General features: G+C 41.7%; 2 protein-coding genes across 3 annotated transcripts; one reads left to right on the plus strand and one right to left on the minus strand.

Moving 5' to 3' along the window:
- The first annotated feature begins 11,338 nt into the window (after positions 1-11,338).
- Positions 11,339-75,195, plus strand: slc25a26 (solute carrier family 25 member 26). The gene is made up of 10 exons (XM_042511225.1): positions 11,339-11,471; positions 13,358-13,514; positions 16,595-16,713; positions 24,363-24,467; positions 26,032-26,079; positions 54,504-54,548; positions 59,408-59,477; positions 64,028-64,092; positions 68,104-68,177; positions 74,759-75,195. The coding sequence occupies exons 1-10, from the start codon at positions 11,439-11,441 to the stop codon at positions 74,856-74,858; spliced, it is 816 nt and encodes a 271-aa protein (XP_042367159.1). The 5' UTR covers positions 11,339-11,438; the 3' UTR covers positions 74,859-75,195.
- A 4,491-nt stretch (positions 75,196-79,686) lies between these two features.
- Positions 79,687-118,599, minus strand: lrig1 (leucine-rich repeats and immunoglobulin-like domains 1). 2 transcript variants are annotated; one of them, XM_042502651.1, is made up of 18 exons: positions 117,582-118,599; positions 106,363-106,434; positions 104,493-104,567; positions 97,478-97,615; positions 96,953-97,096; positions 95,749-95,892; positions 95,146-95,289; positions 92,948-93,091; positions 90,673-90,753; positions 88,772-88,843; positions 88,205-88,276; positions 87,888-88,051; positions 87,100-87,453; positions 85,944-86,225; positions 83,986-84,420; positions 82,904-83,038; positions 82,372-82,659; positions 79,687-81,767 (listed from the first exon to the last, which is right to left on the minus strand). In XM_042502651.1, the coding sequence occupies exons 1-18, from the start codon at positions 117,782-117,784 to the stop codon at positions 81,574-81,576; spliced, it is 3,141 nt and encodes a 1,046-aa protein (XP_042358585.1). In that variant the 5' UTR covers positions 117,785-118,599; the 3' UTR covers positions 79,687-81,573. The 2 variants fall into 2 exon arrangements, with proteins under 2 accessions (XP_042358585.1, XP_042358577.1); XM_042502643.1 differs by having other exon boundaries at positions 79,687-81,770.
- Positions 118,600-144,179: the final 25,580 nt, after the last annotated feature.

A 144,179-nucleotide genomic window follows, 5' to 3' on the forward strand; every position in this document is an offset into this window, starting at 1 on the left:
ATTATAAAATGAGAATTCAGTTTTTCAGTCTTTCTGTTATATTTGGCTTTTTTTTTACTGTTTGCTCATTATATTGCTCTGTGATTTTTACTGATGCTTTGTGTTTCGCACTATCCCCTTTACTGTCTTAACAACGTAAATTTCCAAGCTGTGGGACTGATAAAGGATTAATGTACGTACCGTATCGCATCACATCGCATATCATCGCATCGTGTTGTGTCGTGTCGTGTCTTGCCGTGCCGTGTAGTGCCGTGCCACGCCGCATCGCATCATATCGTATTTGGTTATATCGTCTCTCAATATTTTCATATTTTAGATTAAGATATACATTCTGAATCTTTCAACCCAGAAAGAAAAATCAAACTAAATAGCACTGCAAAAATCTTCAGGTAAACCTTGTCAGGATTGCATCAGAGCAGGACAACTTGCAACATTTTAATTCCCGGCTGCAAATCAAGCAAACTTACTTTGAAACTTACTTTGATATTAATAACTTGAGATTAATGGCCAAGTTTAATCCCAGTGAAGTGGCTGTTTTCTTTGACTTATTTGACTTGACTAGGAGTCAAGGAAGCAGTTTTCAGGAGGTTGGTATCTAATGAGGTCTGCTCTGTACAGGAGCTGCATGAACTTTGATGGAACAATTAAAAAAGATGATATGTATAGTAAATTGATGCTCACTTTATGATCTGAGGTCAAAGATTATAGAAAGGTTTCTATGATCACTGACTGTTATGGGCATACATGTGGTGACGTGCCCTGGAGAGGGGGGTGGGCTAAACAGGAAAGCAAGGGGGCAGAGGACAGCCAGACCTCTATAGAGGTCATTGCCATCATATGTGGGATAAGTATCAGAAAGTGTCAGATATGGTTTACTGGCCCCCATCGCTTTGCAATTAATGTAAGAAAAATTGCAAAAAAGAAAATAAGCCAGAGGAGTTAACAACTAACTGCCATGTTTAAAATAGCACTTCACGCCGGAGACGTCGGCTCTAGAGATGTCGGCCCTCTCTCCAATGTAACGGAACTAGATGGCACTCAGCTTGTGGTGGTCAAAGCGTCAAAAAAAAAAAGAAAAGAAAAAGAAGAAAACAACAACAACAACTGAAAAACTCAACTATAATCCAGAAATCATGACGGACTTCGTTGTTAGAAGTTTCATGTCGGATATTACACCAAATCACACGGGCCAAACTTGCTGTTGAGTTTTTAAAAAGTATTTCTTTGGCTCTTTGAGCACTACCAGGTGCCATCTAGTTCCCTAATATTCAAGAGAGAGCAGACGTCTCTGTGGCTGATATCTCCAACACTTGGCAACTCACACCGAGACAATCTAGAGTGATAAATAGCACTACAGTTAAGAGGAAAATATGCACTTTTGATTTTGGGGGTGAACTGTCACTGTAAACATGTTAGTTTTTTTTAAGCATTTTCTTTCTTTTCATTTTTTCTCATATTAATGGCAAAGCAAGGGAGGATTGAACCATCTTTGATTCATCCTGGAGACACAAATGCTTACCAGTCATCACAAATGAAGGCAAGCTTAGATTCATTTTCTTATCAAAATAACAAAGACTGTCACCTACATCATGATATTTTACTAGGCACTACCTCTTGCCACCCATTATTAATCACAATACAGCAGTTTTTTAAAAGAAATCTAAAACTGTTCTCCACAAATGAAAGCTGCATGGCCTCAGTTTATATTGATGGAGGCAATTATGGCAGAGATGAATTGCAAAATTAGCATGTTAATGGGTTATTATCACACAATCAAGTGCATTGGTCCCAAAAGGCTTTTCTGTTACCGATGGCTTGATGGGAGCGTTCCCATGAGTTGGAGATGGAAAGCAACAATATGTAATGCTTGACAACTGATAAATTGGAAGTATATGAATTATGAATGCGGGGTTAATGAAGCCACATACAGCAATATTTTGTCTATGAGAGCGTCTCAATCAAATTAGACACGTTTTTCTGTAATGCGTGAACTTTTCTTTGTTTTGCTTTTGTATCATTATGCAATTATTTCCCAAAATGTGAGATGCAATTTGTGTCTGATTAACTCACTCCAGACTGCCTCATCAAACATTATCCAAATGACAAAGTACAATTTCAGTGTACCATTTGACCACTAGATGGCACTCTTACACCATGACAGAGCAGCACATGCTGTCCAGATGTTATTCAGCTCTAAAGGTTAGCTTCTCCCTCTGTGCTCACTCTTTGCTGTTTGAAAGGTCATCATTAGCAAGCAAAGGACAATCTGATGTAACATTTATGTTGCTGAATCATAATCGTTGTCTGCAACAGGGCGTGGAGTTGATCACTATCACAGTTTGGATGACACTCTAATTTCTTAGAGTTCTCCAATGTAACCTGAAGGTGACTGTGGTGAGAAGAGGGCCATACAATGTCGTCTTTCCTGTTGTGCTCAGATAATAGGTCTCCTTTATGAGTTTTTAGCAGCGTGAAAAATTTCTTTCACATTCATGATAACAATTTGTCAGAGTTCTCTTGTGGCTGAAAGCGTCCCAACGTGTCAGTGTGTCACACTGATGCTGCGTCGGGGCCAGTGTATCAGCTCATGAAGGCATGAATCAAATGTCAGTGTGACGGGGAGCATGCAAGAAAAGATCCATATTTCTATTAAGCTTCACAGACAGAACAGATTGGAATGAATTGCAAAGCATTTTTGTGCATATTTTACCGTAATGCAGCTCCTCCATCTTCACTGACCTACAGAGGAGGTGATATAGATGCCTCCATGGAGCTAACATATACAGTTGTATATGGACAGGCATACACACACATAATACAGCACACACCTCCTCTCTCATTTGATGTGCATGTCCCGAATCGATCCATACAAACCCACTAGATCTGTACATGCTTTTGCCACAAGAGCCACTCCAAGACTTCTCATTCTGGCAGAGATGAGGGGGGTGGGGGGGGACTCGTATTATTGATCCATCTGCAGCTGCCTGAGGGGAATGACTGCCAGCGAAGATGAAATCTACTTGTTCACATCTGGTCCCTGCGCTGCAAAGGCCTTTAGCACAACGCGGGCTATTGGTAGGCCACACAGCGACTGTGAGCTCTCAGACCCGCATGATGACACAGGTGGATATTGACTGAGATGTACACTCTGAGGCTTAGTTGTAGAAATTAAACTTGACTCACTAGGGGTGAGGCCCTGTGTGGTCAAAATAAAAATGGTAGGAAGATCAAAACTTTGGATTCAAGGTGTAATTTTTGAAATGTAAGCAGGGATAAGACTATTACCAAATTTGCCCTTTTCCATTTTAATGACCTTTATAGACTGTTCTCATGCACTGTTTGTATGTGTACCAAGAAAAAGTAATGCACCACAATTTGTATAATACCAACATGACCATTGGCCCGTTATTTGTGTATAAACCACGTAAGGCTGCGATCATGTGACTAATATGTTTAAAGGAGTAAAGACAAAAGTAGTTTGAAGAGTGGAAGTCCATTAAAGGAGGTAGGTTGGAGTGGCATGTGGGTCAAACAAACACAGGACTTTTGCCCCAGGAGACCAGTTTTTGTGTCCTGTATGAAATCAGGCAAACTCTAAGTTATTTTAAGGTATGTTGTCACCATTATTCTTTTTCTAAACTTAATCTACATACCTTAACTTGCCTAGACTATGCAAGTTTATGACTTTGTGTCACACAAGTAATGTCATTCATGGGGTGCTAATTCATAAGATATCATACAAACCACTGCATGAGGTTACATATACAGGGTTTTATTTGTCTGGATCTGAAATGTTAAGCCAATGCTGAAACTTGCATGGGCTGCAGCCATGCTTAACCTGCATTTTTTTTCTCTAATGGCCAGTAGGAGACAACTCCACTGGCAGCAAAAAGAAATTGTAGAAGTCTTGAGAATAAGACCCTACTTCTCACTTGATTTATTATTTCAGTGAACATTTTCCTAATGAGTTTATGGTGCTTTTTTCAGCTTTTCTACAGTAAAGCATGATTTTCATTTTGTAAATGATGGACTCATTTAAAAAAAACAAGATGATAAAGCAGGGTATGCTTTAGGATGTGGCTACCCTGTGATTTATAAGTCCCTACCCATAAGTCCCATGGTGGTTTCCACAGGTTCTCAGTCAGATCCAGAACTCAGTCGCTCCACAATTTCACCTTCTTGTCCAAACTTAAGGCTTCAAAACAGAAGCCCAAAGACGAATGAGTGACGTGAAGGAGGCTACATTCACTTCTGTTGTACAATCTATGGTCCTACTGCTGCATCTGGATTGTTGCAGAATAAAAAATGGATTAAGATGGAGATGGCTCTGTTATTGCGGTCTTATAGGTTTAGGGTGGTGTTGTCTGATAGCCTCTGATGCTGTTGTTAATGAAGACAGTTAACATTGTAATGAAACATGGAAAGCAGCAGAGTAAAAAGTAACATGGTCGAACTACAAACTACCACTACTAACTGCTTTTGTGGAAAAAAAAAGGTTGGAGATGTTTTGAGATAAACATTTGCGTTTTATCGCAATGACCACGGTTGGGCACTGCACCCCAATATGACCATAGAATTAAACAATCTGCGGTTTCCACCAACTGTAGTTGCAGTGGATGGTTTCTGTCTGTGGCCCCAGGTGGCAGTAATAGATCCATTACAACTGAATGCTGCTGTTCATACAAGAGAAAGACTGTAAGGATTGTGGGTTGTTTGGTAAGGGCACATCTAGTTAACTTCCCCTCTTCTGTGCTTTTAAAAGCACAAAGCATGGCTACTTCCCCAAACTTTTCAGTGGAGAAGCATCAGGGACTGTTGCATGATTCAATTCAACACGTCCTTGCTCAACAGAAGGTCTTTGGTGTCAATTATAAGCACTCATAGTAGCTTTAGTTCACATAACATCATGGAGTCAAACTAGGCAAAACACTAGAAAGACAGAGTGTGGAAATGTCACTTTCAAGTATGTGAGAGAGAGAGTCTTAAAGGAGACAACGTCGTGCATGACAAAGCTGTACAGTGTTGTACACGGCTTTGTGGAGCGTCAGAGCAGCACCAGGGCATCAGCCACTAGACGCAATCAGGCTTGGCAGGGATATCTGTCACTGCAGACACAAAGACAGGATGGCATTAGTGGAGTCAACGAGGTGTGTGTGACTCATGTCACACAAAAAGTTCTCTAATGGTAAAGGAGTATATTATGCTACATAAAGAAGAGAAAAAAGTCAAAGGAAATTTAAATTTTAGTGTTCGAGCTTTTTTGTACTTTAAATGATGTTGTTTGATCAGTCATGCAGAGCCATACCCTATACTCTCCCATCATACCATCATCTATTGAATGTGTTTACTACATAGGGTAGAGAGGTGCGTTTTTAATAGAAAATGCAAAAAGCAGCTATATGGTGAATTCTAAAGAAGTGAGACTTAGTGAAGTGATTTATCAAAGTGCACAGGATGCTGCAAACAAAGCTCCCATGATTCATCTTGCAGCTCTTTGTGAAGTATTGTTGTTTGGGTGCTTTCACCTTCTCCTCCTCAGCACTTAGGCCGTGACAAATGCAAGTGCCATCTGTGACTAGGAACCAAAGCAGCGAAAGGCCAGTCAGTTAATACCAGCGGAGGGAGGAATTCAGCCACACTAGTTGTGATGAATAGATACAGTATCCCCTTTGAGATAATTTTGTGTAAGTTGCTTTCTGTGAGGAGATTGGCTGTTCATTTTTCCTGCTGTACCACCAGTCAGCACATTTCTTTAGAGAGGATTCAACCTGTTGGCTTATTTTTGTGTCGGATCACACTTACTCTCAGACGCATTTTTACACATTTTATATAAAGAAACCATTTGTTCTACATCAAAGCCTCCACAACACTAAAATTGTAGTCTTATTTATTGGTAATTCATTTCTAAGATATTATATTTATGCATTTATTCATTTATTTAAAAAAAAAATATTTTAGGTCTATGTGTCATGTCGTACATGATACCATTAATGTGAGAAACTGAGCAAGCCAGGAGAAAGAGACAGAGTCCAAATTAATGGCTTTGATAAACCAGAGTCCCAAATCCATGTAAATTACTTTAGCTTAAATGTAAATGGACCAAATTAAAAACTCAGCTGCAAGCATAAACAAGCACACTGCTGACTCACCAAGGGGCAAAAAGAAAACCATCTGGCTAGACAATGAACACAATAGAGGAGAAAATACTTACACTTAAAGTTTTACAACGATCAAACTTGTTAGCCGTGCCAGTGCTTGTGAGGTTTACTAAGCGACAACATTGTGTTAAATGTTAATATCTGAATGCAGAACAAAAATAATAGTCTACACATCAATTTCAAAACAGACAGGAAGGAGAAGGACGAGTAATTGTCTGCAAACATTTAAATTTAGGTCTGCCTTTGCAGGTTTATCAGGTGATACAATTTTTACCATGTTCGCCATCTTATTTTAGCAAGAAATCGTGCTAACATTTGCTAATCAGCTCTAAACACAATATGTTTTGCAGGTATTTAATAAAATCATCAAGTAATGGACAAATTGCAATTGAACAAATGGTAATGGATTATATTGATAGGTTTTTACATTCATGTGGTGAAACGTCCCTTAGAAGTCTTTAAATAACTTGTAAAGTCTGAAAAATTTAGGAAAGGAGATGCCAAATTTACAAAAACATGGAGGAGGGTAACAAAGTTTTTATTATTTCTCATATTATTTTCTGCTGGAATTTGTAATTCTTATCCTCTTAGATTGACCTAGATTGACAAGTTAAGATCTTAACTCGTAACTAATGAATAAGTTAAGTTATTATGGCATATTAAATAATATGTTGCTGTTTTACATAATTGTGACCAATATTTCAGGTAGCAGCACAAGATAATTTTGGGAGGTACAACCCATGCAGATAAGAGACATGTGACTGGGCCTTTACAATGACCATTACAATGCCTTGTAATACAAGCAAATAAATACATAAACACTACAATGTATCTAAATTATTGTGTCAAAATCACCATTTGACCTATGACGCCCAAAGCTTAATCTTCATTGATTTTGTCAGAGTGTGAAAGAGGTCCTGACAGCTGATGCCTCTATTGTGGCCACTGCCACTGGACAGCTGTAACACAGGGGTGATTACACACGTCCTGACCAATCGAGTGCCATCACAGTTCAGCTTGTGTGTGACAGCCCTTCGCTCAGCTCACCTGCTCTTACTGAGCCGATGACGACAGTGGCACAGAATCCATCAGCGCGCATTGTGTTGAAATTGATCAGTGCGATCAATATCAGCCAGTGAAGCCATTGGCACTGCTGCTGCTGCAGAGGAGGAGGAGGCATCAGGAGTGCTTTGCCTTGTCTGTGATCTATCTATCTTTAGGCAGGAGCTAGGCATGGGATCAATATGCTACAGGCAGCTCATATTTCACTGGTGGCCCAGTAGGGATGAGAGGGCAGAGGGGGAGAAAGGAAAAGGGGAAGATGGGATGATGATGAGGCTTTGTCCAGCTCTCTGGGGTCAATCCAGAGAGCAGATAATGTGGAGCACAAACAGGTGATATGGATGCAGCCAAAGGTGAGAAAAGGAGAAAGAAGTTTTGGGTGTGACGTAGGAGTCAATAGTGCAGCAGAGGCTTATATGCTACATGGACGGCAGCGCAGCCTGACAGCTTGTCGATTCAGTGAATTTATAATGAATGTTCTTTTATTCTCCTCTTTCTCTCTAACCTTTCTCTTCTCCTTTACTCCCTTTATCTCACCTCCTTTCTTCTCCTCTTGTCACCTCCCTCCTCTCTTCATTTTGGAGCATCACTCCCACCCTCCCTTCCCTCCCGCTCTTTCCCTCCCTGTCACAGGCTCATGTAGCCTATCATCCTGAGAGCAAAAACAAAGAGTTATATGAAAGGCGCTTAGTCGCATTTCCACCTACCCCTGCTGTTGCGGTGTCCTAATGATGCAAATGTTAGGCCGGCTAATGAGCAGGAGTTATGTTTGGGCTGAAGTTTACCGCACTGCTCGAACCACCGTGTCTCATGAATAACATCACTGTGTCAGACTCAAGATGTGTGCTCCACTCAGCTCACAAATAATGACCATTACAGATGGTGCTTTCTCAATTTACACATGAGAAAAAAAAAAAAGTTGGTCCATAGCGGTGTCCAAAAGAACAAGTGGGCTTTTAAAATGAGGGTAATGAAAATTCATTTAAAGAATTCAAATGTAAGCAAGCTGTCCTGTCTGAAAAAACACACACAAAGGCAGAAAATGTGTCTAAAAACTTCAGGTTTAACTCTGAACACCCCTTTATCTGTGCAATCCACATAACCTTTTGCCTTGGAGTTCATTCTGGCTGTCAGCTAACACACATGCCTCTAAAGGTGAGTGAGACCAATAGATGTTGGCTCTGTGTTATTACAATAACCCTTATTGCTGCTTACATTTCTCTCTCTCCCCACATTGTGGCTTAATCCTCTGCGCTTTTGCCCTTCAGTTTTTCAAAGACAGCCTGCGGGCTAGAATTGCCCTTTGCTGACTTGCGGCTGACAGTGAATAAGTTCCCCTCTCGTCTCCTCCCTTTTATCTCTGAGATCATACTCTGAGTGGGTCAAGATCAATGGTGCTCCCTGCAAATCTGCCCAGACTCCGGGTGCTTCTCATTGACCTTACACAGGGGTAACTGAACACTCCCGACTCTCATCCAGCCAGCTTTTACATTAACTTCTATGGATAAATTCACCCACTGATCGTGGGGCTTTCATCAAAAAGTCACAGGCGCAGACCAGTTCCTGCTTGCAGTTCTTCATGGCCTAAAACTGCAAGCTTCACTCCTGACATGAAACTGGCACTGAAGCCACTCAGGGAACACATTGGGTGATACTGACGAGTACATTGCATGGCCGGATTATAAGGCATTTGGCCCCGGGGCACAGTCATACAAAAGACCCCACCACCTCTCTCACATAGGAGCAAGAAACATTGACTCTGTGGTGGTTTGCCTCTTTTTTGTTGTTTTGAATCCCTTTGTATTCGTTTTGTGTTTTTTAAATATGGGTTTGTTTCTTACGTTGTTGTTTTGTGGTTTTTTTTCTATCTTTTTTTGTCTCTTTGTAGATGACTAACCCCTTTTGCTAGTCATTTTGTGCCTCTTTGCTGTTTCCTGTATCTTTTTGAGATGATTTTGAGTGTCTACCTTTTTGTGGTTTTGTGTCTGTTTGAGGTTATCTTGTGTTGTTTGGGGTTGTTTTGTGTTCCTCTGTTGTAATTTTGTCTCTGTGCAGTTCTTTTGCATCTCTTTATGGACATTTTTTGTCTTCTACTGGTCGGTGAGTGAACTTGAGTGGCATTTTGCAGATAGAGACCAGAAGGTGACACTTTGAGCTCTTCGGTCTGTGAACATTAGGCCCATTTAGTAAACCATTTGTGGCACCTTGTACATAAGATCAGTACATACGCTTTACAAATCTCATTTAGGAGTAACACATTTATTGAAAAACTGATCCAAGGTGGTTAAATCTTCTTCGGAAACGTTTACATTTTTAATGCTGCCTTAAGGTTTTGCCAGCAGTCCATTGAGACTTACAGGAATACAGCATTTGGAGCACAAATGACAAAAATCCCAATAACCAAGGACGTGCTGTGACAGGGTGACAAATGGCTTCACATGATGGAACAGACAGGACTCTGGACACTGCAAACTTCTCCATAACAACCGAAAGAGAAAAAAAAATCGATTTCAGGTATGGCATAGAATTAATGCGCTGTATTGACTGAAATGAGGGACAAAGTCTTCCTCAGGGATGGACTAAAATGTAAAAGCACCAGCATAATGACAGTGTCACAATAAATAACCACTGCATATGTTCAGTGGAGTAAAACATGGTAAAAAAAAAAACATGCTTAAAATAAAGAAGTTCTTACACACAGTGGAATACACTCTGAAGTCTATGTTATGAAGTGTTGCATTTAGACAATAAAAACGTGAGAAGCAGTGTGCAAGTGACGCCATTGTCGTCCTCAAACTCTACTGATCGAAACAGTTGAGACAGCAGCCCGGTCCAGATCCAGCTGGGGCTCACATCCAATGGGATCCCTTTGAGACCCGCCTCAACAAGATGGATGACGAGCACCGAGTTTCAAACTGGGCGCACTCAGCCCAGACATCATTGGGTCCGGGCTGAATAAAGAGGTGGTGGCCCCTCGCCTGCTCTTCCCTAATAGGAGGCGCTGCCTGGCTGACAGCAGCCCATAAATAACCCAGTCGGAGTGTCACTGGAAAAGAACACACTCACCTGAGCACACTCACTCGATGGGATCACGAGGGAGAGGTGAGATGCAGGAATATAAGGGCTCACTGTTTTGGGATGGCAACACAAGTGTGTGAAGGTAGGACACAGAAGCACATTTGGAGTTTAATGCTTCAATGGGACTATGATTCCCTTGAATCTGATGACAATGAGTCTGATGGTGATGAGAGAATCTTCTAGAGGAAGCACTCGGGGTAAAGCAGGCAGTAAGTCACAGCCCCTCCATGACCCAGTCTGCCACCACTGATCCTGACAGCCACACACTTTTTTTTTTTTAACTAAAGGACCAATGCATAAAAAGTTCATTTTGTTGTTTTAATAAGTGGCCTAATGGTAGACATTGTGGTTAGTTATCTAGACTACACTTAGGATGAACATGATTATTGCTGGCCTTTTTGGCTAATCTTGGGCATAACATCCTCCTGCAGTGTTAATGAAGAAAATTCGAAATATTAATTGTTGACTTCCAATCATGTCCAGGTAGATTTATTGATCTCAAAAGAACTAAATCACCTGCTTGGTCGAGATTTTCCTTCAGTGAAACATATACTAACTGGAAAGAGACAGAATTGAATGCAATTCAACCTAGAGGATGGCATTGTTCCAGCATTTAAAACAAGTGGACCAAATCTATATGTCTATATTAGTCTATTATTATTATGAATGTGATTATGATTATGATTATTATGAAGGCAGATGAGAGATTTATTTGTCATCTTAAATCCTGCTAAATCTTTTTGGCGTCAGAGGAAGAGCTGAGGAGTCTCACAGCCTAGTGGTTTGGCAGCAGATAAAATTATTATTATTATTATATTATTATTATTATTATTATTGCTGTTATTATTATTATTATTACCTCTAAATAGTCTACAACTTCTGTTTTTTAGTATGGGCTCATTAAAGCCAGTACAGCACAGAATTTAACCCGATATTAGTGAAGTGAAAAGAAACGTAGTCACGTAACGGCGTTCGAAGTCGCGTGGTTACCATGCGTCATGACGTTACGCGGAAGTTATTCAACCAAGATGGCAGCGTCCTTCACAGGCATGTTTTGGTTACAGTGAAGTGTCAGATATGCTCAACAGTTGCACATTTACGAACTGCACGGCTGGGAAGAGAAGGTTTTGAAAGCGGAGCATGGAGAGAAGAGACTTCGTCGCGTCCCTGGTGGTGAGTTGGCAATTTTTGTGCGAGTAGTCATGCTACGTGTTAATAAATCTATTAACCAACCTATAATATCAACACGGTAAATGTCATTTTATATCTTAACGGACGACAAGTCTCCGTAACTCAGCGACTAACGTGACACAGGCTATAACAGCACAAAATATTACATTAGTCTGACTTTATAGAAGGTTTTTATGTTATTATTGGAGTTATTATGAGTACTATCACACATAAAGCTAGACAAAAACGGTTGTTCTGTGGTTAGGACCAGCTTTATGTGGATAAGAGCATCTCTGTGGGGAGTAATGCTGTTTGTGTGCACGAGCGAAGGGGCGGGCTCCCTTTTACAAAGTTGCCCTTTTCAAATGACAAACATAAACGCAATGTTTCTCATATCAGTGTTTTATTTTATGGTTAAAGAGGAAATTACCGAAGTGTTATCAGCATAGCAAAAAGTAAATGTCATGGGAGACACCGAGTGTGACTGCTACTTTCACTGCTCAAGTGTTTGGGGACATATCTTTTTTGTCCATTCACTGAGAATTAACTGTAATAAGTCATACAGGAAGAGCAAAGGACTGTCCTCAGAGTAAAATTTCATTGGCTATGCTGAATTATATGCGATGTTTTCTTTTGGTTCTTAAATGAGGAGACTGCCCAGTTAAAGCAAATAACAGCTATGAGTGGTGTAAAAATGTGTTTGTGCGTATAGTGCCCTCTTTTACCATCATTTTTTTGTGCTTTGCAGTGATAGAAAGAAATATCAATATGCAGTAAAAACAAATTTACACGTATTGTACTTGATTACAATTATAAGGTACTCCCTTGTACTAAAGTCCCTTTATATTATGTAACTTAATACAGCTATATATAGATGGGGGCCAAAAGATTATCAGCCCGGCAAATTATTGGGGCCAATATTTGGGATTTTGCTGATTGTCTGTATTGGCATTTTATTGTAATGATTGCCGATAAAATGTATTCATTAAAATGTGCAAAGAAAGTGACAGCATTTGAAGAATGTCTACTTTGTAAAACCTGAGGTTGCTAGTTTGATTTATTCATTTTTTATTTAAACTTTCAATAGACTTTATAACAAAAAAGTTTCCGGGAATGTACTTTCAGTTTTGATTCAACATTTGCTAAATGCATTTAAACAAAGTTCTATGTAGGAGTTTGTTATATTCAAATTCTAAATATTGACAGAAAGATTTTCATTTTTGTTGTAAATGCATATTGGTTCCTAACATCGGTTATCGGTCTCATTAACTACTAATAATCAGTATCGGCCCTGAAAAAACAATATCGGTCGACCCCTAATAGTTTCCTCTGCTTTCAGAGACATTGGTTGGTTATGCTTATATTAGCCTACTGACTAATGAAGACAGTCCACGGATGAAGGCGAGATGGCCGAAAACATTGTGACTTCCTGTGTTCTGTAAATAAAGTGACCTTTCCTCATTATTGCAGCTCTCCTTTGTCATTATTATTTTATCCTTCTACTTCACTACATTTCAAAAAGAAAATTACAAGTCTCCCTTCACCAATCGACTCCACTACATGTATTTGACAGTTTATTCTATTTGCAGTCATTTCCTTTGCTATTACACCTATTGTATGTCAGGTGGCTGAAAACATGACAACAAATTATTCCTAATCTTGGCCTGTGTCTGCTGAATGTGTAAATTGGCAACAACTAAAAAGTACAGTTAAACAACTTCATAAGATGATTATAAGTGCTGTGTTTACAGCTTGCTGCATGGCCCTGAACTGGAAAAAAAAAATAATTTAATACAAGTTTAAGTAAAAGATCTGAGTATGTTTGCCATCACCGATGTCACTGAGTGTGTATTGCAGCATTATGTCTCACAAAGTGATTGTCTCTCTAGGCAGGGGGGTGTGCAGGGATGTGTGTGGATCTGACCCTCTTCCCCCTGGACACCATTAAGACAAGACTGCAAAGTCAGCAGGGCTTCTACAAGGCAGGGGGCTTCAGGGGCATCTACGCTGGAGTCCCATCTGCTGCTGTCGGCTCCTTTCCCAACGGTATGATGCTCATTGTGATAGCTAGATATATGAAGGTCTGCTGTTCGTTGTTGTTTGTAATTGAGGTTCAAACAGCCAAGATTCTTCTTTGTGTCATTCTGAGTCCGAAACTTGCACCATGTTGATCATTATATCCACAAAGTCACTTGAGTAGGGTGTTAAGAGGCTCTTAAAGCTGCTACACATGCATGTATTTTATTTCTTTGCCTGCAGTCACAGTACAGTGGAAACTAGTTACAGTGCTGCTTTGTTGGATTTATGGTTTGTGACTGGGGGGTACATGGATCAGTTTAGTAGTCAAGTTAGTTTAATTTCTTTGCTTTGTATTGTATCAGGCAGCTCACACTGTCATGAAATAATTTTTAGTGGTGGCCTGATTCTGTTTTACAACTCTCAATCATTGTGGTGCTGGGCGCACATGCATGAGCCTCATTTCCACTCGCACCATTCACCATAAATAGATGCAGAATCACCTTAAACATTTGTTTGCATTTCAATACTTGTGTGTGCTCCACCATTTGTTAGACCCGTCAATGCAAAATGCAATTTCCCTCAAGAAGTTACAAATTCACAGACTCTGTCACATCAGCAAGGTTTTCCAATGGCATCAGAGTCGCTGTTATTACACATGGCTGTTGCTATTTGTGGTATCTGTAACACTAATTCATCACATTTGTGCAAACTATCAATAATTATCATTATCATTAAGCATCAGTGGATAGGCGAGGGTGGTAAGGATTTCAATAATTCATTCCTCGATCTCGCATTGAAACTGACTTTACAAAGTGCCTCACAAGATAAAATGAAATGATCATTAACAAGTAGATGAATGTAAATAAAAAAGAAATAAATTCAAATTAGGTTTATAAACATGCCTTTTACTGACATTTAAAAAAAAAAAGAAGCTGTGAAGCAAAAATACCAACACAATCAGGGAAATTGGCAAACAACCTCAAAACAATGTTAACAGTGTCTAAATATTTAATCGCCTCCTCATGATTTCACCTGCAGCTGTCTCAGCTAAAACCACGTGTAACCCTCGTCTGAAGTCTGTGCGAGGTGCGCACATTCTTCCTTTGTAAATACCAGTTCATTTGTGGAAAAAGGCTTCCGCATGGTCTTTGTGCCCACACATCGTTTATGCAGCCAGCTGGTCTCCTTTACGTATTTCTCGATAAGGTCATCCTAGCTTGAGTTAATTAAGGTATGGTGATGTATGATGACAAGAATAATGACAAAGATTTGAAATAGGACTTTTTTTTGAGGACATCCTTTTATTTGAGTCTGGTTAATATGGTGGAACCTTAAATGATTGATGCTCTGAGGCTTTTCTTTAAAAGGTTTAAATGTAGCTGCCTAACCAAGATTGCTTCATGACTAGAGCGCTCAAAACAAATAACACGATCAGCCCTGCAGTTAGAAGAAGAGCCTCATCTGCAGGTAGAAGATTCAGCATATTTCAACGCAGCATTGCATCCAAATAAAAGCGTTGTCAATCTACATGACTGCAAATGCATCAAGTCAGTCTGTCATTTTAGCTACATTTCTAAGTAAAGCTTTTTTATTTTATTTAAGATTTTTTTTGGCATTTCTGCCTTTATTAGACAGGATGGAAGACTGATAGTGTGAAAGGGGGGAGAGAGAGGGGATGACTTGCAGCAAAGGGCTACAAGCTGGAATTGAACCCACGGCCGCTGCAGCGAGGACATTGCCTTAATTTATGGGCCGCCTGCTTTATCCACCGAGCCACCTGACGCCCCTTTTTTTTGTGGCATCATTGCCTTTATTAGATAGGACAGATCAACAGTGTGAAAGGGGGAGAGAGAGGGGATGACATGCAGCAAAGGGCCACGAGCTGGACTTGAACCCACGGCCGTTGCGGCAAGGACAGTGCCTGCTTTATCCACTAAGCCACCAGACGCCCCAATTTCGAAGTAAAGCTTTGAATAGAAGAAATTCAGAATACAAAAAAATAGAGGATAGAGGCTACTCTATTTGGGTACTGTAGAGTGCCCAAGAAATGACGTTTTTCTGTTACGTGACGTTTTTCTTTTCCTGTTTCTAACGTCACCCTGGTTCCCTCGTCAAAAAGCCTATGGGACTTTCCATTGGATTTTGGATCATTGCAGAAAATAAGCTCTGTGGTAAACAAATGTTTATGATACTTGTATACTTATGATACTTTATGATACTGTTTATGATACACGTTTTGTTCAGCCATAAAATCTTCACTAATAAATACTCCTTTCAGGATTTTTGAAGCCTAAATGCAATCGCCAGAAGTAAGAAGCTATTGCTAGGCTAAACCGAACTAAACCACAGTCGCGTCGCCACTGCTACGAGACTTTAAAGCCATGTTCAACGTGGTTCAGCGTGATGATGTTCTGTAGTCTCGTTCAGCCACTTGCTAGCAACTGTGTTTTCTAAGACATAAAAGATTCAGTTTGCAAGTTCGGTATTTACTGATGCATTTTATGTTGTAGAACAAAATGTGAAAGTCCTCTTCAGCTTGTGTGAACCATCTACCTTTTTTAAGACTTCTAACCAAAAACCCATTAAAAAAACCCTGACTTTGGTGGTGCTGAAATGCTAATTTCCAGGTCTTAGGACTCATTACTGGGGTTTCCTATAGGGTGAAAGTAGAGCCAGTAGTATCTCATAAATATATAGATCATTCAGTCAAACAGCTGCATAAATCTGTTGACTAATTAATCAGTCAGTTTGACTAAACCCAAACCCTTTTCTTGAGCATCAGATAAAGTGTGAAATAGATGAGATGTTGGGGTCATATGTTGAATATAATCCAATCTGATTTATCTGTGCTTCAGTTGGAAAATAAATGTAACACTTTTGCAGAATGAATGTATGTGTTTAGTGGGTCTAAGAATGAACTGAACTTTGTCCACATGACACACACTTAACTTTTTTGCTTTTACCCCTATTGCACATGCAGACACACACACATACACACACATGCTCACACCTCAGTTTCTCCCCTGTCAGTGGCGGTGAGGGATATTAATTGCTGTATGCTGGTTGACTAATGGGCCTTAAATGCCTGTGGTTCTGCTTGGTTTCAGCCGCTGCTTTCTTTGTCACCTACGAATGCACAAAATCCCTGCTCGGTGCTGGTGGAGTGGCAGCAGCACCACACGTGGCGCCTATCACTCACATGCTGGCCGCCTCCCTGGGAGAAATAGTAAGTCACTCTCACAACTTTTGCCTCGTCCAATTTTGACTTTGTACATCTCTTTCACTCTGCCTGTACTCTGTAAATCTTGCTTATTTGTGTAGGCCCCAAATCATTATCAGAAATCCAGATGTCTTATGCACTTGTTGCTCATCAATGTACTTGTTTTTTCCTCTTGGTGTGTTTCCCACCACATTAAGTCCAAAATGAACACCACCAGCGTGTATGTTGCCTTTCAGATTGCACAAACTATGCAAGGGGGCAGTGGGGGGTGATGGGAGGGTGAGTATGCGGTTTTGGCTGTAGGCCCCAGGGTCCAGCTGGAAAAGTTAAGGGGGCTTCCTCGGGACTGTCCGAGCATTTCCCCCCCAAATAAGATCTCATTACTGCCTATTTACTCATCTACTTTCCCAGCTCAGGCCCCCAGAGTCTGCCAATTTAGTCCGGGAAATCGGCCTTGAAACCAACGAGGAGCAGTGCAATTTCCTCAGTCCATCCCGTCCCAATCACTCGCAGTGAACCGCAGACTGTGAGCCATATGGGGGTCCATGCGTATTCACAGTGGCATGAAGAGAGGAAGAGGGATGGGGGGTATGGAAAGAGGAATGTCTCTCTGCTATACCACGGTGGCTTTCTTCAAAATGCCAGGTTTTTAGTATTCATTGCTTTTGGATGGATGTAATTTAGCCAAGTTTCGCATGTTTATGAAATGGGATTATTCCACATGGGAGGGTGTTCATTGACTTTATCTGTGCCTCTGCTTCTCACGGCGTTGAGAAGAGAGCACGCGTTACTCTTACATTAGCACAAATTCAATAAAAGTTGTTTTTATCCTCTTTTATCAGTGTAACAGTTATTACAGATGCAGTAGGAGGACAGCTATTAACAATCTGTTCACTTTTTGTCTATGGTACACAGTGCAGATGAGTGTGAAAGGTGAGGCTGAGGTTGCGGCTACCTTTAACCCCTTCCCCGCTGTTCTGGATTTGAGCACATCAAAGGCACAAATCCTCGGAGTGGAGCTGAGCAGAGCAGTATCCCACTGCATTCTGGCAACTGGATACGTCTTGTTCAAAGAGAGTAATCTTCGGGCTTAGCCATGAAAGGCCTACCCTAGTGCTGCCCTGAGTGCTATGCAGGGCCTAAACGCCCGCGCTATGATGCAATCGCTGCCATATGATTCTGTGCCTCCTCAGTCCCTGCTAATGATTTTTAATTAAAAGTTACTGAACGGAGGTTCTTACATAAGCTCGACTGAGTTTTTAAGACAGGTGGCTGCAACGATCTTGCCGCGTATGCTTAGTGCTGAAACAATGTAGCTGATTGATCGATTAGTAGATTTAAAGAAAATGAATAGAATCAGTGTAGTTTCCTGCTTGTCTGTGTTTTATATCATTGTAACTTTTACTTTATATCTAATAGTTAAGTTTACTCAAAATTTAGCTGTATTTACTTGATTTTCTGAAGTTGTTGTAACTTAACTGAATTAAAGCTGCTCAGTTCAGTGCGTGTATTCTACAGGTTTAAGCCACGATTACTCCATTAGTACTTCCCTTACTCTGAAAGACGACAGGCATCTCACCTGCTGCCTTCTCTTCATCTACTTTACTTAGAGTTTTTTTTTTATTTTTCAGCGCTTACTGTATTTTTGTGGCAGACAACTTCATTTAGCAGTTTAAGTTTTCTCATTTGGCTTTTTTTTAAAACCACACAGGCACAAAGACACAATGAGCTCAGTCCAAATTTGAATTGTGGACCATATTATCAACATGAAAGCAAAGTCATTATGTTTTGTCCTCCACTCTGTGTGATATGATGTGCTCTGCCAGTATAAGATGGGGTCACTGGTTTCCATCATGTTTTCTCTGTTGCTCTTCCACCTGCTCGTCTCTCTCTCGCTGGGAGCAGCTGGGCAGGCTTTGACACACAGGGACTTAAAGAAGAAGCAACTTGTTATTTGGTCCTTTTCTGACTTTCCCATTCCACCCCTTCATCAGAACATGATCCTTTTCCCAGGAGTCCATTTAGTTGTGTTTTACCAACTGTTTCCACTCAGCAACATTCACAACAGAAGCTTTATGGGACTTATTGCTTTGCTAATCCTATCCCCAAGCCTCCCTCTATGGATGATGCGCTTGACTTGGCACAAACTTACTAGATGTGGACTTCAGTCAGAGTGTATTATGATCATACCAGAGGGAGTTGGAGCCCAGAATGTATTCTGCATTAAGTATGAGAGGGGAATAAAAAGAAAGGAGAGAGAACAGTTATACACATTTAAATTGGAGCAATTCTTATCTTTATCGTCGAGCCTTCGGCCTAACAGATGTTCATCCAGGGAGGAGGGGTGGTTAGGCTTATACAGTAAAAACAAGTCTCATCACGGTAATCCCTGTAAGTGAAATACTTTTGAGTATTAGAACTTACAGAAATCACAATTTTAAAGTTCTTTAGATTCTCGAGCCACAACTTCTTATTTCCACTGACGATTGTCACTTTTTTTTTCTTGATTAATCGATTAGTTGTTTGATAAATGTCCGAAAGTGGTGAAAATGTTAATCAGTGTTTCCTAGAGCCCAATATTATGTTTTGAAATGTCTTGATTTGCCAAAAACTCAAAGATGTTCCATTTACTTTCATAAAGGAGTAAAAAAAATCACATTTAAAGAGCTGAAATCAGTGAATTTCAATGTTTTTCCTGTAAAAAAAAAAAAAAAAGACTCAAACCAATTAATATATCAGTTGATTAATTTAAAAGTTGACTCTTAATCGATTAATTGATGAATCATTCCAGCTCTATTTGATTCAACATTATAGGTGGTGGAAATATGTAGTTTTAAGAATACAGATATAAAGCAAAAAATTACTACAGGTGTTTGATGGTGCATGGTCTGAAAATAAGGATGCAGCGATCCAAAGCTGATATCGGATTTGGCCGAAATCGTCTCAAATAGCTGGGTCAGGTATTGGTGACTCTGCTCATTTCAATTATGTTTACAGTTTCATCTGCTATATCATTTGTTATTGGCATTTAAATTCCTATTTGAACTAAATGTTAAGAAATAATTTTGATTCCTATTTACTTTGCATGCTCATTATTTCATTTGTTTGCACTAGTATGTAAGTATGTTATATAATGTTTACTTTTTTTGCCATTTTATGCATTTGTATTGTTTTTTACTGGATTTTTGAACACTGTTTAAGTTTTGACCAATTTGTTGCTGCTTTTATAAGATTGACACCTGATTTTTAATTCATGTTAATTTGAAATATTCTTTTTAATCAAGTTCCTGCAGCACAATTTATCGTCACAGTTTACTTTACAAAGGAAGGAAAGCAGCGCTCATGTCAATCCTAAAGTTGCCGTACACATATAACAACAATCCCAATCATTTTCCACACAGTGAGACATACAGCTCATTAATTAAAGACTGGAATCAGATCAGTACTTGTTATCAGCTGAAGCCCGGGTATTGAGACTAGAAAAAAACGTATTGGTGCATCCCTACTTCAGATGTCATTACTAATATTTATAACTACGTAATGCAGGGCTTAACCTCTAAACAGAATCAGGACAGGCGGAGAAAGGATAGGACAGAGAGGAGGACAGTCATAAGCTGGAGAGAGACAGAACCAGAGAGGGTCAAGACAATGAGAGAAATCTCCCCCCGCCAGAGGCGTCCCGGTGTTTGTGTGACTGCAGTGGTGGGACGCTCCCATAAAGAATGTGTAAGCTGATGGCGTCTGTCAGGCTCTAGCAGGCTGTTATCCAGCCATTAGATCAGATTTATCTTCATTCCCATTCGCTCGACGTCTGCCCTGAAAGCTCATTTGTCAAGGCCAGGCAGTGAGTTTCTCTCGCATCTATAAACCCCACCACCTCGCCACCACATGTCTGTGGGAGGATGTACTGGAAAATACAGTGTGACATGACAAGATGGGGGGACAGCGAGAAGGAGGGTGCGGGAGGGAGGAGTTTTGGGGGTAGAAACTGGCAGCCACTTAACTTGGCACTGAGAAATAATCCATGCATCGCCTTTGAGCAGCGCCACGCTCTGTGATTTATTGGCTGTTGTTTCAAAGTTGGAGACACTCAGTGTCCTCATCTCTTCCCCTTTTTCTTCATGACCTTTTTTCTTCCATCTCTTCCTTCCTTCCTTCCTTCCTTTGTCGACCCATATTTCAGTCTTTCACTTTGCTATAAAATGCATCATAGGGCTGGGCGTGTGATCAAAATCGTTTAAGTCGTGGGATTGTCTACACAGGCTTTAGAATATTGTATTTAATATGACATTGAGTTTGAAGGTACTGTTTTTCCACCATAGATCAGGGTACAAAGGTTTTAGAGCATGTTTAGTCCCACTTATTGTATCATGACTAAAAGAGACCAAAGCTGAAACATGATAAACATTTCCTATCACAATTTTAGTGACTGAAACTGTCCTGATTATCAGTATTACCAAGGAATTGTTCAGAAAAGCACCGATAAACGCACTGAATTAATTTCACAGCATTTTACATCGAAATCTCAACCAAAAATTGCTGAACTTGTTTTGCATAAACATTATTAAATATCATTGCCAATACCTTTTGTAAACACATGAAAACCATATAAAATGTACATTAATGGTAAAGATAACCTGTCTTTGAAATGCCATTAGTGAGTGTATCACTGTAGGTGAGGTACCAGTATCATCACTGGGTTTGAGTTGAGTTTTTAAATAAAATAAAACTTTGAAAGGTAATACGAACCATCAGGGAATTTACTGCAATTTATTGTGAAATAGGTAATCAATTTATCCGTTACAGAGACATGATGAGTAAGAGATGGACATTTTTCTGCGGGAGTTCTTATACCTCAGCGCTGGCGACTGCCATGGGTGAAGACATTATGTTTTCACATTGTCCGTCTCATCTATGTTTTCACAGACGTGAATGTAAACTGTAAGTGCAACTTGAAAGATTCACAGGGGCATACAACTGTGAGGCAGTAATTGTCGTTTTGTTCATATTTGTTTGTATTTTTCAAGGCATTTTCAGAATTTAGCTAAAGTAAAGGGTTGTTGTTTTCTGTTGTCTCTTTGTGGCTACAGCAGTTCATTTATGGCAAATTATTTTTGTAATGAATGCAGTATATTTTACAATTTTTTTTGACAAATAAATCCTAAAATGTGAGGCCAATAACAGTGGTTACAGCCTGTTTGGTTTTCATACCTGACGTCTCTTCATTGTGCCAATTGGTAATCTTTTTCCTGATTGACTGACCACTGAGTCCTGAGCTGTAAAAGAGAGATGTAGCAAAGGACGGGAGGACGGAGGCAAGTAATGACTCAATCTGTGGATTGATTCGCTGGCTATGCCCATAATGTGCTGTGAGTCTCTGCTAATTTCCCATTTCTTACTGTGGTTCGCCCACGATTGAGCGCCGGGCTTCTTACCTTGTTGTTTGGCGGCCAGTGCTGGAAATTGAAAACACGCTCTGTCATTTGGATTAACAACAACAACAGGCCAAGGGAAACTGAGAGGCTCCAATCACAGGCAGGCAGCCTCCTAATTAACGCTGCTTGACGAATCCAACAGCTTGTAAATAAAGATGAATGGTAGCAGGAATTTAAAAGACTGCCAATGGGTTTATAATAAGTTTACATGCCAGAGGGAAGCATTGAGAATGAAGGGCGAGCAAAGTAGGAGAAGAAACAGACGTCTATCATCCTGCCAGCCTTCCACCTACAGCCCTCCCCGAAACGTGAGGAAACAAACCTGACTTGTAATGAAGGACACCTACTTAAATCTTTCTTTTGTTTGTTCTTTCTTTCAAAATGTGGTGAAGTCCCTCCTAACACAGGATATGACTCCATTATTCTTTTAAGCTCCAGCCACATTTTATCATGCCCTAATTCATCACCATTGTTCTCACATTTTCTGCTCTTTTCCGAGATCTGAAATGGCCTCACAGGCTGCACACTATATCTTCTATCCACTCCACATCATTCTCCCCACCCCTAGGCGTGCAAATTACTCCCAAATAAACAATGTCCCTAATTTATTTGGTATAATCTCTGGCTCATTCTGCCTCCCCCTCTGCAGTGACAGGAGAGGAAAGGCCGTCTCAACTCCAGGCCCCCCATCCAATTACGTCAGTAATTACTTGTCATAGCCACTTTCTTTCTATTTAGCTGCCTTATTCTGGCCCTTTGGAGAATTGGTTTGGGGAAAACATGATGTACAATGTATTAGAAATGGTAACTTGACCAAAGGGAGGGCAAATGAGATCTCTGAGACGGATTCAGCCAGTTTAGTTATTGCAGGGAGGTAAGGCAGGTGGGTGTGCAGCCACTTGGTGGTACTATTGCACCACGGTTAGGCTGCAGCTAACCTATGGTCATACACACCTGAAATACCAATAAGAACTGCTGTGAATTCTTCATAGACACTCATTGAAGTCTTTTGTTTTTGTTCGTATGTACTGAAATGAGGTTTAAATTGCTTATTGTGTGTTGAAAAGAGGAAGAACTGGCATCTGTCTGCAGAAAAAGTGATGCAGGGAAGGTCAAAACAAATATTTTTTTACAGAGGCAGAACTATGCATGTACATATTCACTTGTTTTGTTTGTAAAGTCTTCTGCAGTTCAGTCTGTGATTTCACTTGACTTCCAGGATTGCTGACTTATCCCTTGTCCTTTTGTGCTCCACATATATTCACGTTCTTGCTCATAAGGTGTCCTTGGTGTCTGGCAGGGGAGACGAGTGGCTGACAGACGTGAGCCCTCTAACAGCTGTCGGGGTAGCCTTCTCCCCCTCACAGAGTGCGGCAGAAGAGCCTTATCCCCCAGGGCCCCTCACCTCTAAAACTTCTGATGGATATGGATAGCCGAATGCAGAATGAGCAAAACAGGAATGGGTGCATTTTATCTTTATTGCAGTGCCTATATCACTCTTTCTCTTTGCTCCTCTTCCCACATCACGTTGCTGTGGCGAGGGTGGCACCGGCAGACTGGCGTCTGTATGACCAAGGGGAGTCACAGCAAGGGGGTGGCTCACCAATCTCTCTGTAAGATTGCTTGCCGTTAGCCGGTATTTCTGCTCCAATGCAGGATAAATAGGAAATCAAGTCGCCAGGTGGGCAGCTGTGCCTGCCTGCCTGCCTTTAGGGCGATGGGAGTTATGAAGCATAAATATTCATGTCTATCTTCACTTGCTGTTGGCAGTCCATATTTTTGTTGACATATGGTGGATGGGTTGGAACTTGTAGCGGGGAGTGTGGTTACTGAGGTGTGCGTGTGTGTCTGGATCCATCAGTGTGTTTGATGGAAGCGCATGTTCTTTGGACACAGATACACAGTCAGCCTGTTGACCTTTTTACCTGTTGCTCAGGTGTCATGTCTGCTGTGTGTATGAGTTTGTTAATTGGCAAGATTGACGCAAACTAAAGCACTCGTTAGCCTGCCAGCTCGATGCGATTGCTCTCCTCAGGCCGTGGCCACCTGCCACATAGAAAGATACACAGTATCATGTGCAGCAAAAAGGCACCTGGGCGAACGGTGTTCAGAGCCCTGTAAAAGGAAATAAAGTACCGTAGATTGTGATTTTATATTTTCAGGTAACCATTGAACAGTATCTGGCCAGTCATGTTTAAACATGCTCTTTCCATCCTGTAGGTGGCATGTCTAATCCGGGTGCCCACAGAGGTGGTCAAACAGAGGACCCAGGCTTCACCCTCATCCACCACCTACCACATGCTGCTGGCTACACTCAGAGAAGAGGTACACAGCATTAAAAGGCACCTTCTCGACCCTGGTTTATTACAGCTTTGACCTTTTTTTGTAGTTTTGGCCATCTTATCTATCAGTGATTGTAACCAAGTCTCAAGTCTTTGTACTCAAGTCCCAAGTCAAGTCCCAAGTCCTAAACTTAGGGTTTTGATACCTAAACAAGCCTTAATGCACTTTTCAAAAAAAGTAATGCTAATACTGGGGCGACCTCTAGCTCAGCGAGTAGAGTGTGCACCACATATGGCCTAGGCTTCTGCACCGGCATGGGTTTGAATCCAGCCTGTGGCCCTTTGGAGCGTGTCACTTCCCTTCTCTCTCCCACCTTTCCTATCAATAAAGGGAAAAATGACCCAAAAACTCAAACTTATAATAAAATTGTAAAAAAGTAAAGCTATTATAGAATTAAAAGAAATTAATGAATGCTTTTAAATGTTGCATTTAGCTTATTAAACAATTACTTAGCTGTTTAGCTAACATTTGCTAAGAATTAGCTTGCTGCTCAGTTTTAATATTAGCTTCAACCTATTGTTCTTTGTGCAGCTTCACATGTTAAACTAAGCTGAAAGTTGTGTGGCATCTCTTTTTTTGACCTGCATGTTTTGCATACCACATTTTATTTTTTGTACGTGAACTTTATCTTTGGGCTTGTGGGAAGGTATCAAGTATTTGTACGTCAAAAGCCTCAAGTTCTTGTGAAGTCATGAGACGTTTTAGTCCAAGTGAAGTTACAAGTATTTCATGATTTTCTCAAGTCGGATCTTAAGTCATCCAGTTTGTGACTCGCTTCTGACTTGAGTCCAGGCATGTGACTCGAGTCCACACCTGTGATACAACACTGCTCAGAATATAGTAATTGTTTAGATTTTGGAGTGCAGTCACCTTAATAAACCTAACCCAAACCCCAACACAAAATACTAAAGGCTAGAGTATGCTCAAAAAAGAACTAGTTCATAATTCAACCATGTTTAACTATGTCTGAAAGTGTTAATAGCTGTTCTCAAGGGCCACATTAATTCAGTTATAGGAATAACATTGCACACTTTTTGAACAATCTTTCTTTTGTTTATACTCAGTTTTACACATAAAAAGTAAATCAGATAGTTGGTTTTTGAAAGTTACCGACTTTGTCAGATGCTGCTGACTCAGTCCGACATTGGAACGGTGGGATAGGGATTTCAGAGGCTGTTAGACCATCTGACAAGTACTTTGATTGGAGCATGCAGAGACCCTACCCCTAACCAAGCTCTTACTTTAATATATACAAATTCTTCATAAACACTAGAGAAATATTGGCCAAAGCTATGGAATAAGTACTAAGTTGTAATAAACTTGATTTTTTTTTTGTCCATTTTAAGATTTAATAGATTAATTTGAATGGTCATTGTTGTGAGATACCCGGCTTCTTGTGAAACAATTACTTTGTAATACTTTGTTTGTGCTGTTAAGTAAACATTTATGATTTCTTCGAGGAAAATATTTTTTTTAAATCAAATCAATGATTCGTCTGTGATTGTAATAAATGTGTGTCTGTGAACACTGTCTCCTCTCTGAGCAGGGTGTACGAGGCTTGTACAGAGGATATGGGAGCACGGTTCTCAGAGAGGTAGGATTAATTCAGTTTTTCTCTCTCTCACATCTTCATTCTTTTATCTCAGTTAGTCTGTCTGCCATCTACCGCTGATAGTGATCACAACCTAAATGACTGATAATACCAGTTATGTTCCAGGCAATTACTAAGCACATCTTACAGATTCTATTGAAATCAATTCAAAGCGTTTTTTACCAAAGACAATTACGAGACTTCTTGAAGGCTCTGTAGTGAATTCTTTTTGATAGGCTGGACGAATATTGAGGCTTTCCACTCTTCTGATTGCAGATGTTTTAATTTCTCTCGGGTTTTACTGAGGTTGGAAATATTGATTTACAGTTTTTTTTTTTTTTTCCATCTCATTCAATTACTTGTGCAAGATGCTGTCCTTCCTACTCGAAGTACATCTGATTAATTAATGCAATTAGTTGCGTTTTAAATGCAAAACAAAACATGGATGGATGCGCACTGGGCTACACTCCCTTGATGGCCGCTCACCTTTTTGTAATGAAAAAGCCGCTCTAGTTCTTTGATTCATGATCTTCTGTTTAATTGCACCTGCAGTGCATGATAACACAAAATGATTGTAGCGAAAGCTGTATAGATCTCTCACTTAGGGCTCTCCCCCGCATGATAAGTTTCAATGCAACTGGAAAGGAAAATGAGAAAGGTAGGCAGAGAGGGAGATGGGAGTATATGAAGGTGACACTTGTCTTTCCATCCTTTTTTTGGGGAGGTGGGTGAAAGTGTAATCTAGTCCCCTCCGCTGTGCTAGCCTGTACTTATTTTCTGCCTCACTAAACTGATGTTATTCACGCAAATTCCATCTGGACAGCCGGGGAAAAAAAGGACAACAAGACACTGTGATTTCTCCGAGGGGCTCTGAATAAATGAATACATTTGGAGGCTGGCGCACGGCCTGTGTGCATACTAACACTGGCAGATGAAACGCAACGGTGGCGGCAGGGATTTGGGGCACGGGAACGGCAAGGGATGCTCCGCGGTGATTCGCTTTGACGTGTGTCAGGAAGGTAATTCATTTTCTCTCGGCCTCCGTCGCTATCAGCCTATCTCCCTCCTTTGGACAAGCGACCCTGTCAAGATAAGTTTGTTTATGTGGTATGGCGTGGCGCCTCCTCCCCTTGCTGGCCCACTAATTGGGGTCCTCTCTGTGCTATATATTCATTAGAGTTCAGAAGGCATTTCTGATGGGCATGATATCACATTAGTGCAGGATGTGTGAGGATCGACCATGGAGGGGAGGCTAGCCTGGACCTGGAAGGTGGAGTGGAGGTGTGACTGATGTGGTGATCCGGTTCACACATCCAGATCATTATACTGACCAGAGCGAGTTTTAAACAGTTATTGTGGGTCTTACACAGTACTCCAACATTAACAATAAGTTTTATTAAAACCTCATATCTGTTCCATTGACTAATAGGCATTACATTCTTTTTCTTTTGCACCACATTAATCTTTGCCGTGGTCTCCCCTCTTCTTAAAAAACTGTCAAATTGTCTGCTGTGTCGGCACCTTTCGGGTTCCAGCCGAATAGAGCATGAAATCAATGAGATTCAGATTGTGGTGAATAAAATTGTGCTGTGAAAAATGACTTTATTCAGCTCTGAAAAAAAAACCCAAGAGCCTATTAATGAACATCAGCAAGACTTTGTTCAGGATTTTAAGTAAGAGTGCACTTGTTTTAAAGGAGCAGTGTGGAGGATTAAGTGGCGTCTATCAGTGAGGATTGCAGATAGCAACCAGCTGGAACTTCTCCCATGTACAAAGTGTGAACTGCTGGTTAGGATTTCTTCAGTTGCCATTGTTTGGGAGGTTTTTAGAGGGAGCTGAATTATGTGCAGAGGTCTTCTGCTCTTTAAAAGAGTAAACCAGGTGATTTAAACAGATGAAAATGCTAAATAAAGCAGTTTCATGCTACAAATCAGTGTTTTTCCAATGCTGTTCGGCTTGATGCAGACGGGTGTTAGCCCAGCACCTGCTGTTGTGTGCTCACTAGGGTTGCAACAGTTTGAGTATTTCACTGTAAAATAACTGTCTCTGAAAATATCACGATTTTGCAATATCACGATATACAGTTTTACTCAATTTCTATTATTATTCTAAGTTACCGTAACCGTAAAAGGAATGAAAACAGAAGTTGTTTGGGTTGAACGAATGCTTTATTGCTATTTGAACTTAAAACCACTTTTTTTTAACGGAAGTATGTGTAAAAAGTCTGACAAATAAAGTAGATATCAACACAGGTGAAATTCTCCAAGAGGTTGCATTTATTTTTTAATATGGTAGACAGGTACTCAGAGTGATAACCGTAAATTTTTATTCCATGGTTTACGATATACCGCTGCAACCCTTGTGCTCACCTTATTTCTCTGATCACTGAAGCTGCAGACATACAGGGGTTTTTTTAGCAGGAGCAGAATTATCAATTCATCTCAATTTTTCATTTCCAAAACAAACAAACCAGGTGATTTAAACTAGTAAAAACACCGTATAAAGCACTTTCAAGTAAAATGGAAAAGAAGTGTTTTTCTGATGCTGTTCGCCTTTTTACAGAGAGGCTGCTTAGTACAGTGGCGGTCGTGAAAGTGTGAACAGCTCTATCTAGAGTCAGTGTTTTGTTTATCCCTCCCTATGTAGATGTAGCAGCTCATTCTATGGCAAATAATTTCAGGTGATAATACACTAAAAAAAACATACTTATTATGTTACTTATTCTGTTTCTGCCATATATCCCCTGAAGTCCCAGATATAAATTGTACATGTTGCCTGGGTGTTAATTTGTATTCACTTTATGAAAACACTGCTAACACAGACTTTATTCATCTGCCTGTCACTTTGACAGGGTCCCCTATTTCAAGCTCAACAGGACACCCAAAGCGTCTTCTTTTGGATAGTACCACCTTTCACCACTAGATGGCATGCTAAGATTATCACTGCCGTAAATGTTTGTGCCAGACTCTCTCTCTCCTCACTCCTCTCCCCACTTTGTCAGTATTCCCCCTCTCTTTTACTGTCTCTCTGCTCCCCGATCACACCAATCCAGTTTATGACATTTATGAGCAGCAGTCACTGCACCGAAAATGATGGCTTTTTTTTTCTTTTTTTCTTTTTAATGGTGAGCCCTGTATTTTTCTGATCTAAAGCGCTTTGAGGTGATCTCAGATTTGATCTGAACTGCTCCAATTTGAGTTTGAGTAATGAGCCTGAGATGGGTTATTAGATAGTAATTTAGTAATGTGGTGGTATGGGGGCTGTTGGGGGGATAGGTGTAAGTGAAGCTGACAGTGTCTGACACAGTCGACTGAAGAGTCTGATACCTCGCCTAGCATACGGCCACACTACATATATCTCTCATACTTCACCCGCTCAGTCTGAAAGCCACTTTATCTAAATCCATTTGAACACTTTTAAGTGGGGAAGCACACAGACAAGGAGGTTAATTGAGCAAGCCAAATGAGACCGAACAGTCTACCGATGAAAAACGTGTTCCTTTTCTTCCCTTCACCGGTGTTATGTGTATTTTTCCTTAGCCAGCCTCTGAATCAGCCTCAAAGTTTCTCCACCCCAGCAGCTGGGAACTGGCAACCTGAGTTACAAGATCTGGCAGTAGGGCTTATGAAACACCTCTCCATCCAGGCTCCTCCCCATCACATTTCTGCTTCCTCTTTATCTTTCTCCTCTTCAATCCCCAGCTGATCCCTTCTCTGCTTCCTCCATCAGGAGGTTTGGCTGTCAGGGAAGACTTGCTCAGTTGAGTTTTAACTATTACCAACAGGCCAAATTGCATCGCTCCAGCTGTAGGATGTCTGCAGTTATGTCCTGTTTCGATCTGATTTTAAGGTTTTTAATAAATTTCAAACTATGTCTGGGGATGACTTTTGATGTGTGGGTAACAAAATAAAGGAAGACCGATGTAAAGTTATTTAGTTAGGCGTTGGGCTGCCACAAGCCCCCAGACCAGCTTCAATGCCGCTCGTCAGATTTTGGCTCTCTACCGAAGGGATGAATGGTATTTTTCCAAAGCATCTCCCCTCATTTGGTGTTAAAGAGCAATGTCTACCACACTTTTGAAAAGGCCATAGCATACAACTCATATCATTTTGATACACATCAAACAAAATTAATCAGTAAATGTTTTCTTAACTGATTGATTGGTCTGTGAAATGTAAAAAAATGGCTATGACAACCTCTCAAAGCATAAACTGACATATACAAACGGTTTGTATTGTTAGATTAGGAGTCCAAAACCTTAAAACATTGTCTTTACTGTCATGGAAGAGCACCACCTTTGTGGTGAGTAGTTGGAACCATTGAATTTTTGGCATTTTGGCTTAATATTAACTTAATATTCAGTCAATTGAAAAGTGCTGGAACTAACTATCATTTTTATTGTTCATTGATATTCTGCAGATTCATTTTGTTGATTCATTGTCGGAACTATACGACATGAGAAAATGGTTAAATATGGCGACCACAACTAAAGGTTTTATATGTGACTTTGAGAGCATTAATGAAGCAGCAAACCACTATTTGATTTGTGAAGAAATAGTGGCGTGATGGCGTCCTGAACAGAGAATGAAGTCACGCTCACTCTATGAGTGTTATAATCTGAGCTTCTCTGTGGTTTGTTGCGGTAAGATGGTCCGGCTTCGTTTTAGTGTGTTTCCCCATGAATAGCTCATCGCTGCCATTTACACTCTTTTGGGATGACGGTTGTGTTGACGTGTAGCACCTGCGCTTTGGTTCCCCTCTGGTTTATAGAATTAGTTGTTGAGTTGTTTGGCACTGTTTATGGAATTAGCACTGTTTGTTGCCAGCCGCCGGCTCAGCCACCTCTATGTTGAGGACCGTGTCCCCACAACTTGTACACCCTGAATTTTGCACAGAGACCCTTTAACTTAAACCCAAGGTGAAGCTGATAAATTGCTTGCTCTGTCTGACTATCAATCCAAACCCTAAAGATATCCAGTTGTCTTTAATGTTCAAAATGGCAACCAATTTTCACATTTTTAAACCTGGAAGCAATAAAATAAAAATGAAAATAACCTCAATAATTGTCAAAATATTTCCCCCGACCCCTACACCTACCATTTCCCTTGTTCTTAACCCCCCCAGCTCAGCTTCAGTCGTGCTGGATCCAGCTTTTTAAAGGTGGTGTATCACAATCACAACCGTGCAACGAGAACTCAGTTGTTGAAGTGTGTGCATTGAATTTTGATGAGTCCATACAGAGCAGTGAGGGTTATTTGCTTCCTCTGCTGGGATGCTCAGGTTGAAACTATATGAACTGGCATGTAGAGGAGAGCAGAGCTGACCCCCACATGGCCCTTTTTTTGGAAAAGCGCCACTTTTCACTGTCTGTGACGCACGTTAAAAAGGGAGAGGTGAGGGGAATCACTCTCATATCCTGTCTTTGTGTGTGCTGATCCACAGAGGCTAATGTTTATACACCCTCATATGAGTAAGACAGAGCAGAAGGAGGGGAGAGAGACATGGCAGGGGAAGCTAAAGTGTTTATTTTTCTCTACATATATAAAGGCAGGGACACGTGTGAAGACGGAGGCTTCCTCCTGCTTTGTGTTTAGAGTTGGTCAGAGCAGCTGCCATTGATCTCTTAGTGCCAGACAGCAAACCAACTCTTCTAAATGGATTCAACGCCTAAAAAAGCTTAACGAGACTGGATTAAATGAGGTGGAAAATGTCACAAGATCACACTTGGAAAAAATAGAAACCAAACCAAGGAAAATCTTAAACTGTCCGTCAAAAATGTAATATTAGGCTTACCAACAAGATGACTGTGTCTTCTTTCATTTTGGACTGTTTGTAACAGCCATTTTCAATTTATAGCTGTTTGCAATTATGCAGTCACAGAATAAGACTTTTATAAGCCTCTGCACACCAGCAGAAGATCTGCCAATGAAATGGAGTTTGGCTCTATTGCTTTCAAAGATGGAGATGCATGTGCTGCTGGTGCTACCTTATCTGTTTACACTGTGATCAACGAGTAGCTTAAGAGTCCTGTTGACCTCTGTAGTTATGACCCTTGACATCACTTGACCTATAGAAGACAAGGCAAGATTATTTATACAGCACATTTCAGCAACAGGGCAATTCAGAGTACTTTACATAAAATGTTAAAAGTACCATGACCATGGGTTTACAAAGAGAAGTGGATGCAGCATTTAATTCCTTATACATGAAGACATGATTTACCTTGTAAGTAACAAGATGTAACCCTTACCCTAATCCCAGCCATAACCGCCTCTCTTTTAGCCTAACCCTTCATAGTTAGCTAAACACTAATTTAGCAGCTTCTGCTTCCAGCCCAAGGAGCAAAGTGGGCTTATTGTAGACGGATGGTGGTTTAGTCATGTTGCTGGTGGGCAGGTTATGTGGCTCCTGCAGCAGCACCTTTATGTACTCTCACTGTGTGGCCCATAGAGCAGGCACTGAAGACTTCCTCTGGCCGAACTGGCTACTTCAAGTTTAGCACTCTGTTAATTTGAATGGGCATAAAGTGATTCAATTGTGCGGGTCATTTTGCAGGGGTTGTAATACTAAAAAAAAAATGTATCCACTGATTTACAGACATCTCTTTCCCCATTTATTTCTATGTGAAATGTTTTTTGGGGCCACATAGTGTCACATGACTGATGGAATTACACTGCCTGTCCACTGCGAAAAGTGGCTTCAAAGCAGGGTTGGAAATTTAACTTTTTTGTCCACCTGCTGAGCTGCTGGATTCCAAAATCTAGCAGGCACTCAATGGATTGCCATTATTTTTTTGGCTTGTGAGTGAAGTGTGGCCACTTGCACATTTTACCAGCATTTGGCTGGTGGCTGGTGCCCGATTCCTGACAAAGTGCAAAACATCATAAAAGCATATTCAAATTAAATCATTTAAAACAGTCATTAAGCAGAACAAGACAGGTAATAAAATATAAGAACAAAAGTTAAAGTGAGAAATGAATTATTATTTGATGTAATTTAAGGCGACGGCAAACAGAAAGGGAGGGTGTGTTTATGTTTGACTGCTTCACTGATAAGGAGAAACAACAGAAGACAGCCATCTTGGTATTTTGAATGTAAGGTCAGGGGCAGTATACAGTTAGATCTGGCATTGAACAGGCAAGTACAATGGTTATTGTCATTTTTGTGTCAGGTTATAGTTTATAGCATTAGTGAGACGGCTGTTGCACTTCATCATACCAGCTGTATTTTATTGATGTTTTCTTTCAATTTATAATAATATCTGATGCAAAATGCTTCATACCGATATGAAAAATGTCTTGACCCTGGGCATACGAATGAAGCCTCAGTCAAGCTCAGAAATATTCTTGCTTGTGTTAAATATTTGATAAATGGTATTATAATGGCTGCAAAATAATTCTCTTCCAACTGTCCATCAGAACTACATGTGCTGTATAAATCAAAATTAACAAGAAAACGACCCATTTTGTAACAGTTTTGTTGCCTTCTTTCATTTTTTCCAGCTTTGGCAGTTACAACATCGCCATGGAAACAGCAGGGTAATATTTTTACTTATGAGTCCAATTGCTTAGTTGGAACTATTTGTTGTATAATACAAGCATATTGATGCACTCCTCAACTGTAAACTTACTTTAAGCAATTCAAAGGCAGCCAAACAGCTATAGAGAGGCCTCAGCCTGATATGAGTTTAAACAGTATTCATTTCTTTGATGAATCACTATCTGTCTACCTTCTTGAGGTACGGAATATCAGTTTTGAATGCCGCCCCCGTTCGAGTTGTTTGCAGGTCGAGTCGACCCTTGTTAGAAGAGTGATGGCCTTCTTAAGCCACGGAGAACGATTCCTCTTTGTCACTGGATGATCTCTATCACTTTACCACACACATCACACCGGGGATTAATGGTTTACTCCTACTGCCACTCTGGATGACGGATGGACAGGCTCCAGTTCACAGTGACTAGCTGCACCTGTCATTCACATTAGTGTAGTTGTGTGAATACAGTTGTATTTTCACTGTTTTTCTGTGCCTCATCATACATCCATGCTGGCCGAAGCACCTATACTCCATCCTCCTCGTACATCCAGTCCCCTTGGGGAGGACATTGGCGCGGTAGCTTTTGCTGCAAATCCGACTAAACCTCGGCAACCTTCCTAAGATCAACACGCGGTCTTATTAATGACTTCTACAGTCGGATGTGCTTAAGGAGTTAGTTGCCGTTCTGTCAGACCCCCACGTGTGCTCTCTGCTCAGTGCCGACTTGGCCGGGGGACAGTGCAGGGCTTTCGGCGGCTCCCTGTTGAGGATGATGCATCGGAAGTCTGTGCCACTGAGAGCCATGGATCACACACTTATGTTAAGTACGTTTGTCCCCATTGAGCTCTTCAATCCACTCAGAGATCCATCATTGTGGCTATAATTTGTAACGCAGGGATTCTCCATGCATTTCTGTGTGGAGACTTATTACCAATACCTGCTGCCAGACATTTTTTTTCAAGGAAAAGAAGACACTGTTGTTTTAGACAGTTATGGTTGTATTTATGCCTCTCTTCTCTGCTGTATGTGTGAGTGCTGTGACAGCCGTGGCCATGTTAGTCAGTGTGCCTCTCTCCGAGTCTTTGGGCTATGTTTGCTTCCCACAACTTTACGCATGTTTGTCTCAATCCGAGCAGAAAACCAGAAAACTGGCGCGCCACATGTGTTTCTAATAACATACAGCTCAGACTGCCTGGCAAGGGACTGGGTGGGAGGGTATTTAACGGAGGGGGGTAGTCGTTTTGGAACAGAGGGGAAAGGGACAGCAGTGGTTTGGATGTCATGTGGAAGGAAATAAGTGTCAAGAGTGTGCTCCTGTGTGTTGGAATCCAGTGCCAGTACCCAAGATTGAGTGTGATGCATTATTCCCCAGATAGCAATACTTGCAAAGTAGATTTTGTTTGAATTGGACACCTGTTCCACTTGAATTTAGCAGCCATTGAATCTGACATAGTACCCTAACTGCCTAAATACTGTAATCCCATCTCAGTCAATCAGCCTATTGTAAAGTCAGTGTAAGAAACCTCTACATGAGTTAAACCCTCAATCAGATCCACTCTAAATAACAGTAACGTCTTATTTTCACTTTATCCTAAAGTGACAGGGGAGAGTGAGAGTTAAGGGAGTGGAAGGAGGATAAATCAGTGCTGTGCAACAGCCAGACACAAGGGGAAGCACCCTGTAATTACTGCACCACTTCCCATCTCCCAAGAAGCAACGATGCAGATCCTTCACTCTCTCCTTTTCTCCCCTCCTCTCCAAAACCAGGCAGTTTCATCTCTCGTGTCTATATATGATAACATCCTGGTTACCTGTGCAAGTAAAGTTCTGAAAGCCTACTCCCGCCTTCTCACAAACAATTCAATGAACTCATTTAAAATGATTGCTACTAAATATTAATTGGACCACAAACCCTTTTTTTATCTAAGAAGTTATCTAATGTCTTTCGTTTCTCTGTAAAACATGACCCCCTGTGAATTTAGTTGGCTTTTGGATCGTAAATGAAAATACCTGTCAGGCAATGAGTTGAATTTTTAAATCACATTATACGATCTGCGGGACTGTTTTGTAGTTTATGAGGGTTTTTTGTTGCATAAGTGCCCTTTTTTCCCTAGACAGCCTCATATGAGACTCTCCAGAGGCAGCACCTGCTCCCCCACCACCCAGCAAGGCATGGGCCTGCCCCCCTTTTCCTCAGTCATGTCCATCATCTTTCTAGCAGCACTCCTTCAGACCCAAAAAGACATTGCTATCTCTGGTTCAAAGAGTGCTCATTAGCAAAATTGGTTCTGATAAGAATAAAAACCTGCATAAAGTTTACTACACAAACCTCTTGTTACCCAAACTGTGCTGGGTTAGGTCCTTGAATTTGAACATTTGGCTTGGTAAGTCCTTAAAAAAGTCATTGAATTTGATGTTTAAGAAGGTGTAAGAACCCTGAAACATGTGGAACAGACCGCCTGAATGTCAAGGGTCACGCTTGCCATGTCACTGCTTAATGTCTAAGGGAGAAAAAGAAATATAAAGTGTCACTTGCACCACGAGCACTCACCTCACTCAACCCCAGCACAGGTTAAGAGTTCAAACAGATTCATAATTCAACACTCATCTAGATTCACAGCTGTCCAAGCTGGAGCTGCTGTTTATGTGAGCCAAAGGGATTACATGGTTGAATATTTGTGCTTGATTACACCACAATAGTAATTCAAACCATGTCAGATTAATGCAAGAATTCTCTTTTTTGTACGTGTTTGGTGCCAACAATGAAAAGGTCTTTTCCAAACAAAGGGGCATTCTTCTTGTAAAAGACCATTGTTAAGCAAAGTAACTCACTCCAGCACATCATACAAACTTATAAGCCACTCGTGACTGGACTTGAGGGATGGTGAAAGATCAGTGAGTCCACCACTTAGGTCTCAGACTGAAATATTTCAAAAGCTATTAGATTGATTGCCATGGAAATTTGTATAGACATTGGATGTGATGCTAACAGTTAGCCCTGTGTGTGTGTGTGTGTGTGTGTGTGTGTGTGTGTGTGTGTGTGTAGGGGATCATTCTATACCCATTCACATTATGGGTATAGAATGAGGTACTTTATTGGTATCACTATCACTTTAAGGGTACTTCTCGTGGTACTGGCATCTTCATTTTACCAGAAAGACCAGTCACTAAAAAATGGCAAACAATAGAACAGTGCTGGAATGAATAGTGAAGTGGATATTAAAGATCAGTCTTAATTAGTGGTGGGCCGTTAACGGCGTGAACGTGCTGCGTTAACGCGCTGCGTTAACGCGGGATTCTTATCGCGCGATAAGGAAATTATCGCGTGATAAACTATTCACTAAGTTGGGTCTATACAGTGAGCAAGGCACCAATTTCACTTTGTTGTTTAAGCGCGGATGTATACCTGGTCGAATTACGCGGAGGGGGCGTGAACAAGGCGGAAGCTGGTCTGCCTGAGTGACTGGAGTGATTGGCTCAAGCCGTGTCACAAAGCTACTGACTGTTAATGGTCTTCTTCATGACCTCTAATGTAGGCCCACAGTTCAGTTAGGGTCATGTTATCAGAGGCTGCGCCCTCTGCTGTTCATTCCAGTTGGCAGGAAAAAGCTTTTTTCCACATGGAGACAGAACATGTGTTCCTAAATGTCTGTGTTTAACAAAATAAAAAAAAGTTAAACACCAAAGTAAATCTTATGGGACATTATTTTTCTTTACCAAATATTATAGTAGAACAGCTTTCTCAAGCAGTTTGTGATGCATTTTCATCATTTAGATAGATAGATATTATTTTGAATGTCTTTGGCAAAATTCAAATCTATAATTTTAATCTAGATTAATCTAGATTAACTACAGGATTGCAGTGAGATTAATCTAGATTAAAAAAATTAATCTATGCCCAGCACTAGTCTTAATATTATACTTGTTTAGCACTTCAGGTTTTTTTTTAAATTTCAGGAGCCTGATGATAAGATATTGGTGGGAGGGCTGTTGCACTTTTTAATGAGAAGAAAATTTTTGTCTCGATGACAAGCTGGAAAACATAAGGCAGTTTAGATGTCCTGTCTATAAAGGGCAAGTGTGCTTCTATTCACTAATGATTGTGCGTCTCAGCATTATGTTGTACAGCCTTTTGTTGAGGCCTGCAGAGGACTGATCAGGCCCATGCAAAGTTTTGTTTGACTAACTCATCTTTCTGTGTGTGCGTTTTCAAAGAGGCTGCGTCACTGCCAGTATACACTTCTCTCAATATGGAGATTTTGTTATTTCCAGCTGTGCGGCTGCTGTTCTTATCTGATTCCCAGCTGATAAGATATGTTTCTGTTAGTGAGAAACATTTCAGTTGGCTGTCAGGCGGTGATCAGTTGGCTGGAATGAATCTGGTCTGTGTTTTATTGCCGTGGGCACCGCTCCCAGAGAACATTGTGTGTGTGTGTGTGTGTGTGTGTGTGTGTGTGTGTGTGTGTGTGTGTGTGTGAGAGAGAGAGAGAGTGTGTGTGTGTGTCTTCACCCCTGCCATATGTGTTTTCATACGGGCATGCGTGTGTGCCATGCTGGAGATATCAAAGCAAGCAGCCTTATTCTGGACTTTCCTCCTAGCTTTACTCTTTTTACGCTCTTTCCTTTAAAGGGAAACTTGGATGTTATTACTGAAGTTTTTTAACTGTCTTGAACGTTACCTGTATTTATGGACATACTGTGCTTTCACCAATTTCTGGCTGCTTCTAACTGTTCATAAAATATCCCACATTCATTGCAAATGCTGCCCTGGCACAGTGGTGCCCATTTACAGTAAACCATTATTAGTATGCAAATATTTTGCTTCACAATTTTGCATGTTACATTTAGTGACATTTACGTGTCTGGATATGGTCAGACCAGCTGGCTGGCATTAGCAGCTAATCTTTGACCACATGTTAGCAGTCGTGTTAGCTCAAGGAATGACTTTTTTTTTTTAACATTGTCAGATGTATGCAAACATGTTTTGTTACTCATTCACTTGTTTCTGTACATCTTTGTTGTGTCTTTCAGTCCCTTTGTGCTGCTATCTGCAGTTTAATCTGACATAAGTATGTAGGCTGTGGTAAAGTTAATGACAACATGATGGGTTGGTTTCGTTGATTAGAACCGTGCATTTCATTTTAGGCCAAGTTATCCCAGCTAGTTTGCTTGCTGCTGGCTCTGTCGGTTTGAATTTTTCAGGTTAGCATTGCTCGTGGCTCACTTAGCTGTGTGCTGCTGTTGATTTTCTGTCGACAAAGGCCTCATGTTGGTTCCCCGCTTTCTGTAGCTTGTATAAATTACTATGTTTCACTGTGTATGTTGTTTGTCTTATAGAAAGATTAAAGTGCCAGTCTTGCACACATTTCAGAAGTCTCTCTGCTCTGCAGTGGCTAAAATGATCAGAAATCGTCCACATTGAACCTAATGTTATGCTGGTTAACATTATTTTGATTGTTTTCTCTAAAGTTTGTGTAAATCTAGGTATTTGTAAGAACAGTTGGAAAAAAAAGACGATGCCTCACTCACTGAGGGGAGCAGCCACAGATGAGAAAGTTGGAGCTTTTTCTTGCATCCACTGACAGTCCTCCAAAAATGTACCTGATGGTACAGCTTTATTTAAGAGAACCACACAGTTTAGTACAGGATCATGACTTCAAATATGAGATAGAGATGAGATAAAAAAAAAAGAGGTCCTCATGGGTCCAAAATAAACCCTAATGAAATTGGGAAATTTGTCACCCGACAAATCTGCTAATTAAAATCTCTAAAAATGCTGTTTTACTGCTAAAACTTTCATCATGTTGGACACATACATTGTTCTTAACAATCTTATTGTATAATATAAAGCTTAATATAATATATAATATAAAGCTTAATGTACAGCTAAAGTTGAAAAATGTTTAAGACCTTCAGTTGAAAAGAATGTTTCCCTTTAAGCTCCAGATTTCTCCAACTAAGAAAGAAGCTGCTCAGGAGCCTCCATGTTTCTCAGCCAGCTGTGTAGCAAAGCTAATGCTGCACCTTCAACCTCTCCCAGGCTTTACACATTTTCTCTCAGTCCACTCTCCCTCGTCTTACTCCGAGCCTCCGCCAGATCTGCAGGCAGCCATACATCTCTCTTCCTGTCAGCAGCTAATTGGCCGAGCCTCAGGGCATCCTGTGTCACACCACACCACCATTTATTGGCCAGTATGCAGTCGACTATTGATGCCATCAGTCAGTGGCAATGACGGGCACAAACTGTCACGTTTTAACCCGATAGCCTTTCTTTGGGTTGATAATAGTGCAATAAATTATATGTTGTTTTGCCTCAAAAATACTAACCACGAGGATGTTTTACGGAGAACTGATATTGATGTTTCACATTTTACATTTTATAATAGCTGAGAATGCTCCTTTAGCTGTTCTTCACGTCCCTTAGAGGCTGTTAGAAAAAGAAGCATCAGGTGTCTGCTGATCAGGACGCTTGTGTTTTTCCTTTTCGTGCCTTTGCCTGTTCTGCTGTATCAGGCGTCTCCATTTTGAAGCAACAAGCTGCGCACAGGTGGGAGGAAGAAAAAAATCACAAGCTCAACATAAATATTATTCAGAGTTTCTGGGAAGCATTTCTCTCATGTCGATGGAATTGCTCTCTTGAATCCTTGCCAGTGCACTGTTTCCCCCCACACCACCACCTCTCCTCCCTCTTTTCCTCCGCTCCCTCTCTCTCCCCCTCCACCTCAGAACAAGTCTTAATTTGTCGGGAATATTACTTCCCCGTACCGACATTCGCCGGGCTGTGGCGGCTTATGGAAACGGGGGCCAGGTGCGATTTGATTTGCTCGCGGGAGATGTGCTGGGCGCTCAAACCTCTCTCTAGTTTGGCTTGTTTAAACGTACACACACACACACACACACACACACACACTCTGTGCTGCCCTTGGCATTCAAAACTGTCAGATGGAATTCTTCAGCAAGTGCACTCACTCTCGTTCTGGTTTTTACAGCGCTGGGTAGCTGGAAAGGTTGGGATGAGTGATTGCTAGTCGCTTAAGGCAGAACACTCCTCATAGTTACGCAGTATGGGCCTTAAAGGGACACGTGCTCGTGTTGCAGGATGCTCATGGCCTCCAACTCTCACTAATCTGTGACAAATTTAGGTTTTGAGGAACTGCGTTGAGCACAAGGGGAGTTATGCTTTGTATGTGTTATAGGTTTAGATTTGGATAGGCATATGATTTGTGTGAAGTGTGCCTCAGGGGAGTGTGTGTGTGTGTGTGTGTGTGTGTGTGTGTGTGTGTGTGTGTGTGTGTGTGTGTGTGTGTGTGTGTGTGTGTGTGTGTGCTTGAATTTAGACAGCATATGGGGGTCTGCTTTCTGTTATAGGGAGAGCAGGTCTTGGCTTCCACTAACCAGCACTATACAACCACCAAGAGAGAAGTAACCCAACCTTCTCTCTCTCTCTCTTTCTCTCTCTCTTTCTCTCTCTCTTTCTCTCTTGCACTCTCAGTTTCCCCCTCTGTCCCCTCCCTTCTCCCTCTCTCTCTCCCCCAGGCCTCTCTTATGAAGTGAGAGGCCAAACACAGGCCCGGGGTGCCGGATCAGGCTCCCTCTATCGATTGACTTTATTTATGTGTTTGTTTATTTATTTAAAAGGCCCTGAACCCTTCTGTCCCTGAGGTGTACTTAGGTGCCACACACACACACACACTTTCTCTCTCTCTCTCTCTGTAGCTCACTTACTGGACCGTACACATACAAATTCCTCCCGTGCTCCTATGTTTAGCCAGGGCTTGCAGCGTCACTGCCGGGTGTAATGTGTGTCGTCACTGCAGTAACTAGGTGTGACATTAGCTCATACGTGCATGCATGACTTGTGTCCAGTGTTTAGAAACATAACATAGAGCTGCCCATAATGGGAAAACAATTTACAGGCTGTTTGTGTTTGAAACAGGGATGCTGTTGGAAAATTTGCCAGGCTAGTGCAGCCTGATTTATGGTTGTTAGCTGTGATTTAAATACATACATATCATCACACTACTTATTTAGTCACTACAGCTGGATGACTGTATGATATGTTATTTATCATCTTTCAATGAAATGGTATAAAGACCACTTAAGACTGCATCATATTGTTGTTTGACAATGTTTTTGGTCCAAATTAGGATTTTCAAGAAGTTACAATTAACTAATCCCAAAACTGTACCAAAAGAAAGACACTGCATTTGTACTTTTTTCCACCGCTGCAGTCTTCATCATTTGGAGCCAGCCTGTGCTGTAACAATCTGGAAGTGGAGCCATCGTAACGAGTTCCTTTGGTTTGGTCTGTTGGGGATATGTCAGTCGTCAGTCCTTCTGTACAGTTATTGCCGCTAACGGGATGAATTTTCAAGGTGCCCCTCCCATCCCTGTTTTTCATAATAAAAGGGAAGAAACTAACAAATCACATGATCAGAAATTTTAAAGGAGAACAGCAATAAAGAAGCAAATGAATATAGATCAAATTTAAAAAAAAACTATATGATAAATGCAGTTTAAACTTCAATTTCTTTTGCAATTTTGACACAATTGTTTTTATATTGTTTTGATTTACGTTTTGATTTTTTCAGTAGCCTGCATTTGTTCTCATTCAAAGTATATACTTTAATATAAAATAACAGTTTTCCTTTTAAAATTCAGAATTGCAACAGATGGCTCAGGTTTTTTGGATATGTTAAAAATGTCATGAGCTGACATGAACATGATGAAATGTTAGTGAAGTTTTTATTTTACTTGTCAGTTTTAAAAATTTCTTTATAAAAAATCATCTCCTGGCCCGAGCCGGTATTCAAAAACATTCCAGCTGGAGTTATTTTAGGGAAATAATTGCTGCCCCCCACTCACCGTTTACTCAGAGCTCAGGGTATTACAACATGCATCCTTATCGCATGTCTGTCATACTTTGTTAGAAAAGCACTAACCAGCAACACTCCTGTGTGTGTATTTCTGCATATGTATGTGCTTTCCCTGGCGTGCTGTGCAGTTTTTTAGTGCTTGTTTTTATATTTTTGCTTGCTTGTGTTCTTCTGTGCATCTAGACCGTCCTTCAGCTGACAGGCAAACAGGTCTGGCTTCTTCCCGCTCAGTGACTTTCTAAGACTGAGGTTGAACACTTGGCACAGTCGCATGTAGAGGTGTCCAACGCCACCTGCCTCTCTGCCATGATAAATGACCTTATCAGCTTTCAACATATTAAAATCTGATCTCTGTCTATTTGTTATCAACGTGCCACCACAGTCAGTTCCTCTTCATGCTTTTGTGACACACAGCAGATGGAATGTGGGTGTGTCTGGATGTTTTTGTGTATGACTTTGGAAAGTGAATCCAGCTTACAGCCCTGTTGCATTAGCAGGTAATAAATGTGGACTTAGACTCGAGGCTTTGCTCCGCCTGGACAGTCCGTATGATTTTGTGTGTGTATCTTTTGCTCTTCTCATGGCCCATAGTGATTCCTCACTTTGAATAAGGCTGCTGTTGATCGCTTCACCATCTGACTCCCATCTGTTTTCCCTTAAAAGCTCCTCTTCCATAAAAATTAAATCTCATTTATTCTTTCTCTAAATGTCAGAGGACAGTGTTGGACACTTTTGCAGAGTTCAGTTGTAAAGGATGTACTTTACTAGTATAAAAATAGTATCAGAGTGCGAGGGAAATGCTGAGATTGATGAGAGTTGGAATGAGTTTAAAAGCTCAGAATAAAGTGAAAAAAACATAGGTTGAATAAGTGGACTGATAATCTGTTGCTCTAATCTCAACTTGACCACTGTAGTGACTCACCATTTCTTGAAATGCCGACTTGAACACTGCAAAGGAGCCATTGTTGATTTTATTTTGCGTATAAATTGAATTTGAGAGAGTACACATGGTCTCATTTGAAATGGTACATTTGGTGGATTCCAAATCCACGGGTGTAGGAGGTTTTGCCAAATGGATTTGGAATGGTCATCAGTATTAAATACTAAGAGAGGACTCAGCAGACCTCTCTGAATCATGAATCATTTGCTCTTTTGCTCATTTGCTCCACATCTGGTGGCAAAAACAGAGCAGGAGGAGTTGTAAGTGCATAAGTTGTTGGGCTCCGAATTGCACCACAATGTCTTGACTGAGTTATAGCATGAGTAGTGGTTTTTCTGAATACCGTTATTTGTGTCTGGGATTTCATAATATAGCAATCTGGGAGGGCGTCATATTTGTCACTGTAACGATAGTAAACAATGTCATTAACTGTAAACTATTGTTGTGAAAAGCGACTTGCTTTTCAGTATAACATAAAGAATAACAAATTAACTGTTTTATTTGGGTCTTTTGTTCATTTTTAGCCTCACTACAAGCACATTTCTATGGATGGCAAAGTCAATCCACTACTTCAGTGTAGACAGAAATATCTTAACAACTTTGAGAGGGGTTGCCATGAAATTAGTTACAGATATCCCTGGTGCCCAGATGATGAATGCTTCTGATTATAATTATCCACTCACATCTCCTCTTGCACCATGAACAGGTTTCTTTGTGGTTTGTGGTTTTGAGTGACACGTCTCAATAACGTTTTATATGCATTGCATTGAAATTTTGTGTAGACATTCTTGCTCCTTTAAAAATAAAATTAAAAAAAACTAATTTTAACCGAATTGATATTCTCACCAGACTCAGCTGTACTCAGCCTGCTAACATCCCAAACTAAGTCTGTGTTTGGAATTGTATACTGTATGTACTGCATACTGCATGCTAAATGAGCAATTAAGTATGCCATTATGCCATGCCAATCATGTAATGATTGTAATAACATGACTGATGGCTGGTCTAAATAAATCTCCGAAAATGTTGCATCAGATTTCCAAACATGCTTATTTGGCTAGAGTGACAAAATATTTGGAATCTAAATATTGACTCTCTTACCTGGAAAAATATTAAAACTTAATAAAGTGACTTGTAAACAGCTATTAGGCTCAGAATCTCTGCTGTTGCGGGCTGAAGAAATGCAATGCATTGTGGGGCAGCTGAGTATGTTCAGTATGCTCACATGTCATACTAGAAAATACTTGCTAATCTGGTATATATCTGGCCATTTCTCGAGTACACAAAATCCACATACTATAAAGTGTGAACATACTCAATTTTACATCATACTTAGCATGAATAGTATGTTTATGTGTGGTTTTGGATATATAGCCTATAATAGTGTATATTTTGATGTTAGTATTTATCTCAAAACATTGCTGTACCAAAGTAAAATATAAGAGTCCCATGGCTGTACACTCTTAGGCCACATCCATACAGATTTGAGCCCTGTGTAAAAAAAAAAAAGCCCTCTTTCATTTAAATAAAGTAAGCCTGGCAGTGCTGACGAAAAAGTTGACTCAGCTTTTGTTGCAATGGCAAGGCATTACGGTTCCCAAACATAGATACAGGAACACATTCCTGGACTTACTTTTTAAAGTTAAGGCCAAATTCCTACTGTTAACCTCACAGTTGTTGCGATGAAAGATAAAATAGTTGTTGCTGTGATAACTTCCAGAGCTGAGCTCCATGGATCATATTTCATTGTTTCACCGGTATCTTCGACAACACGCCCTCATTAATGCAGACCCCTGCACCGTTTGATTGCAGTTGACTGTTTTTGGTCTGAAACTCCATCTAGTCTTCTTTGACACAAGTTCAACTCATGGTTTTGTTCAAGTTATAAGTGAGTTTTCTGGTAACATGATGTCCAGCAGTTTCAAGTGTTTTTACCAAAAACTAGTGCACTGTTATTTTTAAATGAAGGGTACAAACTATCTTCATATGATCTCAGTGACACAACACTGAAATAAATAATATTGTGTTGGCAAACTGAAAATCTAAATTTTGGTTTCAGGTTGGTTTTGGAGAGCCATACCACAGAGGTAGCAGCAGATAGATGTTTTAAAGTAGGAAAACATTAAGGGATGAGGTTGGAAAGGAATCTGTTGGAAAAGATGAATAATGTCTCATCTGTTGGTTTGGCCATCCATAAATTTGTCTGCTTGTCTCTCCATCTTAATATCCATCTTCCTTACTCTTTCTCTCTCTTTCTAAATGCTCATCAGTATGCAAAGGCTTTAGTATGACCTATTAAATGTCATTTGTCAAATTGCAGCCAACTGGCTTGCCTGCAATCAGGCTCAATGTGAATATATTTTGACATGTGTTTTTTCTGCCCTCCGCTGAGTGCCTAAGGACCTGTGACAGCCCGAAGCCTCCCTGAATACTAATAAAGTTAGCCCTAATATAGTTGGCAAGGACGCCTACACACACACACACACACACACACAAACAAACAGGAGCACTGTCAGCAGACTGACACAGCAGACGCAATCTCCATATTCCTGCAATATAGTACCTGGCAGTCACAGCAAGTGGCATTGTCACCTTTGATCAGTGACAAAATGTGTCAGCTAGTAAACATAAAATCCTGCTCTTTAGACACTAACACACACACACAAACATGAAAACACACACATACACACACACACACACACACACACACCAGCGGAAATATAATTAAGCATGTCGACATATTCATGCAAAAATGCAGACACACACATGCAGGATAGCAGGTCTGTGAGAGCTGGTCATGTGTTTCCCAGCAGTGGAATCTGCTCCCTGTAGGCCAGCTGGATGACACAGATGTTTGTGGGCTTTGGGAGCAGATGCTGCTGAGCTCCTGGAACACAGTTTATGCTCTGTGGCCAAGTTGCAGAGTCATACTTTGGCATGATTTTTATCAAAAACAGGTACACAATGATGAATAAAGCTCTAACCACAGAGTTCAAAAATTGTGATCCTTTCTGATTACTTTGGGGTGCACTGAGACGGCACAACGCATCAAAAGAAGGAAGTGGCTGGTATGGAAAAGAAGGAAAAATTTGATGGAGGTTTGAAGCAGACAGTGAGGAAGAGGACATAGAGTATTTTAGACAGCCAGATGTATGAGAGGGCCAGAGATTTGAAGATAGACACTAGAAAAAGAAAAGATGGACCACACAATTGTGTTAGCAGGAGATTTATGTATGGCTTGCCGCTTGTTTTAGGAAAGCCTAGTCCAGAGTGAAACAGATGAAAAAATAAAATTACTCATTGCAGGCCCTGGTCCAACTGGACAGGCGAGGTTTTGCCTAATCAAAAAAACATCTTATCCTTGAAATACCCCTCTTGGATGAGAGATTGGTGTAAAAAAATGGAGTTGCAGCTAACATTCTTTTTTCATAATAGATAATAACAATAGTAATGATCAAATAATAGACACTCAGATGGATACTCTGTTAGTATTACAGGGTACCTCATACATTCATTTATTTGTGGCGGCCCTCCATGACAAAAAACATCTACTCCCACCAAATGATTCTATATTTTTGGAGCTGAAATGCTCATTAGAAGCACTATTACAACGCAGTTTGGTTATGCATTGCACCACACTCTTGAAGTGCAGAGCTTACTCTGGGTACAGATGGAGCAGCACCATTTTAATTACGTATTCTCGTTGTTCCCTCCTGATCTGCAGTGAAACTTAACGTAGCAGTTGGTGCCACCTGCTTCTTATCTTAATGAGCCAGCTCTGAATATTCACATAAGAGCAGCAGATAGAAAATTACATAAATGTGCATTGTCTTTTGCCATTTAAAAAAAATTCAGTTACAATGCGTGCAACATTTGAATAGAAACCCAACTACTGTGAGACAATAGTCAAAAACAAACAAAGAAACAAGAAGAGCAGAATATTCCCACACAATTAAAAAGATGGGACCAGAGAATCTTTGGCATTTTTGCATGGAAATTAACATCAGTATGAAATCCATCCAACAGTTGTCAAACATTTCTCTCCAAGCCAGGAATTAGTGGGTGCTGTTTGAGGGAGAGTCAGCAGGACTCATCCTCTAGGGGCCATGAATATATATTGTTAAAAAAAAGTTCAGGGCAGTCTATCCAATGTTGTTGAACTGTTGGCCTGGCTGAACAAATCCGCTATGTTTAATGTTTAAAATTTTGCAGTTGTAAAGCTTCCTATTCCATAGCTCCAGAAATGATTACTTTTGCCTCTGTTACTGGAGTGTGTGTTTTGTGTCAAGATATTTATGTCAAGTGATAGGTCATGTTCACAGACCTCAACAACGTGTTAAACGCACTGGGTGTGTTCGTCTCCCTGGTTATCGTTATGATTCGTTTACTGCTCACATGGCCATGGAAGTGCGTTGATTGGCTCAAGCTGGAGCTGAGTGAGCTAGTAAAGTTTTGGCAGGCAGAAGAGAACTTCAGTCGTTTTGAGTGAACAAAAACATAACTGCTACTCTGCCTTCAGAGTAGTGATTTCCTCTGCTAACTGATCATTTAAGAAACAGCGACACATTTAATCTGTAAAATGAGATTCTGAAACAAGACATGAACATGCTCGCCCTTATTTGCCTTGTAGGTTAACATGTTGGTGGTGTAATTGCAACATCCTGATTGTTTTTAACCTGGTGATGCTAACAGACATCTCTTTTGCATTGTTTTTCCAGGGATTTATGAAGTCCTGTCCACACACACACACACACACACACACACACACACACACACACACACACAGAGAGAGCAAGTTTGACTTGGCTTCATGGCACTGAATAGCCCATGGTAGCTGAGGCATTATATTAGGCAAGGGGACGAGACAGAGTCAGCAGTTAGCAGCACGCAGCAGTGTGGATTTTTTATGCTGCCGGCTGCCTTCATGCTAGCCTAGCGTGGCACGACCCCGGCTGTCTGCATGGCTGTGTGCAAGTCTACCATGACATAGCTCAGGTCTAAATGTGCCCTCAACACTTGTGGCAGACCTCTTTGTAACTCTAGAATATCAAAACCATGCGGTTTGCCCACTGGTCTAATGGTTTGAGAAAATGTCCCCTTTTGACTGCAAGTTCAGCACCTGCAACCAGTTACAACCAGGTGGTCCCGCACAGTGTCCCTAAGCAATATACTAAGCCCTTAGTGTACAGGCATGTACATTACTTTTTGATTGCCTTGCACCTACATGATGTGCGTGTAATGTTTCTCTCCCTGCTGTTAAATTGTATAAATTGCCATGACTAAAAAGACACAATCTATAGTATTTTAGTTATTTAGTTATTTTAGTATTTAACCCTAAAATTGAAATGAAACATGCTCATGTCATCAAACACTTCAAAATGTGTTTTATAGTAGTTTTTTTAGAGCATTCTCTCTCTCTCTCTCTCTCTCTCTCTTGCACTCTCTCTTTATATATACATATATATACATATATATATATATATATATATATATATATATATATATATATATATATATATATATATATATATATGCAGGTTTATCCATCTAATCTGAAGTTTTCACAAAATAATGTACTTTTTTTCATATAAAAGTTAAGTACAATGTTGTGTGTAATGCCACGCCTGGCAGTCAGGTGCAGAGGGAGCTTAAAATCATGGAAAAGAAAGTCAGTCTCTGGGGGGAAATTGGGTCAGGCTGGAAAAAAAAATAAGAAACTGCAGCTTCAACAGGCTGCATGCACAATTGGCACACAGTATGAAAAGTGCAGAGGTTTTAAAACAAGAGAAATTCTTACGTCAGTCATTTCTGATGAAATGACGAACATTTTCTGCTGTGTCCGCTGAGAGTTTTGTGGGTGCCTTACTTGTGTCTGTTCACTTCATGTGTAAACTCTTTTAAAACCTTATTAAAAATGAACATAAGTAAACTTGAGGTACTGGGATGGACGTGTTATTTTGGAATTGATTTATTTATTTATATTGATAATTATCTGTCCTTTGCTATAGCAAGACAGTGATTTTTTTTAACAGCACAGTTTTGGTGGAGGTGGAGGGGGGTTACTCCACCTTCAGACACTTGCACAATGATCCCATTGAATAACAACTGTTGCATATTAATACTTATGAACTGTATTCTCAGATCTCTGATTTTGTGGAGAGATTAGCTGATTTGCCTGAGGAAGATTTAACAATTCAGTTTCCACATTGTCTGATCTTGTTTTATGAGATATTGAAGTGGCTGTTTGTAGAGTTACTTTGCATCATGTTGTGTAAGGATTTGTCTTTTTCTTTTATTGTTATCTATGGATTTTCAAAATAAAAGCAGCCCTGTGTAGTGTATAGGTTGCCTGGACAGGTTGCTCTACAGGATGCATCTCTGGGTCCAAATGGTCTTTCTTCACTCAAACCTTCAGGATCAGGAAGGTTGGGCAATTTTCTGTCTATCAGGTGCAATAGTGATGCACAAGTCTATCTCCAAGGTTACCCCACCTCAAAAACAATAGCAGAAGCACCCTGCTCCCCTGGGCTGTTTTGAGAAATCTTGCTTGTGTTTTTAGAGCAAGTCAGAGCAGTGACACGAGGATTGAAGTTGTGGTGAAATTCATTCCACAGAAGAGGTAACACATGTGTGTCCTTTCTCAGCTCGATAGAAAATGAAAAGACTTCATGTTTGATTGGGATGTTCACAGAGGGATGATGCTCTGGTTTAAGAAGGAGAAGGGAGCGATGGATTACTTGTCCAGTTTTCTGTCTTCACCACTTCTCTTTCTGTCTCTACCTGTCTTAATTTCTCATCAAGCTGAGAAATTAATTGTGTCTGGTGTCTCTTTCCGTCACTTCACCAACATCATTGTACCGGTAGGTCAGAGCTTGTTGAGCAGTTAGAACTGGAAAAAATAACATGAAAGTCACATGTTCTCCATCCTTGACATTTGATTTTATAGCTAAATAAACAAACGCATAGATGGATTCTGCCACATGCTGCATCTACTTAGGTTCATACATGCTTGAATGTGTGTGTGTGTGTGTGTGTGTGTGTGCCCTCCCTTAACTATAAATGGCTTATCAATTTTAATCAGGCCACATGTGGTTTTCAGACGCTCCATCTCTGCCAGGCAACACACACACATGCACGCATGTACGCACATGCACACACACACACACACACACACACACACACACACACACACACACACACACACACACACACACACGTTCAGTGTGCCAGAGGTGTCATACCAAGTCATAAATCATTGGTGGATCAGTCTTTCCAGATCCTCTGCAGAGCCAATCTGTCCTTGTTTCTCTCTCTCTCTTTCTGTCTGTCTCTCTCTCTCTTTCTCTGTCTGTCTGCAGTCTTTGCACTAGTTCAGAAAGTCCTCCAGTTACTTTTGTGCACATTGTTATTATTTTCTTCGTGGACTTTTGACAATTTTCTCACCGTTCTTTGAGCTTTTTCTGTCAGCTAAATTCCAAGCTCATTTAAACTAATAGATTACTATTAGATAAATATAGTGAAACATTACTCAAAGATGAAAATGTTTTAAAATATTAAAGTGTCAGCACAGTACAGTGTCAATACCATACCTGCTTACATTTAGTAATGGTGGTTATTACCTCAACACCTGCCTCCATTTTCTCTCTCTCTCTCTCTCCCTCTCTCCTCCTGGCCTGGAAAAATAGCAGAATTCATCGGGGTGGTAATAAAAGACAGGTGCACTTTTTATTCCTTTTTGAAAGCTCTCTCATCTCACCACAGTTGGAAAACGGAGGTGTGCTCATTGCATGGTATAACACTTCACTGGGAGGGGGCTGGATACCAGACCTACATCAGATACAGTTTTTTCATCCTCTCCGAGGACTGACAGAATTTGCTTCTGTATGCCCAGATCGAGCATATGGGAATGAAGAGTTTCCACTGGAACATTTCTTTTAGTTCTATGTAATAAACCCACTTTATCGAGCAACAATCAAATCTTTAATTGGGCTGAAAAGCATACACCAAATCATTTAGATTTCTGAATGCAGTATTTTTAGACTTTAAATTTCAAATTTGAATTTAGATTAACAGTAGTAGCTCTTTCATGTTCTTCATGCGATCTAGGGAGGTTTACGCTCTAGCACCCTCAGCTAGACCTGTGTTAAATGGAGTGAAAATGAATGAATTTGTAGTCATTTTTGTCTCTTTTACAGTCCCTTTGCATCTCTTTGTGCTCTTTCTGAGCCTTCCTCTTGTCACTGTGTCGATTTGAGTGACACCCCTGGGTCTGTGCCCGGTTGGCATGTTCAGAAATTCTATACGTAGATGAGATCCATGTATGGAAATCCTGAACATGGATTTCTTAGTTTTAGCCTTTTAGCATTATATTATGTATGCAGCCATCAAGTGTATATTTAAGACACTATTACAAGATTAACGTTAAAGAAAAAATCTTCTGAAAATAGCTTTCTGCTTGCAAAGGAGAGACCTTTGTTTGTACTGTACTTTTACAAGATCTTTACAGTATTGGCCTGTCATGGATATCTGAGATGCCTGATATAAGTTGTTAAGGAGTATGAAAAGTCTTAATACTAGGAAAAAAAATGGACACCGGAACAATACTTACTAACCAGACATGATAGGTGACTTTTTTTGTGAATATCACCTCTTACTGCAAATTAGGCTTAATAATACAATAACGTGTTTTATTTTTCAGAATTACTTTAAATGCAATAGGACATTTCAGAAACTTAATTTGCTGCGTACTATTGAATTTACACGTGTTTTGGCAGCTTTAAAACTCAAAGTCATTATACAGATCTTAAAGTTTTATAATTAGCTCACTAAAGACAGATGCAGAACATACCGTTTAAATTTTTCTCCTTCAGAGTGTTTATACATGAGGTCAGTTCATTTGGACAAAGTGCTTAATGAGCTCATTAGGAGGCATAAACACAGTTCATGTATTGTCTTTGTGCTCCGGCTGACTCAGAGTTGGATCGGTCTGGCCGTCAGCGACGTGCTAACGTCGTCTGATGGAACATGTTGGAGGAGGCAGATGGATGAATGATCCTGTTGTTACTGTGATCAAAGACTGATGACACGGCTCAGAGTCACTTTATTTATTTCTCTCTTTGCTTTTGTTTTTGTTCCCTCTCTTCCTTCCTGTCCTGCCCTGACATTCCTGCAGCGCAAGATGACAGGATACGTGTGTGCATGTGTGTGTGCGCGCGCGTGTGTGTGTGTGCGTGTGTCTGCAGTGTGTCTCTCAAAGTGAATAAGAGAAGAATATACTAGGGCTGTACCCACCTCTGAGTTGTGTCAGTTGGATCAAATTCGGCTGCTCCATACATACTGTATGTTGGATTATTCATTCCTTTTTCTCCATATACAGTTTGAGAATTTGACCTTCACAAAGGTCACATAATGAAGTAAACAAGTCAAGTTAGCCCTCTGAGCTCATGTGCGCTAACTAACTAATGACGAATCTAAAATATGCAACATTTTCACCGACACTAGATATTTGGGGGGTTCTCTGCCAGAATGTTATGGGCATCAAACACATACTTTTCCTGCATTCTAGTAAATGTATGCACTGATACATGGTATAAATGTCTTCTGATTTTGTTAGAATAGAAGTCCTCTTCTCCTCCTATATGTTTTCATTGGGCAGGACATATGAACATGTTGTAAATATTGAGGTGGACATGTCCCTTGTGCACCCTCCCTGAAATCTACACGTATGTCCGAGTTGTTAATGAATCACTGCTAAGCAAAAGGCAGAAGACAGTGTTATATCAGAAAAAGCCTCTCTTCCTCCAGCAGCTCTCTCTGTCTTACTCGTGTGGGTCCTCAGCTGCTGGTACCAGAGAGCAGCGCGGAGGTGCAGTGGTGTAATGTTACAAAGAAATAATACTTTGTCACAATATTTTTGGGGAGTATCGTTACTATACTTGAGTTTTTAGATTTCAGTCAACTGTCACTTTTATTCCACTATGTTTACTTTATAAAATGTACACTTTTACTCCAATGTATCTCTCCTAAGCATTTTCCCTGTTCAGTTTCTGACAGGTAACTCCACTGTGGCTGCTCCACTGCATTGTGTCAAAGGTTCTTTTAAATCCTTTAGGTTAAAATGTAACACACACTCCATTTTTAGGATGGTGTACAAGATAAGAAGAAACAAATGTCATAATTCTCAGAATTCGAGCTGCTCACTTTTGCACTTTTTTACTTTTTGTACTTTTACTTTCAATATTTAATTCCGTTTTATATAATAAAAGTACTTTTGATACGCAAGTACAATAAATATCAGATAGTTAAGACTTTTACTCAATTCATATTTATATAGGTGACTTCAACTTTTACCAAAGCCATTTTGGGATAAAATATCTGTACTTTTACCTAAGTATGGCTTTCAGGTACTTCATTCACTGCTGAAACGTCCCCAAAAGTGCTTTGCACATTGAATGACAAATAAAAACCATAATTAATGACTCAGAGACGTGAAGAATATCAGGCAGCTGAGTCTCAATCTGAATCAACTGATGATTTGAATCCTCGACTTTAAGGTGGCAGCCCTAGAATATACATGTCCGTGTGAATTAGTGCTTTTGTTTGTCTTTCTATATGTGTGTGTTTATTTAAAGTATGCCCATTCCTGTTCATGTGTCTGCATGCGGCTGCGTGAGTGTGTATGTGTGTGGTCTGACTGTGTGTCATTTGCCCCTTGCCTTGGCACTGCAGTCGATTTCTTCCCACTGTAACTTCCTGCCCGAGCCGATTTAGTGTTTCCAGTGGCAACACTCGCACTCCAACCATCCCTCCATCCCTCTATTCCTCCTTCCAAGTTTGCTCCATCCATCCGTCTATCCATCTATTCATTCAGGACTGCCAGACCACAGCCCGTCTCATTCATTAATCATCAGCAGTGAGAAGGAACAAGGGAGCAGTCAGACGAGTGAGAGGAAACAGAGAAAGGTGGCAGGAATGACAAGTGCAGGATATTGGAGGTTAAAGATGAAACTCGAAACCTCCAGAAAATCAAAAAGTAATGCTGACATAATCCTGATGATTCAAAATCTGTCTCTTTCAGATCCCGTTCTCGCTGGTGCAGTTTCCACTTTGGGAATATTTAAAGGTATGTGTTAGATTTTTCCATAAATGTTTGTCTTATTGACTTTATTTGCTCTTTTTCTTTATCATCCATCTGCTTCACCCCTCCACTCTCCACTACTCCTCAGCACCATCATTTACAGTAATTATTCTCGGTGATAAATCCGTAGTAAAGCTATAATAGTGTGCTTACGCTCTGACACATTTACAGCGGGCTCACCCTCTGCATTCCCCTGTATCATTGTGGCAGGCAAAAATGGGACTTTACGCCACGCTTTAATGGCTTGTCACGACTACCATCAAACCGGCTTTCAATTTATCACAAGCACATCCAGTCCCGCATATCTGTCTCTTTCTAGCTTTCTTCATCTCTCATCCTCTGTCTCTTAACATCTTTCTCTCCTCGCCCTCTCGCTCTCTTTTCATTGTGTGGCCCTGAACACATAAAAAGCTGTTTCTCTTTGAAAAGACGGCGTTTTGTTGGAGTGACATCATGTCTCAAGGGCGCGAGAGGCGGCGGACAGTCAAACATTCCATCAATGTTAGGAGCTAACGGCCCGAGCTGAGACCAACAATACACTTCACAGCTGTGTGTGCATATGGATGTGCGTGTGTCTGTGCGTTTGCGAGACTCGGATTTTGTTGTCCACAAGTGTCTCTTTGTCCCTCAGTCAAAGGCCCTCTCTCTCCAGGCCATCTGGACGCGTCCGTTGGCGGAGAGCTGAACTGCTGGAATCTGGAGCTCTCTTCTCTTCCTTTCCTCTTTCTCCTTGCCCTCTTCTCCATCCATTGGCTCCCAGTGCTACCATATGTATCCTCTGTGTTAACATGGCACTCTGAAGAGCTAGTGAGGCCTCTCTTCAGTTAGCGACTCGCTGACTAGTCGAGGAAGGAGAGAAAAAAGCAAAGACTTGCAACCAAACACTTTTTTTACTGCCATTCCTTTAGAGTGACCACCAACATGTTCAGAGGCTTTCATAATCAAAAATACCCTGATTTATTTTGAAAAATGCCAGAGTGAAGGAATTTGAGAGTGAGTGCATGTGTGTGGCAAGCTCTCCCATCTGCTTTGTGGGATGGTAATGTGCTGCGTTATGGCCTTTTTCTTTTTATTTCACACCGAGCCAGCACAGCTGTCAGCGAGAGAATCAGAAAGAGGAAAATGAAGAAAGCCAAGCAACTGCTGTAGACCATTTGGAAGAGGAGTAAGAAGACAAATCCTTTAGTAGAGTGCATTCAGTTCAGCTCAGTCTTTAAAATCTGGGATATCGTGGAGAAGTATATATTCCAGGTGGGAAAAGTCAGGGAATTTCACAATCCGGAAAGTCACTCGATATAAGAGGTGGGGGAGGGGGGTTGCCTCAGCATAGTATTGCGACATTTAGTGTTGCATTTTTGTATCGATACTCAGATGCCTAGTGTCAATGTTTTATAATCGAAATTTTGAATGTTGCAAATACAAGCTTGAATTTTGGTAGCCAAGTAGAAAGATAAAAAAAATTACTAAAGTGAGATGAACAGACTGAAAACTTATGAGATAAAAACACGTTTACAAACTTTTTCCTTCTTTGCACATGAAAAATGCCAATACATTGCAATACATTGCAATATATGTTATTGCAGTACTATATTGCAAATGTTTAAAATTGCAGTAATACTTTATCATGATATAAGTATCAGTATAGTATAAGTATGTAAGGATAATATGGTATCGGGCAGCCTCTGGTCATTCTCACCCCTACTTGATATGAAATAATTTTGCTCACTGCTCGTTCACTGCACAGACATTTATTTTTTTCACACCAGACTTAAATTTGACGTGAGTAATTCTCACTGTTCTTTGACACATTCATTTCATAATATTGTGGTTTTCACAGTTTACCCCATCTGTTCTGACCTCAAAAACAACATTAGCAAAACAGGAGGGTGTAACATGTTTAGGTTATGATTGAACACCAAGAAAGAGCCACAGAAAATTCAAGGAATTTTTGTTTCCAAAGCATGATGGGAGCTACATTTTAACCAACGACATGCACTTACAAAATACTGTCTCCCTACACATACATGATGCACTGAGACACTCACATGCACACAGACTTGCCACCTCTTTCCTGTGGGAAGTTGTCCAGGTGCAAACTCTAACCTTGACACAGGGGTTCAGAGGTCAAAAAGTTTGTTTTCCCAGGTTTACCCCTTATTATTTATTCATGAAACAAAGAAGGAGGGATGGAGAGACTCGGAGAGGGAGAGAGACAGAGAGGAATCCCCCAGCGTGAGGCCTTTGATGTGGAAAACAAAATCTCCTTTTTAATCTGCCCTCTAATGGAATACACATGACACATCCTGAGCTCGTACACACTGTCTGCCAGTTTCTTCTCCTCTCTGTCTTTTTCTCTTTGTTTACTTGTTTGTGTTTGCATGTGTTGTGCACACACACATGGTTTCTGTGATGTCCACATGTGTGTGAGATAGGAGGAGAATGAGATAACATGCAACCGCCGATTAAACTCGCAGGGGGGGAATGGACAAAGAAAATATTAGTAATCGCTCCATGCTGTTGCTCAATTGCTCTCCCTGAGAAGTAATCATACCTTGCAGCGCCTGAGGCAGCCCAGCTGTCCACATGCATTTTATACAAAGACTAACCTTGCATAGTCAGTCTCCTCATCACTTTGCTGAAACTAGTTGGGGGAGTATAAGAAAAGAAGAGTTCATTCTCCAAATAAAAACATCAGGTGGTTTCACTCAGTAGCCAGTTGCATTTAGGCAGGCAGTTGTGAGCGTTTTCAGACACAGAAAGTATTCGTAAAATGCATTTGAATTAAATGTTATTTTTATTGACAAAATCCTTGTAAACTGGCAACCAGCTACCAAAATATTTCCTAAAGGAAGACTTCACCCCCCAAATGGTCATTTGTATATCGCTTCCTCACCCTGTGCCATGTTGAATTTCGAAACTTTTCTCACATGCTTCCACAGTGAACAAAGAATCCAAAAACTGAGGAGATTCTTGATGAATTTAAGGAAAAGGGGTCCATGTTTAACAACAGCAAAACTATATCAAAACATTTGTTTTCAAACCCTCACACAACCTGTGCAGTATAATCCAAGTCTCATTTATCCAGTTGAAAATTCAGTACTTCCCCAACAGAGATCGCTTTCTGATGTGGAACTGAACAGAAGTGAAACTTAATCGATGCTCCCTTCAAAGGCAGACTCCATCAACAAAAACGGTCATTTTACCTCACTGAACACTGGACCTGTCGGTCTGCTGCTGCCTCGATAGGTTAGTTTGTTTGTTTTGTGTCGTGACTTTGCGGAATAGAAATTGCACCTTTAAACACCAAAGTCACAAATAAACACAAACTACTGGTCGAGGCAGTGAGGTAAAATTACCATTTTTGTCAATGGAGTCTGGAATGGAAAAGAGCAAAGAAAAGTCTCACTTTCAGTGCAGTTCCCTGTCTGAAAAAGCAATCTGTCGGGAAGTGCTGAGCATCTGACTGGATAAATGAGACTTGGATTAAACTGCACGAGTTGTGTAAGAGTTTGTGAACAGATGGTTGTTATATTTTCGCTTTTATTTAACACGTACGGCAGGTAACAAAAAAGTTTTCTTCAAAAATTCAACTCAATACTGAGTGACGTATTGATAAACATATTATAATTTGGGAGGTGAAGTATTTCTTTAAGGATTGGTGCACTATAAATTAGCTCTTAGTTGCACATTTAAAATCTAAGAAGCTGCATCTAATTGATAAGTTTTCAACATAAAAATCTGAAGCCTAAAAGAAAAGTTGACCTGGAGCTCAGACAGTTTAAAGAATATAATAAATGTAAATTACTGCCTTTTCTAGCTGCCTTTCTCCAGTGTTACAATCTCAAACATCATCACAACATGCTAAAAAAGCAGTGGTTCCCAACTGGTGGGTCGCGGCCCAGAAGTCACGGGTCCACTCAGAATGGACCGCAGGTGACTTGTGAATGTGTCAAGGTTGTAAAAAACGCACTTTATTTTGAAGTACTGTGAATTTCTAGCATAGAAATTTTATTTTTAAGTGCCATTTTGTTTATCTCTTGAAATACGTTTTATTTCTTTTCCGCTTTGAGCCAATGTGTTGTTGACATCTTAAAGAATAAAATTAAATATGTGGTAATTTATCAAATGTGTTGACCTTCAACTATTGACTAAGGAGAAACATGGACCAGTGGCTGGACCAATTGGAAACCAATGTAAAAAAAAAAAAAAAAAAAAAAAAAAAAGTATGCTATGTACGAAAAGGAGAAGGAAACACTAGTTGCTTGCGAGTGTATATAGTTGCAGTTTTTCTTTTTTTTTTCTGTGGGGTGCTCAAGTGGCCCCATTCGCTGTAATTTAAGGCCCCTGATGTAAAGTGTATATTGAAATGACTTTATTAAATAAGTGTGTATATTTCAGTGCTTCAGTACATTTATGATAACAAATAAAATATCGTGTTGATATGCACATGTGATATGTGAACATGTGCTGGCCGACTGTCCTTCAGCATGATGGCATCTGGACAAAATGTGTAAAGATGATGGAGTGGGAGCGCTGCAGCATATTCTCATGCCTCCCTCTTGTCCCGTCCCAGTTCTTGGGAAACAAGTAGCATGACATCACTGGGGAGAAAAGGCAACATAAAAATAGCCGGACAGGCCAGTTCCCAGCTGCGGGCCTGGACCCCAGACCGGACCAAGGTTCACAATGTGTTTTCAATGTGTCTGATATCTCCACTAACTACGATCTTCTCTCTCTTTGTTTCCCTTCCCTCTTTCTCCCTTTTTTTTCTCGCTCTTTCATCATCCTCCTCTATCGACAACCCTCTCTTTCTCTCTCGACATTTCCCTCTCTCTTTCTCCCAGACTCTGTGGTCACGGAGGCAAGGTCACACGCTCTACTCTTGGCAGGCTGCAGTGTGCGGAGCTTTTGCAGGTGCAGGGGATTATTTGCTGCTTTGGGAAAGAAGCGGAGAGGGTGGAGGGGGGAAAGAGGGGGTGGAAGAAGGAAGGGAGGGATGGATGGCTAAATCGATGGATGGATGGATGAATAGATAGATGAATAGATGACCATTGGGGCAGGACAAGTTTACCCAAAGCCACATTCTTGTAAGATTCCACAAAGGTGAGCTCAGCTGGCAAATCCCATCCTCGCTGTACAGAGAAGAATTGATAGGGCGCAATTCCAACCATTCTTCTTTAAGTGGTACATTAGCAATTATTTTATTCTGCCTTTTCTCAAGAAAGTCTCATTATGACAGTTCTCAAACCCCTTAGCCAATGAATATCATACCATAGCAGACTTTTACGGTCTGTCTTTTTGTGGATGAGTATCAGGGGAGAGACAGACAACAGGAGGGAGGGAGGGGAGAGCAGGGATGAGAGGGGCCGCTTCCTGGGTATGGGCCCCTGCAGCTGCGCGACCTCCTGAGCACTGGGGCCTGAAGTGGTTTAAGTAAGAGGGAGAGAGAAAGGCGCAGCAAAGGAGTGAAAGAGGGGAAGGGGAGTGGACTAATAACAAGACGAATAGGAAAAAGGAAAAGACAACAACTAGAGAGAACTACATCAGACTGTAAAACACACAAGATTGGGGCTGCAAGCTCGAGCCAAAGAGATTCAGTGATTGTCAGTGTTTTTTTGAGTTTGAACATAATTCTGTGTTTGATGATTTTAAGTTTCGTCTCAAGATCACCTCAACACCACCGGGAGGAAAAAACAAAAGATGAAATGAAATGGCTGCTTCCACACAAACTTGTTGCTGCCGCCTACATGTATATATAGCAACTTATTTCCAAAATAATATAGATGAGGTTTTGGAATGTCATAAAGCATTACTCAAATAGGAATAGATAAAAAATGATGTGAGATTTTATTAATATACAACCATCTTGTCTAAATAGTGAGCTTTTCCGTAAATACTGCTGGTTCTGTGGTGTTAGCGTGATGTCTGCAGCTTGCTGTAGAAGCATCCATTGACCCACGTTAAATAAGGCATGTCAGTTTCGCGTTTGGTGCGTTTGGGCTGCAAAGCCTTTTTACTCGCGCTTAAACCCACACAGGTGTTTTCTTTTAATATGCTTGATTAGACCTCCTCTCAGAGCTTTGGAGGTGATTGGCGTCTCACTGTGCTGTTAGTTTGGATGCATCTATCAGAGCGGCACGAGTTACAGCTTCTCTTACACTTATCATTCTCATTGGTTCATTGACTCTAGTAACATCACGTAATTCTGGGCGTAACTCCTCCCACCTTCAAGCCGAGGTCTAATCAGTCACAGTAAGCGAAAACACCTGAGTGGGTGTGCAGTGTTGAGTGTTTCATTCAGTTGGTCTTTTGTACATTGGTCTTTCAGTTTTTCATAGGTGTGTATGGATGATGTCTGTGCTTAAAGTTTAAAGTTAATAGAGAGGCATTGTCAAAGGAAAAAGACATTAAATGGCCATATACTGACACCAGAACATACAAAAAAAAACACGTACTACATTAGTGTACCAAAAAACAAACTCAAAACTCGGTCTGCTTGTGCTGAACAGTATCACTGTAACCAGAGAGAAGGCTTTAAATCCAGAGGGGGCTTGTAGCAACATAGCATGTGCCTCCAGTATTGTAGCTCTTAATAAAAAATGTGTCACATCATCTATCTTTCCACTCAGTCTTTACCTTTTTCGCGATGAAAAGGCAGAACCACAATCAAAATACATATTTTCAGGGGAACAGTTCCGCAGGCCGGTACATGGAGCAGTTGTTGGACAATTTCAGTCCATAACTCTTAAGACGCTACAACATGCCAGACAGAACCGGAAGACTGAGGTTAGCTTCTCCAGGGGCGATGGAGACATGGAGATGGAGGTGAAGGAGAGAAGAGGGGATGAGGAAACAGCACCCTAAGGAGCTGAGACGTGGCCCTGCGCCACCCCGACCTGGACTCAGTCCATGCTGGGAAGAAAAGGAGAAAGCGGGAAAGAAATCAGAATATGAAGGAAAGAGTAGACAGAAGACGTGGATGAGTGGGTGACAGATCGAGACACGCAGAGGAAGAGAGACATAAAAGACTTTTGAGATAAGGAACAGAATGGGCCGTGTGTCAGTTTAAGAAGAGTCCTAAAACAACTTTTGCGCTGTCACATTAGATAGGCTGAACCTTTTGTAAAGCTAGTGAAGATAAAACTCTTAAGCCAGACCAAATATTTGCGATGAGACAAAACTGTTTAAGAAAATTAAAAGGAAAAGTTGCAGCAGTGTGGACTGGCCTGTCTCATGGTGTCATCTGCAACTCAGCTCACCCAGTCCTCAGTGGCTGGTTTAAGGCACATCCCTTGTTTCAATAAACAGTTAGCTTGTAGCAAAGTTTATTGACAACAAACTGTCAGCAGATGACGTGCCAGTCACAGCGGGGAAATGTGCAGTGGTACAGCAGCTATGACGTACAAGATAAAAAGAACAATATAATAGTAAAAAATAGTTCCAAAAAATCATTCCAAATACAAAAAAATATTGAATAAGAAAAAACAAGGTGCCAAGTAAATAAGACACTAAGGTGCAAAATAGTAACATGAAATTACAAGGTGCAACTCACAACTCACAGTCTAGACAAATACATATATATAAAATATGTACAAACAATATTTACACTAATTGCACATGGAGGATAATTGACTTGAACTAAATCGATCTCTATAGGTGCAAGTAAAATTTCACCTTCGGCAAGTAGATTTCTGACCCACTTTTCCAATCACACAAATAAAATAAACCAAAAAAAACGTTGAACCCCTACATGTAGATGTGTAGTATTCGAGTATTCAGCTTCAAACAGTCTTCAGACTTCATGTCTAGTACATAACATAATAACATTAACATAACATTAATTGAGGAATATAGGGAAAATGATTTTAAAAAAATGTAATTGGAAAGATCAAGGGACATTTGAGCCAAACAGAGGAGAGAAGAAAGAGGGGTTGGGGGTGTTGAGGTGGGGTGGGTCATGTGGGTGTATGAGGGTGTGGGTCCAGGGTAGGAATCAAGTTCACGTCCCTCTGCCGCTGAGCTGCTGTCCAAGAGGGATCCTCAAGTTTCAGTCACTTCCCCTTACATCGCGCTTCACACTCTCTCTTTTTCACTCATACATAATCTGCTTGACACTGGAAATGCTCACACAGGCGCCTTTAATCATCCCAAATATCTCCACTTGTACCCTGCACTGACTTACGACAGACTTGACCTCGTTTGAACTGCCTAGAAAAAAAAAAAAAAAACCTACCCCGAGATGAGCTTACATCACCGTCTGATTTGCGTCTAACCTTTATCACATCACATGCTTCCTCCAAAGCCAAATTTAGATCCTCCAGTTCAGCCGTGTGTACATTTGTTGGGATAAAGCATCATTTTACTGCTATCCAAGATTATTTTAAAAAAAAAAAGGGCTACAGTAAGAGAGAAAATGTAGTTTTATCTGCCCAAGTAGGGAAAAAATCATTTAAATCCACTCTTATAATGAGCGAGCATTACTTGTAAAATGTAATGGTGTGTTACACCGCACTGATCCTGATGCCTGTATCCCTCAGCTCACTTGGAGTCACATTGCTCCTCGGTGGCCCATATGGATATGTTTACTGAGAGCAGTTGCTATGTTTGTAGCGGGTGACACACACACACAGACACACACACACACACACACACACACACACATACACACAATTTCTCACTTCGAGACACACTGCGGCTCAGTGGGGACACCTCTGGATTGTGCCGCCCATCCAGCTTCCAACTTGGAGGGATGGAGGGAAGTTGGGGTGTAACTTCTCTATAAAACTTATTGGAGGGAGAATGTGTGTGTGTGTGTGTCTGTGTGTGTCTGTGTGTGTCTGTGTGTGTGTGTGTGTGTGTGTGTGTGTGTGTGTGTGTGTGTGTGTGTGTGTGTGTGTGAGCCTGAGTATGTAAGTATGTGTGTGTCATTTTTGTGTTGATGTGCTCTGAATACATCCAAATGTGTCTTTTTTCCATGCTTGTACGCACAGCTGTGTGTGTGTGTGTGTGTGTGTGTGTGTGTGTGTGTGTGTGTGTGTGTGTGTGTGTGTGTGTGTGTCTGTGTGTCTGTGTGTCTGTACTTGAGTGTGTTGGAAAAAGGAGTTTGTGTCCGTGCGTGCGTGTGTGCGTGCATGCATGCGTGTGTGTGTGTAGCTCAGTGGAAGGTGCGGCTTGGATGAGGGAGAAGGGGGAGGGGGTGGGAATAGAAGTGTGTCTGTCTGGTTTTTGTGGTCTAATAACGGGAAAGGTCTCGGATGGGGAATATTATCATGTTTATGAACTTAATGGAGTGTAGGGCCAAGAGTCCCACTATTTATTGCTGAATTAATACGTTACTGTATCTGTGGTTAAGTAATTGGACATTTTTATGGGTTTATTTTCAATATTTAAAGACTCTTCAGAGAGCAAAGGGCCTTTTATGTTTGCACTTTGCTAAATGTGTGGGTACATGTGTCTTTTCGTAGGTGCTGTAGCTGCATTTGTTACCACTCCTCTTGACGTGGCGAAGACCAGGATCATGCTCGCAAAGGTATACACACTCACACACACACACACACACACACGGCGCACCACCTCCTCTGGCAGCAACTTTTAAACACTGCTGTCAGGTGATGCCTCGCAGGCAGAGAGCTGAGCAAATTTCAACAGTGTCCGCACACAGGATGGAGCAGGCTGAGGTAGCACCGGGACAGTAGTGAGACATACACACACATCTATCACCTGATCTGGACCATGGACAGTGTCGGGAAGACATGTTTGGGCACATGGTTAGTGTAAGAGCGAGGACTTGTTGCTGCTCCAGAGGAATTTCCATCTCAAGGCTGCTTGTCACTGAGAGGTGAACCAGAAGGCCAGTGTCCCTTTCTGTTAGCTCCTCGACTCTGTCCGTCCTCTCAAACAGTCCCCGTCTCTCTCTCTCTCTCTCTCTCTCTCTCTCTCTTTCTCTGTGTAGTAGTGTCCCTCCTCTTCCTCCCTCTCCCCACCTCCTCTTGCGCTTTTGGCTTGCTACAACTGTACTTCTGGCTTCCCTCACTATGTCCTGTGTGTGTGTAAAGGGTAGTGAGTTCAGAGTTACCCCAATCAGCCCCCCCCCACACACAATCTCACACACACACACACACACACACACACACACACACACACACACACACACACACACGAACTGTCCTTGGAGAAGACACAGTGTTCCATTCCTCGCCCCCCCCTCCCCATCCTAACTAATGAGACACTGGAATTAACAAAACACTCAGACAGTCTTGATCTCTTGCGAGAAGCCGTTGGCTGTAGGTGGAACAGCACGGCACAAAAGCTTCCTGTAAACATTATTTGAAATGCAGCTGCTGTAATTTACCACCAGCAGAGGACTTGGCCTGCGCTGCCTCAACAACGTTTGGTTATAACTTTATAAGGCCAAGTTTTTGATTCACTGAAGGCACCACAGGTGAGCTGGAAAAACACTGGAATGAAATTTAATAGCCTCGATTTTGATGGTGGTAACAGCTGATAACTCCACAGTGCTGTTTATTCACTAGGTATTCAACAAAATAAAAGCCAGGATGACACGCTTCTTTGCAATTTCAACTGTTATCGCCATCAAACTGGTGGTATTTGGGTTTAAAATTCATCCAGGTCTAAACACTGTCATTATAAGCATAATTATCTCATAACAAGCATTAAAATTCCCACTAATTACTGCAGAGTGCATTAGGTTTTGTCTGGAATCATTCAGTAGTGTATAAATGAAATAGTTTTTCATTTGCTTTTGTTAATTTAATTATCTACTGAAGCAACAGCCTTTTTCAAAATTGAACATCAAATAAACATCAGACTATAACAAAATAATCAACAACCACACATTCTTTATACAAAGTTACATAAATTACATATTACAAAAATACAGGTAAAGGCCAGACATACATAATTTACAATTATTTATCTTTGAGATAGTCAATAAATGGACACCATACAAAATGAAAATTAAAACATCCTTTAACGCCAGCTTTCAGGGTATATTTTTGTTATGAACAAAAGCTGCATGCCCAGTTTGGTTGTCTTGCAAAACAAATTCACATTTATTACTCGATATCAGATGGAAAACCTTCCCTCACCATCCTTATTTAATCCAGCTGGTCCAAATTGTAGGGCTACAATTAATTATTATTCTTTATTTCCAATGATTTTTGATCTGTCTATTATGTTCTTAATTTATGATTTAACATGTAGTCCCGAAAATGAACAAAACAGTGAAAAATGTCCGTCTCAATTTCCTAAAGACAAAGATTACATTTTCAAATGCATTTCTTCTCTTTTTTACTTCATAATTGTTGTAATCCAAAGTTATTGAACGTGCTATCATGTACTCAAACATGTATTTACGACTCTGTAAATTTGTTGAGGAAGACCCTCATTTTCCGAGCATAGCAAAGACAATAAAAACAATCAATACGCAAACAAATAACAGTTAAAATAGAAATAAAATCATGCAAAACAACAAACAATAATAGCAATGTATAATAACAAAAGATACAAATATAGGATAATAAATGTTATAGTGTGTATGTATAATTAAAAACCTCTACACTCAACTAAAATAATATCTGAAATAAGGCAGCTGTAATGGTGTATGATGAAGAAAAGCAACAAGTCAGTGTGACTGACACACCAGAAGACACTAATCTTACTAATTTTTGCTTGTAAAATGAACTGACTAGGTGTCTATTAAAATTTTCCTAAACAAATGTAAAAGTGCTTTATGTAAGTTATGAGCCCATAAAAACAATTAAAGCAGCATATTACATCTCAAAAAGGACTTTCCCTTTCCGCCTGAAGTGTCTCACCCTAAAAGGTTAAATGTTGTTGTTTTTTTAAATCGTGTCAGACTTCAGTTTGGTTTAAAAACTCCTGCAGCAGCTAGAGATGACAAGTCCAGGCAGGAGAGTGAAACAGAGTCAGAGAGAGAGCAGGGCTGGTGTTGATGGGTATGGATGGTTTGGATTGGACGAAGCGGAGGAAATGTGGGTGTTGGAACTTGTCACATTAGTTTCCGTCACCACAGCAGCAGAGGAGAGGGTTCTTTCTTCTGTACGGCCGACAGAATGAAAGAGCGGTGTTGTACAGTAGGCAGCCTCGCGCGGACGAGGCCAAAGCGGGCGGATGTCCAGGACACAGCTGGACATGTAAAATCCCTCCAGGGCAGGACTCCTGCCACACCGCCCTGGCTGCAGCACTGGCAACAAGCCTGGATCACCATGCTGCCTCTGCACGCCCCCTACGCTGCTACTGTACAACATTGCTCTTCTCCTCAGCCTGGCGTGTTTCCTGTCAGAGCACCACGCCGCTGCCATCAATGTCATGTTCGCTCCTCTCCTCTGGAACCAACTGTGGCAAACATAGGAACCAATGTCAGCCCGGTGTGGTCTAACGCCTTGTTGAACGGCCGTCAGTGACATTTTATTGCATAAAGATGCAGAGAGAATGGAGAGGGTCAGCGTGGGACACATTTTTTACTACTCGCACATGATTGTAAGAAACTCAGATAACAGCAAGCCAACAAAAGCAGAAAGAAATGTATGGATAGAGCCGCATGGAGATGTTTTTGTATGTCAGCATAAGTTACACTGTGTGTATGTGTATGTGTGTATGTGTGTGTGTGTGTGTGTGTGTGTGTGTGTGTGTGTGTGTGTGTGTGTGTGTGTGTTTTGGACACCCTCTCCCTCCATCCCCTCCTTCCACCATTCCACAGTGGTAAAGGAAAAGAAAACTTGTCAGACGAGGAGAGGGGGAGAGTCATTTCTCAGCCACCTGTCTCCAACAGAAACATAAGGAATAGGGGTGTTTTTTTTCCCTCCTCACATGAATAAAATGTGGGAATCTTCCTCTCGTTCCAGCCGATCTGGGAGTCACAATTTACAGCGGATGCCGCAAACTGTTTCCTACATGCTCAGTGTAGCTGTAACTTAGACTGCCGTGCACGCTATCCCACACACAAACACACACACACACACACACACACACACACACACACACACACACACACACACACACACACACACACACTCCTACTCCCTTCTCTCCTCTCCTGCCTCTTTCTGTGTCTCTCTCCTCCCGGCTGCCACCACACACCTTCACTTAACCCTGACTGGTCTGATCCTGCAGCTCTCATACCCCTCTGTCACTCCACTGTGATGGATTAAAAACTCTCTAGCCGGCTAAGCCCATATTTTGTAAATAAAAGTTCTAGACCGACGGGCGTGGAGGGAGACGAGGAGAACTGGTTGAGTGTGTTTTTGGGTGGGCAAACGGCTGGGTGTGTTGCCGAGTGGGTGCCTGGGTGGGTGTTGGAGGTGTCACCTTCGCTTGACACAGCTGTCCATGAGGAGAAATGGAGGGAGAGACAGAGGAATGAAAATAGGGAGAGGGGGAGCTGAAGGAAGCTCTGCTGAGGAAGACTAAACACGGTGTCTGTTGGAGGAGCAGGAAGTGAAGGAGACGATCCATCCGTCATCACACCTCTATTTTCTCTCTCTTTCTCTCTTTCTAGGCTGGGTCAACCACAGCAAATGGCAACATCCCGCAGGTGCTGTGCGACGTGTGGAGGAGCCGAGGCCTTTCAGGGTGAGCGCATGTCTTCATTTTAGAAAAAACGGCCAGTGTGTTTGTTTAAAACCAAGCAGCCTCTTTACACAAACTGTTTTATCCCAGCCCATTTATAAACCTCTTATTTTACATGATTTGATTTAACTCTGCCCGATCCCTCACGTAATCAAGTTTGATGATAGAGCCGCTGCACTGGGTGGGACGTGAATTTACAGCCGCAGCTGAAAAATTAGACATATAAAAGCTTTTTTCTGCCCACTCGCTATAGCGTCCTATTGATTAAGGTGTTACAGGGGCCAAGTGGAAGGGTTTATTTGAGTGTTTTGATGTGTTTATGATACGTACCGGACAAAAGGCCAGGTCTAATGGGTCTGCAGAGGGCTGCCAGCACTTAAACAAACCCTCAGCAGCGGTGAATAATTGGCCCGCTTGTGTACAAGCCGCCATCATTTAGTTAGGATGCACCTCGGCTTAATGCTCATAACAGATTTGGTTTGGGACTGGGCCAAACACCAGTGGGACATCTCTCTCTCTGTCTCACAAACACACACTCGCAAACACAAAACGCTGTGTTATTGTTTGTTTGTGTAGGCTGCAGCGTTGGAATCTAATCAGAGACAAATTACATTTCAGCTTTGTGTTTAATATGAGCCAAGGGTGATTCCCTACAAACTGCTTTCAGGCATCAGTAATAAGCCAACCTTCGATTTTAATAAAGATCATGTTTGAGACTACTGCACAATCTCGATGAGGTGATAGTTGGCAGGCCCCTATGGAAAAGCCCAAATCCCACTCTCCCAGCTGCAACAGTAACCAAGTGGTAATGTACAGGGGAGCGCTTTGATGCCAGTCCCCCACCTCTGCACCACACAGCAACCTTTGATGTTTTTTCTCTCTTTCCATCCCTCTCTATCTCGTCCAACTCTCCTCTGGGACCAGCTGCCTCAGTGCAGCCTGGAGAGCATGCACCGTAAGCTGTACAACATGATGAACTCCTAAAAAATTCTTTTCTCCCCCGATACTGATGTAACCAGAGAAGGTGGAGATTGAGAAGAAAGAGAGTGACACAGAGAATGAAATGCAGACACAAAGGAAAGTGTGTAGAAAGTAAAAAGGGGGGGGGCTGTTGCTCCGCAGGGCCAAAGGCCTGGTGGTTGCGCTGGTGCATGCCTGATACAAATTGCTGGAGCTTTAAAGCTGTAATTATGGTAATAGGCCCAATTGCAGTGTAGTGAAGCTCTAAAGTGCTTCCATGTGTGTGCCATGCCCCAGAGACCCCGGGTTAGCAGAGAGCAGTGGAGCTCACACCGGGCCTCCCCTCAGTAACCAAACTGCACCAGGAATCATGTCAAAACAAGATCTAATAAGCAGCATGTCCTCGGGGCTGTGTCTGCTTTGTGCCTCACATAAACCAAAATGGAGGAAAAGTAAACAAATGACATGTTTGTACCACATACACACAACAAAACAGAGGCTCTGGAAGTTTGTGGTAAACCTTTATTGTACTTCTGTGGCATCAGGAATCCTTGTTTTCCACTGTGAGAAATTAGGCTGAACAATGTGAGCACTTCTGACAGTGAGGCGAAATATAGAGTATTTCTTGACTTACAAAGGGGCATTGTGGAAAAGATGTGCAGTGCGCCCGAGGAAAGCCCCAATGCCAAATGAACTTCTGTGTCCTTCACTGTGTGGGTCAGGGTCCCCACAGATTCGCTAAAAGAACTGAATTCATTAATCTAAAAATAATTCCTTAAAGGATCAGTTTGTAGAAGAGTTATAGTATTTATAATAAGTATGTTTTCATTTTTATATAATCAGCTGAAAATTAGAATTGTGTTTTTGTTACCTCAGAATGAGCCATCTGTACTTACAAAGTCTTCAATGTTGTTTCTAAAGTAGCCCAGAACGGACAAACAAAACAGTGTATCTCAATAGGACAATTTGCGTTTTCAGGTTGGCTGTCATAGCTCTCCTACACGCTTGGCGCACGGGAAGAAGTTTCAGTTCTGAAATCTCACGGCTAGATGCCACTAAATCCTACATACTAGTACTTTAAATGATGTCAAAATGTCAAATCATTTTTCAGAAGGCTTAAAAATGACAGACCATAAGCTCCGAATTAAGTGAAAGACTGCATAGATGTAAGTGTTTGGACTTTTTGATGTTTCCAGTACCTTGCCAAAATTAAACTGGGTTGAGCAGTGGTCATCTTGCATGATCCCAAGTTGCATTGTAGGATCTCATAATAATTGGTGACATCTTTTTTTTTTTTAATTACCAAATGCCTTTCACATTAACGTCACACAGATTGGGACAGTGGAACCAACAACACTCATATCTTGTTTCTGGCCAGGACACTCAGCAGAGGATCTGCTGTCCCTAACCCTAAGTAATTGATGTCGGTTCATGTTTTTTGTTTTTGTTCAGTTTTGGTTATTATAAAATTGGTCTTAAGTTTTAGTCAGAGTGACACTGAAAGGTCTTAAAAAGTCTTAAATGTACCGTACCTTAAGCTGTAGGGACCCTGTGCGTGATGTTTTTAGGGAAAGTGCTGTAACATCTGTGTTTTTGACTTGACTTTTGTAATTATTATCCACCTTTTGTCCCAGAAATTCAAGTAGACCCACCCCCAACTGAAGGAATGTGTGAAACATCAAACCGTAGTATCTTCCTCAGTTTTGATGAAGACCCACACGTGGTAGAAATGATTTCTGTCTTTTGAATTTATCCTATGACAACGTTTCAAAACTAATAAAGGTCGTTTCTTATAACCTGAGTATCGTTCCTACTCCCACACAGGTGCCAGAAACCATTTACATTAGAAAATTTCCACTCTTTTCTTCTTCAAGAGCATCAGCTTTAACTGTAGCCAACAAATCTTCTTTGAGTTCACCACTGTTCTCTGCACTCTTCTGTCGTGCCTTGAAACTATATTTAGTCCGATTCCTCAAGAGAGCTGATTGGCCCACGACAGGGGGATGACAGCTCTCAGTGGCTGGCCAGGCTGTGATGTCAGAGTGAGTCACGGCACCCGGGGGAGCCGAGGGGGAACATTTGAGCTCCTGGCTCTGCTCTGACGTCTCAGAATCCACAGGTGGGCCTGATCCCAGACAGGAAATGTAACAGTAGTCAAGAGGTGAGACAAAACAAGAGCACTGACTTTAAAATGAGGTCATTCCTCACACGACCGGCAATCAGGACCATCACATTAGAAGACAGAGTGGTATATGTCAGGATGTGTTGCCTCTACTGTGTTGTTGTTCAGCTGTCCAGCTGCGAAGTGTACAGGTTTTTCTCTCTATGCGTGGATTTTGATTAGCTTTGGATCTCCTTCAGCGGGCCTGTGGCTCATGTTTCAGCAGATGGTGAGAGGAGGCTGTGCTGAGATGGAAAGAGCACACTGAAGGGCAGGACAACAACCTCCGAGTCTCAGTATTCAGTCAGAGCCTTAACACCAGGTCGTGCTTACACAAACACGATTGGATTCTCTCTCTGACACATACACTCTCTTTGCGGCTCACATACAACAAACCCTTCACCGGCCATCTTTTAAAAAACACTCGATCCAGGCCGGGGCATTGTGAAACCTGGAGTTGTGTGAAGATCCCTGACATGCTTGGCACTTTGTACAGCTTTGCAGTTCACAAGAGTGAGGCAGTGAGTTTGTGAACCAAATCTTAAATTTATCAAGCTCCACTTTCCACTTTTATCCGGAGCAATGTCAGGTTCCTTTGATTGGCAGGAGCACATTAAATGAATCATCGCAAAAGGTCATGGAGTGCACTGAAATAAGATCAATACAGGATGCCACAATTTAAAAAAAGAAAGACAACATAGTTTGCAAGTAAAGAAATTAAAATGACTGATGACTCAGTTAACTTTGGTGCCACATGTTCATTTTTCCGTGATTGTTGTAGCTGTAGGCCTATTTATGGAAGACATTTTAGCATGTTACAGTAGGAAAAGGTGTAAATAATAACATTAATAATCAGGGATGTCCTGAGCCGATCGGATAGGGTGCTGATCAAGGCATTTTTTGAATGATTGGGATCGGGAATATTTAGCTTATAGTGCATCCAATTCTTTGTTTTATGTCAGCTGTCAAACAGATGTTTTTCCTCTCGGGCAAAGCAACACGGAGCGCAGCCTTCGTCACCTTCGCTCTACTAAGCTGTCTGTCTCACCTCTCTGCTGAACTTAAGAGCAGCTGCTGAGAACCGCCCGCCCAAAACACCATGCACCGTAAACAAAAACGCACCATGAGACTGTTTATTTATGTTATTTACTGAACTTATAGGCACTTATAGGTTTAATATCACCTCAGTGTGAGAGTCTGTTGTTTTACATTCAGCTGTAATGCACGGTGTTTCTCTGCCCCGCTCAGAGAGAACGGAGACAAGTGTGGACCTTACTTCAGTCGCACAAAAGCCCTGCGAGCAAAAAGTCAACATGGCTCATTTATTAATGAAGGGTAGTCCACCTCAAAAGACATGCAGACAACGAAAAGTACATTCTCAGAAAATCACTGATCATCCAGGTTACCGAGACACAAGCTGCACCGCAGCAACAAACACTGGACTCTTAAAGGGACAGGGACATTCCCTCGAAACTGCAAGGGGGCCAACAAGATTGAAGGGAGGGGTTGTCATTTTGTAGTTATTTTGTAAAATAATTTTAAAAAATAAAAGGAGAATATATTAAAAAACAAAACAAAAAACCCATCGAGGAACCCAAGGAAAAGCTTCTTTACAGTAACGGCACAAATTCAGCTGACTGAAACCGAGTTTTATTACATCTCAAATGTTTTCCCAAAAATTAAAACAGACAGAAACACAAGTACTAAAACACAAAGACCCACGCAGATGGTGAATGCAGACAGACATTTTGTGTGTTTCTTCTCACACACACAGGCACACATCCACAAACACACAATACTCTTCATCCGTTACATCTGGCTCGGCTGGAGCCAGACCATGTGAGCGCGGGGGCGTGCTGGCAGACGGAAGGTGTTGGTAGGCAAATACACAGCGAGGGAGAGACAGGCAGAGAGAAATGGGGAAAATAAAAGGAGCGAGTGAGACACTAAAAGGCAGACGAACAGGATGGGATGAAGTGAGCACGTGTCTGAGAAGTGGATGACGCAGCAAGAAAAGAAGACGGAGGAGAAATCCCCAAACAACTGAGCCAGCTGAGGGGGCCGTCGCTGGACGGAGAGACAGAGAGAAATGGATGGATGGACAGCAGAGGGACATATGTGAATGTCATCCGGCCATCAGTCATGCACAGAGAGAGAGAGAGAGGGGAGAGGGGGCTCCGGGGAGGCCTCAGGGTGGGGGCTTGAAGCCCAACCCCCAAAACAGGTGGGTGTATCGGGGGGGGGGGGGGGGGGGGGGTTGGTTCTTGGGAGACAGGGACTCTCTCATGGCTCATCACATCCTCTGACCCCCGCAACGTCAACAGCTTCTTGTTGGGCCTCTGGCTGTAACTCGGGCCTGTCTCCCTCTCTGTAAAATGGCTCCACCAACAAGGCCTCATGCTCGACCCGCTCCCATGGACCCTCTGCACCCGAACACGAGGCCCCGCTTCCACGAAGGTGCCGTAAATCATTCACAGATACTGTCGATCAGTGGAGCGATACCTGATACAGTCTGAGCTGCCCTCAGCTCTGTTCACAGGGTTTCTTTATGGAGATAATTAAAGCTGCAGCACACAGACTTTGGAGGAATGAGTGTAACTTTCCAAGAACAAAAAAAAAAATCAGCCTGTAGTCGGCCTGTTCCCTGTAGAAGAGGTGTGTGCATGTGGCAAAGAAATTCCAAACATTTTGTGCAAAGTCTAACACGTATTTGTCAGCTCAGACACATTTGTTGTAGTGGACTTAAGGACCTCGTCAAACTAGTTCAAACTAGTTATGAATTAAAGCGATTGTTCACACAAAAAGGAAAATTCAGTCACTATCTGCTGACCTTCAGGCCGATGAAAAGTTTGGGTGCATTATAGTCCACAAAACACTGCCGGAAAAGGTGTTGCACTCTTCTCCCAAATAACTGAAGCAAATACTGAGCAGAATTCAAACGTAAAAAAAACCCAAACAATAAAAGCACATTGTGTCTCAATTATGTCCGGACGAGTTGCTTTGAAAAACGTCACCGCCGCCATGTTTTTAGCCTTGTTGTAACCTGTAGTCTGTAACTGCAATTGTGGAAAACATCGAAATGATATTTCATTTCCAGTTTGTATGTGTGTGCATGATGTGGATCATCTGGTATGATTATCTATGACTGTGCGGTTCACAATGATAGATTTAAGTGTTCGCTTTAAATTTGCACAGTTCAACTTAAAAAAAATGCACATTTGAGTTCTGCTGTAAAAAAAGGCTCAGGACCAGTAGAGACTAGAATAAACAGGTAAAATGAAGGTGTGTTGATTCTTCCACCACTATATTGTCCTTAGCTGTATTATGAGAAGACCATTTTACAAAACTGTGATAATCAGAAAATTTAAAACATCTCTTATAAACTGACTTGCTTGCATTTTTTTAATAATAGTGATTTTGCAATTTATCACATGTATCACTCTTTGTCTTCTTTTTTCTGCAGTCTGTTTGCAGGAAGCATACCGAGGATTACCTTCATCAGTGTGGGAGGTTTCATCTTCCTGGGAGCCTATGAGAAGGTCCGCCGCTCTTTGCTGTATTAGCTCGTCCTCTGTGACTGTCCCCTGTGACTGTCCTCAGCTCTGATGTGGTGGAGCAACAGCAGGGGAAGCGTCTCTGGAAGTAGCACCCTTGTCCCCTGGAGGGCCTCCATGCTGCTGGGCCTCGGGAAGCCAGAAACACCTGGTGCTTGAGGAGGAAGAGTCATCCATGAGCCTGATCGCATTACCCGCAGCGCTGCATTCCTGCTCATCTGTGCCCTGAGTTTCAACAGCCTGAGCTCACACTTCACCAGCGGTTTGGTGAATTAGAGCCACACCCTGTCACACAAGGCTAGCTATGAAGCATTGTTACTGTCCAGTGTATGTGTGTGCGTGTGCGTGTGTGTGTGTGTGTGTGTGTGAGAGAATCATTGAGTTATGGTATTAAAGACTGTCTCTTTTTATGCTTTGAGGTGAGGTTGTGATTTGAATCTCTGCAGGCTGCCCTCTAATGCTTCCTCTTACATGGTGTCATGATCATTTTAGTGTTTTAGCCATATTTTTCTCTCTGATAAGCCTGGCCACCTGTGTTAAAGAGCCACCGAGGGAGAGACGCAGTAATATATCTCCCGCTGAAGCACAACTGATCTCATCCACCTGCAAGAGCTTTAATTTTATACTTAAGATGCTGACAACAATAGAGCTTTGTTAAATTAGCAAAGCTTTAGTTTTATTGGGAGCCTCAGGTGTCCTGCACATTTTTGTTTTTTGTATTACAGTTTAGGGTTTATTTTGTGTTTATTGTGAAATGTTTTTATTTGTTTGTAGGCTTGGTTGGATGATTGATTGACTATATTTGAGCTGATGAGGATTTCTGACTCTCAGATGTGAAATGGTGGGCTTATCCAAAGATAGTTTGATAATAATAACAAACCTTTTGTTAATCAAAAAAGCAGGTGATACACGAGTAGATTTAGTTTTCAGAGAACATCCATTCACTCCTCCATCAAACGAAGATGCTCGCAAGTGCTAAAAAGATACTGATTGTTATTGTAATTTGAGTTACTTGTTGGCTTTTTTGCCAAGGCTTAGATAAGAAAATGAATACCACTCTTGTGACTATATGGTGAGTGTTAAGTCGTAAATTAAAAGATTATTTTCTTTTTTATTCTTTTGTTGTTATTTTAGAATTATGTAAGTTAAATAGCTCAACAGAGGGCAGCGATGAGCCGATTAATTTAACACTTGGGGCCCGCTTTATTATTATACACACATATTGCTCTGCACACAAATGGGCTTTTCAGAATGAAGCTTTGAAAATTATTATATATTGATATAATTTTCAACTTTAATTGATTTCATTATTTTTGAAACTGTGAAGTGTCTATATTCTGATATTTTCAATATCAGATCTCATCATAAATATCAAATATTCATTAATTTTAAGAATTTTAACCCTTTAAATGTTTTAAAGGTTTTTTTTTTTTTTTCTCAATACTCTACATGCTATATAGATTTTTTTTATTACAGCCTAGGATATTTCAATGATAAGCAGCAACATTGATTTATATATATTATTATTTTTTGTGCAAATACTTTACTTCAGAATTAAGCTATAAAAAATATTTAAAATTAATATAATTTTCTACTTTCATTGAGTTTTTTTTATCAACATCAGTCCTAATCGTAAATATTAAATATTCATTTATTTTTAGCATTTCACAAAAAATAAAATAATATCTTTTCAATATACTACATGCAAAGTCGTTTTTTTGTGATTTTTGTTTTTTGATTATTACATATGTGATATGTTAATGATTTGCAAAAGTATTAATTATGACTAATTGAACTAGTGGAAATAGCATATATTTTCTCCATATGCCAAATATGGTGAAAATGACGTCATCAGGTGGAAAATAGTAAAAATTACAAATTCAAAGGCAAAAGCCTAGAATGACACCCAGAAATAATACAACGCATATTTGTTATGATTTGATGGCTGTGGGATCAAACATTTGCAGTTTGACTGGGTTTCATTGGCGCACTTTTTTGCAGGTAACAGTATGAATGTAACAATTTTGTTTACACAGTGTATTTTATACTTATTGTAGAAGCTGAGCTGGAAATTCCCGGATTTAACAAAAATGCACTATCTTGCTAAAATGTAAGCCACATGCACGAACACAGCCAAAATTCACAACAACAACTAAAAAGACGCATGAAAAGCGCGTAAAATGCGTCAAACTTCCGGCTTCCGGTGACGCAGTGGAGAGAGATGCCGGCACGCGCTGATTTAATTGATATCAGCTGCGCAGGTGCGCGTGCTTTGTTACTCGAGCACAGAGAAACAGGTCGGAGAGAAGATTTGTTCCTGTCAGTGTTCAGACGACCGCAGTGACGCTGTTGGTATGTTTACCTGTTGTTTGACGGCAGCAGAAATAATAATTATCTGCCATTTACCATTCGCATATTAAGTAGCGGCTCGCGCGCTTTAAATTAATTAAATTAATTAAATTAAAGTGCGCTGCAGCCATAGCATTGTGTTAGCTTAGCTTAGCTCAGCTTTCCATGGTTTTATTTATGCTAAACCAACAGGCTGCTCTACATATTGACAACGCAGACTGGAGAGTGGTATCAATCTTCTTATCTAAATCTCGGCAAGAGCCTATTACACAAAAAAATACAACATACATCCTTTGAGAAAATGCATTAAAAGGTGCTGTCACTGTGAAGTATGAGTTTGTACCACTAACTGCAGTTAAATTGCACACAGTCAGATTTATTCGGTTACTCTCATGCATTCAATGCCATTTCCTAATCTGGGAAACTACTTTAAGTTTTAGTGCACATAACCTAAGGGTATTTTCCACTTGTGGTATCAAGCTGTGCAAATGGATTTGATTATTTGCCAAGTGCTGAGGCCTTAAACCACAATCATCTGTATGACTAGATGGAGTGGGGAAAAATGTTTTTTGTGTGTGATTTGTCTTAATTTAATTATCAGTAGTTGTCAGAGGCGACTCAAGTCACTTGAGCCAGACTCAAGTCACAAGTTTGATTGTTTTCGACTCGACAAATTCAAAAAAGGCTTGAAAATTTGACTTGGACTTTAACATTAATGACTCGTGACTTGGACTTGAGCCTTTATAGATTCAACAGATTAAAAAGGTGAAATGTTTAAAATATGTGTGTTAAAAAGTTTGCCACAAATCAATTAATTTAACCATTTCCTACAATGTTGATGGTATTAATTCCTAGTCGACGCTTCATTCCCCAGATCTACTTTGTTTGAATCAATCTGACAGCATCCAATCACGTTGCAGAAGAGAACCATGAAGAACTGATGTTATATTACAAAGCACCACTTGGAAAATCATGTAAAAGATACTTTACTTTGTGTCCAAAAACTATGTAGTTGTTCAAAAAAAAAAAGGAGAAACAAAACACAAATTGCAGTATGAAAAACACACGGGTCTGAAATTACAGACGGAGACGCAACAACCTCCAATAAATTTGTTTTTACAAATAAGTACAAATTTTAAAAAGCATTCATGATTTATGTTTTTTTTTTTGTTCCGTTGTTAAAATGGCAATACATTTGGTGGAGTACTCAATTTAAAGATTAGGACTTGAAGCTTAACTGTCTTGAATTAGGACTTACTTGTGACTTGTGAAACAATTACTTGGTCAAGCCTCTGGTATTTGTGACGATATAATATAAACTACAGATGTAATTGCATCTGGCTTTGCACAGGAAATGATCCGTATATGAAAACAAAGCTGATTAATTATTACATAACTACAGGTTTGAGGTGCAACAATGGTTGGAGTTAAATGCATGAATGTTCTAAATTGGTGGATTTCTCAGGGATTTATTTTGTGGTTGGTACGTTTAGGATATGATGTATTTTCTTGTGCATCTGCAGTAAAGAGATGTTTTCTTCCACACAATCCAATTGTACAAGATGCTTTCCGCTCTCCAGTCATGTATCCCCAAAAAAATTATTACAATATGAACAAATCATTTCTCCAAGTCTGATGGTCTTTCTCACAGCAGACTTTTTGACTTGTCACAGTAGGAAAAGCACAGATGTTGCTAATAACAGTAACAATGGCTCTGTTCCCTTGAAGTGCTTCAGTGAGCGAGACGGTGATTCAGCACGCACAGAACCTGGAGCCTGAAATCAAAGCAGCCGTCAGTAGTTTTATTATTTACACCTGCGCTGTTCCTCCTGTGTAAAGTCAAAAAGTCTTCTGTAATAACGGCTTATTGAAGGAATCATTGAAAAAACATACGCAGGAACAGTTAGCCATAACACGAGTCGTTTCCCCTCTTGTGTTCAGCTGATTAGCTCAGCGTTGTCCTTGCAGGTAAAACTGAGGACTTTGGGTAAATCCTGTCAGGAGATGGATGGCCTCACAGGTGGGAGTGTTTGTCATGCTTGTCACTAAGCTGTTGGCCAACAATGGTCAGCGTGTGATTGGTGGAGGCCACGGCCGGTAGCATGTCAATCATCCTGTGACAAACATCCATCTGGAATGCACATTCTGGCCATCCGCTGACCTCAGTCCGCCCCGACTCGATAGCAAATATTTTAAACAGCCCGCAGAAGGAAAAGATATGCCTGCTGTCTTAGGAGCTTCAGGGAGCCAGCACACATTCCTGCTTGGAAGATTAGCTTTGTGTGTCTGTGTGTTTGTGGTCCAGGCACAAGCGACTTCACCGCTTTGAAGATCAAGGTCTCTGGATTTCACGTCTCCGTGCATGCTCCGTGACTTGATGGCTTCTCCGTGAGCGCTGTGACATGTGAGTCCCGCTAAATGCTAACTCAGCTGTTTGTGATTGTCATTTTGTTGCATGCAGGCAAGAAAACAGGCAAAACACTTTAAATAATAGCAAAATGTGATTTTATTAGACACTTCAATGCCATGTTAGACACTTCACGGTTTCAGCTTTGACATTGGTACAACGGTTTCGGACAGTTTGTTTCAATAAATTACTCAGAAGAACATTGAACTGCACGTCTCTCCTTCTTGTCCCTTTTACCTGCTACACTGGGATTGGTTTTCCAGCCGAGATCTCTGATTGGTCTTGCTGGTAAAATCATCTTTGATAGGTGCTATCAGGTGTAACCAGAGGAGCGTGTCCTCCAGCTTACCCGATAAGGCCACTGGTAACAGAACGCAGTTCAGATGAGGCCGTGCGTACATTAGGCAATGTAACTACTCTCGTGAATTGTGACCCAGTGTATCCAGGGATTGTGACAGTCCGGGGAGCATCTGACTGCATTAATCCTCCAAGTTTGGTTATTTCACTAGCTTCCAACTGTTCACAGCATGAACCTTTTTTTTTATATAACCTCAAACATTATTCAACTGTAGCGTCGATAAGAACGTTATTGTTACACTGTGGGGATGTGACGGACGCAGAATACTGGCCATTAGCCTGCGAATGCACGACGGTGGATGCTGAGGCACATTACAGCAGTAACACAATAAAACACCATTCTCCCTGATTCTCAACCTTTTTTTGAATTCATAGCATAAGAATGTTACAATTAAGCATTCAGCCAATTTAAGGTCAGTGCTAGTGTGCACTTCGCTTTAGATTTCATAATGGATGTGACCAAGAGCACATGGCAGGCTGTCCATACTGAGAGATCATTACTGGTTTTAACAGCGTATAAAAGCAGCTGTACGCCTCAATTTAACCACATTCGGTTGCGAACATGTGCCAAAGTCACTTTCTTGGACAAATAAAGAAACTAATTAGAGTACAGAGAAGACTGTTTTCTCCCAATTACATCAGAGCAGCTTTGCAGTAACTTGTGTTGTGAAACAGGTGGAAGAGCCTTGATGGTACAGTATGTACTGTCAATTTTACCGTGTTAAAGAAGGTGGAACGTCTCCTCAAACAGAGGAGATTCCTGCATTCCTGTCGGCAGATACCATGTACACTATCTGCTTCTCTGTGATGTGAATATAAAAGTGCTTTAATGGACCACCCACAAATATCCCAGCCTGAACCATCTGACGTACCAAAATCATTACATCGAAGCTCTTCCTTCATACAATAACAATGAATGTGAACTGTGTTTCTGTAAGGCCATGGTTTGTCAAAAAAAACATTCAAGTGCAATCAAGTGTTTGTTTTGTTTGCTATAAAGAGTGTACCAGGATCTCACAAAAAGTCTCTTGATAAATGCTATTACAAGTTGAGTTCTCTTTGATCATGCATTAAGGCACCGCAGCTGAATGTTGGTAAATGCTGAAAAAGGCTGTTTTTTTGTTTTGTTTTTGCTTTTTGAAGAAAAATAAAAATACCATCACTCCTTTCTTTGTCATGCACATAAATTCAAATACTCTTTTGTAAAAGTTATATAATATATAATATAAGAAAACTCTTATGTACAGTCAAATGTCCAAAGGTATATTTCTCTTTTTCCCCTGCACATACAATATACTGTACAAGATTCCCTACATTTACATGCTTCAAATGCAAGTCACATTTTTTGGAGCTAGAATTTTTATTGGTCACCTCCCAAACGAAGGTTTTTAACTATGTACAGCTGATAACGCTCAGATGGGACGCCACCCACACAAGCTCCACCTTCAAACTCCGGATGCCCCCTGCCTTGTACCTTCCTGGTGCTCCCTTTCAGTCCAGATCCAGGAGGCTCAGGATCCATCGCCTCGATATGAGGTAGCAGTTTATTTCCCAGTGCAAAAAAACTTTAAAAGTCCACTCAGCTACTGCGAGTCCACTTTTGGGTGCCTGCTAGTCGCTGGCTCTCCTTAGGGGGGTGCTCTCATTTTGAGAGGCTCTAAGGGTGTGTCCATTGGACAGCAGAGTTTGTCTGAGCTCAGGCTCACAGTCATTGTCGAGTCGGCCGTGGCTTGTGACGCCAGCCAGCTTCACGGGTTTGTGGAAGGAGTCCTCCTGTGATGGGGAGCGTGCCGGCGTTTGTCTACCTGCTGATGAACACAGAAGAGAAGGTGGAGGAAAGGGAAAAAAACAGGCAAAATCAGTGACACGGCATGTATGTAGGCAAATATGCAGTCAGCTTTCGGATTCACAGGCAGTGGAATGTATGCATAGGGCTTTGTTGACGTGCGGAGGTGAGAATTGGTATTCGGAGGCCAATTCCACTGTTATTATTTCTCGCTAAAGAGTCTGAATCCTAGAACAGGCCCAGACGTGCAACTGCAGGAGTTTGGCAGCAGTGAGAACTCAGTGCTTCTCTGCAGTGTTTTCAGAGAGATATCCTGAGGGGTTCTGGGCACGCAACTATGACACACTGTCACATTCTGGTAGAAGCCAATCCATCAGCAATGATGTTCAAAGAAATTTGCCTTGACAACGGTTCCTTAATTCCAAATAGTTTCTGATGGTATCACCTGATATTACTGATGCAGAAAAACAGAGAAAGTTTGGGGCTTTAAAAAGCCTACTGGATGAATTAATGTTTTTGTTTATGGGATCATGCCATTGGCATTTGTAAGCAGTTTTTGTGTAGATTCTGAGGGCTACAAACTTAACTTAAAGCATTTAAAGTACATTTAAATTCACAATTACCCTTTCTGTCATGTTGGCTCAGCTGGAACGTATTGTGGTTTTTGGGAAATGTGGATCCTTGCATGTCCTTTCGAATCCCATTGGGTGTCCCGTTGCAGAGCGGAGGTGAGTGTGGCCCTGCGTCGTGCAGCTCCCCTGTATGACAATGAGAGTAGGGCGGAGGAACCGAGTGTTGTTGGTACTCCGTGCCTCCAGCGTTGCCAAACCCATGTGTCAGGTAGTCGGAGTCTTTGGAGTAGCTGCTGCCGTTCTCCATACAATCTGTACACACTACTGCGCCGTCGAAACCTGCAAGCACGCAGGCAGGGAGAGAAAAAATAAATGATTTGGAGACAGAAAATCAACAACTGTGTGTCAACACTGTGGTTAGGGTGTCTGCTGCAATTATTACTGATGCTGAGCAGGCCTTCGCACACAGCGGTGCTCCTTTCATCGTTATGCAACAGCACCAGCTTTGCTCATGGGATGTGGGTGAAACTGCTGGGGAGCATAAACATTTGGCAGGCCGAGCAGAGGCTGAACTGTCAGGTACCTGTGGTGTCTACGATGTGTCCGTTGGGCTGAGGTCCACCGCCGGCCTCCACGCGGATGCACACATCCTGCCGCTCGGACAGCGTACCCTGGGAGGAGAGGTAGCTGGGTACGTCTGGAGGAACTATTGTCTCATCTGAGAGAGATGACAGAGCCAAACACGGGACATTACAACCAGGGCTAGAACAATCAGTGCAGTCATACTAACATATTACCCATACTACCATACTATTTAGTGTGCCAGCTGCTTGTTTTTCTTCACTTACCAGCCGATAAAACAAAGGCAATCTACTGAATGACTGGTAGTATTTGGAACCCACTAGCCACAGTGGCAGGCAAACAAAAAAGTCCATTTCCAACCCTGTTTAGTATGTCCAATTATATGGTATGTTAAAGCAGTATGCCAATAATGCATCCAGACACATTTTGCAGTATGCACACCAGCATGCTTTTCTGGCTATTCTGATTCACAGTTTCTGTGCAGTAAAAGATCCATCACAACGACTTAGCCGCAGACAGATGACAGCTCATCGACCGCTGACAGAAGCCGCAATGACTATAATCAATCCACCAGTCAATCACAAACAATCTACAATGTAACTTTAAAATTAAAACTACATACATCGCAATGTAACATCACCAGAGCTCTAAGGGTTGACCTTCGTCCCTGGCAAACTCAGCGAATTGCATTTTGTTTCATCTCCAAAGTAATGTATAAGTAATGATAATGTGAAGATCTGCTGTGTTTCAAATTGCATGCTTCTTCTTTTTACTTAAAATTCGCTCTACAGACAGCAACAGATATATGAGCAAAAGGGTCAAAGTTAAATACGCAATGTCGTGACCAGGTAGTGTCTATCAATTGTATGAATGCTGTATGCAACAGTGCAAAATGTGTAAGGGCGGTTGCAGTACGTACTGAAATGTTTTGGTTTTTTTTCCTTTCTGGGGGATTATAATTTGAGAAATTAAGAGTGTAAAAAAGAAAACGTGCAATCCAGAACACAGCAAATTTTCGATCTTATGTTTTTAGCTAGCTCCTGTGAGATCGCCTAAAATAATCCAACATCAATCTGTGATCACCTGTGTTGGTAACACTGCACTCTTCGCTCTTCTTTCTGGTCTGGTAGATGATGCACACCCACACCAGCGATGTCACCACAATACTAGTCACCACAGCGATGACTATGATTCCTATAGTGACCGTGCTGGGCCCTGCCGGCGGTGTGCAGGTGCTGCGGCGCTGAGTCACCACCAGCTGGCTGTGAGCGCGCTCCGTGCCCAGGGTGTTGGACATGAGGCAGGTGTAGCGGCCAGCATCCTCCAACAACGCAGACCCGATAACCAGCAGCTGATTCCCGGGGGTGAAGTGGTGTCTGTCGGAGGGGCGCAGCGGCTGGTCGTTGCGCAGCCAGGTGATGCGGGGCGGCGGGCTGCCCAGGGCCTTACACTGCAAGGCAACCGTGTCCCCCACCACCACGCTGCGGTCCTCCAGGTCCTGGGCCAGGTGGGGGGTTTCTGTGGAGGAGAGGAAGGATACATTTCTCACCAAAAGTTTGACGACTCCAGTGTTCCTGAGGTGAGTGATTTCTATTATTCTGCTGTTATTCTGTGAGATCAAAGTTTCTGTTCTCAGGTTTCTGCTTGTTCACAGTATTGGTTACAGGCTGATGAGTCAGCTGGAGTGACTGGGCACAAAGTGTGATGTTCTGAGTTTGATACTGAAAGCTTGATTAGCTCAGCTCATGATGATGGTCTCATCTAAAAGCCTCAGTCGTACATCTGAGGTCATATCTGCAAAGCTGACAGGTTCTGAAATCAGTTCACTGGATCATACATCTGAATTACACCACACAAACAACATTTCTCTTGGGACAGGATCCTCTTCAGAACAATGATTTCACTGTTTCCCCGGCAACTTTGCATTCTGCTGAATGGAGCACATTGAAATGAATGTGAGTGTACCAGTGTGTGTGTGTGTGTGTGTTGAGGCAGGCCTCTCTCAGACTGAGCACTTCCCCTCACAGTGGGACATACACAGATTAAGAGATCTCACTTAACCCACTTCAGTTGGCCCTCTCTCTTCTATCAATACTTTCTCCGTCTCCATCAATCCTTCTCTTTCTACTACACCCCCTCCCCCCCTTTCTTTTCTCTAAAGCCTACCTTCCCCCACACACTTCTAACTCCACCATTCCAGTTCTTCTTTGGCTCCCATTTTTCTTCCCCGCCACTCTTTTCCAGACAGGGGCCCCTCGACTGCAGCCACCCTTCCCCTCTCCTTCCCCTCCGTCTCTCAAACCCAAACATCACAGATTCAGCTGAGAGGCATGGTCGCTAGCTTCAATATTTTACATTGCTGAGTGGATTAGCACTCAGCTTGAACTGCTGTGAAGTCTAACAAGTCTCGCACGAGTTGCACAATATGCAAATGTGTCGCTAGAATACCGCCTCTACCAGTCCAACTATGTTAAGTATAGAAACTGATGCTTCTGAGCTCTTTAGGGGAGATTTGAGGCTTTTAACTATTGTGTGATAGTAAAGAAAACCCCCAACTCCCAACTTTTTTAAGCTCTGCTCAACAAGGGACTGCTTTGCTCAGTTCAAAGACAGAGGACAAAGATGATCTATGTCCTGAGATAGTTATAGGAGAACAGCTCCATTTTGTTTGATTTACCAGTGTAAAACAGCCAATAAACTGGGAGCACTGAGGCCTGCAGTGAAGCAGCCATGACTGTCCCTCCCACCGAGAGAAGAGAAGGGGGGTGGGAATGCCTCACAAACACCCCTCTGTGAGTCCCCCTTGCTTCCCCACCATCCCCCCTTTGACCCCCAACTGTGACCTTTGGCCATTGACCTGCAGCAAGGCCACAGCTGCCGAGAAAAGAAAAATATAAAGCCTCTCATTCTGCAGCCTCAGATTGACCAATTCCCATCTGAGCGCCAAGCTATTTCCAAGTTTTTTTTGAGGATGTGGGAAATTATCAACACTGCGCTGCACGAGTCAAAAATGAGCGGCATTATTGCTTAAATACTCTTACCCAGTACGGTGAGGGTGGCGTTGGCAGAGACGGTGCCCGCTGTGTTTTTGGCAGTGCAGCTGTACACGCCCATGTCCTCCGGCTTGACGTCCATGATGAAAAACACATCATCATCGGGCATGACATGCATTCGGCGTTCCCGGGCAGCAGGGAAATCCGTGCCACCGTCCTTCTGCCAGGCGATCTGGGGTGCTGGGTGGCCCTCTGCGGCGCACTCCAGCCTCGCTGTGTGGCCTGTCCTGATGGTGCTGTCCCTGGGAGTCTTCACGAAGGAAGGGAGAACTGTGGACACAGGGGGCTCCATTTACTTTTGTATAGTCTGTGCAGAACAGCATCAGCACCTTTGACCTTTATGTATTTAAAGCAGTTCCCTCATTTCTAGTGATACAGATCTACACTATCACGTGCGCAGGCTGATCCTGTTGAAGCAGTTTTGGGTTAAGAACATTGACAGCAGTTGTTCAGGATTACAGAGCATTACACACTCGGTCCTACCCACGCTTTCACAGCTGGTACAGGCATTTGGACCAGTGAACTTCTGTTAACTAGCCACAATTCTAACTTCTATAGGTAAGGCAATAGGCAATAAAAAAGATCCTGCCATTACAGCACCAAGTGAAGAAGCAGCGAGAGGCCTGATGCACAGTTGGGCAGCAAACCAAAGTCAAAGATAAATAATCTCCACTTGCAGAAAAAACAGAGTGACAGAGCGCAGAGGAGATGGCCCCTGTTAGCACTGACATGCAGATAAATCAATTTGTTCCGAATACCATCCTGGAAGAGATGGAAGCCAAACGAAAGGGAGAAGACTTTATTTGAGTGAAAGAGGAAAAATCCGCATGGCCACTAATCTCAATCGCTCCTCTGTCAAACGGGACAGTTGAGATTCAGATAAGTGCAACATAAACAGGCATTTTATTTGGTGGAAATGATGTAATCATACACACATCAACAGAGATGTGGAGTGTGATTGTCGTCAATCTTGTCTTAGCGCGACACTGGACCACTAATATTCCTCCATTTTCCCTCACATTTTAATTGCTATCATACTGTTTACAACAACATTGACCCAACTCTCTTGTTCAGTATTTAACAATACAGTTGTAGTTAGTAAACAGGCTAATGAATGTCTTTAACCTTTTCAAAATCAACCTACCGTTGACAATGAGGCGAGCCTTGCTGGAATAGGTGGAGCCAAAGTGATTGGTGATGATGCACTGGTAACGGCCTTCATGTGCGAAGGTGACATGCCGCAGGTGCAGGATAGTGGTGTACTCCATCACGCCTCCACCTGCGCCTGGCATGTCCGATGTTGTGCCTTGGTGGTGAGCTCGCACATGGGCGTAGTTTTCCGTCTCTGCGTGGCGAAGCAACTCCTGGTCTTTACGCCAAGCAAAGGTCATGGGTGAGGAGCTGCTGCTCGCAGCTGTACAGGTTAGATGCACATCGCTACCAAGGACTGTCACAGAAGTTTCTGGCTGCACGGTGATTTGGGGCTTTGGAAGGTCGTCTGAAGTTGGAGAGTGATTAGAAAAGCAAGAGTAGGAGGAAGAAAGAAAGTGAGAAAAGGCAAAAAAAAAAGAAGAGGAAAAAAAGGAGCCCCGGAGTGAGGACAGTTATTGGAGGGATGAGATAAAAAGAAAAGACAAATTGAGTTGGAAGCATAAATCACGATCCAACGTCAAACATCACAAATGTCTCTCAGTAGGTGTCTGCTGGCTATGCATAAATGGATGAGAAAGAGGCAAATAAAACACATAAGGAGCCATTAGCATGTCTGAGTTCAAATGCAAAGCCAAACAAAAACACCACACAAACAAATAAGTGCAACTATGTAAATAACAGAACAGCGCAAAGCTGTCAGTGTGGCTCATCTTGGCCTTTAACGCCTCTTGCACAACACGCCCGCCCACATAAACACAGATTAACACACACATTACTCACCGCACACAAAGCTGCTGGACGGAGCCTGGAAGATGCTGGTGCCCTTGAGGCTCTCCGGGTGGGCGCAGGTGGCATTGACACCTGCCTGCAGACCACGTGTCACCAACCAGTCAGGCAGCCAGTGGAGCTGGCAGTCACACAGGAAGCTGTCGCTCTGAATGAGACTGTAGAGGAGAAGAGTGAGTACATGTGATGCATAACCCATCTATTGCACCTGTAACAGAGTATGTGTTCTGATTGTGTGTGCACATGCCAAAAGAACTGAAGTGGCTGTTTCTGCATGTGTAGGGAAGTGTAAATGCATCAGCGTAACTCACAGGGTTTTGAGGTTCTTCATTTTGCTGAAGGCATCAGGCTGAATCGAACGGATAGCATTCTCTCCCAAGTTCCTGTTGGGACATTCACACAATGTGTCATTAACTGTATACACATTACAGCCACATACACACTTCCATTAGCAAGAATCTGACTTTTAACCAAGGTGGAAATATTAAAGCCTGTATGTCTGAGGAGTCATGCCAGCTTTTCCGTCTCTCCCTGCCCTCATTTGACAAACGCCTGTGAAAGAGCTTATAGGAATTCCATTTCTTCTGTGGAGCTCGCCATATGCTCAATAACTTTGTTCCTGCGCAGAGGCAGGAAAAAAAGGCCAAAGTTGAGATTGCGCTAGGCTAACGAGAGCGAAGCAGCTGGGCGCTCGCGAAAGCCTCTGTCTTCTCCTTTTACAAAGACGCTATTAAATTGCTAGCAGCCTCCTCTCTGCCAGCTACTTTTGGCAATACCCCCCCCTCGCCTCACCCTACACGCCACCCTCTCTTCCTCACTCTCTCTCTCTCTATCTGGCTACGAGGAGGGGGGGCAGCCAAGCATTGTGGGATACTCACAGGTGTTCCAGGGTCTCCAGGCCAGAGAAGGCTTTCTTGGCCACTGACTTGATCTTGTTTCCAAACAGAGTCCTGCCGTTTCCAAACATGAAGGGTGTCAATAGATGAAGAGAGAGAAGAGAAGGGGGAGGTGAGGAGAGAGAGCAAGAGAGAGAGAGAAAGCACAATTAGCAAGGCTGAATCTGATAAGAGTGAGGGGGATTGAGGTATTGGAAATCTGAACTGTGTGGAGATTAGCCAGGAGGAAGGGTGAGGGAGATTGGATGGGGTTGGACTGTGGGGACGGGGGGGACGGGGGCACCTGGGCTCCGTGTCGCTCTTCAAAGACCACTTTTATCTTTATTAGAATTCAATAGCAATGACCGAGCAGGGCAGTGTATTTATGTGTGTGTGTGTGTGTGGGGGGCTCTTTTCCCCTAAAGAGCGTGTAAGAACACACGTGTAACCATGTGAGTGTGTGTCTGTGCCTGTCAAACCTGGTTTTTAGCCAAGAAATGAGTTGCTGTTCCCTCTGATTTGGGGTGCTAATCTCCTCTTCCAACCCTCTCCCCGCTGATATCCCCTCACCCCCTCCCCTTGCTCCGCTCCTGTTATAGCCTTCACTTCACAGGAAGAGGAGACACGGCTGGCTGCTTCACAATGAAGACCCCAGTGTTTGAACTCATCCACATGTACACACAAACAAATGGCTGTCTTGTCACAGCGACGATAAGAGCGCTACTTTGCAACTTTTATCTGAAAGGAATTAGATTAGGCCATCAAAACAAATATAATGCAAGATCTACTCATCATTTTCCTTGGCTCGGATCTGTAAGACCCACTTCCCTCCCATGTGGTGGCTTTCACAAGCTGCTTTAAGGAAACCCAGTGTGCATGGTGGACACTTTGATGTCTCACCCCTTCTTTCTCTTTTCTGCATCTCTTTTTCCCATGGCTCGCTCTGCCAGGGTTTGGGATGCAGCGGGCCGCTTCCGCCAACGCCGTGACAAAAGGGGCAGGGTCAGAGGGCGGGGCGTGTGAGGTGTTTGATGTTGATGACTGAATGCAGCTCTCAATTTTACCCTTTCTCAGTTCCTAACAACAGGGACTGGGAAAGAGGGGACGAGAGGAGCGGAGGCATGGAGGAGAAATAGAACTAAGCCTATTGGGGAGCGAACCCCTGCCAGCTCGAAGAAAGGCCCTTTCTCTCTCTCTCTTTCTTCCGCTCTCTCTCTTTCAGCGGAGCTCACACTGGGAACCATCTTGGCTGGACATCATCTTTTCATCCTGCGGGTTGATGATTACCGCTTGGTGCCAGAAACTCCTCGTCCGTTCTAATTTCTCAACTTGCCAACTCTCAACTTGAACTTTTTGCTAGCTGCCTTGACTAAAACATCTGAGTAATCATGAAAAAAAAGATTCACTCTATCTCCTTTTTGAACCATTAGCAGCAAAGAGAACCCAGTGTGGCTGTAAAGCTACAGTGAAACAATGAAACCATGAGATGAAAGCCACATTGAACTGGAGGAAAACTGGCCTGAGCTTCCACAGTATGATGGAGGTAAAAAATTGCCTTCGATGTGATGAACAAGCCTTGTAAAAAAGAAGAGGGGCCCTATAAGTCATTGCTCAGTGTGAACACTTTCCTACCAAGTGAAGTGTGGGGTCCTGAGGGGACAGATAATATGAACTCCGTGGCCTTAAATTGAACTAGTTAAACTTGGCCGGCACTAAGTTGGGATCTGGGGGGAAACTTTTGGATGCAGGAAAATGAGAATGCTCACTTGTTTCTCTGTTTTTGAAAAACTGCAGAGAGAATCCCAGAATCAGTGGCAGGTTCAGGACAGAGGGATGAGAAGGAGGGGGTGATAGAGAAGAAGAGGCAGAGGGAGTTAAAAGAAAGAACGAGGGGAGACACTCACAGCTTGTTGAGGCTGTCCAATCCAGAGAAGGCCCCGTTGGTGTCCTCTATTGTGCCCGAGATGTCATTATGGTCCAGCTCCCTGTGGAGAATAAGAAAACGAGGGGGATAAGAGAGATGGAAGGAGGGAGGGAGGAGAACAGGGACAGGGTTTGCCAGCGCTGAAGCGTTTCACAGCCTTGGCAGAGGCTGCTCTGGAAGTCACGGGTTACCCCTTCGCCCCCCCCTCCCTCCCCACATCGTCCTCCCCCCTCTGCACCTGGCCTTAAGAGCCCCTCTGCCGCTCTGCTCTGCCAACCAAGCGCATTCCTTCCTTAGAGGGGTGGAGAGGGAGTGTGCATGTGCGTTAGTGTGGTGAAGCAGAAATCAGCACGGGGAAACGCATGTATAATTCATGACAGCATGGAAGGATTGGCGGGAACACAATTGCTTTGCGAGAGGCACAACAGTTGGGTCTGCTCGTCCGAGGGCGCAGGTATGGCACAGCCAAAACTAAAGCCAAGACTCCTAACGAGGTTTGGAGCTGCAGCCAGGCAAAGACAAAATGGATTCAATGAAAAGACTAAAAAGAGAAAAGAAAAAATGGGCTTCTTTTAGAGCCTTTGGGGGTTTCCAAACACTTGTTGAATGCACTTAATTTCCCTTTGCCGGGTCTAAAGAACAACCTCTGTAGGTGAAGTCATTGCTGCAGAGGAGCCACCGCTCCACCCCTCTGCACGCTAATCGAAAAGAAAAACAACAGAGCGGGAGAACTCCTCTGAACCATTAAAACGCTTTCTTTCAAACTTGAGAAAAGCCTTTGAGGTTGATGATCAGCCACACCCTCCCAACATCTCCACAATAGCTCCCTCCACTCCTCCTCCCTTTGCTTTCCAAGCATCCTTTATCCCCTTCTGCTTCTTTTCAGACTCCATTGGCCGCTGTCTTAGTTAGACTGGACAGGGGCTGCCAATTTCCTACTCTTTCTGGCTGGCTGCATGTGAATGGCCCCTGCCTTGTTAAAGCAAGGCCAGTGGTAGGGGCTGTAGAGCAGAGAGACCGGGCATGGAGAAGGAGGGGGGGCCCGATGAGCCAACGACCCCCGTGGCCGAATTAGAGGGCAGACTGGCTTGTTTGGAGCTTTCACACCCCGATGCAGGCTCCAGCCACATGCCAGCATGACCAGCAGCACAGGCCCAATTAAAGCTCCCCCGGCTCCTTTTCAGGGCCCTGCCTATGCCTGTCCTCCCCTCTACTGATTAGATTAGGTCTGCCTCAAAGACACAGAGCGCAAGAGTGATACGAGAGAAGAGATCAGGCAAAAATCAAGACAGGGATAGTGTGTTTATTGGGGGATAACATGTAGAGATTGTGGAATACACTTAGGATAAAAGAAGGGTAGAAATGGGCATTAAATGTGCTTTAAAATGGTAACACCAAAAGAAACAAAGTGAGCAATGAAAGACAAGAAAGGAAAACATGAGGAAAAGGTTGAGATATGGCAGTCACAAGCTCAGCTGCCTATCCCACCCTCTATTTCCCTCTGTAGCTAGTTATCTTGCACCCAGTGTGCCAGCAGAGAGAGGCCTTGTGTGCCTTGGCTTGTCACCCTGCTGTGAGAGAGAGCTTGTCTAGCGAGCTCTGGCACAACTCCCCTCACTGGCTCTCTCACTAGGACGAGGCAAAGCCAAAAGGGCCTTGGTTAGGAACCAAGACCCCCGAGTCTTTCTCCTGGATTTATCCCCTGACTTTCTCCCTTTCATTCCCTCCTTTTCTTCCTTTAGGCCTGTTTGGGCTTTTTGTGCAAAAGGTGGATCAGCGGGGAAAAGAAACCTCTGGCTTTATTCATGTTTTCTAAAAGCAGGGAAGGATCTCGAGGGAGGTGAGCGACACGAACCACTTTTGGATCCAAGTTCGTTCAAGAGAAAACAAAAAACCCCAAAACAAAACCAGACAAAAGGAACAAAGTGGGAAAAGACACGTGAAAAATAAGGAGTTGCCACAGAAACCTCGATAATAGTGATGCAAGAACAGCCTGTTAAAGTAAAAACAACTCATGAATGTAAATGAGATCAAACACGTCTTGAAAAGTAAACAACTCCTGCTTGCCGAAGTCAAATGAGGGGACTACGTCAGCTCAAATATCACAGAGGCAAAACCAATATTTAACACCTCAGCTTTCACTGCTCCCAAGTGGCACATCTTAGCCTTATCGTCACCAGGGGCAAAACCGTAATGAGTGGGTTGTTAGAGCGCTTGGTAATGGCTGTTGACGGGCGGTGTGGGGTAGTACTTACAGGATGCGTACGGCCTTGAGGCCTCTGAAGGCTCCCTCGTTGATGTGGCTGATGGAGTTGTGGCCCAGTCGGAGAGTGTGGAGATCCCCCAGCACAGCCAGACTGCCTTCATCCAGACGAGTCAAGTTGTTGTACGACAGATTCCTGGAGAGAGGAACAGAGTGCGAGACAGACAGGGAAGAGGACAGAGACAGACGCAGAGACGGAGAAAAAGAGAGGAAAAAAGGGAGGGAAAAGAGAGAAATGTTCTGTGTGAGGTCTGGAAGGAGATGACAGGTTGGCAGAATGCTGAGGCAGCTCGCGACATCATTATACTTAAATTTCATGGCTGATTCAATGTCTATTTGCCACTCTGTGATGCAATTTTCCATTGTGCCTTTTTCCTCACCACAAGATGTTAACAGAGAATGGGCTTAGCAGACCTTAGAGCTCAGTTGTGGTCCTAACCGTTTGACAGGGAAGAAAATACATTTTTGGTTGGATTTTAACATGTCTACAACCTCCATTTATAAGCCTACTTGAGCATGTGGTAAACCCCAGGGGAATACACTGTCACTCATGTGTACTGAGGCACTGAAAATTTTACTTTTTCTCACATCTAGACATCAAATCTCGGTTTTCTTAAAAGCAAGGTTCACGCAGGCATGAAAAACCTGGAAAAGTCATGGAATTTTGCAATCACATTTTCAGGGCCTGGAAAAGTCTTGGAATTTGTAAAAAAAAAAAAAAAAAAGGTTTTGCTAAAGTCAAGAAATTTTGTTGTGTAGAAATTGTGAGATTTTGTTGACATCACATACGTGTTTCCATTTTCTTCCACGTTTTGTCTCTCCCTTCATGTATGCTGGCTAACTGAATTTATGTTCGAATAGTTTGAATCTGAAATGTTTGAAAAACGCAGCACAAGTGGGAAAAGGGGAAAAAGTTTTTTACTGGATGAGAACAATACATAGATTTCCAAGAAGTTTAACTTGTTTTAGGAATTTGGAAAGAAATATCACAAAAAAACAAGATGACACTTGAGGGAATTTTGGATTACTGATTTTACATGACAAACACGTCACTCAAAACTTACTGTAAAAATCTCTTTCACAGCATGTATGTAATACCTCTTAATTAATCCTACTATAAATGACAACAAATCCCATAATGGTATCTTTGAAAAAGTAGTCAAAGGCAGTATTGTGCATTTCATTGCCCTCGCTCTGGCCCTCACTGTCTGTCTCTGTGGCTGGGCCTCAGGTTTGCTTGACCAGTCATGTGTGCAGAGATTCTCCCTGATGACCAGCTCAGCCTGGCCCATTGGGAATGCAATAACGGTCTCTTCATAAAGACGACTCACTCTCTTCTATCAGTCATGGGGGTTATCGCATCGTTGGATAATAAAAATCATGTAACCGCTGACTGGTGCAGCGCCGGGAGGATGATTCAGGGATGGCGCTGGGAGCAATCTGTCATTCAGAGACGTGCGCACAGGAAACGGCATTGAGATACACAGAGCAAACCCAACATGAACGCCGTCTACCTCATTCTCCCATCTGACTGTTAGTCATAAACAAACATAGGCGCCAGCCGCGCCACAGATACCGCAGGCTACCTCGCAGTTAGCAACGCCTCAGCTGAGCGAAGCACTTTACAGCAGCAATACGACTGTCATGTCAACAGAACACGAAAGACCCTTAGATAATAACTCCTCACTCGGTAGACAAAGGCCGCAAAGGCGATCCTTCAGTGTAATTACCACAACACAACCGGTCGAGGATTACACGCCGGTTTGCAAAACCCCTGCACTTCAGAGCTGAGTACAAAAACTCTTGTCAAAGGGCCTGAGTACCGTTGAGCCCTGCTCTCATTATGGGATAAACAGGCTTATTCTGAGAATAGCGTAGCGTATTGAGTGTTAAAGCACAATGTCATTTCACCCCGGGGAAGGTAGATGGCTGATATGGTTGGGGATGGGTGAATTTCAAGGCTATAGAACACAGGGTTTACATCCCCAGAGATGACAGGAAAGATTTTGAAAGCAAAATTTCACAAATTTCACTCCAAGATACAACTTTTCTGTAGTAAAGTTGGCCTACATTGATTTTTTCCACTGCAGTTTTAGGAACTCTAACCCCTGTCTACAGAGCTGATTTTTACAAGAGGACAAATGGCGAAAGCATTTGTGTTCTCCGGCTAATTTAAATGCAGGTACTCACAGTTCCCTAAGCTTTTGGCAGAACTTCCATCCATCAGGGTTGATGCGAGCTATAGAGTTGTTGCTGAGGAATAACTGCTGAAGGGAGGTCAGGCCGTACAGGGAACCACTGTTCACCTCTGTAAGGCTGTTGTAGTCCAGGTGACTGCAAGAAAAATATCAGGAAGTAGGAATTTGAGGATCTTGAATACAATGGCTGACAGGCAACAGAATGTCTGGAGTTTGGTGGTAATTATTATTCCCTGAAATGACTGCATCTGAGGCAGCAATTCTGAAAAATTGCAATGTAATTTGTAATCATTACTGTGTTATCTAGCATGTAATTAAAATGTGTAAAAAAATTGCAGCTAGTGAGCAAGTTCCAGTAAGTGCAAAATTATCTTATTCTTAATTGGTTTGGTGGGTGAGTATTCCAGTAACTGGTTCAAATGGGTTGTTTCAGGCTATGTGCTGCTGCCAAAACTGCATAAATCAGATGTTTAGGATAAAAGGTTAGTTATATATATTTATGATTCTGATGTGGCGTGTAAAAATACTCTATTAATAATATTATGTTCATATATTGATATTGATTCTTTTTTTTTTTTTTTTTTTTTTTACATACAGGACTTTCATCTTGGCCAGGTCCCAGAAGGCCCCGTCAGTCAGTTTGCTGATGCTGTTTCTTTGCAGCTTGAGTACCTCCAGGCTGGACAGACCCTGAAAGGTGAGACCCTCCACCTGACGAATACGGTTCCTGTTCAGCTCACTGCAGCGTGGACAGACAAATAAATCAAATGTAGCAACTGATCATGCAAGAAACATTATTATCATACTTTGCCCACACTTCAGAGCAGGAAAACCACACTTTTTACTTCTGACGGAGGAACGTTATGTCCTCACTATGTTAGCATGTATCAATTCACAACCAAAGAAACCTGTAGTGTGCACGCTTCAGTTGGAGCATTTTGTAGTTAACAAACCCCCAACTTAACAGGCATTCCTCAGCGGTGTCCTTTCCACCTGTGGCATGAGGCCAGCGTTGTATACCCACAGGCTTTAGCTTACAAACAAGGGTCAAGTCAAGACCCTATGAAATTATAGTGATACTAACGGAAAGTATGAGATGTCTCTGCGTGTAATAGCAAATCTGTAGATTTTGTGTGTGTGTGTGTGTGTGTGTGTGTGTGTGTGTGTGTGTCTGTGATGGTAGTAAAAGCCCTCAGGTTGGCAAAGATAAACATCCGCACAGGTGCTTTTGTGCTTTTGTGTTGTCCATCACCATCAGTATGTCTAGATACAGTGTCACTGAGGCCACCTGTCCAACGAAAGGCACCTTGGGAAACTACTGGAACCACCGTGGGGGAAGACTCCCATTACCTGAATCCCTTTGCTCTCCAGAGCTACAAATAGGTCTGACCTCACTGTTGCGCTGGAGGGAAGTTTGCCGAAGATAATGGAGCACGGTGTGGGGAATAAACTAACCACTTTGGGGATAGGGAAGAAAGCAATAAATCACCAATAATATGGTTCCGGTGTTTATCTAGTCCAACCTTATCTGCCCCTTGAGGTATAGCTCAAACTAATAGCGTTTCAAATGTTAAACACACAGAGGTCCATCAACAGACGCTACAAAACTCATTTAAACTCTTAATGCTTTTCGATTCTGTAAAGTCTCCAAAGTCTACAACTGGGAAACTGAATTCATTCGCAGCCTAAATGTTAAAAATGTATTGTTTTTGCAGGTCGAACTGTTCTGACAGATCAAAATACAACCTTGTCATCACACTAACTGCGTTGTTAAACTGAGGAAGTCCAGTGGTACTCACAGCTGGGTGAGCTTCGGGAGCTGGAAGGCTCTCACGGGGATCTGGCTGATGCGGTTTCGGCTCAGTCTGAGGACCTGTAAAGTTGAGCCCAGGTGGTCCAGAGCGCCGAGCTCCAACACGCTAATTTTGTTGTTGCTCAGGTACCTGAATGCAGAGAGCACATGTGAGCACAGACATTTGTAAAAAAAAAAAAAAAAAAACCTAAAAAAAAAAAACCTAAAAAAAAAAGACTCAAAACGTGTTTATGGCCCTGTTTCTGCAAACTTGAGTTATTTTACATACTTCTTGTATGCAGTAATCAATTCCCCCTCACATGTTTTCATTAATACACACTATGCAGCTTTGGATACAAATGTTAGGGATATTGTGATTTTATTTTATTTGTCTATCAATACTGACTGCAGTAAAACCCTTATTTCCCCACAGGGACCAGTACATTTTCATTGTATTTGATTTTTCTAAGTACTCACACTTTTAAAAAATGGTGTGTTATGTGCCGCAATAATACTCAGAAATTTAACTTACAGGTCTCTGATTCGGAGTCCTGCAGGAAAGCACTGTCCTCTGAGCTCTGTGATGTCATTATTGCTCAGGTCCAGGGTTTCCACAGAAGCCAGCTCTCTGGTCCGCCTGCCGTCTATACTGCGAATCTTATTATGATGTCTGGAAGATAAAAACACACATAAAAGGCATTAGGTGTGGCTGAAAACCCTCCTGACAGACCTACAACTCTACCCAACAAAGTGTCCCTACCACCTCCTCGAAATATATTACCCTTGTCAACTTCAGTGTCCTTTTCCCCATCACCCAAGGAAGACACTCCAAATCCCCTGCTTTCTCTAAACCCACTCTCAGGCACAAAGAGAGCAGAGTACACAGAACAAAGTGGTCTTCATCCACCACAAAATGTGTACTTTAAGAGCTTCCCCAACTCAGACTGGCCTTCTTTAAACAACTCCAAGGACACCTGTGCTTCTCCACTGAGCTTAGACGCAAACTCTATTAGATAAATGAGGCTGGGTGATCAACCAGAGCCACTTGAAGGGGGATTTTGGAGCACTTCAGTGTGTGTGATGGAATGGAGAAATGGCTGTGTGATTTCTCAAGAAGCTCTGGCCAGAGGACAAAGAAGTGGGACCTACTGACTAGATAACAGAGAGGGAAAAACCAAGAGCACAGACGGTAACACTGGAGCTTATCAATGCTTTTGCCTTTAATAAGTTAGCCCCGGGGCCTTTTCAAGAGCAGGTACCCATCTCTAGCCACAGGCACGCAAGAAACCCCAAACACAGCTCTCTCCCCCTACAAACATACACACGGACAAATGCACACAGCAGAAATATAGCAGACAGACAAACAACACAGACATCCCCCTTGCTACACCAGGGCTCTGTGTGTGTGTGTGTAGGAAAGCGTGTTTAGAGTTTGATGGAAAGTGTTATCTGAGCACACATGAAAGCCTTTGCTGGGTGACACATTTGACACATGCCTGGGTGCTACCTAGGGATGGAAATTTTGTTTGACATCACTTTCATTTCCCCGATGAGTTTCAAAAGAATTGAGAGAGTGAAATGGCAAGAGAGAGATATAATAAAAGTTTATTTGGTACATAAAAAAATATAAAAGCACTATTAAAGCTAATACACACAGATGACACTAGCTATTATAGCTTCATTTACTGGGGTTTCTTCCTTTCTCCATCAAAGTGAAAGCTTAATTAAAACAGAGTTATTTTTTAGGCAAAGTTTCAAAGTCTAAATGCGGTATTTTATTCTCTCTGTTACACCAGGACCTGTGTTTAAGCCCCATTTTCTAACATGGAGTTGACCAGCTTGGATTATCCCAAAAGTGAACTGCATCACAGGTAGAAATTTTAAACTTTTAGACATTTTGTACATCTTACACTCAATTAACATGACGCATAGAGTGTTTTACAGCATTTAAAAAAACTCAACAGAGACTACATTGAAACTGTACTTGGTAACTTTTATTAAAAAAACAAAACATATTTGCTGATACTGCCACTATAGTCACACAGCACTAAATGAGACAGATAATCTGTGTTAATAAATCATACCCCTCTACCATCTCTCTTACCTTGTATTGCTTCTAATGGCCTTACCACGTGTCAATGAAAACAACCAATCGAGCTGAGAAGTCTACAACGCAGCTTTCAATCACTGCTCATGAACTGCAGTCAAACTGTCAAACTAGGCATCGCTGATCAAATTTGAATAATTCGTATTATTACTGCATTGTCTTTTTCCTGCCCAAGAAGCATATTTTAGTGTACTGTTTAGCTTTAAAATGAGAACGTTGGTTCGGCTGGTGGGTGATGCTTCAGTTGTGTCCAACAAGGCCGCTGGGTCACAAACTGTCATTTTACAGCTAAACAGTATACTGAAATATATATATTTTTTTAAATTTGAAGGGAGAATAAGCACTGCAGTAACCGAATCTTAAATCATATTTGATTAGCACTACCTTGTTTAAAAGTTTTAACACAGTTCACACAGTGATTGTAATGATTGAAAGCTGCATTAGAGACGCCTTGGTTCTGATTGGTTGTTTTTAGTGCACCGCGGAAGATTCTAGCAAATGCCATTAGAAGCAGTAAGAGGACAGGCATGATTTTTTTCCACACAGTATCAGTCAAGTTTTAGCAAATATGAGAGTTATTTTTAAAAAGTTACCAACTGTATCTTTAAAGCCCAGGATTGATTTTCTGACTGTATTACTTTTTAGGAAGGCCTGTATGTGTACGAGTCTGTTGGACAGAGAGAGAGAGAGCGAGCAGGTGTTCCACCAGTCAAACCCGTCAAAACAAGGTCAGTCCCTCCTTCCTGCTTCCTCTCTAGCCTTCAGCCAGCAGATGGACACACACACACACACACACACATTTATTGGTGTCTGAGAGGAGGAGGGGTCACACCACAGTGGCCCACCTGAATAAACAGTGGCAGAAATGGTTAAGGATGAGCCATGCAAGCACGCCTGGGCAAACACACACAACACAAATAACAGACACACACGGGACAGCGCAACAGACAGTGGCTACAGTGAGCCAGAGCAAAGGAGGGAGGGAAGGAACAGGGGGAGGAGAAAGAGAGGGGGAGAATGAAGGGGTGAGGGGGGGTCAACAGCTGGTGACCTTTGATGGGAAAAACAGATCAGTCTCAAACTGGTGGGAGAGGTTGACCTCTCTCACTCTTTCTCTCGCCCCGTTCTCCTTCCACCACTCAAACCAAATTCCCTCTCCTCTCTCCCTCCCACAGTCCGAGCCCAGCTGCGTGTGAGAGACAGATAAAGCCCTGGCGCTCAACGCGTTTGAAGTCCACACATACAATAGTAGCGTTTATAAAAACTGATTATCATACGGCCGGTGACATTTCTGATAAAGAGGAGCTGGGCTCTCTCTTGTTCCCTTTGATGTCCAGGGGTCTTATTTCCCTTGATTCCACTTAATTCCAAATCTCATTACCCTGCCCCATTGACCATCTGATTATCATGAGCCCGGCTCATTTTGACACTTCTTTTGATGTATGGAAAGTGCATCAGCGGTTTACACTAGCAAGCCCATTCTACGGCTTCCAGTGTCATCTCTGGGGGCGATTGTTCAGCCCGTCCCTTAACGTTTGAAGCTAGTGGTCGGGACAAAAGGAGAATTATTTCAAAATCAGATCATCCAGTGGCCCATATGATTTCTATCCTGAGCTGTTTTAAAGGACCCCTTTGATGTTGACTGGGCAGGGGATGAGCACAATGGGAAAGTTTGTGCTGCTCTGCTGTCACTTTGACACTGTGTTTTTAAAACTTTTTGTAGCTTCTATTTTTTGTCATCCTGCTGTGGCATTCTGGGAGTCCACAGGATACCAGTGGGCTCGCCAAGTGCATTGTGGGGCTGTGGGAGCTCGGCATATGGTCTTTGGTTGGCTCATGAGGAGCTTCTATGTGATCGGGTGACTTGTTTTAATCCAGACAGTGTTCTTGGTTAGATGCTTCTGTTGTGGTGTTGTCAAAAATAGCGACTTTCTGATATTAAATATTTAAATCAGTTTCAGTTCTGATTTTTACCATTAACAATACAGAGACATCAGCTGTGCTTCCTTGCTCTCTTTTACTGTTAATGTTTACTCTGCAACTAACCAACAGAAGACATCCGTGTCATGTTAAAAACCCTACTGTATTTATATATTAATTACATTTTTAAATTCTATGCCCTTAATGTCATTTTTTCTCCATGGTATCAAAAAGGGTATTGACTATCAGTATTTTTCAAAGTATTGTATCAAAGTTAGGAATTCCAGTATTGTGGCAATGCTAATCAGTTGTAATTGGTTGACGGAAATCTGACCAAGTGATGGTGACTGGACCAAAGAAAAGTTTTAAGAGCTGCACTACAACCATAAAGGCAGTCTTATCTGTGCCTAATGAATTCCACAAGAGCAGCAGCAGCAGACATGTCAAAGAAAGGAAGGGAATGAAAGGTGCAGGAAGCAAGAAAAAAGGCAAAAAGTAAAGTCACCTTTAAACCAGGCTAAAAATTAAGAAGAGGGACGAGAAACAGAGAAAGCAGTGAAAAACTCCAGCCCATTCACCTGTCCTTTCTTGTTCCTTTTTTAAAATTTTAAGACCACTGTGCCTCTTTATAATGTTATATATTGTTCTCCCGCAGAAATAAGTCGTCACATTCTTTATGAGGGCAAATGTTTAGAGATTCTGAATCGGATAGCTCCAAATAGCCTTGTGCTGATAAGATTACACAGTGTGATGATTATCTTGGCAAAAGTTGATCATCAGCAAGCTTGACAGTTGCTGAAATAAAATGAAAACCCTCAATCAGTATTCACGATACCATATTGGGGAACTACATAAAGCTTGTTTAATTGACATTTTCAATGAAACAATATGCGCATGTAAATTTCCTTTATGACACACAATTTAATCTGCTGCCTGTTTTTGTGTTTCTGATGACAAAGCTTTGCTCTGTCCACCTCCTAATATGGTAAATACTGCGTAACTATTCAGTCTAGTGTGTGGCATAGTAGAACATCAGCACGAATTAAAACCAAAAATATACTGTCACTGTTAGTACTTTCCCTAGTTTTCCCAACACCACAGGAATTTAAACTTAATTGAACAATCACTTGGAATGGCAGAAATCCTGGAAACTCACCGTTTACATTAGCTGTTTAATGGGTGTAATTCTACAACCATCATCATTCACTTTGTCATTTCCATCAGACGGTGCAAACCTTGTCAGCGACTAGCAAACTGATACTCTGATAGACTCTGAGGCTGTCAGACAGTAGCAACCACATATAATGAGCTCTCAGCCTTTTTGAAAGTTTACTGTTGGATGAGGGACTGAAGACAGATTCTCAGTCCATTTGCTTGTCTGCGTGTGTGTGTGTATGTGTGTGTCTGTGTGCGTAAACCGCTGTCTCACACAAACTTGTAGTCAGACGACATTCCAGACGCTCTCAACCAGTGGCACAGGAACACTGCCCTGCAGTCTATACCGCTGCCTCTGCCAGGGCTCATGCACAAAAACTCTCACACTCCAGAGTGCTTGGTGGTTGGCAAGGGAGACGGAGCGCATTGGATTTACTTTTGGGAATAACCCTGAGCATGAGCTCACCTCTTGCTTCCCTTTTTTTCCTCCCTTTTCCTCTTCGTACCCTCCTCCTGCCTACACCGCTACTTCCCCTTAACTATTCCTCTTTCGATATGTGGTGATGTCACCCTGATCTGACACTACTCACATCCCCCATCCCTTTCTCCCTCCCCATTTTCTCATCCTTCCTCCCCTTCTCACTGTCACCCATTTTACTGTAAGCCATGTGACTGACAGCTGCAGCTGCAAGTGCTTCAGCGGGCCTTCGCTTCAGCTGTGTGGCTTTGTAAAGATCCGACCCTCCCGCCAGCCTACACTCCCATCAGGCCTGCAGACCTTCCCCCTAGCAACAGGCATCAAGTCAGGCCAAAAAAAGACACCCCGATCATTTGGAGGGGCTGCGACTCGGCACAGTTTGCGTAAGTAAAGGTGAACTTGCTCCAAGTCCATTTTGTATCAAAAGCAAAGTGAACAGGAGTTTGTGCTAAAACCTATAACAGACAGAAAACCCAATAACATACAATAACAATAGCTCAAACTTTTTGAAAACATGACAAATTTGGACAAACAGATGTCAGAGTTGCTTAATCAAACCTCAAATTCCCCTTTACTGACTGTTTGCAGCTTACATTCCTTTTGTGACCACATTAATGCATCCTAATAAATTCTGAGAAACAGGCGGATGACACACAGGGAGAGGTGAAGGTGTGACTCCCACGACGCTCACCACCAAAAAATGATACGAGCATGACCAATATTACAGTAAGCAGCAGCTGCGCACTTTGTCACCAGGCAGTCAGCCGGCATGCTAGCAAGGTGTGAAAGCATACACACAGAGAAGCTAACTGTTAGCACCAGACTAGCTTGGGGGGGGGGGGTTAACTTTCTTGTTTCAGGTTGAGTAAGAAGTAAGAATGTTCCCTGGAAAACAACGGTCCACCCAACGAATGATACGGGCAGAACGCTGTCACAATGTATGTGTCTGTGTGTGCGTAGAATCGGAAACCAAACGGCACTGCCATTTATCTTGTTATAAGACCTGTTAAAAGCTTTAATATCAGCTTCAGCCTTTTGATTTTTATCTCAGGCTCATTTTGACGTAACCTCAGAGAGCCTTTCATTGCACTGTGTTCGTTTTGTGTGTCTCACATTCCTTCAGACATTCTTGAGCATCATAGTAACACAGAAGATTGTCGGTGCTCAGAAAACACTGAAAACTTAAAAGCACTGAACGAATAATGATTATTATTACAACAAAAAGATTTTGAACTAAACATGTATCACCACAATTATAATATTTATCACGTCTGTGCATTTCTCTCAGAAGCTATATTTACTGACTTCAGTGAAGTTATCAAACTGCCTCTTTCTCGCCACAAGTTTCCCATAACAGTGTAAAAATGAGACTGTTGATGGACTACCGAGCTCACGTTCATGACATACACAAGTGCACACACGCCTTTCCCAAATAGGGCAGTAAATCTCCGGTGAGATGCCAGTGCAGGCAGTCCCCACAGGCAGAGTTTCACAACTGGGAGCAACCAAGCTGGAACTATATACGAGCTGACACTCATAGCAGCCAGTACCGCTCACTGTCGACAACCACACACAGCCAGCAAATAAGACTAGTCGGTTACTTGACCACATACTAATCGCTCGCGACAGAGCTCCATATTTACGCCAACAGAGCTCAAGTGGAGAGGGGATTTTTTTTTTTAAATCTAGTTTAATGTAATAAGAGTCACAGTCATGGCTAACTATTAACACAGTATTACTTCTGAGATGCAAAGGCATATGCGTCCTCCACAGGCGTCAAGAGAATATTTCAGAAGCATTTCAAAGGGGCCAATGACCTCAGAATACAGGAACAGAGAGCCAGATAATTCTGGTGCTGTGTTGATCAGTAAGTGGGACGTTACTCACAGGTAGAGAGATACAATCTTGGAAGCAGCCTGTCCTAAATCTGGTATGGAGGTCAGCTCATTGTGGTCCAGCCGCCTGAAAATGACAAACGTACATAGTAGTGGGTTAGAGAACAAATCTGTGCCCTGAAGAAAAATATAGACACACGTACAATGTGTTGTTACAAGCTTAGAGGACGTAACAGAGGCATTTTTTCAAGCACAAAAATTACTTCACTTGCTAAAATGAACAAAAATACAAATTATTATTTTAGATCTTAATTAGGACACAAAAACAGAGCCTGCTTTAAAACTAAAAACAAACTGTTCATGAAGCTGTACCTGTAATTTCAACACAAAATATAAATGCTGGCCGGGATGCCACAGTGTCACTGGGGCAATCCCACATGCTCCATCATCACATGAGGCTAATTCCAATCAAACCTTTTATAAATCAAAGAGATTTCAAACACGACTTGTCACGTCCGCCGCAGAGCTAGTAGCAAGTCATCCTTTTAAAAACCAAAAATAACACGGGAGTAAAACAGATGTCGAGGAGCGTATGACTGGCCGGCTGGCCTGCCAAAGATGTCACCAGTGTGTGTATCACCAGTTAGCTTGTGTGTGTGTGTGTATGTGTTTTGTGTGCTGGTGCTGAGTGACACAGAGCCAAGCCCTCTCCTCACCATATAAAATATTTACAAGGCCAGCGTTGGCCACAGTATCGGGTGGTGGAGGGGAGGCTTAATATAGAAAACCACCACTTTATTCTCAATTGGACTTAGTTCAAGGAAACGCATACGAGGATGCTACTAGGAAGTAGAGTGGCTACCATGGAAGTTAGTCAGAATTAAGTCATTGATAAAAACATATCACAAGTGACGGTCATGGATTAAAATTTAAAAAATAATAATAATTTTTAAAAAAGCCACATTCAGACTTTAACATGTTAAAGGCTCACATCAGAGAGAAAGAGACTCTAACAGGTCCATGCACAAACTTAGGGAAGTCTTTCAGAAAGTGTCTAGTTGTTCACTGTTGATTAGCCCACTAGAGTGCTGCAGGGATGAGTTTTTTTTGTAGGCCAACCGGAAGTAAGTCTTGCCCTGGTTCCTTTTTTCCAATGGATTATTGCAGAAAAATAAACTCTTTGGCAAATTAAAATGTATGATAATTACACGTTTTGTTCAGGAAGAAAATCTTCACAAACTAACACCACTTTTAAGATTTTTGAGGCTTAAATGCAATCACCTGAGGTAAAATCCTCAGGTTGGGCTATAAAGAGTCTTGCATAGCCAGACCTTTGTCTGGTCTGGCTACACCCAGCAATATTCCACATTAAGGGAAAAAATGACCTGACTTGTATTTCTTTAAGCCAATCATAATTGTTTTGGGGCAACATGTAGGTTGCAAGCCCAAAGTTGTTATTGTGTCAACCAGCATGCTAAAACAAAGTGTGGAGATAGGTCTGGCTAAGCTAGACTAGTTTCACGTAGCATCAGGGATTTTAAAGACAACGAAAGGCTTTATACTCAAAGCCTATATCCCGTGAGTCCGACTAGGCTATGAACAAACTACATCATGGTAGCATGACTTCAACGTCACCACCACAACAAGGCTGTAAAGCCGTGTTTAGCTTTCTAACGTTCTGTAGTTTCATCTAGCCTAACGGGGCATTTACTGATGTATGTTGTGAAACAAAATGTGAAGTCTGTGAAAACCAGAGACCGTATTTCAAGCTTCTAACAAAAATCATGTTTAAAAAACCTATTGACTTCGAGATGAGGGAACCGTAAGTGAAAAAATGCTAACTCATGTGGGTTTTAGAACTCGTTCCTGCAGCACTATAAAAATCATGTGTATGTGTGAGTCCTCTGTTAGTGAATACTTACAGTTCTCTCAAGTTGGAAAGGTTTTCAAAAGCTTCAACATTGATGCCGGTCAGTTTGTTGTAGCCAAGATTTCTGGAAAAAGAGTAAAAGAAGTAAGTGAAGTAATTAGTTAAAATCCTTAAATGTCTAACAACAAAGGACAATTACAAATCATTCTGTATTCATAACTGTTATTGTATTTGTCATAGCCATTTTTTCAGTAGCTCAAATAAGGATCCGGATCAATAACAACAATTATTTCCACTATTTGACAAACAGCCTCATCCATCCATATTAAGTATGCCTGAAAACACTGCAGTACATCCATTCAGCTGGCCTTCAAGGAGTGCCAGATCAATACTATTGATACAGAGTGTCTCTCCCTCCTGGCTCACTTTCCAAACATAACCCGCAGGCCATTCATCTGCAGCAGTCAATTTGCACTTTAGGCTAACAGTGTATTTAATAGCTGGCACTTGACTTGTACAGAGGCTTATTACAGAGTGATTTGTCCAGTGATATAGCGTTACCACCGTCAGAGGGCAAGTGAGAAGGAAGGGGAGGGGTAATGTGCACCTAACACACATCTGCATTTCAGATTGAGCTTCCCACGCCATATGAATCAAATTTATTTCACACATAAACAAGTGCTATCTCTGTCACACACCTCCTGCCCAGCTGGCATGGGGCCTGCCCTGTTGGCAGAGAGGAGGCTGCAGTGAGAGCGCTGTTTGTGTTTTTGTGGTGGGGTTAGGCCAGACGAGACAAAGGGAGCCCACAGCTCCGAGCCGCCTGCCTCCCGCCCCTCCATCCCTCTGTCCAGACGTGAGAGACGGCCCAGGAATGTTTCACAGGCCTGCCGAGAGATGGCTGCTTGTTCCCAGACACTGGGGACACTTTTACCTGATGCAACGCATTCTTCACCCTCTTGTCCCTCTGCGGCCTTAAAGGACCACTGTGTGCAAGAGCTGGTGCTTCATCTCATTGATTCTTCATTTTAGAGAAAGCAGGGATGGATAATTAAGAGCTGAAGTGCAGAGGCTGGGTCAATACCAGAATAGAAGACCGTAATTATCTTACATCACTTTTCAATACTATTTATTCCTATCAATCTCAATCTCCATCTCACTTTACAGATTTCCCTTTCTTGTCTTCTATGCTTGATTGCAGATAATGACAGTCTCCCTGCCCAAATCTTTCTCCGTGCCTCTGTGTGTGTGTGAGTGTGTATGTGACGAGATAATAACAGAGCATGTGTCTGCCCTCCAGGCACAGGCCTGACAGGGAGGTGTGCATGTGTGTCTACGTTATGATCATATGCTGGGGCACCACCATCGTGGCCTGATCGCTAAATTGCCGTCCCCTGCAACAGGAGGCAATTACCTCGTTATGGTGAAGCTAAGTGAAAAATCACACAGCTTTCCTATGGGCCGCCTCTGCCTGGAGGTACATATATCAGCCAACACACACACACACACACACACACACACACACTCACACTCACACAGCTCAGACGAGATGAACTTGAGAGAGCGTTGTCATCTGGAAGAGCAATCAGTAGTTTTTATCAACCTGCGTTTGACACAAAATATGTCAAGAGGTTTTACTTGTGAACCTTGCATTACAAGCAAATAAAGTTTTATCCATGCCACCTCCACACAGTTTTTTAGCATTTTAAGGTGGAGGAAATGGGCTATGCACATATCCATATGCAGGAAACTCAAAGTATAAAATAAAGAACAGGGCAAAACAGAACGAGCCATGACTTAGGGAACAAAAAGCAAGTCACGTTTGAGAGCCAAACCTGCCGTACTGGTGCTAAAGGCCACAGCAACAAACAAAACGGGCCTTTTGGGTGAGTACGCAAGCCTGCATGTGCTGTTTTTTCTCAGTCACCGATGGTGTTTACACAACTGAGCCTTTTTCTTTCCATCTCACTCTCTGCGAGATTTATTTTCTTGCCTATCAGATTAGATAAGTTTCACAGCGTTTTAACGCCTACTGTATGAAGCGATGGTGATAAAGCTGGTTTCCCTCCTTCTTCCTCTCTCTTCCACCCCCCTCTTTCCTGTGGAAGGAGGGGTTGTGAGGGGACTCCAGTGCTAAGTGTGGTTAATGCTTTCCAGAAAGTGACCTTACAATCATGCTGTTTCTCGAAGACGCCTTGAAGTCGTTAAGAGTTTTTGACTTTGAGAGATGTCGACACCAACACCAGCAGAAACAAACACACGGCGAAAAAGGAGAATCTTCTAAATACCATGTCAAAAAACTCACTGAACTAGCTGCAAAGAGCAAAACAGCAATGGCACAACAGCCGCCATAGGTTTATGTCATGTAAGTCAAACAGCCGGAAAAGGATGTACAATTTAGATGGGAACAGTTGCTGTAATTTACCACTGCAAACATCACAAAGCAGTTTGCCTTAATGCTTCAAACACAGCATTCCTTTGTATGGTACAACTAGTTTATACAAATGGGCAGGACTGTTTGGCATTAGTCACCACAATCAAAATCAAAAGCTTTCTGCCAGGTACTTTACCACAGACGGTATGTGATAATTCAAGGCTGCATGTGGAGCCAAATACTTACTTTCCCACTGACTTCAAGCTTTACAGACTAGTGCATTACAACCACAATATAATTTATAAATCAAATTAAACTATTCATGGTTTAAGGGACAATTAAATAGAAAAATCAAAATGAACAAGCATGTGATTACTCTTGTGCTAAAGTATCATTTATATTTTAATCTATCACTTTGTAAATTATGTATCAGTTCAGAAAAAATCATTACTAACCGCGGAAACATTTTGACATTATTTTGGCGGCCTCTATTCAAGACAAAGTTTTAACTGTTTGATATTACAACTGCTCACAAATTAAAAAAAACAGGTCCATGTTAACATTTATCATCTGTTCTAAACAGACCTGAGCCAACACTTCAGCTGTGTTCTAGCAAACTGTTGGCCATCAGAGAGCACAAATGTCAGCATGACCTCTTTTCTGTCAGCGGAGGTGGAGACACGAAACAAGAGGGCAGCTGGACATAGGGCCTGTCTGGGATAGGGAGGTGCAGTTACACTCCCACCTTCCAACCCCACCCAGCTGCCACAGCCCAAACACCTCATCACATATTGCAAACAATAATCACAAACATCGAGAAACTCTTAAATAATTAGGAAGAAAAAAAGCTTTTCTGTAGTACACAACAGAAATATAAAACACAATTATACCACAAAAAAAAGACAAATGGTCAAGAAACTAATAAATAATCAACCACCTGTTGCCCTGAAGCAGTCTAACTAGCACTGAAAATCCCAAATTTAATGATTGAATGTATTTAGATCATTGATTTACTCATCAAGTATAAAAACCAGTTGGTTAACCAGACATGAGGTAATGTGCTTCTCTCCCTCAGAATTAATTATGTATAACTTTTGGGTTTTTGGACATTTTGTCTAAGTGTTACATTTGACCCTAGTAACTTCTCAAGGCCATTGGTTTTGTTTTGTTTTACTTTTTTATGGGTTTAACAATAAAAAAATTGCACAATTAACTGATAGTCAGCCAACTTCTGGAAGGATACGTAAGCAATCTGAAACATTAGCTTCAATCTGAGCCTAGAAAAGAAGTCTTCTAAAGATGTTTTGATAAACTCATAAAAGGCTCGCCTGACCAAGCAAACTGTCTAAGGAAGAAAAATAGGGCTCAGTGCCTGCAGCAAACCGTCATCGCTGGACCATGTAGCTGATCTGACATATAAAACTCATTAAAAGGCTTTAAAAAATAGCTGTGTTATGGGTGCTGTGGGAGTAGAGGAAAAGCTGGGAGTACAGGAGTGATGTCATAGCATATGACACTACGCTTGTAAGTCAGCACACAGTCTGCGTGTGGGAGAGAGGAGATGGAGATGTGGGAAGGGGAAAAAGAGAGCAGGGACTTAAACATACAGAGATACATCATAATTATCTTCCCCCATTTTCTACCATAGATAAATGCAGTGTGAACTTTGCTCGCCGAAAGTGTGAAGTGATGTCAGTGATGAGTCTTCTGTAGTCCAGCTGGGAAACAAAGGCCCTTTAATGTGGTCGATTTCAGAGCATCATAAAACTAGTCAAATAATAACCTGAGTGTCGGAGGGGCCAGACGTACACATACACACACACCACTCTTCCTGTCATTAAGGGCCAGTTTATAGCCAGGCAACTGCAGTGAAAGTGTACACAAAGCCAACACCAGCTCCGGGCCACCATTTTACACACTAGTCAAACAGAGGAAGGAAACTGGCAGAACAATATCTTATCAACTTTGACAAGGTTAAAAGCAGAAGCCGACAAACAAGATTTGCAATAATAGTAATGATAAATGCCACAAGTTAAGCAAAACAGCAGTAAGTGCAGGATCTTGTGAGCACTGATGGGATCTGCATATTTCATCATTTGCATTACAGATTCCTGCTGCCCCCCAACACAAGCACACAAAAACTCAACAAAGGAGTTGCTCCGGCCTTTGAAATCAGTGAGGCTAGGAGCGTGACTCAGTTTCTGAAGTTTTCCGAGGCAGGAAGGCGGGTAACATCTTGGGGCCATGTGCACTGCCATTCTTCACGCTGCTGGTTTGAGGCTGATGCAGGAGGGGATGGAGCGGGGGGCACTCCAAACAAACAGGGAGAAGGTTGGGGAAAGGGGTCTGCACTAGCCCGAGGCACTGCGTGAACCCACGGGCCAGGCCCAATGACGCCAGCCTGGACACTCAAGATTAGAAGCACAATAACACTCGTGCTGTATACATGTATGTGTGCAAACACACACACACACACAGGATCATGCTCCTGCATTTAACATCGTATTCTACCGTGAGAACAATGTTAATTTTCTACAAACGGCGCCAGACTACTTGATTATGAGTAGGAAATGAGCGTCCCCAATTAATCTGAAAAAATAACATAAATATTGTGTGTCTCTTTAGCGCTGCAATTGTTTAAGTACTGTGTCGACAGCTGACCTTATGCTCTCAACTTCAAAGCGAAGAAAAAGACAGCATCATTAGTCAATTTTTTCTCTTCTTGTTGTTTATTATTCTAACAGAGCAAAATTCAGCAATAATTACACTCCAGCCTGTGGTGAAATAAGTGTATAAATAGTGGACTCTAAGTGCATGTGAATATGTGGGTGTCTAGACACTGGAGCTCTGATTCTCTTTCTTCTCTTGAGTATCAGACAGAACAGAGACTAAAAAATGTTTGGCCCAAGTTCGCACTCAAAGCTGCTCTCACTCCACGAAGGACTGCCTGTATTCTGAGGAGAAGCTGCTTCACTTGCGCAGTACCTCTCCCCCTCTCTGTCCAAGTCATGCTTTTTTTTTTCTAACATCTTCTCCAGATTTCCAAACTCTTACCAGATGTAGAGAATTCACAAATGATTCATCGATCAAGCCCACTTTGTAGACACCGACTGTGGAGGAGAGGGAAAGGTGGAAAAAAAAACAAAAAAAACTTGGCGCCCTGAAGTGTCTTCACAAAAGGACCATCTATTCTGCTGACTAGATTCCTGTAGAATGACTTGCGGCAGCAGCTGTTTGATTGTCATTAAAGCCAGTGCGAGGCCATGAGCTCACTCCATATCTTCATGTTAATGTCAGACTTTATCTGTTGTTATGAGAGTTAGGGCTCAACCTTAGGTGTTCCTTCCTAATTTGTCCACAGCTAATGTTTCGCATGAATCATCTTAATCAGTTAAAAGCAGATGATTTACAATAAAAAAAGAGATTGTCACTTGCTTTAAATTTCCATATAGAACTCCTCGTACTTTTACTAGCCTGCTTAACACCAAACAGCCCGATAAGGGAGGAAAAAGTGAAGAGCAGCTGATAAAAATCAGTGCCAATGATAATATCAGCCTAAATCCTTCCAAGCGCTTCAGTTTGACTTTAAAATATCCACAAGAGGACATGCGAGTCACAGGGCTAGAGGAAACTATGACAATAAACAAACTTGGTATAATCACTCCCAATACCGCAAGATTACAAGGCTGCGTAACGAAAAATGCCCCACAAACCACAAGAGGCTCAGCTCTGCAGAGCGCTGCTTCTGCATCTGCCCCAACCACTACCAAACGCTCGCCTGATTAGGCAAGAGAAGAAGCCTGTATGGAGTTTAGCATCAAATAAGTAAAATAACAGTAGAAATGGCCATGATAGAAACACTGTATCACGAGTAAGCATAGTCTTACTGTGGCAAATTATTTTTACATGCTTAGAAATGGGTTAGGTGAAGTAAAACACTACCTAAAAATAAAAAAAGGAGCTGTGTCTGGTGGTGTGTGACATACAGGCAGACCATCCCGTAATGCTTCATTTCCTCTGGGTTTTCTCTGTGTGTTATAACATGTGTGACAGTGGTTGAGGTTTCTGACCACTGACAGGACTTTAACCAACTAGTAGAACCAGCCCGAAGGCAGCGGCAGCAGCAGCAGACCGTGACATTGACAAAACACTTCCATGCAGTGGGTGGAAAATGTCTACCCAGCTCCCCTCATATTCCCCCAGGCCAGGTGATCTGCAGCCCCACCCTCTGCCGACCAGTCCGCAGCCAGCCAGCCAGCTGAGCTCCCAGCCCCTGTCAGGAAACCACCGACACAAACCCATTTCCTGAGGGCAAAAGCTAAAACCAAATATTGGGGGTGGTGTTTACCAATAAGGCTGTACTGCCAGGTTTTGAGGCCATGGCTTGGGGTTGAGTTGCGGAAGAACATTCGGTGTGCACCAACCATTATGGCCAGCACATTGGGAAACTTGGGAAACCACTTGGGAAATGTTGGATTACAAAGTAGACCATTCAAGATAAGGCTTCTATTTGCTGTTGAGTTGTGTTATTGATGCAGGGACTCAACTTTAACGGGTGGAAATAAAAACAAACCCTGTAAAAGACCTGCAACTTTCTGTAACAATCAAAATCCAACAAGGATTTTACAATCTCACATGAGGGAAAACAGAGAGACGCAGGCAAACAGACACGTATCTGCCTTATCTTTATCCAACCACAACAATCTCAGCCTGCAAAATTAGTAATCTTCATGCTTTTATTTACTTGCAAAATCCCATTACGCTGGTGGCACTGTGGGCAAAAATGCTTTTTATACACATTACCCTGGCTGCAAATAAGATAAGGCACCACTCCTGAGAGGGAATATGTGACTGTGTGAGAGCAAACCTGCTTTGAATGGTATTAGGCTATTCATCAATCAGAGCCAATGGACAGACATCTGAGACTGGTGGTCAGTTAAATGTTAGAAGCACTGATGTAAAACAGCAATGGGCATGTTTGAAAAAAAATTCATGTCTTTAAAGACACTACCAGTGTTCACCCTGAAAACCCATTATCACAGGCATGGGACGTGATAGCAATATACTGTGATCACTTTTCTTGCAATACATTATTAATTAAATAATATTTTAATATTCTTAATACACTGGTAAATGACAGTCTGTATGTTCCACATCTAGTCAATCATGTTCCCCTCGACCCCTGCGTCTCTTGTCATCTCCTTGTTAGCTAAATCTGCTCTGCCAGGATGTGCCAACATGTTTGTTTCCTTGAATCCTCATCAAGGCCACTTTCTCACAAGGGACTATTAAAATCATGGTACTGAAGGGAGATTATTTTGACAAGTGGAAAGCATTAGGGCTCTTTTCTTCGCTTGCAGCCAAACGACTCCTTATGCCTACAAATACTCTGTAACCTCCTATCTCCCCAGGACACATATTCATCAAGATCCCAAGAATTAGTCCTACAAAGTGCTCTGAAAGTGACTAAAAACAGAGCAACCTCAGAGCAAGAGGCGAGAGTGCAAAATGAGGCTCCAGCGCCACTTCTTTGAAATGAATCACAATGTCTTGTAGTTATAAAGCTGCACATTTAACACAATGAAGGGAGTTAGAAAAATCTGAGGCATGAAAAAACAGAGTAGACAGTGTCACTTGTGGGAGCAACAGAAGCTACCTTTGCACAGTTACAAGCAAAGAGTGCCCAAAAGCTCTTAGGTTGAAATAGTATTGAATATTACGGGTTAGCCGGTTAGTTACTCTGCGTTTCTTTATGTACACACATTAATAATAAGTTTAAAATGGGTATTGTTTATGTAACAGCCATACAACCTAGACATAATCATTTATAAATGAAACTTTGTTGTTATTCTGAATAAAAAAGTTCAGCCTTTTATATGTGAGCAATATCATTTGCCACCAGCAAAAAAACTCTGAAAAGAGATTTGATAACTCTCCTTGCAAACTATTTCCCTCTGTGAGCTGCTGTATAAATGCAGGCCCTGAAGTACTCCTGCTGTGTTCACAACTGTAATCCCAATTTAAGAGCCTGTTTAAAGATAATTGCAGCAAATACATGACAGCACAATCCTTCTTCACCCACACATAAGGGGTGGGAAATCTCCATTCATTTTAAGCTGGATTTATCCTCTCTGCATGAACTACCGCAATTGTATAGACAGACAGGAAGAATATAGAGGACGTTTGACTAAACGTTTGTAGGTAGTTGTAGGCATTTGTGTATAACTAATTGGGAGGGACTTCTAGTTTATTAACAACAGCAGCCACGTGTGTTTTAGCTTCCTTTTAAGTCAAATCCTACAGGTGTTTCAGGTTAGTGAGATTTTCCCATGAGCCTTAAATCTGCATTATGTAGAAGAAAGAGGGAGGAAAGGTTGCCTTGGTGGGCTGTGCTACTGACACCTACCAATACTGTCTTTCATACTACTACTACTGCTGCTGCTGCTGCTGCTGCTGCTGCTGCTGCTGCTGCTCCCTCCCTGGGGTAAACATAACAGCGATGGTCGATTCCACACTAATTTTGCTTGGCTCAGATGCCTGAAGGTAGACATGGACAAATGCACTTTGTTTATAAGACTAAGACATTGTGCACACTGGCACTCTCAGTCAGCTCTATTGACAGGATGAGATTACTGCTGTTGCACTGTACTATAACTTGCCATTTTCAACAGTGCTAGAGTTTCCCGTTCGTCTGTGAATAGCGTACACCCACTGGCAGCACACGCACATTCTTGTGCACAACCAGCACTGAGAAACTAAAATAACTTTCAACCCAAAACACTAAAAGTAATTTCATCCACTCAAGTGGACAAGACTTGGCGTATGGTACATTATAATGGGATCAAACTGGGCCACAAGTGAAATTGTCCATACTTGTCTCTTTGGGTTTACAGTAATCATCTGCTAATCTGGCTCATTTACAGACCCTGGAGGAACAGAGCTGGTTCCCTTTGAGTTACCTGCCAACATAATGTGACTATCTCAAGTGGTGTTGAAATATGCGACCTAGGTGTTTTTTAGATAATTCAAAGCCATAAAGCCATTCCCTTTGAAAACAACAAGATTGCGGGTCCTTAAATCTTGACCGATAAGGTTTGGCCGAGATAACAGAAGGAGACTTGGAGCGAGACGGGGCTCACCAAGGACTCTATCTTTACAGAAACCAAAAGATTCAGTGCAGCTGTTTCAGATGGGACATTTGTCCCACAGTGGTTGTCCTTTGTCCATGAGGACAGGAGGAGCAGTGTGTGTCTGCGTACTTGCATGATAAACAGCATCTGCACTTGAACTTGGCTAAGTGGTGCTTCAGGGCAATGAGGCTACCCGGGCACAAGTGCCGTTATTCATGTTTTTAGAGCACTTTTTAAAAGTTGCATTCCTCACTTCCCATGGGAAGATAAAATGCCTAACGCAGGAACCTAGGAGCCAGAGGACTCTTTGGGTCTTTGGTCTTTAACCCCAAGTTCCCGGTGTTACAAACAGATGCTAAGAGTTTTGTAACAAGATGCCTAATTGTCACAGAGGATTCACAATCGACACTGGATATAGCAATATATTGAGGTGACAGACAAAATGTTGACTGGAAGGACAGAGGGTTGTGTTGTCTGTAGATTAACTGTCATTCAGCATGATAAGTGCTGAAGGCCCCTACACATTTGAGTATGTTCCATAAAAATGTCCCAAATTGTCTCATTTCCTAAATGAGCTGGCAGATAGGGTTTCACTTGTTGTCAGCCATCCCCCGAGGAAACAGCGCTTAATTTGCAAGAAATTTAATTTGTGAACTATGGCTGGAAACACAGAAGAGAGAATTATGGTAATACCTGTCATAAATCTTACTGAATAAAGCAGAGGTTTATTTGTTATGACATGTTTGGGTCTATTTGTTTACTTATCCTGAAGGAACTGTTTGTTCATTTTAACACTTGAAATATAAAATTCCTTTTTAGGTAAATACATAAAAATGCACAAAACTGTCTGCAAGCTACGAGACATGTCAAAAGTTACTGGCTGAAAAATATAACTCATGGCTTGTAGTGGTTCTGGAAGGGAATACATTTTTAAGTTATTGTAAATTAACATTAGGAAAAATTCAACTATGAATCAGAATAGTGTTTTAGGTGGGGAATTAGAGTCTAAAAACTAAGATTTTTCAAACTAACAGGATTATTTAGAGAAACAAGTCAGAGGATTTTGTAATTATCCACAATATTTCAATGTGCCCTTGAGCAAGGCCCTTTACCCCCCCAATAAAACAGAATGCCCCCTCTTCTTGCAGTTATTACTGCACCTGTTACACGTCTATAAACGCGTAAGAGGACCAGCCTGAATGAATAAGTTTGATAAAGAAAGTATCACCAAATAAGCTGCACAGATATACTGCATTTGGTCTACTTTCAAACTGGATTAAGACACTACTGCTTGTTGTAAAAGATGGGGGGCAATCTGAATTCCCGCATTGCGTAATAAACAATCCTAATCACGTTATAACGCGGTGTATCAGGACTCTCAAAAAGCGCTGCTGGTTTGTTGTTCAAGTAGTTTCAAGAGTGGGGTGCAGGGACCTCCAGGGTTTCATGTTTAGTTTAATGTTAGTCCCAAATCTTCATCGCTCAAATTTCTACTTATAAAGGAGCTTTAACACGACAACTGGCTTCACACTCTCTATTACACTTGACAGTTGAGCAGCTTATAATCATAACCACTAAAATCTTCTCAGACGGGATTCCTCGCGAGAAAACCGTATCACCAGAGGACCACCATCTACTGGCTGTTAATTTGTGCCTTTGACAAACAAGTGTGTATGCTGTTACGCACTTTTCTTGTCTTTACAAACACTCTCCCTCCGTTATGGGCTGGTCAATAAATAGGCTCGGGCAACTAAGCGCTTTACTTACAAGGAAACGGTCCGGGCTGGAAGGTCCGGAGGCGTAGCTGTCAGCTCCAGGTTACTACAGTCTACTGAATCTCCGTTGCAGGTACAGTTCTGGGCACACGGCAAGTCCGAGCTCAATCCATTACTGATAAACAGTTCGAGCGACAAAATTAAATAAAAAACACAACGAGAAACATATCCAAATCGTCCCAGGGACGCCGCCATTTTGTATCCAGTTTTAATAGCGCGGCCGCTGAGCTCTCTCCTCGTACCCACAAACTGGAATATTAATGTCGCTTCGGAGAAACTGAATGCCTTTTATAGCACATTAACTGCCTTCTTGTGCTACATAGGTTAGTACAAACGGCTGTTGTGTGGCAGAAACGGTTTCCATCCCAGTAACAGTCATTTAGGACACAAGTTCCCAGTCCAACTTTCTCTTCTGGCGTCCGACGCGGGCTAAAAAAATCAAAGGTGAATCACAGATTAACTAGCAAACGTAGGTTACGGCGAACTGGTATGTCGGCCTGAACAGTTGATCTCAAGTGTTCGTCAAAGGCTAAAAACTACTTTCTCGATATGCCTTTGGTGTCATGTTTGAACATGCGAATCAACACTTTTAAAGGACACAGTGCGCCCGAATCGCTCTCAAAATAACTGTTGATCAACGGAGCAGCGGTAAAACTGTTTAAAACTTAACAAAACTATCACACGATGACCTGACGGCGTTATAAAGTGTTCTCCGAGAATATGAAGATGTAGCAAATAAGTTAGGACCCGCAGGACTAGTGCCGAAAACTCCAGCGTTGGTCTCTCAAACGGAGCGCTGCATATCGTCCACCAGCACTTCACCGCCGTAGTCGAATAAATCCAACTTTATTCACGCAGTAGGTTCCTGAAGAACTCAGCCGACAGTTTATCAGGTGCAGTCTGTGGTCACAAAATCTCGACGATCCGATTAATAGCAAAATAGAGTCCCCCCCTCCTTCCGACCGTGTACCACCACCATGAGTTTTTTCCTTTCTTGAGTTACTTTTCCTTTTTTTTCTCTGGGTGATCGTTCCGTAGTCCCACGTTGGATGCACAACAGCGATCCCAGAGTCCTCCCATGTCTCGCTGCGATTGGCTATTACGGCTTGATGGGCGGGTCAAGTCCTTACCTGATTGGTCAATGCGGGTTTTCCGTGGAACGCGGAGTTGCAGAGCCTTTGAGCGGCTGTCAGTCAGCGGTCGCTGGCCCCGCCTATGTTTCCCACCCCGGGGTGTGAAACCGCACCACCTCCTCTCACTCTCACTGCTTCTTAAAGGGACAATCACAGGGATCAAGCTCTGTAATCGCATTATAGCAAGCCGTAATAACATAATTGGTTTGAATGCCATAACAATTCAATTTTAAGTGTTTGTTAGTAAGACTAAAATCAAGATTTAGCCACCATGTAAAAATCAGAGAGGAAAGTAATAAACACTACATTTCCTCCATGCTTCACACTGGAAACTTAAAACAGAAGCAGCTGGTGTTACTTGGCTTAATTCTACTGACTCTTTTATTAATACAGCCATTAGTCAGTATGGTATAAATAGGTGTGCCCCCAAAAATTGATTTTAACAATCATATGTTGCATTTAGCCCCTTCATAGCATCAGATTAATTTGATGCGCCACACAATAGTTAGTTTGCATCATTCTTAAGAATTTACTTAGTGTACATGTGTGTTAAGAGATGGCCAGGTGCGTGGGTCTGCACTGCATGCCTTTTTGGATGTAACTGCAGCAGCTTGTTAGCTTATTTCTCTTGATGTCAACATCGATTCTCCTCATAAACTCAAAATGTTCTGTATAATAAAATTACAGCTGGAGACGTGAATTCAGTTGAAAATGCGTCTTTGCTTGTTGAGTATGTGCATCTGAGCACTGGTGGACCAAAATTAAGTACTTTTATTGCTGTATGGTGACTTAGTACAGTACTTCTCTTCAGGTTACTTAACTTGAGTATTACCATATTAAGACTTGTATTACCATTTTAATTTCATTGTTTAATTGCAAATACATAATTTGTCTACATTGCAATTTAATTTGTTGTTGTTGTTGTTGTTGTTGCTGTTGTTGTTGTTGTTGTTTGACACAAAGCATAGATTTAACTTACCAGCAGCAGGGGTGGAGGAAGTATTCTAATCGAAGTCAACATTAAGGTGTAGAAATATGTTAAATAAATTCCTGCATTCAAGATGTTGCCCAAGCAAAAGATTATAAGTATTAGGAAAAAAATATACCTTAAGTCCAAAAACAAAAGTACTCATGCAGAATGATCAGTTTCAGAATACATTATATTACTTCATAATAATTAATATATGTCTAAGAGTCGCATCTGGTGCAGGCAGCTGGTCAAGGTGAGGCTATTTTATAATTATTTAACATACTGCAGTGTATCTTAAATTATATTAATAGATTATTATTTATTACTTCACTATATTGTATTCATTATCTCAATCTGTAAAGTAACCAGTAATTACAACTGGCGTACATGTGGAGTAATAAGTACAATATTTTTCTCCAAAATGTAGATGGATAGAACTGTTAAGTGGCATAAGACTGAGGGGAAAACACAAGTACAAGAACCGTAAAATTGTATTTAATATAGCACTTAAAAGTAAAAATAATAAAAGTATTATTCCGTTGAACCACTCATATGAATATTGGCTTGTTATTTACCATGGGGCCCCCTGACATTCTAAATACTTATACTTTTGAATACTTTGGTACATTTTGCTGATAATGCTAGTGCTACAATAAGTAAAATTCTGAATGCAGTACTTTTGCAGTGCTTTATATTATCGCAATGCATTTTTACTAACTAAAGGATTTGAGTACATCGTTCACCACTGTCTATGAGTATAATGCAAAAGTTGACGTTTTGTGTAGGTGTGCCCAAGCATCTGTATGCATGATTGTGTGCAAACTAGGTGTGCACTTATGTGTGCAGGCACACCCAGGTATGCATCTCTGCGTTTTTTGCATCCAGACTGATCTTTTCACCATTACAGTTTGACCTATAATGACCACATGATAGCACAAAATCCTTCCCAAATGTTTAAGTCATGTTCGCCCGTTGTCTCAGAAATGCACATCTGTGATAAATCAGTGGTCCTGTCAGCCTCCTGGCCCCACAAACACTTTTTCTCATCACATTTTTTCCTTCCTGGCACTGGCAGACCGTATTGATTGACTTTGTCGGAGCTATTGTGATCGCTTCGTGTTGGGAGAGGTCCCAGATTTCATTGCTATTAATCACGGTAGCGCGGACTCAGATATTCACACCTGCAGCACTGCAGGCAGTTTAGCGGCACAGTTCCTCGTTCCTTTTCCAGTGAATAGATGAAGGTTTCACATTGCATCATGTGTGTGTGAGTGAGCACAGTAGCCTACAGGTGAGGCCTCCAGCTCTTAGAGGCAAGGAAAATATCTGAGAAATGAGACCCTGTTAAAACATGACTTCATTGGTAATGGAAAACTGAGAAATGGAGGACAACCAATTTCTAAAGGTTTGTCCTGAAATCCTATTAGTTTGACACTTAAGAATTGTTTGGAGCTGGAAAATGTCTTGAAAAAGACTTGGTCAAATGTCTATCAACCAGATTAAATCTATATAAATTTGACAAGAATGTGTTAAAAATACATACAAATCTTTTTTTAAGGCAAATTGTCAGGGGGCATGATTTGATGGATATACAGTATTATTCATTCACAAGACATACTTGCTTTGATAAAGATAATTGGTGTGATAAAATTTCATAAAATAGACATAACTAGTAAGTCCAGCTGAAGTTATAATTATCCTATAAATGTATTTCATTGCAGAATGTGGTATGATGCACAATTAATTTGATTTAGTACCTGATACCTGGTAATGGGACTGAATTTCTATTTCATTTTTACTTCATAATTTCAGGCCGTCTGTGTCCTTTTCAGGCTTACGAGTGACATGAGGTCTACAATCGCAGCTATTCCGATTATGCTCCAGCCCTGCATTTTGATGTTCCTTCGACAGATAAGGTATGTGGACCAGGTACTGTAGGGGTCTATTTTGAGGGGACTGTTGACACGTCTTTTAATGTGATTTATTTGGTGGATGACCTGCTCTGGATGACTTGGCACACAAATAACTTCACTAATGCAGCAGGCAAATACCAGGTTAAAAATTTGACCAATATTCAAAGCTCAGGTTAAGGGGTCTTTTAGGAGAAATGTGATGGCAAGCTAAATTTGTAGCTTACAGTCTTTGTTAATTTGGTGTATGAAAATCCTTTATCACATGCTTCTGGAAATAAAATCCAGTGGCGTTGTTGTACGGGCAAAACTGTGATCCAGGGCCCGTATGATAGGGTGGCCCTCAGAAGCCTGGAATGAAAAGTTTTACTTTTTTAAAAAGTTTTCCATTTTTTTTTAAAGTTTTGGCACTAGTAATTAGTGCCATAACTTAATCTTAACAGGCCAAATAAAATGGTTGAAAGATTGAACTTTGTATTTTTTATTTTAAAAAGTGCAGGCTCCTCTCACCCTTTAGTGGTGCAAAATTATTTAGTCCGCCCCTGCACAAGGACTCCTCTCTAGAAACAAATACTGTAGAGTTGAGTGTGTGACTTATGCTGCTGGAGCACCACTTACACTGTCATGTCTCTTCCCAAGAAAGGGAAATTTGAGTTTCAAAGGCTGAAGAGAAGAAAGACAAAAAAAATTAAAATGAAGCAAAATGACTTTTAAAAAATGGATAAGGTGTGCAAGAGTGACATGGTTCAGGAGAGGAATGGTGGGGGGCCCAGATCTGGTGCTCCAATATAATCGCTACGTTTTGTTTTCTAAAATAGACAGTTCTTCTTGCTGTTAACAATTTTTATCTAACAGTGTCTCACTGATATTTTGAATTAAACAATAATAGCTTGTTGCAGTTTCCATGTGTTGCCACGGTAAAATAACAGTAGAGGAACTTTTTTTCTTTTTTTTTTACATACCGGTTGACTTTATTTTTAAAAAAGTCTTAGTCAGCATTCACATTTCTAATCTATCACTGTATTTAAGTTAAATCTGTCATAGATTTATTGCACTGAGCAGCACAAGTGTGCAAAATCTTTTTTTGACACTGGTTTCTTTCCTTGAGGGCTCAGACATTTGACATGGCACCATCCTGAGGGAGGTTTCTCCCCAGGTATGGACTGATTTATAATCTGAGAAACAGAGAGCCCGACAAAGAATTCACATAGTAAGGAAAGCATTAACGGCTTTTGCTACCATAACCAGCCTGCACCTCATATACGCCCTGCACCCATTCTGCTGTGTGCTGCTGTGTGAAGTTGTGACTGATGAGAAGAGTAGACGTGAGTCTGTCATGAGAGTGCATTGTAAAGAGGATAATGACTGCACCAGATGAGCCCTTGTCTTCTTTTGTATAGATGTTTTTAACACCAACCATATTGGCGTTTACACAGCTGGGATGAAGTGTCAGTGCAGACATGGCTTAAGATTTTGGGGCTGGTGTGAGAAAAGAGAAAGCAGAAGCTTTATAAGTGTACCTGAGGAGTCCTCTGCATATTGGTCACATTTCAGCTTTTTTTTTTTTTTTTTTTTTTGGTGCTGGAGGGGTAACGTGTTGGCGTAGATGGTGGGTGATGGTGAGAGGGCCAATGAATGCAACGGGCCTGGAGCGATTTATCACGCTCGTCTTACTGGAATCTTCAAAGATAAGAAACCATCTGCTGCAGCTATTCATCAACTATAAAACAGAGAGGCGTAAAACCCGGCCAACTCATCATACTGCAACTGGATGGCTAACGGGTGTTGCAGGAGCGTGGAGATGCTTTGCTAATAGGAAGCAGGAATGGTTTGGGCATTTCTGTCGATACCAGGCTGCTTGCTAAGTGGCGTGCTGCTTGGCCTACACAGTAGGGAGCCTGAGTGAAGAGGGGAAAAGCAAAGCAAGACACATGTAGAGACAGAGAATGTGAAAGGACAACATGCGGCATGTTAGTTCTCATGGGTATGAGCAAAGGAAAGCAACTCCTGGTTTCATGGCGCAGGGCGTACAAAGGATTTGTTGTTAGGTCTACTGGATTAAATCCACAGAGAACCTGCATTGACCAAACAGGCATTACTATGCCTCATAGCTGTAGCAGCTACAAACCCTGCATTTGATTCCTACCAACAATAAAAAGGATGCAAGCCTTGCCTGAACCCTACAGCATTGTTCACACTTGCAGCGTGACGCAGGCCACATCTTTTTGCAATCAGTATTTGATATTTCAGGGACAAAGATGTCAACACACACCATCAGTAACCAACCATTCTCCTCTAATTCCCTCTACTCTCTCTCTCTTTGGCATCTGCCCTTTGACAGGCTCATATTAGATAGGACCCTCCATCATGTTCGGCGACCTATCAAAATGACAAATGGTAACCTGTGACCATGGCACAAGTAACTTTAATGCTGTTGTGCTCTTAGCTGGCTTGTTAATGCTATCCATTGGTAAGCCTGCAACTAGGAATCAGCTTTATTTGTTGAGAGATGATGGATGTGTAACCATGCAACTTTGCTATGAGGATGACACTGTGCAGTCACTTGGGATAACATGAAGCCGGCTGTTGATGATCAGTAAATACCTCATACAGTCAGTAGTAAACACCCAAGTGGCGACCCTCTTGGCTGAAAAATTAAGCAAAGTTCCTCTGTGACCACTTGAGGCTGGCTCCAAGAGTGAGTCAATCCCCATTGACCCCCATGTTAAAATGCCCATTTCCACCCCAGTACACAAGCTGTATGGCTTATTTCAACATTCATGTTTTGAGTCCGCTCCACCCTTCCAGCAAGTTTCATAAAAGTCAGGCCTGTAGTTTTTCCATATTTCTTCTGACCAACAAACCAACAAACAAACAAACCAAACCCAACTGAAAATATAACTTTCTTGTTGGAGGTAATAAAAATATGTAATTGTAATGAGTATTTAATTACATATTTATATGATGAACAAATATCTCAACAAGTTCATGAACTAAACAGCCGGTAATGAAAGATATAAAAACAAAACAATGTCTGAACAAAGAAGGTTGTGTAAGTATTCAACACAGCCACATCATCTGCAGGTGTCCAAACAACTCAGCTCTGGCTTTTCTTCTCTCCGTATTTTTTTTTTGTATCTATATTGAAAGTGTGTGCTAACATTTACATTTCTCATCAATGTTTGTCTAATGACGAGAGTGAATCAGACCGTGCTGTGCCAAGTTCCTGTCAGTAGGCAAGGCTCGCAGCTAGGCGGCCCAACGGCAAGTGATTAGAGACAAACCATACCAGCTCCCTAACCTGTTCCATCACGAGGTAGGCGTGACCAGAGGTGCTCGCCCAGACTGTTATGCTTACACTTCAAGCCACAGTGTCAGCTGCAATGAAGGTATGCATTGTTGAAAGTAGGGCCAAAATGGCAGTTAGTTTCCACGTCCTTTCAACAGGTGTTTACTTGTGTCTACATTGCTCACATCCTCACCCCGCGAAGACAAAGTTGAAGCCGTGGCTTGTTGGTTTATAGCTTCTTTTGACAGGCAGGGTGGGGAAGGGTGACTCTCTCTTGTGTATTTGGCTTTGGTTGTTTTAATAGGCCTTGTCAATGGAATATTTCATAAAAGAAGCGATGGCCTGGAACAGTTTTTGTTCTGTGCAAGGCGAGGAATGCGCTTGTTTCATTCTTTGAAAGGTGACTTCTGTGTTGCACGGCTGTGGCAGCCAAACAGCTTTTTTGTCTGCCAGCACTCTTTGTTTCTGTGTTTTTAGTGTGAATGCATTTGTACCAAGAAGGGATCTCATTCTCTCTTTTGTCTTTGTCTCTCGCTCCTGCTCTCTCTTCAGTGTCTGAAGGGGCTTAAACACAGCTTTTATTGTTGCATAGAATATAATTATCACTGCTAAAATTCTTCAACCCAGTGTCCCTCTCTGTACTCAACCATGCATGTTTTGCTGTACTAGAAAAGCCATTTTCTACCCTAATGTTTCACACTAATCTCTTAAAATTACTTTATTTAAACCCGTGAAATATAAAATCACTGGACCTACCTTTGACCTGTCACATTTTATGGTTGGTTACACATAGGCCCAGCATTTAGACATCCACTGAGGGCTTTAATTAGCCAGCTAAATCAGAACGGTCCGCCAGCCTAAATTCAATTAGGTCTTCAAACACACTCAATGGCACCACAGGCCAGAGGTGGAAAATTCAATTTATTTGAGGTAACCGGATACCCATTTACTGCATGGTGGACCATATGGCCTCTCCCTTGGTGTGCGTTGTATATGTTTACAAGCAATTCATTCAGCATCATTACATTATCTTAAGTGCGTTATTAACTGTGGAGAAATGGCAATTAGATGGTGTGTTAACTGATGCTGCGATGTGTGTGCATGTGTTGTGTGTTTTTGTGTGTATGTTTACCAGCCACTGGAAAAAGAAGGGAGGTTCAGGGAAACCTTTTTTTTTTGAAGCACTGCTTTTAGATTTCTCCCGAACCACAGAAATTACTGTGATTCGATAAAACAGTTCACTGCATTTGCACTTGTACATTTAATAAAATTCTTTAATTAGTGAGCTCTCCCTATAAATATTCTAAAGCAGGCATGCACAAAACAAAATGCAGAACCACCCAGCAGGCTAATGAACGCCAAGACTGACGCTCAATCCACGAGGAGAATGAACCCGCATTAATCAAACCTTTTCTCTCTTACAAACCTGCTTGCCTCTCCACTCACAACACTGCGGAGGCCAACTCATTAGCAGGGGCTTTGGGGATGCTTGTATAGCTATGTGGAGTACAAAGAGAGAAAAGGGTGATCCCTCCTTTTTCTCTGTGCTCCCTTGCTCCTGACAAAGTAGGGCCTTCGTGAATAGCGGAGGCAAAAGCGGAGCTGAATGGAGCTGGAGGAGTGGGGCTCGCTCATGCAGAGAGCTCCCAAGCCCCTCTATACCTGCCCTGGAGAAAAGAGTGGCCAGCTGCTGCTGCTGAGTCTTTTTCCCCTGGCTTCAATAGAGACTTTGTGAAAGGAGCCCGGACAGGGTAGCTGAATACAGAGAGAGAAAGTGAGGAATGGAAGTTAGGGAGGGAAGGAAGGAAGAAAAAGGGGGGGGGGGGGGGGGGGGTGGGGGGGGGGTTGGAGGGATAATTGGGAGGAGAAAGGGTACAGAGTTTGCATAAGCCCATCGTTATGCCCCCACTGTGCGCAGAGTTCTTGGGTTGGTTTTTGACAGAGAAGAAGAGCAGCTTGGTTTAATCAATCATAATGGAAATTAGCATGTTATAATGAAGCGCTTGGAGAAGTCAATTATTTGGGCAGTTCAAAGGGGAGATTGACTTTGGAGCTGGAGTCTGAGGCTGCTGGCCAAATCAAGCTTGGCAGGGCCTTTGCTAAAGCTCAAACAGAAAATAAGTACTTTAAAGAGCTTTCAAATGCACATCTAGTACAGGACTAATGATATTCATGCAGCAGGTCTCCCAGTGCTTTTATCCCAGTGGCCTTTTGGAGATTTTTATGGGTATATCCTGGTTGTGTTGGGCCTGGCTCAAAAAGCTGACGGTCTGCCGTTGGAAAACGTTGGGTCGTTTGTGGGTGTCTTTCACCCGAGTTTTGGCAGTGTGTCCGGGGACATTGGCATTAGTTGGCTCTTGTCAGCAGCTGTGGCTCAGAAGGTAGGCTAGGTCATGCCCACCAGCAAACATAAATTGCATTGTTCATTGTGCAAAATAAGAAATAAGAAATCAGCATCTTGGCTGATTCCGATATTTAATGTTAAAGCCAATATCTGCTGATACCAGTGACATGCTCATATTATTGTTCATCCCTGCTATTTATCTTTTTTTTTTCGGTCTATCCAGCATGTTGAAATTATGTCAGAGACAGTTGAGCCCTGTCGGCGAATGAATTCACTCTGATAAGCAGTTCAGTTAAGGGCACGAGAAGAGAAAAGGAAGTAAGAAAACCAAAGAAATTAGTCACGGGGGCATGAAATTAAAAAAAATTAGAAAACATGTGATATCAGTTAGAATTTCTTTGTAGTCAGCTCTTCAGCAGAAGTTTATAATTGTTTGAATTATTGTTCACTAGTGCACAGTAAATACACTTTATTCTATCAATATCGGGTCGTGTTATTAATGTGTAAATGGCTAACCAGCGTCTTAAATCTGTCCCGATGGTTTTCCAGTTTCCATTTTTGAATGAGAATTACAGACTAGTGCCGCCTGCTTGTATCTAGACGTTTTTTCTCTCACGCAGGCACAGAACATACATGCTAGTTGGCTGTTGGCTGTAGTCTTTCTGGTGTGTTGAAGTGCAACTTCTTGGCGGAGACACAGGTGACGTGAGGCTTTCGTTGCCACTCGCTCTTTGATGTCAGGTTGGTGTTTTTATGGCCGTTAACGTTCAATTACCACAGAGCCATCTCTTCGCGCCTGTTCTCTTAAACACTTCCATCCTTTATTTTAGTCCCTCTAGTTTCCACAATTCTAATAGTATTGCGCTGCTGTAGCCACAGCTGCTAAGCTTATGTCAGCTTGTTTCCCTCCCTTGTGCTCTTCTTATTCTTTCTTCAACAATATCTGCCTCCCCTCCTTTCACCCACAGGCTGCTGCTTCACCTCCTTCCGTTGACTGTACCTCTTTTTTTGATGCCAGTTTCTTCGCTCCTTTCTTCCCCCCTGCCTGCCCCCAGGCCTCTGCTGCTGCTAATAGGATAATGGCTGCCATGTTATGCACACTTAAGACCCACAGAGCAGCGCTGAGGGCTGTGTGCATGTGTGTGTTTAAAAGTCTGTGTGTCTGCCTTCTCCATCGGGCTGTGTGGGAATGCAGGATGTGTGTAAAATTCTTTGCAGGGTTTGCAGAGGGCGTGAATTTCTGCATCACCTCCAGAATAAAAATTAAGAAAATTACACACACTTAGCTTTTACCTTCAGGATTCGACTGAGTGTAAAACATTTAAAAACCACAGAGACAAAGACTTCACCGTTTTCTACTCGGCTTTATTAGGAGCCCACCATTCACCGTGGTGACTCAGTCCTGAGGCTGTAGGCTGTAAATCATACTGCGTAATTGGAAAGTTCTTAATCTCTTTACTGTATAAACTGACTGAATAAAATGTCTTTAAGATGTTTCAAATATGGACTACAATGAACAGGATTTTATCAAAGTATATTGTAATTTTCTTCTGAGTTAGAATTACGTTTTGTGACAATTGTATTTTTTAATTATTTATCCCAAAACTGGAAAAAGAAGTTCTAGGAATCTTGTTGGTAAAGTTGCTCAGAAGTTGTATGACAAGTTGCACTTTGACAGACTGGGTCCTCTTAGTATCGAATAGTGAAGTAGGTGAGATAGAGAATGATTTATACTGCACTGAAAATATCCATTTATCTGCATGTGTTTATTGGAAAACGAAAAGACAATAACAAAAGGCCTTTTGAGCTCTCTTGTGTTTCAGCCAGCTTTAAACTACCTAGCAGATGTTCGCTGCTTCTGATGTACATCCAGTTCCTTTACAGCGCGGGGGACCTCTCGCCGCACAGCTGAGCTTTGAGGCCTGCAAGCCCTGCATCCTCCTCCCTGAAACAAAGTTTAACATCATTGCACATGCATGAGGAAAAGAGACTTAGGGAATGAGTGAAAGAAAGTGAGATTTCCCTCTGCTAATGTTCTCTCCCCCATAAAAGAGCAAGCACTGGAGATAAAGTGGAGAGAACGCAGAGCTAGAGGCTGTCAGGGTTTTTGCATCCAGCTGGAAAAGCTCCCGATGGACACTCATAACATTTTAGCGTGCACCTCCACTTTATTCTTCAGAGCTGGTGCTGGAGGATTGCTGGAGTTCAATAAATCAAACACAGCGTACTGAACTTGCACAGCTTTACATGTAGAGCCAAAATACAGTATATGCAAATGCACGCACTCAGAGAACATAGACATACAACATTTGAGCATGTGTGTGGATGAACGTACTCTCTCACACACATACACAAACAAAGTCTTTGGTAGTGTCAAATTCAAAGACAGGAAAACTCATTAGTGTGAATCATAAAACTGTTATCCAAAAACCTAAAATAAGAATCAGCCATGAGTGTAATTTAACATTCTTCTGCACCTTGACAAATTTGAAATGCTCCACAAAACTAGTTTGCAAAATCCAATTTGCCATGCCATCAAATGTAATAATTTAGCATCTAGCATTACACAACATCTTGTCAATGTCTTCCATATGCCAGACCCCAAAAACTGAATCTTCCACTGGCTGGTAGCATTTGGCTTGATACAAAAGAAAAAAAAAGAGCCACAAAACATCCATAAATAAGAATTTTCTTGGTGGTTTGGGGGTTGCTCAACATGTACTGAAACTATGAACACACAGCAGATGTCTGCATCTGTGGAGGAGGTGAGACATTGAAATCAAGTTAATAATGAGATATGGACATCTGAGACCTGAGTTATAAACATCACTTTATTTCACCACTCAAGTCATTCAGCAGGTTGAATTTATTCCTCATTAGCTCATTACAAGTGCTGACAGCGACAGATTGTTGTTCACACCAGTCTGGATCTTTTCCATCTTGACTTAACTCCTGAAGATCAATTTAACCTTTTGCACTCCAGACATGACGAGGTGATTAGTTTTTTGCTGGTAAGGCACTGCTACGTGTCAAACTTGCCTAATGTTCCCCATTCCAAGCACATGCACGCACATATACACGCACACACACACACACACACACACCTGCCCCCTCCTGTGCTGAATTTGTTGTGCTTATTTAGCGTGGGCACCTCAGGCAGTTTGAGGCCAGGAGCGTGACAAGGCAGATGCACCGCAGTTCCGCATGTCTAACTTCAACCAGACACTCTCAATTTGTCTCTCTCTCTTTGTCTGTTGCGTTATATCAGCTCTCCTTCTTTAAGTCACTCTATCTGTATGTTAAGACTGCGAGCAAAGTCCTGAAAAATATGTCTGAAATTCACTATGATATAACCAATACAAATGTTCCAGTAATGATAGGATATATAGTAAAACATAAAAAGCAACACACCTGCATTTTGTAACATAAAATTCTGTGAAATAATCAGAAATTTCAAGCATGTCAGCCTCAGCTGGATAGTTCACCGCATGTGGGGAGAAGTCAGACTGCATCCTCAGAATAATCCATTTCTTGACACCTGTGAGGAGCCTCCAAGTCAAACACTTCGAGCTTGATTAAAACATGACCATAACAGGAAATTTGCAGTGGAAATCAAACTCGTGGCTGAGGTGAGATACAGAGTGCTGAAGTCTGGCAGTCATTGAGGGGAGAAGATTGATTGTCTTGGATTAAACACACTCATCTCAGATTTCATCTTGGACCTGTTTGGAATAGGGCCTCCCCCACTTAAAATGTCATATTTAGCTGGAATGAATTAGATGGAGAGAAAATTAATTAAAACAGACGTTTATTTGGGGCTTATATAATATTGTTTAAAAGTGCGATTCCAAAGCGAGCGTCAGTATGTTTAGTTTAGCTGTCTTTCAGGTTTCTATGGACATGCATGCTTGCCATATTGTGTTTCTCCACATGCCCTGCCTGTTATGTGTGTGTATATGTCAACATGCATGAATGCATACTGTACATGCAGGCATGTGAATGAACATTTGGTCTGTGCGTTACTGACCCATTTGCAGGTGTGAATATGTGCGTGCGTGCCTGCAGACACGGACAGTCCACTGCAGCAATGACACCAGGATTTCTCCACCCGCTCTCCATCAGTGGCTTTATTCCTTTTCCCTCTCTTTTTGACAGTAGTTCGGACAGGAAATGCCTGCCTGATCGGAAAGATTAGTGAAGCCTCTGCCAGCTGTTGAAAAAACATGAGAAGGTTAGGAGATACACTCCCCTGCTGCATGTATCCTCCTAGATTTTAATAGCTCTTTAAAAAAGGGCTTTGACGACCCAATGCTGCAGGTTATCAAACAACAAAAACAAATCTTTTAGAGTCTTCAGCCATGCTAGCAGCTTTTTAAGGAGCAGTAGTGCTTTGGATTGAATGCTAATGCTGGCATGGCAACATGTGTCCTATGACAATGCTAACATGCTGATGTTTGGCAGGTATAATTTTAACAATGTTTACCATCTTATGCCTCATTTCCACTGCAACGCTCAGCATGACATGAGTCAACTTTTGGTACCAGGTCATTTTCTCTATTTCAATTTCCAGTGCAGATAGTGCCACCTCAGTGCACGTGGGATTACCATAGCAACTTTGCGTCTAACTGCCCTACAGCATCTTCAATGGGACACTTGCTATAGCCTTTCATTGACAACCAAACAGAGGAATATTTGCCCTTACTCAATTGTATGACACAGTGTAAACAGCATAATTTTGCAGGCTGCCATTAAAAAAACTGTGTTGAGTTAATAACAAAAATTGCTGTTCCGATTGACATAGCTTGGTTAATTAAAAAATGCGTGTTTATGCAGGATGTCGTGCTAGGTATGATTTTTCTGATAAATTGGTCTGCAGTGTTTTAGCGCCACCCTGCAGTATCGAGTCAGCTCGCTTTAAACCTCAACCAAAGTGATACCAAACAATCAACTTTTGTGAATAGAAAACCAAAAAGAGTGAGTCAAGTCAAGCCAGGGTGCCCACACATTTTCATGAGCAATACTTTAAAACTTTTCCATGACTTTTTTTAGACCATTCACAACATAACAAACAAAATATATAAACATATAAAGATAAACATAACAAAAACAGAACTGTATAGAATACTTCAACTTTAAATAGGTTTTTAATTATTGTATGAATTCTTCAATCATTCTCTTATAGTTAATTATCATCATCATCATTTTAACTTCTAATAGTATAGGCACAGTCATACAAGCACTTACAATATATCAGTCTGGCAGTGGCTTTTAAGCATGAGGGAAAATGGAGATGATTTTATTATCAGTGTGTTCATAATACATTTAAATACGAAACTCATTTCTGGATGCAAGTCTGAAAATATAAAAATGTAGGCAAACACTTTAGGCCTTGGAATCGGATATGGAAGATTATTTTCAGAAGATTACTGAAACAACTGATTTTATTACAACACGGTCCCATGACTTTTTCAAAACTATGACTTCTACCAATTCCAGAACTTTTCCAAGTTTTCCATGACAGTGGGAACCCTGTCAAGTCGTGACATTTTATGCAATGGAAATGCAAAATTAGTTTAGTATGTTAGCATGCTAATATTTGCTGATTATCAGTAAAACAAACAAAAAATCAGCCTATTGCTGAAGCTTATGCAAATTTTATTCGTTCTTAAAGGTATTTGTTCCAAAAATTCATTGCAATCCATTTAATATGTGTTATTTCATTCAAAACCACAAATGGTAACCTTGTGGTGACACTATTGGAAAAGCTGGGGGAACTCCAATGTCAATAGGATTCATTGTGTGGAAGCCATTATTGCTTGTACAAAATGTTGTGCTAATTAATGTGGTAAATGTAGACATAAAAGAAAGGAGAAAACAAAAGCCATTAAGATTCGTCCTCCAGGGACTATGAATGTCTGTACAAAATTTCAGTCTGAAACCAAAGTGGTGGACCAACTGACCAAAAGACCATTTATATGCTGGCCAAAACTGATGATTTTTATTTTTCAAATAAACTTGCCAGTAAATTAGTCCGACCAACCACAAAATAAGTTTGCTTTACCTGTGAATTTATGAAAAATATCGCCTTTTACTGTTCCTTATTAAACTGCGACAGCTATTCCTCATAGTGCCAGTTTGTCATTGTAACTCCACAGAGTATAATGAAAACTGTGCATCTGGTGACAGTTATATGGGCTCATGTGGAAGATGCTGTCAGATGGGAGTCTGTGTGTCTGTGCCAAGCTTACCTCTTCGATCTATTTCCTCTTTAGAGGATTATCAATCACAGTGTGGTCCGCTCCTCTAAATGCAGGTCAAGCTTCAACAGACAGAAAAGCTTCCTGTCAAGCTCTGTGCACATATTTCACCTAATTTGCCAAATGCTAATTTTGTCTGCTTTCCTATCACACACCCAGCGCAATACAAGGGTTTGAATTGGTGTGGGCGAGAACAGGCTTTACTCGAACCTAAGTGACCCGAAAAAATGTAAGTAACTGCTTCTTACAAACAGATTTTACAGTCAGCTTAACCTTGCCAAGAAATCTTTTAAGTCTCCATATCATATGACATAAACAACAGACGTATCAAATGTTAAAATCTGCCTTTCAGTGTCTGACTCTCAAACAGTAGAATGAAACAGAGGGTTAATAATGCATCGGAATGTGAAAATGCAATGCAGCGTCTGTCATAGCAGAAACATTTGATCCGCACCTGGGATAAGTTGCTTACACAACCTTCACACCTGCATGCCCTAGACTTGTTTGGTGCGTGTGTGTCTGTGTGCATGAGAAGAAGAGAAGAGGAGAAGTTAGGAAAAAGATTTCAAGGAAACAGACAATAAAAGAGATGAAACCAAGACAAACAAAAACAGAATAACACTTTGACGCAGGCGGCTCTGGCTCCAGTTGGCCATTTTCTCCCATGCTGTTTCTTTGGAGAAGCCGTAAAGTTTCTGTTAGAGTGCGTGCAGTATGTTTTTCAAGGCCCCGCTCAGCCCGGGACCTTCTTTTATTTTTCCCTGGCACAGTTGCTTTTTCAATCACCCAACAACACTCTCCTGCATGTCAATGGTCTGGTTTCAGTCAACCTGCAAAGCATTAAGTCCTCCTTAAACACTCTTCTCTCACTATCTGGTTTACAGGCCTATGAGTCAGAACCTGGAAACAAAGATCCACACTTTCTGTTTTTCATTCGTGTTTGCGCCACGTTATGTAGCGCAAAATAACTATCTTTCTCTTTCATGTGGAGATTTTTCTAATAGTATGTGGGGGGTTTTGTTGGTGCAGCACAGCCTCTGAACTGCTTGGTATTACATGCTTGTAGTGGTTGAGATAAATTGAGGCTCTGAAGTAGTTCTGTGCGTTCAGAACACTGATGTTCATTCACAAGGCTCAGCTGCCAAGCGATGCACAGACAGATGGGAAATAAGCCATCATTACTTACTATTGCTCATTTATCTTTAAATGGCTGCATTTAAACATAATTATCTCTATTGCAGAGCCCATCAAGACGGGACGACATAGGACATTTGTGTGTGTGTGTGTGTGTGTGTGTGTTCCTGTGCAAATGTGTGGCTGAGCCTGGGGACTGCTGGAAAATTGAGATGACGATGTTCCATGTATTTTTCTTGGTCTGAAATTGCTATATTTTTCCCTCTCTCTCTCTCTCACTAACACACACAACAGATGTTTTCATGTGTACCGCCTTGTTTTTACAGCTTTGAAATAGTCACGGCCCCTTCTGATAATTCATCTAATGCACTGTCGTGTTTGGCTTCGAACCGTAACATCATGCTTGTTAGCAGACTGATCCGCTGTCTCAAAGAGCAGGTTATGTTGAGTTAACCATTAGGCATCCTATATGGTGTCTTTAAATATACATTTTCAGCTGGTAGTCAGCGGTGGAACAAGTGTTCACTTTGTTGATTTAAGTAGCTGTTATGTAAAAAATAATTTATTACAAATAAAAGGCCCAGAATTCAAAATGTAACTTTAAATTATTAATTAAAAGTGAAGTGGAGCTTAACTGTTCATTCTTGACCTTGATGGTCAAGAATGAAGTTAGGGTCCACTCAGTGTTGACCTCCTGCTTATTCTGAAGCTTTCAGAAGTATCACACATTCTTCTCAGCAGATGATGTTTGCTGAGTTTGCAGATGTTCATACTACATTCAAACACTTTCAGTCCATGTGATACAGTCAAAAGCTCCAGAACAAGCCAGTGAATGGACCTTGCGTGGAGATGGTTTGGTCAAAAAGGGTCAAAAGGTCAAAAGTATTGGATCATTTTATAAAGTGTTTATGTTAGCAACCAGTGACCTTTTACACGTCCTGTAAATGTATGTTAGCATTTGTTATGAGTTATGTTTTTGACCTGATGAATACAAGACTTATATGTGCTCCCTTTCTAACTCTGGTCTTCAACTCTCCTGTGTTGCAATATGTGCCTGCCGTTTGGTTCAGGTAGTGTACAGTAGATTTATCAGAGCTTTTTTGCGTTTGCATGCTGCTTCTGGAAATTGATGCTGATGAGAGTAGCGACACTAAACCGAAGCTGTAACGTTGCAGGCCCTGAATACAAAACAACAGATTGAAAAACACTAAATGTACTGAATTCAGGTGAACTACAACATCAGGTTGCAATACTGTGAGGGGTTTTTCAATATGAGCAAATCCTTTCAAGGATGTAGTCATTAAATCTATTGATATCATGAAAATCTTGCTCAGTGCAGCTATAAGTACTTACTACGCATAAGTATTAACTTGTGACCCATAGTTTAATGCTGTAGCTGACAGAGGGAGAGCTCATTGCTAAGTACTTTATATACCACATGACACGACACATGACTCTGACTTGAGAAACAACTGTGATGACTTTAGATTCGACTTGATAAAATCAGAAAAGACTTGGGTTTCGATTTGGACTTTAAAACCAGGGACTGCAACTCCCAACAAACTTGTTTTAACAGATACACCCACACATTTTTAAAAGCATTTATGACTCTTTTAAATGTCATATATCATTATTCTGTTGTTAAAATGGCTTTACATGTGGCGAAGAGCACATTATGACTTGTTAAGGACTTGAAATTTAAAGTTTAGGACTTAAGGACTTGACTTTAGACTTTTTCAGTTTTGACTTGGGACTTGACTAAGGACAAGAGTACTAAGACTCCAGACTTACCTGTGACTTGCAGAACAATGACTTGGTTCCACCTCTGTTATAAACTGTTGAATTGTTTAATCTAAAACAGTGCACCACATTTCTTTATTTTGAGTAAACTCTTAATATTTGTGTGAGTGTATGCAGTTATTTTACATTTCTGCTGGTCTACTAGTTAAAGATTTTAGTGCCCCATTTTACACACATTAACTTGGACACCGGAACCATTCACATAAAAACCATTTGCCCATAAATATAGGACATCATTTAAAATTAGCTTGAAATCATTGTGGCCAACGAGCAATCAGGCCTCATTGTGGATATGAAAGTCACCCAAAAGCTGTATAAATGAGCTGTGCAGCTTCTATAGAAAATGCTTCAGTGGCCACACAGTTTGTACAATAGACTAAAGGGAGGAGGAATGTGTGCAGCAACATGTTCAATGTGATGATTAGGCTGGATCCTATACAAAACAACCCAGCTGGAGGGTATAGCTACCAGTCCGGAGGCACTTGTAGCACAGGTGCAGCTCTGGTGTCTCCCTCAGCTAAAAGAAAAAGAAAAAAAAAAAGCTCGGCCCTGTGACATTCAAACAAAAACAAACACTGAGCTGTGCACCGATGGTGGCCATGGTTGTTCTTTCCATTTTTTCTCCTTCTCTGCTTCAGCATTTTTTTGGGGCAGCCTCCCCTCAAAGCAAACAGAGCAGTGTGAACATGGGGTGGAATAAGGGTAAACATGGGTTGTTGTGACGTGTGTGGTGAGTGAGTGACCGTGTGTGGTGGACATTCCTGATATTGAGCCTGTGGTGCTATTTTTTTTCCTTGCCGGGTGAGATGTTTTGAGAAGCCGGGTCCCCCACCCAGGGGCTCACCTGTTGAGCCATGACAACCAAACAAATGGCTTCCATCGCTGCTCACTGTGACTTTTGACCCCTTGGCTTTGAGTTGCCCTGCAGAGAGGGGACTGTTTGAGAAGCCTTGCTGGTTCAATAACATCTTTTCCCCCCGAGCAGCTAAAGCGCTTAACTGTTTAACACCTGTGGCACCATCCGTTGAGCTCCAGCACAACTGCTCATATCTTCTATAGATCCACACACAATGTGCAGTCGTTTGTCATGCTTGCTCTGTGGACACCTGAATGCAGAGACAATTTGTTAGATTTTTGTGAGACTGACAGAAGCTGCATGAGTGATATCTGCCTTGGGACCTTATCTATCAAATGCCATTAGAAGCAGTGGGAGGAGGGACATGGTTTTTTTTATCCCACAAACTTTCTGTGTCATATAAAACTTTATGGATGTAGTGACAGTTTCAGCAAATTAGAGATAAGTCAAGCTATTTGCTGCATTTTAAGAAGGAAGTTTTGCATCCAATTAAGTTAAGTTATGATATTAACAAATAAACCAGACAATGCACAGGGAATTTACCAATATTTCTGCAGTTGTAGTCTTGAGTGTCTAGAAATAAAGTCCTCTGCCTGAGACTCAGACAAAACATATAAATGTATAAATGTGACCAATTCCAAGATGAGACCGAGACCATCAAAAAATGGTCTTAAGACCAATCTTGAATACTACAATACTGTTGTGCACTTGTGTTTTTGTATGCCTCAAAAATAATTCTGCATAGTTATGAAGATTGCATGCACCAGCTAGCTATCTCTGCATTTTACAGATAATTGTTTTGATGCTTGTTTGTTTTCTAGTGTATTCATTAAACCAATTAATGTAAGTGTGGCATCTCCAGCAGGGTGGCAAATATCACAAGCTAATTCAACATTTCTGATTCATTAATTGTTCAAATTGACATGACAAAGTTACAGGGATGAAAATAATATTGGCTGGATATAAAGTGACACCACATTAAATCATACATGCATATTGCAAAGTAACATTAACCTAACACCTTGATCCTAAACTAGTAACATCTAAACCATGCCTCACAAATATTTAAATTAAAGGTGTGGGCAGAGCTGAGTTGGCTGATGTTGTTATGTACACAACTATATACTTATAGAGCTGACTAAAGGTACTGAAGCTGCACAGATGTGTGTCCCCAGAGGTTTATTGAGGTAGATTATGTTTGTGAACACAAGCAATCTGGACTATGTATCCTTCCTCCCCTCTTCTCTCAGTTCTCTCTTCCTTTCCACTTGTACTCCCTGGCACTGCACCAACTGTGTCACTGTGGACACATCCACCTCCGATGTGCACGCCTCTAGTCAAACATGCGCAACTCATAAGCCTCTAACCGGTAGAAAATTACTCCACACTCATGCATGAGTACACTCAATCTGAGGCAGATATTCACTAACCTACTGCATGATAAACAATCCCTGTATTACCTCATGAATAAAATAAATAATCAACTTTGTAATTTACAATGGAAACTTCTTACGAGCACACTGTAATTGTTACACACACAACCACACACTCTTACTGCAGTCGCACACCTAAGTGAATCAATATTCTCTCCATAGCCTGACTCCCTCAGTTTGGTTTAATTTGTGATATGCACATTTATGAGCAGCAGCAGAGCCTTGAATTGTTGCTGCGTGGCTCATTCTCGGAAACCTCAAGGAAACACACTAGTTTCCTTCACACCTCGGTGATGTGGTATAACAGCAAGAACGACCACACACTTGCATAACAGTATGCAGATGCTTACACAAGTGCACACATGCACAAAGATATTGAAAACAGTTTGATAACTATTCCGTCATGTGCAACAGTCTAAGAGGCATAAAACATTCATAGACTTCCCATTCAGATTGAGAAACCTTGTACTGGAACAGTTAGGCCCTGCGAGTTAGGTCTGCAGCATACCACTAGGAACACGTAATTGTTCGTATCAAGCTGATACAGATGCACCGAAATGCTGCAATCCAAGACTGTACTGCCAAGCGCTTCGACAAACAACAGCAGCACCTGCCTGAAATCTGGGAGTGAGTGGAGCGTAATGCCTTGGCTTCAGAGAGGGGATGTGTGTTTCAGTGTGCGTGAGTGTGTGTGTGTGTGTGTGTGTGTGTGTGTGTGTGTGTGTGTGTGTGTGTGTCTATGTTCCTTCAGGAGTGATCATGATGAAGCAGGACTAGCATTAGGTCATCAGTTCTGCTGGCGTCTCTGCAGCTGCTGGGCTTGACTGGTGGAGACATGTCCACATATGGAGGTTCTTGCTGCTTGCAAAATATTTCATATGAACAGCACTTTGCGCTGAGTTGGAACCAGAAATGTGACTGTCATTGTAATGGGTCAGATGATTAGCTGCAGCCTTTCGGAGGTTTGTTATTCTCTCAGTAAGAAATATTAAATTGACAGCTGATGCAGCTGGTATATGGACTTTTGAGTGCTATATACTGTATGGATGTAAGATGTTTTCATAAAAGGGAGATTCTCGGATTTGTCAATTTCATTCTTACAGTTTGGTCCATGATGACTTTGGTAATGAGAAGATTTCACTCACTACCAACAATTAGTCGTCACGCTCTATAGTACACTGATTGTCAATTAAAACAGCAGTGTGTAGTGTCTTCATTTTAATCTTGCATTTTTGAAAGCTGTAGACACTAATCACTTCATTTTATTTGCTGTTTCTTCTCTGGCATACACAAATGCTAATTCTAAAGCAAGCCATGGCTTCATGCTAATGGAAACAGATGTGTGTGTGCATCAGCAGCCCAATCGCCAGTAGAAGTTGGCACTGAAAGTTTCTGCAAGCCACGGACATGTTACATTTGTACGTCTCATATGTAGCAAATAAATTGTAAATTAAAAAAAAACACCATTTGGTTAGGGTAAGGAAAAGATAATGTTTTGGCTTAAAATACCTGGTTTCAACACTACAAACATTGCTGGACACGTCCCAAACCCACCTTTTGTCATTATAAACATGACTATAATTGTCCCAACTTTTCATTTTGTAGTTACAAACACGGTTAAACATGATCTAACCTTATGTTAAAAAAATACCTGCTTTTGTTGCTACAAACATAGATGGAAATGTCTTGAACTCTTATTCAATAATACCCACTTTTGTTGCTATAAATACAGCTGGAAATGTCCCAACCTCTTGTTAAAAAATGCCAACTTTTTACGCTACAAACACGGCTGGAAGTGCTCCAACCTCATGTTAAAAAATACTCACTTTTGTCGCTACAAACAAGGCTGGAAATGTCCCCACCTTATGTTAAAAAATACCCTCCTTTTGTTGCTAAAAACACAGTGGGAAATATCTTAAACTCTTATTTAAAATACCCACTTTGGCCCCTGCAAACATGGCTGGAAATTTCCCAACCTAATATCAAATAATAGCTTGTTTTGTCGCTACGAACATGGCTGTATATTATTCAATTTTATATTTAAAATTATCACTTTTTTCACGATAAACGCAGCAGGAAATGTCCGAACCTCATGTTAAATAATAACAGCTTCTGTTGGTCTCACACAGTGGTCTGCTGCTGTCTGCTGTTTGCCTAGGTGGTACACTGTCCATCATCAACTCCCCCTTTTGATGAGAAACTCAGCTAATATACATCTAATCTAACCTACGTCATGAAACATTCAAATGTAACATTTGTGGCTTGCAGAAAGCTACAATGTCAACAGCTGGCTCTGGCGACTGGGCTGGTGTCCGATGGGAAGTTGCCCAGGGAGTGAATCCACTATACAGTTTGCTACAACACCTGCAGGGATTTTCATGGGAGCTGATCTTTGTTACACTCATGTTTTTTGAAAAGCTAGAGGAGGAACATTCTCCCTTACACCAGTGACGGCATTCTCACCGCAGTCAACATTTCCTAATCTGTCTACAAAGGAGGTGGTGAGTGAACTGTTATGACCAACAGCCATAATGGACAACGAAATGAGAAAACTGTGCAGATCGACAAATAATGTAATTTCAGATTGAGTTTGTGCAATTTAATTGAGGGTATTACGCTATGATTGGACTATCAACACTGTAATGTCGAGTGTTGGTGCATCAGAGCTATTTTCCATCTGGCTCTACAATTAAACCAGGATAACACACTGGCTCATCAGCATTTACGTCTGTTCACTGACTGATATTCCATATGCTCACTAGCAAAACAGCACACACAGACACTCACACACACGCACACACACACACACACACACACACACACACACACACACACACACACACACACACACACACATTCATAATCACGCTTCTTTGTACCCCCACTTCCACAACCAGCAACCTTCACAGTCAAACTGTGACAGTGTCGTTGCCCTCCTGCTAAAGCTGCTGGGTGAGAAATCTGTGCTGTGTTTAGCGGAGAGAGATTGTGTATTTTGAGAGTGTATTGGGAGTACAGAGGGTCAATAAATATTTGATGACAGTGCCACCTCTCCTCAGCACCCCAAGCCCAAGCAGATGATCTCCTGACCTTCAGACACCCAGGGCCAGATGAATTATTAAGAGCAGAGCTGTCAGTCACGAGCGCCGCACCAGCTCCAGGTGGAATAGAGAGGGAGGGCTATCTGTGATCACATCTCGCTCAGATGTCAATCGCCAGACCACCACCTGCTGATTGGACACTTCGACCGAGAGGAGAAGGAGTTTCTGTAAGCTCAGCAGAATTATCTTGGTAATAAATGCACAATGTAAGTGCTGAAGCTGATCCAGTATGGATGGATAAATGAAAGTGATCGATTTATAGATAAAATAGAGTGTCCCTTTCATCTTTTCGGCATGATGATGGATGCTCACAGCCTGACATCCAAGATTAATGGGATCCTTTTATCCCTTTCGCATTAGGAATGCTTCCTGCATCATATGGAAAGCCTATCTTTTGATATACCAAATGTTCTAGTGGTTTTCCAAGAGACCTCTGCTTTATATTATCTTATTTCCTGCTTAGATATTTGCCATCACATGAGTGTACTGTCTGTTTGATGAGATTATAAATGATTGTTTAGGATTTTGCACATGGTGCACAGTTCCTGTGGTCCCAAGGCCCGGCGGGGGACAGCCAACTATTGAACTGGTTGTGACCTGCAAAGCGTTGTTTGGGTGGAGCCCTCCAATTTCACCACTCAGCTGTTAGAAGCTGCTGTGTTTGTGCTAGCCCACATGGATTAATCAATGAGTGTGTGTGCTGGCAAACGGGATTTCTGCTGAGAATGTGATTCGGTGCCTGCCTTCGTCTTTAAATATTTGTGTGTGAATGTGAGCAGAGTGTGTTTGTGTGTGTGTGTGTGTGTGTGTGTGTGTGTGTGTGTGTGTGTGTGTGTGTGTGCAGGTGTGAGGGTCTGTGTGGACTTGTGTATCCGTCATCTTTTCCTGTGGCCTGTGGTCCAGGAGGCTGCCTCAGCCCGGAGTAACCTTCTCGCATGAAGGTGTCGCATATGATACTTCCTCAGGCCTTGGCCAAACATCACCCGATCCCTAACTCAACACTCCAGTCTGATCCCTTCCATCCCCTGTATTCCCTTTCTGCGCTCCCATCGCTGCTGCCACCTTACCACCGCCCCTTCTCACTGCACTGGACATTTAGTCGCCACCCCACCCTACTTTCTGCTCCATGTCTCCCAGCCCCAGCAACAGCTGGGCTCAACTTGCAGCTGATCGGCACTTTTGCTTTGTTTGGCTGGATGCTGTAGCTTGGTGACAAGAGGAGCGAGGCCAGTTCCTGCGTCCAGAGAAGGTTGTGTTTAAGATTGAGATGTGACACCAGAAAGGACTCATTTTTTATGTTTTAATAGAAAGATCAAACTGTTGTACACTTAAAGGCTCTGTAAACAACATCCCCAACAATAACATAAAGCAATATAAAAATGTAGCAGAGTAATGTCCTAAGCAGAGAATGAACTCATGCTTCATCTCTGTTTGTTGTAATCAGAGCTTCTCTTAATGTTGTTGCAGACGGTCTGACTGTGCATTCATGTTAATGCATGTGTGTCTGTGTGTTTGTATCCCACTGGCTAGGTCATTGCTGCTGTGCTGCACTGCACTGTGCTTATAGTCCGGCTATCACTGGTAACGCATTCCTGTCCCACGGCGTTGTCATGGAAGCATAGCGCCTACGCTCTGTTTCCCTCCCACATTTACATTAGCCCTTTTTTATACAGAGATCGCACTATAGGGTATTAACAATTTCCCTTCTTTAGGCTGTTCTGGCTTTTTTATGGAGAACCAAACAATGTTGGTCACCCCAGTCTGTGATTTTAGACTGCATGCCGGCATCCCAGAAGCAAAAGAGGTTTGACAGGCATGATGTGTAACACAGCAGCATTAGCCTCTAATGTGACGTTTAACTTCCCTGTTGGCAATTTGCAGACAATTTAGACCACTGTTCTTCTTCTTTGAGTTAGCTGTTAATTGCTGCTAGCTGCTTTTTCAAATCTCCCAGCAGTGGGTTGCACACACAACATATCGTTAAAGCATTACAACCTTCCCGTCTTGATGCCTTTCTTTTCTACACAGAAGCTGATCAGTGCTGAGCGTTGCTGGCTTCAGTGTGAGATACTCTGTCCCCCCCATCCTGCAAACATACCTTTAATAAAGAATGGTGAGGCGAAATAACAGCGTGATATTCCTGCCTTGAACAGGCAGTGTGAAAGGGGCTACTGTTTGCACTGATGTCATTGCTTGTGCTGTGCTCTGAATCATAGATACACTCTGAATGTTTTATACAACTCCCTTAAAGATTCAGAATTTGAAAGTTTAAAGTTCAGGGGCGATTACAGAGCACACTTGAAGCTGGGTGCAATCAAAAGACTTCCTGAGTAACAACTTCAGCACGACACACATTATGTGTG

The sequence above is a fragment of the Plectropomus leopardus genome, chromosome 2, assembly GCF_008729295.1.
Source record: "Plectropomus leopardus isolate mb chromosome 2, YSFRI_Pleo_2.0, whole genome shotgun sequence".
In the NCBI taxonomy this organism is placed as follows: Eukaryota; Metazoa; Chordata; class Actinopteri; order Perciformes; family Serranidae; genus Plectropomus; species Plectropomus leopardus.

Bases quoted from the DNA above. Each gene is read 5' to 3' on its own strand.
- slc25a26 (XM_042511225.1), top strand. From the start codon at position 11,439: ATGGAGAGAAGAGACTTCGTCGCGTCCCTGGTG. The intron at 16,714-24,362 runs GTAAGTCACTCT...TCCATCCTGTAG, and splicing joins CCGCCTCCCTGGGAGAAATA to GTGGCATGTCTAATCCGGGT. The intron at 59,478-64,027 runs GTGCAGGGGATT...GTCTTTTCGTAG, and splicing joins AGTGTGCGGAGCTTTTGCAG to GTGCTGTAGCTGCATTTGTT.
- lrig1 (XM_042502643.1), bottom strand. From the start codon at position 117,784: ATGGCGGCGTCCCTGGGACGATTTGGATATGTTTCTCGTTGTGTTTTT. The intron at 97,097-97,477 runs GTAAGTTAAATT...CTCTGCATTCAG, and splicing joins GGACTCCGAATCAGAGACCT to GTACCTGAGCAACAACAAAA. The intron at 87,454-87,887 runs GTGAGTAATGTG...CTCCAACTTCAG, and splicing joins GTCCAGCAGCTTTGTGTGCG to ACGACCTTCCAAAGCCCCAA.